The 118,965-nt window shown below is 44.8% G+C and overlaps 3 protein-coding genes across 6 annotated transcripts; all 3 read right to left on the bottom strand.

Annotated features, from left to right (window-relative positions):
- Positions 1-5,043: 5,043 nt before the first annotated feature.
- LOC135277194 (cyclin-Y-like protein 1B) lies at positions 5,044-31,210 on the bottom strand. The gene is made up of 11 exons (XM_064382931.1): positions 29,867-31,210; positions 28,480-28,542; positions 27,564-27,647; positions 26,064-26,098; positions 22,301-22,401; positions 19,302-19,337; positions 17,172-17,223; positions 16,461-16,580; positions 12,035-12,201; positions 7,583-7,745; positions 5,044-6,052 (listed from the first exon to the last, which is right to left on the bottom strand). Exons 1-11 carry the CDS (start codon positions 30,324-30,326, stop codon positions 5,939-5,941), a joined length of 1,395 nt encoding a protein of 464 aa, XP_064239001.1. The 5' UTR covers positions 30,327-31,210; the 3' UTR covers positions 5,044-5,938.
- On the bottom strand, positions 31,209-71,735 carry LOC135277237 (nucleotide-binding oligomerization domain-containing protein 2-like). Its single transcript, XM_064383050.1, is given in 12 exon segments — positions 31,209-36,048; positions 40,294-40,377; positions 42,476-42,559; positions 43,130-43,181; positions 43,184-43,212; positions 46,452-46,535; positions 49,494-49,577; positions 49,783-49,866; positions 53,724-55,539; positions 58,128-58,233; positions 65,358-65,824; positions 71,661-71,735. Coding segments are annotated over 11 exon segments (2,970 nt in total). The 5' UTR covers positions 65,817-65,824; positions 71,661-71,735; the 3' UTR covers positions 31,209-35,960.
- An 8,197-nt stretch (positions 71,736-79,932) lies between these two features.
- Positions 79,933-114,348, bottom strand: LOC135277236 (cyclin-Y-like protein 1B). 4 transcript variants are annotated; one of them, XM_064383048.1, is made up of 13 exons: positions 113,862-114,348; positions 112,213-112,329; positions 110,677-110,760; positions 103,181-103,243; positions 102,265-102,348; positions 100,767-100,801; positions 97,003-97,103; positions 93,957-93,992; positions 91,818-91,869; positions 91,107-91,226; positions 86,930-87,096; positions 82,475-82,637; positions 79,933-80,942 (listed from the first exon to the last, which is right to left on the bottom strand). In XM_064383048.1, the coding sequence occupies exons 3-13, from the start codon at positions 110,696-110,698 to the stop codon at positions 80,829-80,831; spliced, it is 957 nt and encodes a 318-aa protein (XP_064239118.1). In that variant the 5' UTR covers positions 110,699-110,760; positions 112,213-112,329; positions 113,862-114,348; the 3' UTR covers positions 79,933-80,828. The 4 variants fall into 4 exon arrangements, with proteins under 4 accessions (XP_064239118.1, XP_064239117.1, XP_064239115.1 ...); XM_064383047.1 differs by lacking the exons at positions 112,213-112,329; positions 113,862-114,348 and adding an exon at positions 104,567-104,724 and having other exon boundaries at positions 110,677-111,016; XM_064383045.1 differs by lacking the exons at positions 112,213-112,329; positions 113,862-114,348 and having other exon boundaries at positions 104,567-111,016.
- Positions 114,349-118,965: the final 4,617 nt, after the last annotated feature.

Genomic DNA, 118,965 nt, shown 5'->3' with positions numbered 1-118,965 from the left:
TTTTAAACCCCAGCAAGCCAAACATGCTATGCAAACGAAATCCTGCCCTTCAGAGACCATGGCTGGGCTGCATGGGGCCAGTTGTGGGCCCCATTGTGGTCAGTGAAGGGCAGGAGGATGGATGACCCTGGCCACTCAGCCCAGTGGGAAGCTGGGCCCTCTCATCCCAGAGAATCACAGAGGCCAGAAGAAGGCAGTGAGGTGGCCTTCCAGGAAGCAGACGGCTAGGAGGCCTCGCAGGGGACCCTGAACAGCCTTCAGGGCACCTGACGGGGCTGGCCTGTGCCAGCTTCCCTCACCTTCCTCCTCTCCACAGGACAACCCGGCAGCACGTGGCAGGTGGGTCTGAGGCTGCCAGTCACTCACCAGAGGCTGTGGGCACGTTCAATACGGCCCTTTTTGAAAGCAGCTTCCTCATCGTCTGCAGCTCCTCATTCCAGGCCCAGGTCTGCAGAGGAGCCAGGGAGGGAGACACGAGCTCCCCTACGCCTGAGACCTCCTCTAGGATGTCCCTTCTTCACCTCCCTGTGGACAGGCCCAGATGCCCTAATGAACAGCCCAGCACGGAGCCTACAGGACAGTGTACAGAACCGTCCGGGACCCAGGAGGGAAGTGGGTGCCGGGTGAGCACAAGGCCAGGCCGCAGGCCCCTGTCCAGAAATGTGCTCTTTGCAGTCCAGCCTGAGGTGGAGGTGTCCTCTGTGCACACACAGTCCATGGTGTGTTCTCCCTGGGGGCCATCCAGCTGCACACCTGGAACAAGGTGGCCATTCCTCTGCACCCTGTCACAGGCAGGGGATGGGGAGATGGGGCAGCCCCCCAGGCTCAGTGCCCTTCCATGGGCCCCTTCTACTCCGAGGCCCTCCTGGCCTTGGTTCTCCGCACCCTGTGACACTGCCCTGAAGTCGGACAGAAGCAGATGGGTTCCTCTCCCAGGGCTGCTCTCCCATGCGGGCTGATGACTCCCTACAGAGGAACTGAGGCGGGAGGGGCTGGGGACAGTTTCTTCAGGTGGAAGTCCTGGAGTTGAGGCTGGCAGGCTCATCCCCTTCCCCTGTGTGCATAAGACAGGCAGGGCAGAAGAGGCACACGCACCACCTTTTCTTCTGCATTCCTGCAAAGTGGATTCTGCAGGTCCAGCTGATCCAGTTGAGCAGCTCTGCTAGGGGAGGGCTTCAGAAGAGCTGCTGGTAGGTTTGGGGTTGCGATGAGAGGTCATGGATCTACACAGAGGGGGTGGTCACTGAGTGGGTGGCTGAGTGTCTTCCCACAGACCCGGAACCGATAGCATCTCAGAGGGTCATGGCAGGCTGGCAGGGACCCACTGATTCAGGTGAAAGCCCCGTGTGTTCGATGATTCGGCCTTGCCAGTCCTCAGCCATGATCACAAAGAAGCACATGAGGTCCCCATGCCTCTGGTGGTCCCCAGAAGGTAGGTTCCGGCTGCTTATGGTGAGCACTTTCAGGCACTGCAAGGGATGCAGGAATGGTCAAGCGTGAATGCACCGCGCCTCCTGGACTGTGGCCCTCCGCCCCACTGCAGAGCCTCTTCCTTGCTCCTCCAGGGAGTCCCACCTTCCAGTCATAGATCTGGGACTGCAGGGGACACCATGGCTGCTCCCGGCTCCCTGGAAGGATGTGCTCAGGTGTGTGCCTCTGAGGGGCTTCATCTTCAAGCCCTTCTGAGGGCCCCACGGCCACTGGTCTTCACAGGGAAAGGATGTCCAGGGCCAGTTGTCTCTCTTCCCAAATGTGGTCCTGGTCTGGGTGCCTCCCCAGACCCCTCCAGTGGGAAGGCCTATTTCTCACCCCCCTCACCAGTTCCTGGCCCACATGCTCTCTGCGCTTCTGCACAATTCCCAGCCCCAGTGCCTCATGCACCTCCCAGGTCAGCCCCAGCGAAAATGCTCAGGAAGGACAAGGGGCTGCCCTCAGCCCTGTTGGAGGCATCAGATGGGTCCGTGCTCCTGTGCAGGTTACCGCCCTGGTTCACATGTATGTGGCCTCACACACTGTATAGGGCTCTGTCGGGAGGGAGGTTCCCGGGGCCCTGAGTTCTGGAACAACCCACCTAGCACAGAGCAGACTGTTATTATGCAGTGGTTTCATTTTGCAGGTGTGTTATCATGCATGATTAAATTTTCAGCTTTACACTTTCATTTTCAAATTCCACTATGAACACTAGAATTCTGGTACACACACACACACACACACACACACACACACACACACACCTGCCTGCTGGCTAGCAGGGATCCTTGTTGGCAAAGAACCTTCTCCCAAATGTCTCTAGAGGACACCCAGACATTGGGGGACCGGCAAGACCAGCTCCTCTGTGTGGGCCCCTGTCTCAGGTGGGCAGGGCCGTCAGAGCTTCAGGGCCTTCACAAGCTCGCCCTGCTCTCCTGGGGCAGCCCTCATGCAGGGGTGGACTGAGGACTTCCCAGGGTCCCCAACTTGAACACTGCCCCTCCGCGTGTTCTGTGGGATTTTGAATGACAGATATTTAGGGGGAGGAGAGAGGTTCTATGATCACTGAATAGACATTTTCCAAAGAAGATACACAATTTGTCAATCGGCTCAATTTCATTCGTTGGTAAGAAAATACAAGTCAAACCACAATTAATACTCATTGACACCCACTTAAATGGCTATAGCAAAGATACAATGACAAATGTTAGAAAAGAAGTGAGGAATATGGAACTCACATATGCTGCAAATGGGAATGTAAAATATCATACCCACCTTGAAAACAAAACAAAAATGGGGCCATCCCTCCACATGCTGCACAGAAAATCACTAGAGGACACAGACACTCTCACCCGAAGTGAGCATGCAAAAGAAATAACATTCCTATAACCATAAAGACTCTTACATGAATGCTCATAACATGTGGTCTTGTCCATGCAATAGAACACTACTTGCCATCCAAGAGGAATGATGTAATGATACACGCCACCACAGAAATGAAACCCAAATCATTAGGCTGATAGAAAGAACCAGACCCAAAAGGCCACATAATTCGTGATCCTGGGTATTAGACATTTTGATAATAGGCTCATGTATAGAGACATAAAATTGGTTGTTGTCTAGATCTGACATGGCAAAGGAGAGTGAATGCAAAGTATACCCCAGTAAAGCATTTAAAAAAATAAACGTATTAACATACACTAAGGTACTTTTGACTTTCAGAAACCCAAGTCACAGATTGTAAAAATGAAATATATTTCTTGTCCAGTTCAAAGCAGGATAAAGAAAAGGGAGGCAGCAAGCTAACAGGCGCATGTTTGGTTACTGACGTAGGGGTACTGATGGGCAGGAACCATGTGATTCGTTTAACCAGGTCAGAAAAGCAAAGGAAATGATTTTAATTTGTTGAAGACCACTGTGGCTCACAGAGTGTTAGGAATGTGAAGCTGTACTCGTAGGGTTGGGCATATCCCTTATCAAACACAGCTCAAAAGAGCCGTCTCACAGGAAGGTCAGCAAGACCCTCCTGGTCCCAGTTGCCTGGAGCTTTACAGCTGTCTATCCCAGTCCTAAAACTACCTTCAGTCACTCATTCTAAACCCAAAGTGACAATGAAATCCAATACAAAACCCCATATTTCATGACTACCACATTCAATAATTGGCCTTTTTAAATTTTCTTTTCTTTTTGTTCCAGCCGTCTGCATTCCTTCTGTTTGTATCCCTACCTGGCGTGGCTGGTTCTGGAACAAGACTCTGTGTCAAAAATAAAAAGAATCTCAGGAGCTCAGGCTGTGGGTCTGCGTTTAGTGCCAGGCGCCCTACTTGGCCAGCGCGGGAGCTGTGGGGAGGACTTGGTGCTCGCAGGGTGCAGATGGCCCCTGACAGTCCCTGGAACCTGGATGTCACCCTGCACCAGGCCGCGGTCCCTTCAGCGCCAGCCCAGGGTGTCAGATCTGCAGTGAATACTGCGTCTGGCAGAGAAGGAGCAGGGGGAGCGCCGGACCCACCCTCACACCTGCACAATCGCCAAGAAAACCCAATTCCAATTCCACAATAAAAGGATGCAGAGGTGCATAGCTCCATCTGTTCCTGCTGCAGGCTTTCAAGGGGTGGCCCATCTGTCCCCCAGGGCTCAAGGAGCTTCCCCGCCCAGGAACCCCGGGACTCCCAGAAGGGAGTTTGCCAAGTGCCAACCAGGCAGTGGGGAGGAAGAAGTCAGTTTCATTTCCTCGCTCCAGGACCCAGGAAGGTCTGACCCTGGAAAACACCCCACCCGGGGTACCAGTGACATCAGGAGCCCCAGGGATCCATCTCTCAGGTGCCCTACAGAAGGGCCCTGCAAGACAGGACCTGCTGAGGCCCCTTCTTTCCACCCCTGACCCCTGGGGGTCGGTCCCATTATTCCCCTGAGAGCTCCCCTAGGAGCTCAATTCCCACCCACCCCGCATTGACCTCCAGCCTTGGAGCACCCTCACACTTTCCCTGCCCATGGGGACTCCACAATTATTCCCCTCCAAAGACCCCTCCCAAAACTGCCTCCTGGCATCAGCGATGCTGTCACACCTTGGTGACTGCCTAGGCCGCCCCTTCCCTGCCCCAAGCACCTCTGAGTCTCCATCATGACTTCCCCAGGTCTAGGGCTGTACTGAGACTGCACAGCTACCCCGACACACAGGGCTTCCCTCCAGCACTCCCTCAGACATCCCACCCACCCTACAGGGGAGATGAGGCTCCACTACCTCTAAAACGGTGCTTTCTGGACCCGCACAAGGCACCTCTGTCACACAGGGGCGACCCTATGAATCCCTCTCCAGATATCCTCGGGCCTTCCCCCAAGGGAGACACCACAGGCAGAGGACTCCCCTGGAGAGGATCCTCAGAAACCATCCTCAAAGCCACCATCACAACCAGAAAGACCCGAGGAAGAAACGTGGCCACGAAACACATCTCCACATTCACACTCCTCCCAGCGGCAGCTCTAGGGACCCCACTCATGGTCGCCTCACCCCATGGTGACCTCAAGACGCTCCCCCCAGGTGAAAGGGAAAAGTAAAGGAAGAGTCCAGCAGAATTCCCACAGGAGAATCCATTTTCCTTTATTCATTATGCATTGGAGCTAAACTGCAGGGCACCAAGAGTTTTATAGAAAATTTTAAGCTCTTAGTACAGTTTTCCATGGAAATGTTGAAAATTGATAATGATAGAGATAATAGATAATAAACCCATCATAAGCACATTATCACTAGGTTTCAGCAATTCTCGTTTTGCTGTTTAATTTCAACTATCAATTCCAAATATTCTAGGAGTTTTTGACATCAAATATAAGATACAATATCATTAATTACGGAAGAACGTAAGTAACTATATCTAACAAGTGAAGATAAAAGACAAAATGTCATTATCACATCTAATAAAAATTTTAATTTTTAAAATAGATGAATTTGTGTATTCACCAAAGAGTAGACTCTACAACCACTGAAGGCTTTGCATGAAATGTTTTAACATGTTTCATCTAATATTTCATCTTCAGACACAAAATATCAAGACATGAAAATATTCAATTATGTATACAGGGCCACAGACTAAGTTTGGAGGAGGAAATCGCAAATGAACAGTGGGATATTCCAAACCACTTTATTGTGAACATAAATGAAAGAGGCTGGGCACGGTGGCTCTCACCTGTAATCCCAGCACTTTGGGGGGCTCAGGCAGGCAGATCACGTTTAGTGCCAGGCGCCCTACTTGGCCAGCGCGGGAGCTGTGGGGAGGACTTGGGCAGGTAGCACTGGCACCCACTGTTCATGCCACCATCACTCAGCTTCACAGTGTGGTTATTTGAAGAAGTCTCCGCTCTATGAAAATCCTAATCAACAACAACAGCAACAATAACAACAATAACAACAATAAAAACTTAAAAAAAAACATAAAACATAATCCTAATTTTGCTGGTATGCTCATTTCTCTCTTTAAAATAAGATGGCATTAGTATGCCGAATGCCGACGGAATCCATGCTGATGGCCCTTCTCATAACGGCGACATCGTGATGCAGGTCTCTGTATTCACACAGCCGTGACATAGCCTAGGAAAGTCAATCAAAGAGAAAACGGGTACCATTTTTAAAATGGCTCCAACATTTTGTAAAAGGCATCATTGATGAGAAGCCACACACACAGATTCCTTTAGAGGGTTCCCTTGCAGCTGCTTTGGCTGAGGTTTACACTGCCAGGTTCTGAGGATGCAACTCCCTGCCCATTCACTAAGGTAGTCTCCTTTAAGGGCTATGAAAAGACTGCCAGAGCCAAGAGGAACTTACTTTATAATTTTAAAATTGGGCTCATTGCTTGATGATACTGTCACATAAAAAATAAAATAGGGCTCCTAAAGATATTAAGAGTATTGTGACAAGCTTGTAACAATATTATCTGTTACCTGTGCACTTGTTCCTTCAACATAATCCACATACACTTGGGCCAAACAATCAACTTACTCAGCGGTTCAAATTCTACCCAATCCTTAGCAGTTACTACACACTCCAAGCAGATTTAATGAGGCAGGTGCGTGCTGGGCTGTTTTGGAACATCCAAGAAGTCTAACAATTGAAGCACCAAAAGGTGCTACTGTACTTGCACATTGTGGTAGAAAAATGTATTATTCCAAAGTACATCAAGACACCAGAGACAGTGCCAATTTTAAATGTGTCTATTTCAGTTGTAATTTTCCTGTATACCCACCAAGAGTCATAAGCCATAAATCTTATGTTGTACCATGAAGCCATTTTCATTAAAACCCATGTCCTTCCTACACCTAGTACTTGAAACACTGGCACCTTACACAGTCTAAGCACAAGTCTCTCCGCCACTACTGCTTTGTCTAACAAACTCCTGGGACTGCACCGAGATACACAGAATAGACAAGGACACAAAATTGCAAACTGCTTAAGTAAAAGACAGTCAAGAGCGGTAAGTGCATTGTCTACTTAGATATAATTAGGAACACATCTGCATTTATTCACGACTGTTATGTGAACAGGTAGAAATTAAAAACAAAACCCATTAAGAACAGATTAAATTTAATTAAAAATATTCTGAATTGTGGTCAAAGCAGTGAGAATATCAATAATTTTTTAAAATCTAGATCCTTGGCCGGTTGCAGTGGCTCATCCCTGTAATCCCAGCACTTTGGGAGGCCAAGGTGGGCAGATCTCCTGAGGTCAGGAGTTCGAGACCAGCCTGACCAACATGGAGAAATCCTGTCTCTAATAAGAATACAAAATATCTGGGCATGGTGGTGCATGCACATAATCCCAGCTACTTGGGAGGCAAAGGTAGGGGAATCGCTTGGACTCAGGATGTGGAGGTTGCAATGAGCTGAGAGCGCGCCATTGCACTCCAGCCTGGGCAACAAGAGCAAAACTCCTTCCATTCAAATAATAATAATAAGGATTCTTGCATAAAGCATAAAAGACAACAAATATGATGCCAAAGAAATAAGCACTTTGGTCTGTTAATTTTAAGGCTTTCATTTTCCTAATCACTACTTAATATGATTTTTCACACATGTTGGCTTTTGTGGCCGATGGAAACTCCACTAAGTGACTTCACAGCCTTACCTTCAGTTTCTGTGCTTTCTCTTGGTGAAGAAAACTAAAGGTGAAATACACGTCATGGTGGTATGCCAAGGCACGCAGGTCAAAGTAATATTTCACATAAACGCTGGCAGACACACAAATATCAAAGTCGAGTAGCTCCAAAAAACACTGCTCGATCTTACTCCTGGGGGAGGAGAAACACAATAAAGCCAGCGCAGGGCAATTTTAGTCGAGTGGGTTACCTTTAAAAATATCATTCTGAGCTACTAGGAGGCTCCAAATTCTGTTTTGAAACAAATAAAGGCTGCCTGGTCGGGTCCTTACACTAATATCCAAACAAGGCACAGCTGCTTGGGGGCTCTTCGGCATCCCAGCACCCCAAGTTTGGGATGAGGGATAAGTAGAGGCCTCTTCTGCACTCCTCCTGCTGACCCGGGGCTTAGTCTTCACAGTTCCCCTAGGGCAGCTGCACAACTCAGACTCCACGCTCATTCACAAACCCCACAATCGCAATCAGATGACAGGAACGATGGGTACCATTTACTAGCTCTGAAGAAGCTCCACGCATGTTTACCAGGACGATAACAGGAAGGGACTTACTGAAGTAGAGAAGCACCAACGGGAAGATGGGGCACATCACCATGGCAACAAATGGACCCATGGAGACCCACCCTATTACCTCGGGGGAGGAAAAACTCTAAGGCTACATGGAGGATTCATCCCAAATAAATACATAAGTAAGATCCATTCCATGGCAAAAAGAATCCCCTTCCCTCTGCTCCAGCACACAAGGCGATGTCAAGGACACATAATGCAGGTCTCTGCTCACCTTAATATTATGAAGAGACTGGGGAAGAATAACATTTACAATTTGAAAGGCAGAATGTCAAGGATGGACATTTTGGCTCGACTAAACTCATTCTCTAATGTGATTTATAGTAGGGCCCTGGCCTTAACACAGGCAGTGTTGCTCTTGAGTTGGGAATGCAACCCTGAAGAACTCAGCATCTGTCACCCCTGGACAGAACAGAATGTGGGGAAGTTGGATGCAATGGGAGAAGAAAGGACTGGGAGCCGTCCTCTGCATCACGGTCATCCAGCCACCCTCACCAAGGCTAAATTAATAGGTACACACAGTCATTCCGGCTGCTTTCAGAGTAATCCCTGTAATGAGTTAATTGATTCAAAATGATCAATATCTGAACAATACATTTGGTTTCTTGGTTTGAAAGTTTTAACATTTTACCCACTGGCTAAGTCAACAAATGCTTCAAAGCGGGGGGCAGTTAGACTACAAGCCAAGATGTGGGGATCTCATTTGCTGAACTTAAAACCCAACTGAACCTACTTCCAAAATTAATTTCCTGTTCACATGTCCATAAGTCTATAGAAATGGAAATCAAACAATATTTGAATAGACAGCTAATCAGGACTTGACTTACTATCAGAATTAAAGGCACTTCTCAGAATTAACATGTCTATTAATAGAGGGTTAACCGCTGAGGAAAAGAATTCTGTGTACAGACTATGCATCTTCTAGGATTTCTGGTTTTTTTAAAGACTAGATGATTGAATAGCATACCCTTTATGACACAGCATTTCTAATAGTGGCTACTCAGTTTTACTCTCTAGTAAGAAAATATATTCTAGGGAGACACAGAGATGTTGGAAAGTTTAAAGAAAAATCTGATGGACAGCAGTTTTTTTATCTATTCAACTGACACTCAAAATGGGATCATTGCAAACAGTCAGCAGTGGGGTGAGACACATGGCTATTAAACGCTTGGACGTAATGCTTTTCAGCTTCCCAAGGCTCATACACAGAAGCAGCCTGTTTGCAGCATAGCTGCTGGTGTTTCTCATTCACACACAAACAGCTCTGTTTGGAGCCGGTCTTCTCGGAGCTAGCCTCTGCCTCCACTGCTCCTGGAGCTCAATTCTGTGGAAAACTGCACATATCCTCGCATGTTCTCTGTTCTTGTGACTAGAAATCAGAGCCCCAGCCAGCTTAGCTGCAGGTTTTGAGAAGAATTCAGCTGCCAAAATGGCAGAACTAAGTGTTCGTGATTACAAATTTGAAACCACCTTTGCAAAAATTGTAACTGAGAAAATTATGACAGTGAAAGAGGGCTGATCTGACTTCATCTCACTTCTAACCTCCAAGCTGTCCTTGTTCGTTCCTACACAGAGGCCAAACTAACTTTAGAAGGAACTTAGTTTGTAGTTTAACTTTGAAACAAAGATGGTAACAACCCTTTCCCAAAACAAACCCCTTTCCCACCTGGGGACTACATAGACGACCTTTCCAGAAGGAATAAATTAGCCACACGATTAGAAATTGTGGCTTAGGAGTCATGAGGCTGAAGGCTGCAACAATCTGAACCTCCCCGTATTGCTCCTGGGAATAACATCACTATTGTAAAACCTAAAATCAGGGCTTGAGATATTTTGCAGACCCTGTACTGGGATCAGGTGGCACCACCCCAACAAATAAACGTGGCTCATCTGGTTCTGTGGCCCCCACCCAGGAGCCAACTCAATGCAGGAGGACAGCTTCAACTCCCTATGATTTCATCGCTGACCTGGCCAATCAGCACTCCCCACTTTCTGACCCCCTACCCACCAAATTATTCTTTTAAAAAACCATCCCAGAGTTTTCAGAGAGACTAATTTGAGTCATAGTAAAACTCTGGTCTCCCGTATAGCTGTCTCTGCATGAATTCAACTCTTTCTCCATTGCAATTATCCTGTATTGATAAATCAGCTCTGGCTAGGCAGCAGGCAAGGAGAAATCAGGCAGTCACAAATCTTGCTTCCTTTCAGGGACAGGTTGCAAATGGATGACTACGATTAAACTCACTTTAGCATTTGCAACGTTCTAAGTACTTCCATTTGTTTCAAATTCATTTGCTGTCACGCTCTTTGCTAAAATGGCTACCACAAATATCACAATGATCACTCGGTTTATACTATTAGCAAAGTGGTGGCAAAAATGTTTTTTTTGTGTGTCTGTTTCTTAGAGAGAGTCTGGCTCCATCACCCAGGACTGGAGTGCAGTCACGTGATCACAGCTCACTACAGTCTAAACTTACCAGGCTCAGGCAATTCTCCCACGTCAGACTCCCAAGTAGCTGGGACTACTACAGGCACCTGCCAACACACTTGGCTAATTTTTTAAAAAGTTGTTTGTATGGACAGGCTTCACTGTGCTGCCCAGCAGGTCTGAACTCCTGTGTTCAAGTGATCCACTCACCTCGGCCTCCTGAAGGGCTGAGATTACAGGCATGAGCCACTGAGCTCAGGCACCAAGTGGTTATTTTTGAATGTAGATATATACACACTGCAGTATATCTACAATATACACTGTATCTTCAATTGTAGACATACACTGAGGTGATTCTGAGTAACAGTCCTATCTGGAGTCATGGGCAAAGATCACAAAACTAACTTGTGCCACTGCCTGGCATCACCTTTTCTGCTGCTGCTCAATGTAAACAAGAGCTGCTCCCTCGTCTTGCACCAGATGCAGCCGACACAGCTGTCCTCACTGTCCAGCAGGCACCCAGGGCGGCTGTGCTGGAAATGCCCCCCCGCTCACCCTGCCTGCCTGCTTCAGGGCCCTTCACTTCACAGCAGTCCTAAGGCCAAATTGGAAGGGAACCCTGGGGAAGCTGTGTTTCAGTGTCACGTTGGTGCATATGGGAGGAACACCATGACCCCGCAAGGCTCCCCGCACTCTCATAAACAACTACTGGCCCCCAGCCTGCTTCTGTGAATGTCTGACTACCCAGGGAGCCTGTGAGTGTGGTGGGCATGGGGTGATGCCCCAGAAATGCTTCTCAAACTGTGGGAGGTGAACGCGGAAGCTTCTAACTCATCAGACCGATTTCCAAACACATGCAATGTTACCAATGGGGAGGAGCCAGGGCACAGAAATCTGTAGCTATTTAGCATCTATCTCAAGGTTCCTATAAAAACAGATCTTCAGATTAAAGGAGGAGACAAGGACCAGCAAAAGCAGATACACAATGGGTGATTTAGGTTAAAGCTCTAACTTCTGCATAGTCCAGAGGCCTTAAGACCTTAACAGTGGCCAATTATTTCAAAGGCCAGATGTTTGCCCCTTAAAAGGTGACTGAAACTGGCGGGCAGCTTCTAAAAAGCTATAAAGATATTTACTGTACTGTGTCATTCTGACAGCACACTTGTAACAGGTTTGCCAAAAAACAATCAGAAAAACACTTTTCAGTTTATCAGCCAGTTATTACAACAATAACACATCGAGACCTACCCATTAATGGTGGAAAACATAAACTGTTATACTAAAGCTGGACAGATTGAAGCCTGTGGTCTTACGCCTATTTCCTTTATCTGCACAATGAAACCTATAAAGATATTTCTTACAGTGATAACTTGGAGAGCAAATGAGGCATGGAAAATGATGACAAAGTTTGCCAAATCTTAGAAACTCACAGTGTCTTAACTGCAACATCCTTGGGATTCTGGCCGTCATCCATACCCCAGTGATGATGATTTTTCCAAATCTTGGAGGCCAGAAGCGTGGCTCCGAGGACAATTTGTTTCCAATTAGTAGGACAGAGATCGATGTTAGCATTGGTCAAAAGGCGTTCGATGTACACCTGCAAAATAGAGCACTTGTCTTTGATTTCAGTTCTGTTTCAGTGTGGTGATAACGACATTTAAGAATGAAAGACTTCTTCTGGTTTTGGCCAGAAAGTAAGTGCCTTTTACTCTTATGTTCTGCAGAGATTTTGCTCAGACAAAGCGAGAGGCCAAGTCACAGTCATAGTCAGATACCTCTGCAGCATACTCTGCCCAGAGAAATTTCCATGCCAATCTCATTCACAGGGAGGTGAGCATGAAGAAAGGCACCTTCAGCACCTTCACACTCATGAAAGGCAGCACAAACACAGGCCTCGTGCAGATTAAGGTTGTTCAGGAAACACTACAGCGCCATCCGCCTGCAGCGTCACGCCTGGCTGGCAGGCAGATAGGAATTTCACAGGTGTGCCATGCTCGAATGTGTAGCACCCAAGTCATACTGAGAACACTTCTGTCTTCTCCTTTTCACAACAACTAACCACTCTTGGGACACAGGCTTAGGAACTGCGGGTCAAGAGTGCTTCCCAGTGCCTGCCGGGCAGACAGCATGGCAAGGGCAGGTCTCTGTTGCTGAGAAACAGTCCCTGTATTCAGTGCCCTGATGAGGAACGCATGTGAATGAATGGAGAGTCCTGCTCACAGCCCCTATTTTCCATGTCTCCACAATCACTTCACAAAAACTTATTTCTTGTCCTACAGTATCTGCATTCTGTCAATTCTGTGGGTTTGAAGGCAGAGAGAGCTGCCGGCCTCTGTATCCTTGGGGTGCCTGGAAACCTGTCAAGCAGTTTGTGAGATCATCTCAGAAAGTACCCTCTATCTATCCAATCTCTATCCTATAAAGAACTGGGTGAGGGACCAGCTGAGTGAAGGTTACAGGGATGAGCTGTGAGGTGTCGCCACCTCAGAGGCTGCTCTGTAGAAGAGTATGACTCTATGCTACTTGAAGTCTTCGTATCAAGGTGAAAGAAAAACAGTTCATTTTAAGAGAGTTCATTTATTGTCTGAACATTATCAGATTGGCGGTTCAGATCTGGCAATGTTCTCCAAAGTCAACTGTGTTTTCCAAATCACATGGCCCTTGAACATGACATGTTCTTGGGAGAGATGCTGCTCCCTTTCTCGAAAACTCTGCGCTGTTGGGTATCCAAGGAATAACCCTCCCTCCCAGGGTTCAACTCCACAGGACTCATTAGAGAGCACTGGAACAGCACTGGTGAGCCCTCAACTTCCTGTCACCTTTACTGGTAAGCCAGTGACCTGCTGACACTCATCGATACCACTTGCCCTCCTGGGTCAGTGAGAAAGTCCCTCTTTTAACATCGACTCTTCTACCAGCATGATGGATTCTATCCCACTTTTGCAGAACACTGTTCCCCAAATCACCTCTTCTTGAAGACCTTCTCCCTCTCTGCCAGAGATTTTCCCCAATACAAATGTCTTGCCTGTTCCCATCCTGCTCCTCCCAGCTCCCCCAGGACATCCTCTCATTTGCTCACAGTGTCATGCCCTGGTGCCAGCTCCTCACCTCCCATCTCTCCTTAACCACCCCCCACCCTCATCACTCAACTGAGACTCCTCTTGCTGAGGTCCCTGGAGCCTTCACACCCACAAACCAGAGCCCTTCACCCCAAGGCTCCACTCCCCAACCTGGCCCTAATCTTGTCCAGGGAATTGCCATTGGCCTAGCTCCTGGGGACTAATACTTACATGTGAGTTACCCTCCTCCAATCCGTGTGCGATCCCTCTACGGCTACCTTCACTGGGAGGCTGACTGCTTCAGATTCTGGGCCGCCATGTGTCACGGCTCACCTGTAACAGCCTAGTTGCTTCTTAGTCCTCTTCTCTGCCCCAACCCTCCTCCCAACTATGGTCTACTCTCCCCAAAGCAGTTGGGATAACCTCTACATTAAGAACACTGCACTCCCCTGCTCAAGATCTACCATTAGTCCCCGCTTCAAACTGAAATAAAACCTTAACTTCATCCTCTGCTCTGCAAGCCAAAGGGCCCTGTGAGCTACGGCACCGCCTGTGCGGCCTCATCTTTTCCATTCTTTCCTTCATTTCTCTCACAGGCGGGCTCCCTGCTGTGTGTTCCTTGAACACACATGAAATGTGTTCCTGTCTCAGTCTTGGCACTCATCCCGCCGCCTGTAATGCCAGCACTCCTTATCATCCTCGCTTTATAGTCAGGTCACTGCTCAGATGTGACCTCTCTAGAGAGGCTCTTCCTGATCATTCGATCAGAAACAGTGAGCCCCTCCCGTCACTCTCTCTGTATCCTGCTTTATCACTTTGCTATTTGCCATTACCTAAAAAAAGAAATGCTTTCCTCATTAAAACAAATGCCTCATAAAGACACGGACTGTGCTCGACCTGTCCTCTTCTCTACCCCAGCACTTAGAAGAGTGGCACAGGGTTGGCATCTCAGGGGTATTTATGGAATGGGCACCTTCTTAGCAGCATGTAGCACTGTGACCACAGCCTTTCCTATCATGAACCCTTTGTTCTTATCATTTTTCCCTGCTCTTCCTCCTCCCACTCTGGCCACTTACATGCTGGTAGTCTTTACAGAGCTATCTTTTGTCCATCTTCTCTTTTTTTCCTTTTCCTGAGTAGCTGCGACTATAGGTGTGTCCCACCATGTCCGGCTTTTCCACTTTCATTCTAAACACTTTCTTTGCATTTGAGCAGCTACTCTTTTTTTCTTTTCTTTTCCAGAGTTTTGCTGTTGCTGTGCAGGCTGGAGGGCAGTGGTGCAATCTTGGCTCACTGCAACCTCTGCCTCCCAGGTTCCAAAGATTCTCCTGCCTCAGCCTCCCAAGTAGCTGGGATTACAGGTGTCCACCACCATTCCCAGCTAATTTTTTGTACTTTTGAGAAGAGACAGGGTTTCACCATGTTGGCCAGGCTGACCTCGAACTCCTGACCTCAGGTGATCCAACCGACTTGGTCTCCCAAAGAGCTGGGATTACAGGCATGAGCCATCATGACTCGCCTTGAGCAGCTACTCTTACTCTTCATTCCTTACCTCCAGCTCAGATTCATGCTCCAGTCCCATAGATCCAAATCATGACTGCACGTCACTCTGCTATCTCACAGGCACACCAAATTTAGCTAGTATACAGTGAAGTACCCCTTCTTCCAATCCAGCTTTCCCTCCTGCATCAGCTCTCTCTCTCTCTCCATCTGGAAGTACCACTCCTGCTTCCCTCCAGCATGTGCTGAGCATTCCCAATGGCTGCAACTCCATGAAATGGCCTGCATCTGATCCAGTGCTCATGGAGAGGTTTCTGTGCAGGTGCCCAGCAGAAGCCTTCGCCCCTAAGCTCTAGCTGGATGCTAAAGGAGAGGGTACTGCTCTAAGTATCCTTTCTCTCCAGGCTGTGTGCTTGACATTCCTCTACAGGTTAGTGTGGGGAGGGGTCAAACAATCCCAGCCATCTGAACAGGACTTTATATTCAGAATGAGTCTCACCACAGGAATTCTGTGAGAACCATGCAGAGGTAAGGACACAGCTATGGCTTGGCAGGCTAACTAGCAAAACCCATGTCCAAGTCTTACTGGTTCCACATTCCTGGGCAATTTCCCGAGCGGGCGCAAGAGGTCACCAGGAACAACAAAGCATTCAGAGCAGCAGCTCCAGGTCAGAACTGTGGGGAAATACAGCCTGGAACTCAGCTTAGACCTACATTGGAATCTGTTGAGGGAGAAACCAGAAGTCTCTCCTGCTGCTTTTATTTTTTTTTTTATTTATTTTTTTTTTTTGAGACGGAGTTTCGCTCTTGTTACCCAGGCTGGAGTGCAATGGCGCGATCTCGGCTCACCGCAGCCTCCGCCTCCTGGGTTCAGGCAATTCTCCTGCCTCAGCCTCCTGAGTAGCTGGGATTACAGGCGTGCGCCACCATGCCCAGCTAATTTTTTGTATTTTTAGTAGACACGGGGTTTCACCCTGTTGACCAGGATGGTCTCGATCTCTTGACCTCGTGATCCACCCGCCTCGGCCTCCCAAAGTGCTGGGATTACAGGCGTGAGCCAGCGCGCCCGGCCTCCTGCTGCTTTTAGTAGCAATTATTCTGTGATAGGAAAAGCAATGGTATCATTTCAAAACCTGACGATGATTAAACTCTAAGATGTGTATTTACTTTGCTTGCATAGGTTTCTCTTAAAAGATCTTATGATAACTTTAGGAACTGACTTTTATTTAGAAACATGGCCATACACTGTGTAGGAGACCAGTTATTAAAGATGCTTTATAGATAAGAAATAGCTTACCAATGCTACGATTGCAGATGGAGCTGTTAGTCTTGTGACTTTAAAAAGATCACAGAAATATTCAAAAATGCAGTCGCATGTGGGATCATCCTCAAAGGATTTCCCTGGAATCTTTTCATGCTGAAAGAAGAAAAAAGGTAATATAAATATTCATTCAAGAAAACTTCTTAAGTACTCTTAAGATGGGAATGCTCAAATTTGTGCACACGTGTCCCTTACAATAATTTTGCTGGGATAAAATGTCTTTTAGTTCTAAAAATATAAACAGTATGATCTTAAAATATTTTTGGTTTTCTGTAAACATAGGTGCTAAGGTGGCCCTGTGGCTATCATATGCCTGAAGAAAGAAGTTTTTAAGTTTTTATAGCATTTAACAAATTTAAATTTAAATTGCTTTCTGATTCTATTCACAGAGTTTGTGCATATTTGTTAGGACCACTTACAAATATTTATATTGTTTGCTGCTATAAAAAACATCTTTTAAAATGGCACATTTTGTTATTTGGATGGTATGTTTATTCCCCTTAGCACACAAATTAAACAAAGCTGTAAGTCAGCTGTTACTCCAGTGTGTCCAATTTACAACACTCCTTACATAAGATGATCAGACACAACTTAGTGAAGACTTCATGGTGGATAATTTTGACTTCATCATGAAATAAACACAACCCTATAAGACATAAACAGAACCTCAGAGAAAGTGACACTTACTGAAAATGGATGTATTGGCTCATCAAAAATAGCCAGAGATCTATTCGAATATCTATAAAAGAAGAATGTGCATTTAAGAAATTAATTCAGGAATTGTTAATATCTTAGTAAACTATCGGCTGGGGGTAGGGCATGGAGGGTGGAGGGCGATACTTCTTGTCTGCTTTGGTAAAATTTGTTCACCAAAGCAGTTGTTGCTAATTTTTCTCCTGGATCCTGGCCTTCAGAGGGTTTCTTGACCTCTTTTTCATCAGCACATCACATTCTGAACTGGGAAGTCTTTCCTACATTGATGAGCCAGACTTGCCTTTAAATACTGACTCCCGCTAACAGGCAATGGTAATAAGCTGTATCTATTTTTACTCCTCTAGCCTCACAGTGGAACACAAGAACATTTTAGAAAGCAGTAGTTGTTGGCAATAAGGATTTTAGAACTTTTTAGAATCAATTAAGAGTTCCCAAATCTTTCTTTATTATACTTTATGTTTGCTGATGTAATTTGAGTTACAGACTTAATTGCCTTTTTATTTTAAAAGAGGCCAGCCTTTAATGAACTTTAAAAACTAACACATTATGTGATCATTTAGGAAACCAGTGGTTCTCCCAATGTGGTTTGTGGACCCCTGAGATTCCCTAGGAGACCCACGATGTCAAAACTGGTTGCTGTTGTTACTGTTGTTGTTGTTGTTGTTGTTGTTGTCATTATAGGGTTTTGCTCTTTCACCCAGGATGGAGCACAGTGGTACACACCTGACTCACTGCAGGCTTGACTCCGTGGGCTCAAGCAATCCTCCTGCCTCAGCCTCCCAGGTAGCTGGGACAAAATGTCCACACCACCATGCCCAGCTTATCTTTGTTTTTTGATAGATGGGGTCTTGCCACATTGCCCAGGCTGCTCTCAAACACCTGATTCAAAGTAATTCTCCCACCTTGGCCTCCCAAAGTGCTGAGATTACAGGTGTCAACCACCATGTATGGCCCAAACTGTTCTTACAAGAATACTAATTCAACCTGAGAAGCTGATTGAAAAGAAAACACACAAATAATTTATTACTTTCTAAAAGTATTAGAACATCGGTTGCTTTCTCCCTGTTCAACACTTGCAATGACTGTTTAAAAGCAAAAGTGGGTAAAACTGATGGTTTCTCAGTATGAATAAGGGCAGTGGTACCAAATTACACCAGTATTCATTCCACTCTTCACTGTCCCTTGCAGTTTTTATTAAAAGTAGCATGTTTCACTGAAGAATGTCCTTGATGAAACATTAAAAATTAATGGTGTTATGAAATCTTGACCTCTCTTTTTAGTATTCTAAGTAGAAAGTTCACATAAAGTGCGTCTGCATACTGAACTACGGTCATGTTAAAGAAAAGCACTTGTGATGAAATTGCGAGCTGGACAAGCCAATTTTTCACAGAACACCATTTTTATCTGAAAGTATAACTGACTATTATCCATAAAATTAAGTCGCGTGAGTCTGTCACTTCAAGGAAAATAACAAGTATTTGTCCATAATAAAGCCTACACTTTCAAGCTAAAAATCAGGACTTTGAAAACTCATATACCTACTACAGTGAGCTTGACAGCATCTCCATATTTGAAGACATTTTTATAATGGTGGTGATACTAATGACAGTGAGTTTTTGACACTATAAATAAACCAACTAGCCAATGCATCATATTGTAAAAGCCAGTAAGGGGAAAGATCCATTTATTGTACAAGAAAGATCAGTGACTATTAGTGAACGAATTCATTGATATGTACAAACCCGCTATAACTATTTTAACCAGTTAGCACTTCTGGAGTTTTGGTGGGGTTCAAGAATACCCACAGTTACCTGAAAGCTTTTAAAATATGCCTTTTTCCTACTATATATTTGCGTGAGGCTAGGGCATCTTTTTACTGCTTCTTTACAAATAAATTGCAAACAAAGACATAAACAAATACACTTTGGAACCCTTAATAATTTAAAAGAGTCTTATGGACCAAAAAACCCACAGATGATTCACGGTAACACTGTAAAATAAGCACTCTACAGCTTATAATGTCTAGAGTTATGACCTGACAGCATGTTTCATATGACACAAAGTGATGAGCTGGAATAACAAGACAGGTTTCAAAGAGCTCACCTGTGTTTTATGACGTAATATATTGCCAAAGTGATGCTGTGGAGGGAAAAAAAAATTGTAAGAACTGATTTTATCATTTGTTAGGCCTGAAGATATATTTCTGAAGGCGGGGAGGGAACCCTCTCAGTGGCCCCGAAATCCTCTATTCTAAACAGTACCACATGAGCATTTTCGTTTTGTTTTAGTCCTCTGGCTTTACAGCAAAGATAGGAGAACCAGAATGCAGGCAATATGCTGTTAGAAGACTTGTGTCTGCAGATGGTTATTATGTATAAATAATGACATAATTTCCCTGTCATTTGCTCTTCTGCCCATAGAACCTCTCATTCTGTACAAGTTACTTATATCTATGTGTACATATGCTTACATTTAGGCCAGACAGCAGTGTTTTGCTTTTTAAGTTGCTAGGCCCTGCATTTTAGCTGATTTAGTTCACCTACTCACCCATTTGTCATTATTTCCCTAAAAGCACAGAATGAATGTGCTTTATACGAAATAAAGTAATTTAAAATCACCTATGCATGATGAGCAGAACATTTATTAGTAAATATTATACTGCATCCAAAAATCGATGACACTTGTAGTTCTCCTAAAATAAGCAGTACTAAACACACAGAGTAACATCACATCATACAGTATTAATGACAGGTACTTCCACAATAGTTTAAACAATATGAATGAACAAATACAACTCTTTGGATGTATGTTACTGTGTTCCAAAGTCATCCACAGATGTTGTGTGTCAGGAAACAGGGGCTTCTCTTTGGTAAGTTCTGTCCTTCCGTTCACCCTCAACATTTAAAATGAGGCTCAGAATAATCTGAGAAGGCAAACTGGAGTTGTAAAAAGTGGGCCTTACAACATTATTAGCATCTATGATAGATATTTCTATAGTGCTTCCAACAGGTTCATCTCCAAATTTTAAGATCACAGAATTTGAAGTTACATGCTGAAAAGGACCACCGAACCTCACATGACACTCCAGGCACCACCCATTTTACAATTAAGAGAACCAAGGCTTAAAACTGATTTGCCCAAGGTCCCCGAACAGTGTTCCTGTGAACTGCAGGTGTTCACAAAACACTATGTTATGGTATAAATTGAAGCATATGCACATATAGATAGAAATGACTCGCACAGATGAAAAGCTTTATGGATAGAGAGGAGAGCAAATGAGGGAAAACATGTAATTTTTATATTAGAACCATCACTTTTTCACACAAAGGAAGCAGTAGCCTCCACATTTGCTGTACACTGGATCACCTGGGGAGCTTTAAACAGGGCCTCAATGTCAGCTGGAGACATTCTGATTTAATTGCTGTTGGGTATGCTTTAGGCATCAGGGTTGTTGGTAAAGTTCCCCAGGTGATTCTGATGTGCAGCAAAGTTTGGGAATGACTGAATTAGGGTTAAGATCAGAATCATCTGGGATGCTTTTAGCCATATAATGATGTCTCACATACTTCCCCATTTTCCTAAAAGGCTTGCGAGTGCCCAGAGAGGAAGGGAAGGTGGAGCTGGGAAGATGCATGTGTTTGCAGACATATATTTTGAAGAAACAGTATAAGTGATTCTAATATGGCTCACTTCTTCCATTGACAGCAACGCTCTACTAACCACGAAATACATTTTTCAAAATCTTTCCTAAAAGCCAATTTGCTATATTAACGTGCTCAGTAAACTTTATTTCATCAAAAGCAAATATACCAAATAATCCCTTCTAAAACTGGAGCGTCAATTAAAACTTACTGTGCTTCAAAAACACACTTCTAGCACAGGCATGGTAGCTCATGCCTGTAATCATAGCATTTTGGGAGGCTGACTTGGGTGTATTGCTTGAGCCCAGGAGTTTGAATCCAGCCTCGCCAACACAGCAAATCCCCTTCTCCAGAAAAGAAAATATATATATTTCAATTTTAAAAAAAACTTGTAAAATTTAGACTACGCTGGAAGAAAAAGCAGGACTTTGACTTCTTTGAACAAGGGTAAGCTTAAAAACTACTTTTGAATTGCATAGTGAAACATTAGGATCTTTTGAAATCAGAAGAAGCCAGGGACTCTAGCCAAAGAAGGGTGGCTTTTGACTTAGGACTGAGTACGAACATTAGGTGATGACACCATAGAGGTCAAAGCTCAGGGCTTTAGACACAGGTAGAGTCCAGTTCTTGCTGAAACACAATTGGATCTCAATTATTGTTATACATGAGAGAGGAAAGTCACATTATTATGAGTATAAACTGCCATTTTTGATTAAAGCAGAAGTTACTGACAAATTAGCTTAAAAACTACTACATTAGAGACAAAATTAACCTTGTAACTTAGTCATGTTTATAGACTGGAAAGTCAAGTTAGGGATAAGGAGATTAACATTCTGAGGTACCGCTTGTCAAACTGTTTTCTGAAAATCAACACTCATAAGCGAAGGAGATGTTAATCATGTTTCCTGGACATCTCCATTGGAGCTGGCTTTTTAAACCAACTTGAACCCATCTTTCAAGGGCGTTTAGAAGGGCATCTCTGATCGTGGCCTATGAAGTGCTGGTGCATGATGGGAAATTTTAAATACAGATACACTATGGTGCCATGGAGGACAAACTGTTCCTTCTTCCAAGACCAGTTTCCAAAGTAGCGCCCATCATCTTAGGCCTATGGCCCATAAAGAACTAATAATTTTTCCTAGAAACATCCAATAAAAAGCACCTCTCCTGTCCATTAGGTTCAATACTGTCATAACATAAATGCATCAAATAAATGGCCATGCTTTTGCTGGGATTGCTTATTTGCTAACTGGCTTTCCCTTTTACCACGCAGTGTCTAAGATTAAAAGAGAAACAGAAAATTCGTATTAGGTCCTGAAAAATCCATATATCATTGACATCAACTTCTTCAACTGCTTGCTGAAAAGGGCAACCAAATGGCTGAAATAACAGCGGATGGCCGGGATGCTTTTAGCATACGGGGGTCTGTCACTCGGCCCTTGGCAGCCTCGTTGTACTCACCTATCTAGTATGTGGCTGAGATTGGGCTTGCTGACTGTGCTGTTATCTAGCAATATGGTGGAACACGAGCTGTATTTTCTATCAAGATGCCGTGGAGGTATCTGAAGAAGAAGGAAGATAGAGAAAAATATCAAAGGAGGCTGAACTTACAAAAGTGTGGGTTTTTTCCCTTTGTCAAAATGTCAAACAATAAAGCATTAAGGTATTTTTTATACCCTATGACCTGCCTGAGTGTGGTATCATATGCAGCTCTATGGGAAACTCATTGGAGGCTCTTAACTTTCACAGATGATGTTTGAGAAATGGGTTATAAAATGCTGCCCTTGATATGACACTGATCATCAAACCTGGCAAGGATCTATCATAAATTCCATTTATAAATAATGGGAAACATTTTAAATGGGATTTCACGTTTTTTTCTTATGCAGTAAAAAGCACTGAGATTTTCTATTTCTGGTATTCATTAACTGCAACAAAATGTCATCCATTAAATAATATTGACACAAGAGCATTTGATGGCAGTAAATGAAGACCTAATACTACATTTACTAAGTTACTAATCCTAAGTGTGTGAATTCAAGAGACAGTGCAATGGAACCAGCGTGTTAGAGTCAGAGACTGTGTGTGCCAGAGCTGCTCAGTCACCAAACAAGTGAGGGGCCGTACGTCTCCCTGGGCCTGTCTCCCTGTGGGAGGATGGAAAAAGTACTGCTTTAAGACTCTCTCACATCCAAAAATCAGATCAAACAACTTTGGGAATTTCACTTTCACTTCACGTTTACATAAGACTGCTATTACACTACTCAAATGACAACTTCTGACAATACTCTGCATTCATTTCAAAAGTTAATTGATTTCATTCTTTAAGTTATTTGATGCACATTATGGCACATTCCTGCCTCACTCGTGCTGCTCTCTGTCTGGAATATTGATTCCTTTCCCCCTTGTCCCAGCAAGCTTGACCTCATCCTCCTTCTGGGATCCCTTTGCCAGCAGCCACACCACAAAACATTTCTGGTTTTGTGTACCCATCAGTCTAATTCACTGTGTGTTACATGATACAATTGCCTGCAGAGCATCCCCCTCATGAGGAAGTGAGCCTCTCCAGGGGAGGGAGGACCCCTTCTCTCCTACCTGCAGCTGCTGAGCAGAGAATGTGGGAGAAATTAAGGAGTTCAATAAGAGCTTGACAAATATTTAAATCAGTTACAATTTGGAAAGTAAATCTTCCTACAGATACGAAGCAGTGAAAAATTCATCCACAGTGCTATCAGAGATATGACAGTGAACCTTTTGAGCCCTGTAGAAAATAAACTATCTCTAAAACACTTTCAAAGTATCTATTCATTTGTTGACAGTGCAACAGTCAATACGGAAACTGCCTCAACTATGTTAAATAAGTGTTCCTCCTGGCCAGGTGAGGTGGTTTACTCCTGTAATCCCAGCACCTTGGGAGGCTGAGGTGAGTGGATCACACGGTCAGGAGTTCAAGACCAGCCTGGACAAGATGGTGAAACCCCATCTCTACTAAAAATACAAAAATTAGCCAGGCGTGGTGTTGGGTGGCTGTAATCCCAGCTATTCAGGAGGCTAAGGCAGAGAATTGCTTGAATCCCAGAGGCGGAGGTTGCAGTGAGCTGAGACTGTGCCACTGCACTCCAGCCTGGGTGACAGAGCAGGACTCCATCTCAAATTAAAAAAAAAAAAGAAAGTGAGAGAGAGAGAGAGAGAGAAAGAAAGAAAGTGCTCTTCCTTAAAAATAGTCCCAGTGGCCAAATGCCAGTCACCAAATTGTTGAAAAGATCAACAGCATTATTTAAAATCACAAAATACTCATTATTTTAACTGGAAAATAAACTAACTCAGATGAGCCTTGCTTCCTCCTCTTAATATGCTTGTTTGCATCATGTTATCGCACTCTTCCGTCAGGGTCCCTCACAAACACATTAGAGACAGAACAGGTTTGGATCTACTACTAATGAGCTAGTAAGAACAAAAAGGCAGGGTAGGGAGAAGATCTAGTGGTTGTTTATAAAACTACACTGCATTTAAACATTGCCAGTAGCCAATAATCAGAAATATCCATAGCGTCCAACAGCATTTTGCTGCTTCAGATGCTTTTTACTGCAAATTCACTTATTTCTTAACCAAAACCCAAGACGCTTTTGAACAATATTACTATTTGATGGACCAAATTACCCTTTAAGACAGAAATGTGTTAACTCTAGCTAAACTCTTATGTTTCTTAAGCTATTCTGTTATAGTTTACATTAACAGTGTATGTGTGTCAATGAATATACTTTTATTGTCTCAAAAACAAATATGGCATAAAAAATGAAAATGGACTCATTCAGACACTTTCATTCAAAGGGAAAGAAGGTATCCCTTAAGATCACTACTATTAGGGGTAATGCAGCGTAAGACTTTAACATAACAAAAGTCCATTCTGAGGAAAATTCCATATATGAGAATAAAAATAACAGGAAAAAAGCATCAAAACACAGACTAGTTGGTACAGCTTTAGGTGATATCTGTCTATATATCATTGACATCAATGATATACAACTACAAACTAGACAGATGGAAACATTGATTACGTATGACGTATCACACAATGGCAATACTTTCAAAAACAGTATAATAAAAATGTAATAGAAAAATGTCTTCAAGCCATGACATTCAGTTTTCACTCTAGAATTTTATACTCTATAGCAAAGGAGGGGTTTAAAGAAAGCCCAGATCTCTAAACATGTGTGCCCATGAGCCTTTCCTCAGAAACTGCACTCCAGCACCACTGGGGAGTAACACAAGGCAGAGGGCAATGCACAGTCTAGGACTCAGGGACCCAACAGTAGTGGTCCCAGAAGATTTCGGAGAGAGCTCCCAGGCCAACAGGCGCAGGGCAGCCTAGGAAAACACAGTCTATCCTGAGGAGGATAATGAAAAGCCAAGGAAACTTGCTTCAAGAAAAAAACATGGAATGTATCTTTTTAGTAGATAAAACATATTTTTGATAGGCATGTGACAAATGTTACAACTCTTGGGGAAGAATAGTTGTTAGAGAGCCAAAGAAATAAAGTCAGATAATCAATTCCACACACACACAAATGAAGGATGTGAAAACAAAGAGACCAGCCGGAGGCTAATGGTCACATTTGGCTTCATGAGCCATCACCGGCTAGGAAAAGGGAGGTTATCTGGGAGAAGTGCAGAAGTGTTCAGGTTTCAGAAATATTTAAGAGAAAGAATGAAGGATGTACAAGGAGGAGGCACACTCAGAACATTATATGACTCAGCAGTGAATAATATGTGCATAGTCGTAATCATGTAAATATCAATTCATGATTTAATTAAAAATGTGTTACAGGTGGAAGAAACAGGGAGGGAAATAAGGTCACAGTGGAGTGAGGATGCTACGCTTTCAGCTGCTATGACAGGGAGTCAGCAGAAAGTGTTGAAAATGGACTCAGCTATTTTCAATTTTATGTGATTTTAAAAGAGTAAATATTTAAGGCAGATCTTTATATCACAACCAAATTATTTAAATTTAACTTAAATGTCAGACAGCATGAAAAATGGGCACAGTAAGTTAAAGACTTTCCTGCAGAAATCTGACATTTAGGAAAATAGAAAAGGGTTAGAAAATTCACCAAAAAAGGATCATGCTAACAGCACTGGGTCCCTGTTACATTTCTAAGGAATCATGACAGATAGACTTTTAATTTAAACAATTAATTTCTTAACTTTTCAAAAGCTTACTTACCGAATATAGGCGAAAGCTTCTCCTCTTTCCTTGCACTAAAAATAAAAGTATAACCAATCAATTCTGGTATAATAAAATACCATAGAATAAAAGTAGTTGCTAATCATCTGATCATCACTATATAAAACAAGATCAATCTGATTATCACTATATAAAAATAAATCAACTTTTAAAAAATTTTAAATTGAAACAAAATTTAACATTTAAATAATCTGGCATGATGAATCTCATAATGTAAAATTTAAAAACACAGTTTTACTTTTTGACCTAACACATATTCTATTACGTTCAAATCAAAGAATCCCCATGTACATAAGGAAAGGCAAAACAGATTAGGTTAGGAAATGTGTGTGCCCTCCAAATCTCATGTCGAAATAGAATCCCCAGTGTTGGAGGTGGGGAAGTCTTTGGATCACGGGGGCGGATCCCTCATGAATGCCTTAGCGCCATCCCCTTGGTGATGAGTGAGTTCCTGTTCTGAGTTCATGCGTGATCTTCTTGGGGTTTTGTTGTTGTTACTGTTGTTGTTCTGAGACGGGGTCTCACTCTGATGCTCAGGCTGGAGTACAGGGGTGTGATTATGGTTCACCGCAGCCTTAACCTCCTGGGCTCAAGTGATCCTCCCACCTTCCCCTCTAGAGTAGCTGGGGCTGCAGGCATGCACCACCACATCTGGCTAATTTTTAAATTTTTCATAGAGACATGGTCTCACTATGTTGGCCCAAAGTGGTCTCAAACTCCAGGATCAAGTGATCTGCCCGTCAGCACCCCAAAGTACTGGGATTGCAAGTGTCAGCCACTGCACCTGGCCTGATCTGCTTATTTAAAAGCCTGCAGCACCTCCCACTCTCTCATGCTCCTTCTCTCACCATGTGAAACATGACTGCTTCATCTTCCACCACAATCATTAGCTTCTTGAGGCCCTTGCCAGAAGCACATGCTAGCACCACACCTCCTGTACAGCCTGTAGAACCGTGAGCCAATAAAGCCTCTTTTCTTTATAAATTATCCCATCTCAAGTATTCCTTCCTAAAAATGCCAAAATGTGGGACAGATGAGAAATTTAGCTAATAAAAACGTTTATTGTATTTCTGAACCCCTGTGCAGCACTGTTTTGTTTTCTGATTCTACATTTGCGCATAGCTTACTTTCATTACCAGGATCTAACAGCTGACAGCTCTAAGAACCAGTTTCTGGCCAGGAGTCAATCTGGAGATGCACTAGAATAAGCATCCCTAATGACTTCTCGGTCATCTGTTCATACATTACTGAAAAAATGAATGGGTCTTTACTCAACTGAAAGGTAGCCTATCTTAAACTTCAATGTCAAAATGAGTGTGCCAACCTAACTGAACAGGGTACCCTCAGCACACACAATCATTTTGTTCTAACAAAGGTCCAAAGAACAAAAGCTCCAAAGAGGGACTTGGGCCACACTTTCTTCCCTACAATGCCTCCTCCTTTCAAGTTGAACTGGTCCCATTGACACACATTTCTCACCACTGAAGTGACAGGGGCAGGGGATCGGTTTTCTTCTACTTCCATACACTCTATGTGTGAGAAGCCCATGGCTCTTGGAAGAAACTGAAAAATATAACAATCCTAACCAGAAATTACTAGCTCAAGTCAGACAAAGTCCACACAAACTATGAAAATGCAGGTGAACAACCCCTTTTTTATTGTACTGCATTGCTTCAGATGTTATTCTAGAACCCCCAGTTCTTGTATTCTTGTTAAAATTAACTGAAAAACATGGTGTATGGCTTTTTTGAAAAGAAAGTAAGATAACAGAACATTATGATACATAAGCAACAGTACAGAAAAATCCTACAGTTCTCATTCTCATCCTAAAACAGGCGGGATATGGAAACTTGACGCTAGTTTCACACACTAAGGCTAATACGGAAAACAGCACAGGGTATGTTACATTTCTATTACATTCCAATGAAAAATTTCTAGCATCGACTTGGATGTGACAGTGGTTAGAGCACTGTGAAAAAGGAAGCCAAAATCACAGATCCAATCTAGAACAATGGATTCTTTTGATTTGCTCAAGTGATATCCAAGCTGTGGCCTAAATCCTATCAGTCATTATTAAAATGTACTCTTTAGAGCAAGGGACAAATGGCAAAGACGTATGAAGAAAAAGGCATAAATCCCTGACTACTACACTAAATCATGTGGCCAACTAATTGTGTTGGTAGAAATGTCACCAAATCTGTGAACACAAAGTCTGTATGTTTCCATAAACAGTGACAACTGAAGGAAATTATATCACATTTGAAAATAAGACAAGTAAATCTATGAAAAGTTGAACATTTTTAACTCATATCTGAGTTTCTCTAAATACTTCCTGTACTACACAAGACAGAAAGTGTTTCGGTTTTCCCTGAAGGCAGAAACAACATTGGCTCACCACCACTCAGTTGATACTTTCTCAGGAAGAGTGTGCTTGCCCTTGGATGGTCAGAAGCAATATCTGTAGAGGAAGAAGAGGAAACAATGTCACAAGTGAGGTGAGTAAAAACGATTCTTTTTAAAGCTACATAACCATTTTAATCACTTTTAACAGTCTTGAGAAGAGCTTTTAGTAATACATGTCAAGAAAATAAGGGTACCAATGTCCCAATTCTACTGGAGAATGCAAAAATCACAGAATCTCTCCATGCATGTGGAATAAAACCAGGCTGGGGCTGGGGCTGGGACTTCTTTTTCAAACTTGCACCTAAATAAACGGATACAACTTTTAGATGAATCACATATAGGCCCTCCTCCCTCCACTCATCAAATATAACCACCCTCCTCTAGGCTGCTATTACCAGCACAATTCAGGGACAGTCTCAAGCAGTAAGAGATGCTGTGGCCAATTACTGTGGTCAGACACCGGCTCAATATTTCAAATGTCTTCAAACAAAGAGCTGTTTTGGGCAAAAACAGTTTTTTAAACAGACAAAGTCTCACTCTGTTGCCCAGGCTGGAGTGGTGCAATGGTGAGATGGAGCCAGCATAACTCACTGAAGGCTCAAACTCCTGGGCTCAAGAGATTCTCTTGCAGCTGGGACTGTGGGTGCAAGCCACCATACCTGGCTAATATTTAACCATTTTTTTGTAGAGACAAGGTCAAATGAGACATACCTGTAAATGTGTTATAAATCTCCAAAAATGATATGAAGAGTCTATTTGGGGCCGTTGTCCAACACTACCCATCTGCTACCTGGTGTGTGAAAGCACTCAGAGGCTTACTTTACACCAACAAACCAAAGATTTCACAAGCACTTGCATGCTTTGTGTAGAAAGGCACAATTCATTCACATACTATCTTTGTTCATTCTTTCACCATTTTTGAATATTCTGAGAGAACAATACCTTTCAGCTACAAAGTCACATTCATCATGAAGCTTAATTATTCTAACATTTAAATAAATTAAGAGGCCAACCAAAGTAAACAGAAGAGCTGTAAGACACTTCCTCTACAGCAATGAAATCTGTAGCATACATTTTCTATTTGGAAAACTTAAGCTTTCGGCCAGCCTGGGGTTGAGAAAGGGGCCAGAACTGGGCAATGGGGTAGGGAGGAGGAAAGAAACCACCAGATGCAGCAGGGAAAAAGAATGAAGGGTGGGGGCAGGCATGAGGCAGGGCCAGTCCTCCTGCCTGGTGCATGGGCCTGGGAAAGCTGGCTAGGGGCAGGAGGGAGGAGCCTGAGGCTGTGGATGCCTCTGGGGTGGGGGGAGGGGTGAGAACTGGTATCAGTGTCAGCCAGAGGCATGCCTGAGGGCAAACAGTCTCATTCATTGCCTTACCTTTGGGCATCTCCTGGTCGCTGATGTGCCGCAGGTCAGGGCCATCGCCGGCTCCCAAATCCCACAGGGCAGGCTCCACAGCAGTAGGGTCTGGTGCTTCCACCACGTACCCCTCGATCGGTTCTGCCCAGTGCACCCTGCGCTGGTTCTGCTTGGGTCTGGCGTTGGGGAGCACCAAGATCCCTCTGAGTGGCCTCTGCTCCTCTCTGCCTTGGTCTGCACTTAGGCTTGACACTGCCTCATAGATGTCACTGCTGCCAGACACCTGCCCATACAACCGCTTCAGGCCCCAAATGGGTCTGGAACTGGTGTTGGACATGTTCTTTCTGTCTTGGCCTGCACCCTTGCTTGCCACTGCCTCATTGATGTCATAGCTGAAGGACAGATCCTCAGACCACCTACGCAGACCTCGCCTGCGCCTGACTTTGGGGCGCAAGCAACAGCTCAGCGTGTTCCCCATGGGGCACCTTGGCTCCTCTCCAGCAACTTGGACCTTCCCTTGCCTCCCAGTCTGCTGAGTTCAGCACTTCACTTCTTTCAAACACAGGCACGCTGGCAGGGCCAGCCCCTGGCTATGGGGCTGCACCCCACTAACAGCTCACTCCCCGCCTCAGCTGCTACCCCTGAGATGACTGGTCTGAAGGGAACCTGCTTGATTTAAAAAGGGTCTAGATACAACAAGCCTGAGAGCTGAGATTGCAGAGAAGACGGCAGAGTGGGAGTTACTCCTTCCACTGTTTTCTACCAACTGAAGGAGGTTGCCCTACCAACCACCAGAGTTCCAACCTGGTGCCCAGGAACCAATCAGAGTCTCCTCCAACCTGGTGCCCAGGAACCAATCAGAGTCTCCTCCAACCTGGTGCCCAGGAACCAATCAGAGGTGTCCCCACCGCCATTGTGATGTGGGAGCCCAGGCACCTGGCTCACCAGGCCCCACCCTGTTGGCAGCCCCGCCCCCACCTTTCATTCGTTGCTGGCTGCTGGGAGCTTTCAGGTTTCTCCACCATGATGATGTTCCTAGACATCATCACCTTACAATGAATTATACTAAAATTACTGTAACCACATCTGCTTCATGCCTTATCTGCTATCCAAAGAACTCCTTTTCCCTTGTGGCCTCTGAGTTCTTACAAACTAGAAAGAAGAGATAGTAGATTTCTGCAGTTGCTTTCAGAGAAAGCATTGCCATGAACTCAGTGTACTCTGTAATGTCAACTTACATTTTCAATACATATATAGATTCAATACATATTTATTCAGTTTACATTTTTTTAATTACACACATATTCAATCAAACTAACAAGAATAGTAAGGGAAATTTCCTAACATTTATACACTAAGTACATCACATTTTTCTAATTATCACTTGGATAGAGCAACTTAGAATCTATGGTTTCAACACATGAAAAGGCTTATGTAAAAGAAAACTGGGCCGGCCGGGGTGGCTCAATCCTGTAACTCCAGCACTTTGGGAGGCTGAGGTGAGTGGATGATGAGGTCAGAAGACCAAGATCATCCTGGCTTACAGGATAAAACTCTGTCTCTACTCATAATACAAAAAATTCACCGGGCGTGTGGCACACGCCTGCTGTCCCAGCTACTCAGGAAGGCTGAGGCAAGAGAATTGCTTGAAACCGGGAGGCGGAGGTTGCAGTGAGCCGAGATTGTGCCACTGCACTCCAGTCTAGCGACAAGACTGAGACTCTGTCTCAAAAACAGAAAGGAAAAAAAAAAAAAATCTCAACAAAATACTGACAAACCAAATCCAGCAACACATCAAAAAGTTAATCTACCATGATCAAGTAAGCTTTATTCCTGCAAGGTTGGTTCCGCATATGCAAATCAATAAATGCGATTCATCACATAAACAGAACTGAAAACAAAAATCACATGGTCATCTCAAAAGATGCAGAAAGGCTTTCCATAAAATTCAGCATCTATCATGTTAAAAATCCTCAAAACACTAGGCATTGAAGAAACACATCACAAAACAGTAAGAGCCATCTATAACAAACCCACAGCCACCATCATACCGAATGGGCAAAAGCTGGAACCATTCCCCAGAGAACCAGAACAAGACTAGGATGTCAACTGTCATCCTATTCAACACAGTACCAGAAGTCCTAGCCAGAGCAACCAGGCAAGAGAAAGAAATAAAAGCCATCCAACGAGGAGAGAGGAAGTGAAATATCTCTTTTCACAAACAATGTAACAATATGATTCCATACCTAGAAATCCCTTCAGTCCCTGCCCACAGGCTCCTAGAACAGATAAATAGCTTCAGTTGTTTATCAAGTCTCAGGATACCAAAGCAATGGACAAAAAGTGGCATTTTTTTCTCTCCAAGGTTGTGGAGAAAAAGGAACATGCATATCTTGCAGGTGGGAGTGTAAATTAGTTCAACCATTGTCAAAACCTATGTGGCAATTCTTCAATGGCATTCCTCAGTGGCATTTCTAAACACCAACATTGTCCAAGCTGAGAGCCAAATCAATTCTGCAACCCCATTCGTGACAGCCACAAGAAGAACGAAATACCTAGGAATACAACTAACCATGGAGGTGAAAGATCTCTACAGCGAGAATTATAAAACACTGCTGTAAGAAATCGGAGATGATGGCTGGGCGCGGTGGCTCTCGCCTGTAATCCCAGCACTCTGGGAGGCCGAGGCAGGCAGATCACCTGAGGCCAGGAGTTCGACACCAGCCTGACCAACATGGAGAAACACCATCTCTACTAAAAATACAAAGTTAGCCAGGTGTGGTGGTGCATACCTGTAATCCCAGCCACTAGAGAGGCTGAGGCAGGAGAATCACTTGAACCTAGGAGGTGAACGTTGCAGTGAGCTGAGATCATGCCATTGCACTGCAGCCTGGGCAACAAGAGTGAAACTCCATCAGAAAGGAAGGAAGGAAGGAAGGAAGGAAGGAAGGAAGGAAGGAAAAAAGAAAGAAAGGGAGGGAAGGAGAGAAGGAAGGAAGGAAAGAAGGAAGGATAGAAAGAAAGAAATCAGAGAAGATACAAACCAATGGAAAAACATTCTATGCTCGTGAATGGGAAGAAATAATGTTAAAATGGCCTTACTGCCCAAAGTAATTTACAGATTCAATACTATTATATCAAACTACCAAGTCATTTTTCACAGAATGAGAAAAGAAACTATTTTAAAACTTATATAAAACCAGAAAAGAGTCTGAATAGCCAAAGACATCTTAAACAAAAAGAATACAGCTGGAGGCAACACACTACCTAACTTTTCAAACTATACTGGCTAGCCATATGCAGAAGATTCAAACTGGACCACTTCCTTTTATCATATAAAAAGTCAATTCAAGATGAATTAAAGACCTACATTACAAAATCTAAAACTATAAAAATCCTAAACAAAAACTCACCAAGGACATACCATTCTGGACATAAACGATAGCAAATTTTTCAAGCCAAGTCTCCAAAAGCAATTGCAACAAAATCATAGACACATGGGACCTAAGTAAGCTAAAGAGATTATGCTCAGCAGAAGAAACTATCAACAGAGCAACCAGACAACCTGCAGAATGGGAGAAAAATTTTGCAAACTATGCACCTGACAAAAGTGTCATCCAGAATCTATAAAGAAATTAAACAAAATTTTAAGCAGAAAACAAACAACCCCATTAATAAATGGACAAAAGACAAGAACAGACACTTCTCAAAAGACGTTCATGCAGCCAACAAGCATATGAATAAATACTCCACCTCTCGAATCACTAATTATTAGAGAAATACAAATCAAAACCACAATGAGGCACCATCTCACACCAATCAGAATGACTAGTAATAAAAAGTTAGAAAATAACAGATGTTGGTGAGGTTGCAGAAAAAAGAGAAAACTTACACACTGCTGCTGGGAATGTAAACCAATTCAGTCACGGTAGAAAGCAGTTTGAAGATTTCTCAAAGAACTTAAACAGAACTACCATTTGACACAGCAATCTCATTACTGGGTTCATACACAAAGGAATAGAAATCATTCTACCAAAATGACATATGTACTTGTATGTTTATCACAGCACTATTCACAATAGAAAAGACATGGAATCAACCCAGAGGCCCATCAGTGGTGGACTAGATAAAGAAAATGTAGTACATACACAATGAAACATTATGCCCCACAAAAAGAATGAAATTATGGCTTGTGCAGCAAAATGGATGTAGCTGGAGGCTACATCTACCAAATTAACAAAGCAAATTAACACAGGAAGAGGAAACAAAATCCACATATTATCACCTGTAAGTCAGAGCTAAACGCCGACTACACATGGGCAAAAAAGGGACCAATAGATACCATGCAGGGTGCCTGTGTGAGAGGAGAGGGTGGAAAGGGGCGAGGATCGAAAAACTACCTATACCTGTCAGGTACTATGCTCACTACGTCAGTGACTAAATTGTTTTGCCACCAAACCCCAGCAACAGGCAATTTACCTACATAACAAAGTTGCACATGTGCCCCCGAAACTAAAATGAAAATTGAAAAAGAAAGAAAAGTCAATATTATTAAGATACTTAGTAAACCACAAGTGTTTGGAAATCAAATATCAAACTTCTAAATAATTCATAAAGAAACAACGATCGAAATAAAATTTAGAATACATTTTGAGTTGAAAGACAATAAAAGTCTGAAGTGCTTAAAAAAAAAAAAAAAAGATGGTTTTACTCCTAAAATTCACATCTAAAAACACCGAAATTTCAACAGATGGTAATTGGCATGTGATTGGATAAACTACTTCAAAGTTACAAAAATGAGAACCCATATAAAAATCGCTTCTTTATTCTCTGGAAAAAAAAAAAAGCAACAGTGAGTGGAAGTCTGCTTTTACCAGATACCAGATCATTTGACAACCCTACAGTACTGCGCTGGTACAAAACACATCCACAGCAGTAGTGTGGCAGTCAGACGTGAAATATATCGGAATTCCAGAGATGACAAATGTGGCATTTGAAATCAGTAGAGAAAAGAACTGCTTGGAGAAATTTGGGTATTATTTGAAATGTGAAAAAACAAACAATAATGAATTTCAAATAACATAAAGACTGAGGTAAAAAATAAAATCAGTACTGCAAGAAACTAAATTTTAAAAATAGTCATGCCTTCGATTCATGACATGAAATACAAATATCACGAAGTAAAAGATGGACAAATTTTACTACCTAAAAAAGCCATTTTAGCAAACTATTGATAATGGTAAAAGACAAACAACAGACTCAAAGAAAATATTTACAAGGTATATATAATAAAAAGGGAATATTCAGAATATGTAGAGGTTATTCATATAACTTGAACCTTGCAAACCCCAGTAGAAAATGAGTTCCAAACTCTTTGGAGAAAACCCTGAGATATAGATTTTTAATAGGAAAATTCCTGCTTTTAAATATTAATCTCTAGCCCAGTGTCTGGAACATACATAGTAACATTCACTTATAGCACATTAGGCCAGGGAAAATCTTTACTTATTGTCTGAGAAATAGATCCCTGGAAACAAGAAGGACAAATCTTTAAAGCTGTGGCTCAGCAGAGAGTCCACAATATTGGACCCAACTGCCCAGACTCCCCAAGGCTGGTCTTTCTTTTTAAGGTAACAACAGAATCTATCAAGAATGTGATTATTGCCTTTTTCAAATACATGAAGGACTATGGCTTTAAATACAGAGAATTGGATACACTGTGCAACCCGTTCCTAACCTTTGTAAGCTCCATTCAGAACCACAGAAAGTCTGATACAATATCCTTGACCTGTGAAGGCAGATGCAGTTCCCAGGAGGGCAGGAGCTGCCTTTTCATTCTTCAGCCACATCTCCATTCCTGCACCATCTCATAGAACAGAGAAGTCGCTGAATACATAGTCAAGGTTTAAAAATGAAACAATTGCTCCCTACTTAAAGATGTAAAGACTTCTTTCTTAGACAGAGAACCAGATCCTTCACATGCAGAATCATTCTCACTGAATGTCAGAATCAGAAGGGATCCCTGAAATTCTGCCATTCCTCTCTCCCATCACCCCATTTTACAGATAGGAAAACTGAGGCTTGCAGAGCTACAATAGGCCTGCCCAGGGCCTTACCAGACTTCCAGGATGGTGTCATTCCTTTCAAGGGCCTGCAGGAGGGCTTCTGCCCCTAGGTAGGTGATGCAGTTGTTGGACAACCTGGAGAAGAAGACAGAATGGTGAGCTTCAAGGATTCTTGGTTTTCCTCTTGAAACTGTCCAGTTAATGAGACTTTAGGAGTTAGCCAGCCTACTGAAGCCCACCTGTCCGCTAGACATACCCAACTCATGTCTGAGATTCCCAATGAGCTCAACAGCAAAGTCTCAGTAACTTCAGTGAAATGTACCCATCTCTCTTCCATTCACCAGATGAGTTTATCAACTTAAGTAGCCAGTCCCTTAGGATAGTGGTTAAGTATCTGCATTTTAGTGCTAGACTTCCTGGGGTTAAATCTCATCTACACCACTTCCATTTTGCTCTCAAGCAAATTAGTCCCAATTTCCTCATTGGTAAAATGGGCCTAAAAGAGTACCCATGTCATTGAGCATAAGAATTGAAATTGTGATGGCCATAAGCAGGCTCCTGTTCATATCTGTCATCCATCTACTTTTGGCACAAGTCCCTGGCTACTAAGTCAGCCACCAGTGCCCCCATCATCTCCCCACACTCTGCTTGCTGGGAAGACCCTCCACTCTCTGCATACCTAAAACACTTACACGGTACTTGGTATGGTTTGGCTGTGTCCCCACCCAAATCTCAATCTGAATTCCCACGTGTTGTGGGAGGGACCAGGTGATAGGTAATTGAATCCTATGCTGTCCTCATTATAGTAAATAAGTTCCATGAGATCTGATGGTTTTAAAAAGGGGAGTTTCCCTGCACAAGCTCTTTTCTCTTGTCTGCCACCATGTGAGATGTGCCTTTCAAATTCTGCCATGATTGTGAGGCCTCCCCAGCCATGTGGAACTGTTAAGTCCAATAAACCTCTTTCTTCCATAAAGTGCCCAGTCCTGGGTATGTCTTTATCATCAGCATGAAAACAGACTAATACTGTACTTAATTGTTAGAAAATAACCAATGAGCAGTAGTATTTCCATTTTCAGGGGAGTCTTTGAGGGCACAGAGACAGAAATCAGAGAATATATGACATAGCTGGCAACAGGGAGGGGAGATAGGATAGGGCCAGGGACAGCAACAAAGGAGTCACATGTTTCCCATGTTGCTCTTTTGCTTATAGCTTTGCCTACCAATAATGTCCACTCCAGGTCTTCCCCCTTTCCAACAATCTTAGTAATGTCTTACCAGCTGACCATAAGGCAATGCTAGTCATAATAGCCAGTATTTGTTGAGCTTCTATTAGGTTGGTGCAAACATAACTGCAGTTTTTGCATTGTCGAAATTTGCTGTTTGATATTGGAATACATTCTTAAATAAATGTGGTTATGTTATACATCATTTTAATGCACATTTCTTGTTTTATTTTTTTCTAATGACTTACTACTTGCTGCTTATTTTATATTTATTTTAGACTATGGAACTGATGTTAGACAAAAAGCAAATTCAAGCAATTTTCTTACTCGAGTTCAAAGTGGGTCATCAAGCATCAGAGAGAACTTGCAACATCAACAACCCATTTGGCCTAGGAACTGCTAACTAATGTACAGCGCAATGGTGGTTCAAGAAGTTTTGCAAAGGAGAGGAGAGCTTTGAAGATAAGGAGCATACTGGCCAGCCATCAGAAGTACACAATGACAAATTGAGAGCAATCATCAAAGCTGATCTTCTTATAACTCAACATTGATCTTCTTACTCGAGATCTTACAACTCAACGTGATCTTCTTACTTGAGAACTCAACGTCAACCATTTCATGGTCATGCAGCATTTGAAGCAAATTGGAAAGTGATAAAGCTTGATGAGTGGGTGCCTCATGAGCTGAGTGAAAATCAATAAAATTGTCATTTTGAAGTCTCGTCTTCTCTTATTCCATGCAACAACAACGAACCATTTCTTGTTCTGATTGTGACGTGTGATGAAAAGTGGATTTCATACAACTGGCATCGATCAGCTCAGTGGTCGGACCAAGAAGAAGATCCAAAGCACTTCCAAAAGCCAAACTTGTGCCAACAAAAAGGTCCTGGGCACTGTTTGGTGGTCTGCTGCTGGTCTGATCCACTACAGCTTTCTGAATCCCGGCGAAACCATGACATCTGAGAAGTATGCTCAGCAAGTCAATGAGATACACCAAAAACTGCAAGACCTGCAGCCGGCCTTGATCAACAGAAAGGGCCCAGTTCTTCTCCACAACACTTGACCACACATCGCACAACTGGACTATGAAGTTTTGCCTGAACCACCATATTCACCTGACCTCTCACCAACTGACTACCACTTCTTCAAGCATCTCGACAACTTTTTGCAGGGAAAGTGCTCCCACAATCAGCAGGATGCAGAAAATACTTTCCAAGAGTTCATCGAATCCCAAAGCATGAATTTTTATGCTACAGGAATAAACAAACTTATTTCTTATTTGCAAAAGCATGTGTTGGTTGTAATGGCTCCTATTTTCATCGATAATGAAGTATTTTAGTTATAATGATTTAAACTCGTTATCATGATTTAAAATTCATGGTTGAAAGCCACAATTACTTTTGCTCCAACCTACAACTTACTTTTGTTACCTACATTCTCTCAGTGAATGCTCACGGCCTATAATGAAGGTCCAGCCATTATCTCCATTTACACTTGAGGCAACTGAGGCACTCATCCAAGGAGAACCAGCTGGTAATGGTGGAGCTGCGGCAAGACCCAGTCTGCCTGGTTCCAGAACCTGGACTCTTAGCCAACTGTCGGCAGAAACTAAGCCTGAAAAAGAAAGATGCAGGTATCTCTCTTTTTAAAAAAAGATTTATCTGTAATCCCAGCACTTTGGGAGGCCGAGGTGGGTGGATCACGAGGTCAAGAGATCGAGACCATCCTGGTCAACATGGTGAAACCCCGTCTCTACTAATACAAAAAAAAAATTAGCTGGGCATGGTGGCGCGTGCCTGTAATCCCAGCTACTCAGGAGGCTGAGGCAGGAGAATTGCCTGAACCCAGGAGGCGGAGATTGCGGTGAGCCGAGATCGCGCCATTGCACTCCAGCCTGGGTAACAAGATTGCGAAACTCCGTCTCAAAAAAAAAAACAAACAACAACAAAAAAAGATTTATCAGAAGTTCAATTTTTGTGGGGGATGATATAGTTTAGGATGCTGAATAATAATGCTCATGACAGGGTGGAATGGGACAACCCCCTGCCTCATCGCCTGGCATCCACCGGAGTCAAGTAGGGTAAGGCTGTGACAAGGGGGGAAGACAAACTGCCTTATCCATACCGGGTTGCTAATGGGCCTGGTGTTCCCAAAGGCCCACCCTCAGTGCAAAGCTGGCATCTGGTGCATATACACATGGGCTTCACCCCAACTTCCCAGCCCACTTCCACCCAAATGATTAGTGGAACTGCTTTCTCCAAATATTTGGAAACTTCCTAGCTTGTGAAAGCAACACAAACAAGCATCACCAGAGTGGATGGCAGCCTGGCAGCAAAGCTGGCACTCACAGAGGCAGCTGTCTGTCTGTCTCTAAAGGCAAGTGTTTTCCTAGGGCCACATTTGCCAAGGCAGATGCCACTTTCCTCCAGCAAAAGGAGCCATCTGATGGCTTCCTGAGGTCTCCTTGAAATAAGAATTTTGGCGTCAGCCTCAGAGAGCACCCCGACAAGCCCGTGATGGTCACTAGGTGGGTTCATGTTCACCTCCGCTGTCCATCTCTTTGTGGCACGGATCCCAAGTCATTGAGTCAGACACTGGAGGAGGCTACAGTGGTCCCCACCATATCACCTCCCCAGCCACTGCTTGTGGAGAAGACCTGCCACTCTCTGCCTGAGGCCATTCTCCTGAACCCGAAAACATGTTCAGCTGGGTGAGGGTGAGCTGGAAGTGCAGAAGAATCAGTGTCCCATGAGCGCACATCAACACAGGTAGGCTAGGCGGTTGGTAGATAAATACCAGGGCTTTCTTACTCATTGGTTGGGTAGGTGACCAGGTGTGTTCTGCACTGGCTCTAGAAGTGCCCCAGAGTACTAAGCTCCAATTTCCCTCAGTGATAACTGGCTTGATAACTACCCTTTCCTGGTTACCTTCGCTTCCCCATCTCACTTCACCACTCTCCTATCAGCATTTGCTGGCACCACCTCCCAGATAAGCAACTTGCACTGGAATCTTTGTCCACCAAGACCAAGGCAAGCTGTTCTACCAGGTCCCCTCGTGTGAGTTACCCTAGGTGGGAGCTGCCCAGATCTGATTCAGAAATGCCCCTTCCAAAGGCCAGCAATTATTGTCCTGGCTTCTGTTTATAGGTTCCTTACTTCAGGATTTTCAAACTTGAATTTCTCTTCAGTCCTTCTGCGAGAGAACATACACCTTCATCCTGGAGATGGTTCTCCTCCAGGCTGGTGAGAACAAGAAAGAAAATCCAGCTGATACGATAATGTTGATTATGGAAGATGATGTCAATAAAGATTAACTCACATGCCCCCCCATATAGGAAATCCAACATCTGAAAACCCAAACTTAAGAATAAAGAAAGAACAGATAAAGTACAGTGTGGGGATTCTCAATTCCAGGGACATATTTGCAAGAGAATTCACACCAAGGGCTCCACTAAGTAATAAGTTCCCTCATCCCCCACCTCCCCAATATCCATCTTTTCTTTCTTCCTTATTAATGGAGTCTCATTTCATTTGAACAGCCATACGCTTGGTGAAAATACTACATTTCCCACTGTCCATTGCAGCCAGGGTTGGTCAAACAACATACACGTGGGTTGGTCAAGTGACATATACGTGGTTGATACATAAGGGGAAGTTGACAGGTGGGGCTTCCAGGAATGCTTTTTAAAAGAGAGAAACCCAGATGGCTTTCCCAGGTGTATAGACTGAATCTTGGAATATAGAAGTAGTGGTGCAGCTGGAGCAGCCACCCTGTGATCCTGAGGCAACCAACCATGAGAATAAAGTCACAGGCTAAGGATGATGGAGCAGAAAGAGAATGAGACAGAGCTGAGACCTCTTCTGGCCTCTCATAGCTACTGTACAAGCCCTACACTGCCTACCTCCAGCTGCCTATACAGGAAAAAATAAACCCTTTCCGTGTTTAAATCTCTGTAGATGGAGGTATTCTGTCACCTGCAGCTTCACAAAGAGTTAAACTAAATTTGGCCTGAGACCGACTCCATACTTTGAGTTTCTATGTGGCAAACTGCAACCTAACAATATATTCTTATAACCAACAGCTAAGTTGCAAATAATCACAGCAGCCAGGCTTCAGTCAGTCACAGCCTACCAGCTGATCAGACTATGTCCATATAAGGCAAATGCCTTATCACACCATGTCCAAATATGGCAAATGCCCAGCTGCAACCAATCAAGCTGTTTCTGTACATCACTTCCTTTTCCTGTCCATAGATACTGCTTGCCCCCACCTTGTTGAGTGGAGATCTCCCAGTTCTGAATGCTGCCCAATTCATAAACTGCTATATGCTCAAACCACCTCTGCTAAATTTAATTTGCCTAAAGTTTTTCTTTTAACAGTAATCATAACCGATGCTCGCAATAAGGTTTTCCTCTACTAAGAAATTCCAAATAGCAAAATCCAATCAGAATAGAATCAATCACACTTTAGTAGAGCTACTAAGCCCTGCCACAGCCGAGGTCCATCTACAAAATCTGCTTATGGCAATGCCCATATGCTGCAGTGCCTTTCTGCTTCCAGGGAAAATCAAACATTCAGCATTTTATCTCCCCGATATAATTTGAAACTGCCCAGAACATGTCAGAAGACTATACTAGTGGTATCTAAAGGATGGGAAATGTAGAATCTGCTTCAGGTCAACAGTATAAGCACAATTCACGGTTCCTCTTTCAACTATCAAAACTCCATTTCCACCTTCCAAAGCGACCCCTGACTCTAATACCCAGGGCTCTTAGGAACTCATATTCACTTTAAAATAACAAAACTTTATTATTAGTGGTAATCACAGTACTAGTAGTTGTAGCAGCAGCAGCAGCTGTAATAGTAGTAGTAATCCTGCCACTATTCTAATTTAACATTTAAGGAGCATGTAAAAATATGCCAGGCACTATGTTAAGGTCTTCACAGGCACTACTTTATCTAATTCTTGCAAAAATCTTTTCTAGTTGGAAGTATTCTTACCCTCATTTTACAGACATGACACTTGAGATTCTGAAATTGTTATTTAACTTGCCTAAGATCACAGCCTGCTTGATTCCAGAGTCTGTGCTCTTAACACTTATGCCATGTGGAGGCAGTCATCAAATCAGCAAACCAATATAGTTTACTAAATTAAACAATTAGCATGTACATAGCAGGCTCTATAAGCTTCATATCACTCAGTACATATAAAGAAAAACACAATCAATCAATGAATCAGTCATCCACCTCTGTCTACCCTGATTCCTGTGGATAAGGCCAAGGGATCAACAAAGATTGTGATCCATCTCCCCAGAACAGAGAATCCCCCAAACTCACCAGAGTTCTTCTAGCATGACATTCTTTGCCAGCATCAGTGCTAAGGCTTGAGCACCCACGCTGCCAATGTTGTTCCCCACCAGGCTGGAGATCATCATGGAACAAAAACATGTCAGAACAGGGAAGAACGTCAGAGATAAGCTAACCTATGGAGGGCAAAATTCATGGCTCCCTTCTGGTCTGCTCCATTTCAGACATCACTAATTGATTGCTGTGCTCTTTTCTGTTTTTATCCTTTTAAGACATCACTAATTGATTGCCGTGCTTTTTTTTTTTTTACCTTTTTTAGACATCACTAATGGATTACAGTGCTCTTTAAGTCTGGGTTCAGCTTTAGAATTCCTTTTATTGTGGTGCACTGTGCAGCTACTACCAATGATTGGAATTGGTCCTTAAGATAAAATGTACCTGATCCACCCCAAGATCTTCAAGTTACAGGTAGTGAATCAAAACCCTGAGAAGACAGGGACATTTCCAAAGTCACCCAGAAAGACTCCAGTGTTCTGTCTTGAAATCCAATGGTCTTTTTTGCTTACTCCATTGCCTAACATTGTGGGGTAGAAATAAAGTTCAGAGACCTTCAAAACTGGCCCCAGCTCCTCCCTCTTCATCTGGTCTCCCCATGAAAACTGCAGAATAGAATCTGAAGCTTACCTGAGCCACCTCAAGCTCTGGTGATCACTCAAGGCTTCAGCCAGGGCCTGGGCCCCTCATCACCCACTCTGTTGCCCCAGAGCCTGAAAGGCCAAAAGAATCAACATACGGTGTCAGTGAGTGCCTGATATGTGTTTTAGACATGAACTAACAGTCCTCCTCTCTCTGCAGTCCCAGCCAGAGGGGCAGGACCACTCAATCCCGGGGTGGCCTCACTGGGGCTCCTGGTCTCAGCAAAGTGGACCTGCCTCCATCTTTTGGGTAGGATGGCCAAACTTCACCAAGAGTTTTCACTGGTTTTACATTACAGACTTAGAGAATAGTAGATGCCTACCCAGCCCAAACCCTTAAGGACAGGAACTGACAAGAGTAATTTACAGTTGTGACACTTTCTGACACGTAGTTCAGATCTACTTCCCAGTAACTGCCACCTGCAAGTCCTTAGCTACCCTCCAGTACCTGCCCAAAACAAGTCTAATGTTTCTTCTGCAAGCCAGCTCTCTCTCTCCTGCTTCTTCCTAACTCCCCCAGTTCCTTCATGTCAAACTCCCTCAGCTTCTGGGCCATCCTTCTCTGACTCACTGTAGTTCGAAAACATCCCTTTCCAAAAGGTAGAGCCCAACTCACACCCTCTGACTCATCGACTAGGGACCTACCCTGGACAGGTATGTGCACTGTAAGGGTTCTTGGGTTCTTGCCGAGTTTAAAAGGAAGAAACTGAGGCCAGCACAAGAAAATCCAATGCGAATTTACGGCTCCCGGGCGATATACTGTGGTCCCACAGGAGGGGCCGGAGAAGTCTCATGGACTCCTCGCAGACGTGGGGTTTTATAGGGAGTGGAGACGTTTGATTGGTTGAGCCCAAGGGGAGTGGGGCCCAGATGGGACAAAATGCTATCAGGTAGGTCCTGGCGGGGCTTCTTTTCCGAGCTCTGGGCGGGGTGGGGGGTGTCCGAGCTCCCGGCGAGGGAAGGGGGGTGTGTCCGAGCTCCCGGCGACAGGGGCAGGGTGTCCAAGCTCTTGGCGATGGCGGGGGGGGGGGGGGTGTGTCCGAGCACCCGGTGAGGCGACTGGCCTTACATGCACAAGTTAGCAAAGGACAGCTGAACTAGGAAGTCTACTGCACTTTCTTTTCTTTCTTTTTTTTTTTGGATGGAGTCTCACTTTGTTGCCCAGGCTGCAGTGTAGTGGCATGATCTCAGTTCACTGCAACCTCCGCCTCCCAGGTGCAAGCGATTCTCCTGCCTCAGCTTCCCAAGTAACCTGCCACCACCCCTGGCTAATTCTTGTATTTTTAGTAGAGATGAGGTTTCACTCTATTGGCCAGGCTGGTGGTCTCAAACTCCTGACCTTGTGATCTGCCCACCTCAGCCTCCCAAAGGTCTGGGATTACAGGCATGAGTCACCACGCCCGACCTGCACTTTCATCCATCAGGTACTTATTAATTGAGCTCTGGCTGTGTGCCAGCACTGCTCTGTGTCCCAGGGATATGACACTGTAATAGCAAAAAAACCTGAGAACAATAGTCTTTGAAAGCTAACCAGTTAAATAGATTATATAACACTGTGCACTCTTTAAAAAATGCGGTCAGGCTGAGAGAGGTGGCTCACATGTATAATCCTAGCACTTTAGGCACTCAAGGAGAGAGGATCACTTGAGCCCAGGAGTTTGAGACCAGCCTGGGCAACACAGTGAGATCCCGTCTCTACAAAACACAAAAATATTGGCCAGGCCTGGTTGTGTGTGCCTATAGTCCCAGCTACTCAGGAGGCTGAGATAGGAGGACCGCTTGAGCTCAGAAGTTCAGGGCTACAATGAGCTGTGATTGCAACCACTGTACTCCAGCCTGGGTGACTGAGCGAGACCCTGTCTGTACATATTAATAAAATAAATAAATACGTAAGTAAGTAAGGAGTCATAATAATATACTGTGAAACAAAAAAAAAAAAAAAAAAAAAAGGCAAGCAAGTTACAGAACACTTTGTATCATATGACAGTGTTTAGAGGTTTTAGCACAGTGCCTGGCCCAGACAGGAAGCCTAATAAATATGTGTTGAAAGAGCTAGATACCCCCGATGTGGCAGATGTGACTTCAAGTAAAAGAGAGCTCGGGGGTGCTGTGGCCTCCTTTATTCTAGACTCTGTTGTTACTAATGCAGTGTGAAAAAGATGCTGATTTCTAGAGCCACGTAGTCCCATTCGTGGCTCAAACTGAGCTTGGGGGCCAGGCACCGTGGCTCATGCTTGTAAACCCAGCACTTTGGGAGGCCAAGGCTGGTGGATCACCTGAGGTCAGAATTTCAAGACCAACCTGGCCAACATGATGAAACCCTGTCTCTACTAAAACATACAAAAATTAGTTGGGCATGGTGGTGGGTGCCTGTAATCCCAGCTACGTGGGAAGCTGATGCAGGAGAATCGCTTGAACCAGGGAGGTGGAGGTTGCAGTGAGCCAAGATCGCACCACTGCACTCCAGCCTGGGTGACAGAGTGAGACTCTGTCTCAAAAAAAAAAAAAAAAAACACAACTGAGCTTGGCAGCAAGTTGCCTCCCTGTGAAATGGATGGGCTGGAACACCTAAGCCCTGAGGTTATTCTCTCTTCCTACAGTCCCAGGTTCTCAAACCCTCAGTTCTTGTCAAATGGACCCCAGTTAACTGTAGGGCATGACAGGATAGGAGAGCAGCTGCTGGGAACAGCATGGGTGCAAGCCTGGGTGCCAAGCAAAGAGAGGAAGCCTGCCCTGGGGCTGCCGTCTGGGGTACTCCCCTCCCTGGCAGGCCCTAGCATGGTCCTACAGGGAGCAAGAGCTCTGAGCAACCTAGCACAGACCCCTCCCATCCTGGGTGCCTTCCTATTCTTCCCTATTTCCTTCTCTTTCTTAGGTCAGGGGTCCTCACTTGTGGCTGCACATTCCCTGGGAAGCTCTTTAAAACTCCTGATACCTGGGCCCTGCACCTCGATATTTGCATTTCATCAGTCTGAGGTTGGGGGGAGGGCACCTGGCAATAGTGTTTAGAAGCTCCCAAGTGGTTTTAATATGCAGCCAATGTACAGCCCTAGCACCTCCTGAGGACCAGAGGGCTTCCTGTCACCAGCTCATGCCCTCCCCCAACCCCAACATCCCAAACTTCCTGTTTGTCATGCATACAGCAAATGTCAAGGCGGCACTCAAGAGCTGCCCACTCTCTCCCTGGCTCATCCTCCCCACTGGAGCTGTACTGCCCCCAGGCCTCCTGGCTGAAGAGTTTCACCTGCCCCTAAATCCTCAAAAGTCCCAAGCCCCACCATGCAAGTCCTTCTTCCTGGAATCCAACCTACCCCAGGAACTGCAAGGAGGTGTTGCCTCGGAGCCCCTCGGCCAGCAATTGGGCTCCCGCGGCGGTGATGTGGTTATTCCCCAGCCTGGAAAGGAAGACAGAGGAGGCTGGGGGAACACAGCAGCAACCAGAAGAGGAGGGCTGGCCGTCTGTGTCCTGGCAGGAAGAAAGCTTTGAGGACCTGCCCGAGAGGCAGCAGCCATAGCGGGTGCCCTCGCTGCTCGGTCCAGTTTACTCAGCGGCTCCCACGACTGAGTTTTCCCCCAGCAAAGGGAAGGGATGGCAGCACACCGTTTTGCACAGCAGCATGACAGCTCCGGGCAGGAGCCACAGCAGGGAGTTGTCCTGGGAGGTGGTTTCCCCTGACAGCGAGGGTGACTCAGTGTCACACCTTTCCCTGCCCTCTCAGCCACCCTTGATCCAGACCCCACTGTGCCCTCTGCAGCCTTCCCCGATCTGCTGTTGCTTCACCTAGGTTTTACCTGTTGCTCAAGAGCCTTGGGCAGGTCCAGGCGGCTAGGGGAGAGGAGTGGAGCCCGCTGAGCCTTCCAGGAGGGAAGGAGGGAGGGAAGGCCAAGGCTAGGGGTCAGGGAAGATTGCAGCCAGGAAGGCTCCTGCTACAAGCAAATCCAGACACCTCGAAATGCTTCAGAGAAGCCCCAGAGCTCACCTGCAACCCCAGGCTTCCTGGGGTAACAATAGGCTTTCATCCTTTCAAGGAACTTCAAGCCACTCAGCTCACAACAATCCTATAGGGCAGATATTATTGCACCTTTGGAGAGGGGTGTGGCAGGTAGGAGAACTCGCCTTTCAGGTCTCCAGCCTCAGCTCCCTGGAGGTAGCCGAGGGCCTCAGCTGCTGTGCTCCAAAATCTAACATCCTGGTGTGGCACCAGGGCTGCCTGCCAGCCCCTGCCTGAGACACCAGGCTCCCCGCTCCCGGGTGAACTTTGCTCAAGAACTCCTCATCAGCCTTGCCCAAATGTCTTAGGACTGCCCTGAAGTCCAAGGTGCCCCGTCTTAACCTTCCTTCCTTCCCTCTCTCCTTCACTCAGGGACACCCCCCTCAGCCTCCCCCAGCTCCCTTCCCCACTTCCCCTCATAGGAATTTTCCCCGATAAATGTGTGGCACATCGGATCCCTGCTTGGAGGACTGGACTCACACAAGGAGAAACAAGCTGAGTGCGTGTGTGATTTACCCAGCATCTTGCAGCCACTCGCTTACTATATAAAGCCCCTGCCAGACGGTGCAGCCCTTCATGTGGATTAACTCGCTTGCTCATCACTACAGCCGGTGAGGTAGCCATGGTTATTACCCCCATTCTACAGAAGAGGACACAGAGGCACACAGACATTGGGCTGACCTGAGGTCATGCAGCTAACGAGGGTTGAAACCTCAGACAGTCTGACTCCAGAGCTGGTGCTCTCAATTACAATGATATACGGTAGTCCCCCGCCCCCTGCTTACCCGCAGCTTCATCTTCTATGGTTTCAGTTATCTGAAACCAACTGCATTCCAAAAATATTACATGGAAAATTCTAGAGATAAACAATTCATACATTTTAAATTGCATGCTATTCTGATGACGTCCTGATTCTCAGGACGTGAATCAGCCCCCTGTCCAGCGTATCCACACTCTATATGCTCCCACTAAGTAATCATCAACAGTATCTGCTCCTGATGGCCAACCACTGACCTCATCAGGGCTCAAAGATTCAGGATCTCTGGGAGCAGATGATTCTCCTCCTGACATGTGGTCAGGTCAACAACAGCCCAGCGCTAGGTCACAGTGCTGCGCCATCCACCTCACTTCCTTCCATCACACAGGCATTTTACCTCCCCACACCTTCCCAAGAAGAAGAAGGGTGAGTAGAGTACAAGAAGATATTTTGAGAAAGATGGAGAGAGACCACATTCATATAGTTTTTTATTATAGTATATTGCTATAATTATTCTATTATGAGTTGCTATTACTTTCTTACTGTGCCTAATTTGTAAATGACACTTTATCGCAGGTGTGTAGGTATAGGAAAAAGCATGGTATGTGTAGGGCTTGGTCCTCTCCTTGGTTTCAGGCATCCACTAGGGTCTTAGAATGTCTCTCCTGCACATAACAGAGGACGACTATGTTGGCCACGAACAGCCTCCATTTGTGAAACTAGCACCCTTCTCATGGATGGGTCAGCCACATCCTGCCACAGCCTATTCCAGGCTTGTGAGTCTGAGGGAGCAGGCAGTAGTGGCAGGACAGAGTCCTTTGTACAAATACACAGATTGGCACCTGTGGTCCTGATCTCAGTAGCCCTCGCTGAGACTGAGCTATGTGGCCAGCCATTTTAAGATGGCAGCTTCCATCCACAAATCCAGCCCAAGAGGTAAAAGAATAGAGGGAAGCAATTTTTAACTTGTCTTCTTTTACTACCTCATAAATCACAGGAGGCAAGAATATCCGGGAAAGAGAGAGAGAGAGAGAGAGAGAGAGAGAGAGAGTGCCAGGCCAACCCAGGGGCCAGCTAGAAGGGCAGTTTAACAGTGCCAGGTAGGAGAGAGAGACTCCAGTTGAAACTGGGAGACACTGGAGCAGCAGAAATGCAGACCCAGATGAGACTGCAAGCCTTGCATGCTCTGAATGGTGAAAGGACCTTCTGGGAGCATTTCAGCCACTGGCTGCCACAGCTGGGGTGGCAAGTAATTGTGTATGCCTTCCCCAGTGAGACAAGCTCAATCAACATGCATCGTGGGACTCGGTCACCCCAGAGAGCTGTGACACTCTTAGACATGGAAAAGGAAAGGGGACTAGAAAAACATTTTTGCCCTATGGGTTAAAGGTCAAAAGACAGGAAGCCCTCAGCAGGGCTATTCCAGAGTTTACAGGGGAGATGATGGCATTAGAGAGAACCCTTGCTCAAAATGACACACTGCCTCTACATTCAATCAGGAGGTCAGAAGCCAGTGTGGGCAGCGCCAGGGCAAGACCAGACCAGACTGTCTCAGCTGTGGGGCAAAAAACAGTTTCCAGGGAATAAGGAAAACTTGGGCTCACCTCAATGCCAAGAAGTTCTGCTTGCATGCAAGGAGCTTAGCCATGGAGTGTGCACAGCCATCAGTCAATTTGTTGTTGAACAAACTGTTCAGAGACACAGAAGCAAAGCACATTGGACAGGGAGCACCCAATCCCAGGGTTGCCCTTCCCCTCTGGGCAGGAATCACCTGCACCCCCATCATGCAAACAGCCCCCGCCCCAGCCCATCACTCACAGCTACCCTGGCTGCATGACCTGGGGTGAGACCAGGGGACTCGGGGCCCAATGTCCACAGCCCAGGCTGACTTACGCTAACTTCTGCAATGGCTCGCAGTGAAGAGCATGTTCAATGAGCTTGCAGATGCCTCGGTCTGAGATATTGTTATCACGCAAACTAAAAGAGACAAGATAAATACGTTTGAAAACGGAGCTGGAAAGACAAGAAAAAAAATCTACAAAAAAGACTTTCATTCATCCCTGAAGTGCCAGCATCTGTGCTTCCAGGAAACCCTGCAAAGATGGAGCACCCCAGAAAAGTGGAGACCCCAAGGTCCCTGGTGGGGGAGGTGACGTGGCATGGTGCACTATGACGGAGACGGTCCAGGACGTAGGGCCCAGATCCGCCACTAAAGAACCCTGGAATCCTAAGGAAATCACAGAGCTAATTTGAAGCAATGTTTCCATCTCTGCAAAAGGAACATGATAATCACAGCAGCCTCACAAAGGGGACGATGGTGGAAAGGAGTTGATATATGGGAAAGGTACAGCCTGAACTAGACAGGCTACCCCTGGAGAAATTTACCATCACCTAGGCCAGCAGACAGTAGACCAGCTGGATGAGACCGGCCACAAATTTTGGAAACAGGCAGGCAGGCTGTGGCGAGTGCCCAGTCCTTAACCCCAGTGATATCACTCCCACAGGCCAGTCCCTGCCCAGCAAGCCTGGCCTGCCACTCCTCTGGGGGCGCCATTCCCAAAACTCACCTGATCACAAGATTATCTGAAAGCTTCCCTAAAATACAGATTCTCAGGCCCGTACCCTGGAGCTGCTGATCCAGTATGTGTGTGGTGGGGCCCAGGGATCTGTATATTTTGACAACTGTGCACATGATTCTTTATCTTTAGGCAAACCTGGGAGGCCTTGACTGAATGATTAATAGCTCAGGCTCTGGAGTGCCTCGGCTGGATATTGTGATCCCGATCAGCCACTTACTAGTTATCTGTTGGTGTCTTCATCTATGATAATAGTATTATCAGCCTCACCAGGCTGTGTATATAAAGACTTGTGAGCACCCGGTACATGGTAAAAGTCACCTAGAATCGTGATCGCTAGCCCTGGTCCCTATCCTTAGCACTGACCAATAATAACATTATTTAATCCTCACGACAAGCCAGTGAAGTGGGTACCATTATTTTGTGCATTCGTGAGAAAGAAGCTGAGGCACAGACAAGTGAAGTGACTTTGCCAGGGATGCACAGCACATAAAGGCTTTGGGCCCAGGCAGCTTGGCTCCAAACCCCACTCCTAACCCTGACACGGTGCAGCTTCTCCCACAGGGCCTCTTATGGCCACTTCTCTAGAGCAGTGATTTTTTAGACTGCAGGTTGTGGGACATGCAAACCATTCTGAGGTCCTGAGCAGCACTTCTAAAATACAGATTGAACAGAACAGAAGAGAGCACAGTGCATCAGAGTTCATAGAGCAAAGTCACTTCATGAAGCTTTGGTTTCTCGTTTACATGGTGGTGGGTGCGCTCGCTCGCTCTCTCTGTCTGTCTCTCTCTCAATCATTGTGGGTCACAGCCAAAAAACTTTGAAACCCATCACTCTGGAGTCAGAGAGAGCCAGAGTCTAAAGAAACCTATACAGGGGCACTGTGTATATGGGGTTTCCTAGAGGCTGAGGATTTCGGTTGGCATGGAAACACTTCAACTGGGAGAGAGACAGGTTGGTACTGTGGGAGAGCCCTCCCCTTTCCTCCCTTCCCCTCTCTCTCTCTCTCCCCCTCACACACACACACACACACGCACACACGCACACGCACACATGCACAGTGCACTCACAGCAACCTCATGGTTGCTTCCCCTCCCCTATGGCCTTGGCAATTTTAGTGTGTGTATGGTGAAGAGCAGAACTTGCTCAAGGACAGTAATTGCTAATGGAAAACCAAACTGGTTGCTGCTGACCAGTAGTTCTCCCAGGGTAAGACCACTTGTATCAGAATCACCAGGGTTGTTTGTTAAAAATACAGATGCCCTGGACACCACCCCAAACCTACTGAATGGGAATCACTAAGGGCGGGCCCAGGAATCTGCATTTCCACAAGTGCCTTTATACACCACAGTCTGAGCACCATGAGCTAGAACCAGGCCATCCTCATCTTTCTCTGAAAATAGAGACAGACCCACAGGTTTCCCCGAGCCCTCCTGCACATCCTGGGAATGGACATCCCTAACCGAGAATGGAAGATCCATTCCAGAATTCCAGGGATGGACTGGCCTATGAGGATCACACAGGCCAGGAGTGCCTGCGGTCTTGGGGTCAAAACTATGAGTCTACTACCCAGGAAAATGCACATTCTTATTTCTATTAGGAAAATTGCTCCAACAGATAGGTTTCCAAATTCCCACTCAAGTATCATGATGCTCCCACCTAGGGAAATAGAGTTTGGTGCTGGCTGTCTCCCACTTGCCTGGCCACATCCACTCTCTCACTTCTCTACTTGTCTGGCTCATGAGAGGCTGATGTCTGAGGACTACTCCAGCAAGCAGCCTGCTTGGCCTCCCTAATGGGTCCAGCCAGTGGAAGACATTGGCCAGAAGCAAGGATCGGGGAAGGGAGTTAGGGGCCAGCTGTATTCTTCCATGGTGCAGAATCTCAGGCAGCCCTCTCCATACCTTCCCAGCTAATTAGTCTCCCTCCCTTTGCCCCTTCAGGTCTACCCTCCCCCAGCTGTTACTAATCCCAGGCCCCTGCACCAATCCTCTTGCTCTTCCTAATGCCTGCCCATGGCCTGTAAACAATCTCTTTATTAAACTCTCCTCATATCACCAATTTGAAGTGTGTCATCTGTTTCCTCCAAGACCATGATGGGTATAATTGTATTTATATTCATTGCATAGAATACATATATATATTTGCTATATATGTTATGTATTATGTTGTTATTATGCTATAACCTTATGACCATCATCCCTATGTCAGGGTTCACAAAAGTCACTGCACAGTTTCTAGTGGATATCCATGTGTTTGGTCCATGGAGAAAAATAAATCTCATTGCTTTGCCTCAGGGAAGATGTATACCATCCTAATACTCTCAAGAAGAGGTTTGTCCCTTGCTTAGGGTCAATTAAGGTCAACCAGAGGAGGGGTAGCCTACAGCCCCAGGAAGCTGGGAATAGATCTTAATTTCGATCTAGAACTTCTGCTTTCTCATAGGTTCTACATAGAAGCAAGGCCTCCCCTTTCAAGGCTGGAAGGATGTTAGGGTATCTGTGGGATGCTGATCCCCAGGCCTAAGATGCAGAAATAGACCCCTGAGTTCAGGAGCACAGATTCTCCAAAGGGCAAAACCTCACCTCTTTGGCTGGGGCTCTAAGCAATACAAGTAGTGTTGAAATCCTGCTTGGACACTGTGCTACTTAAGGAGTCCAAGAGTGGTTGAAACCCTGCAGCCCCTTTCCATCTCTTGGGTCCTGAAATTCCCATCTGGCTGGAATGATGGGGCACAAGTCACCCCTGATTTGGTGTCATTCCTGATACTGACATACTACACAAAACTTTCTGCATGTGACCTCAAGGTTTTCAGGGAGCCCCTGAAGTGTATCCACAGACTGGCGGAGGGACAGGAAACCTGTCATCAGAAAGATGTGATTTGTGAGACTCAGCTCTGCCATTTCCTGTGTGACTTCACTTCCTGTGGACAAGTTACTTCACTTCTCTGAGCTTCAAGTCAAGGATAATGGAGATAATAACATTCCTGCCTACAGCCCAAGGTGGTTGTAGAGGTTAGATGAGGTCATTCTGGAAAGCGTAGCACCAGACCCAGCACACAGGCCAGTCAGTAAAGTATGGCTGTCATTGTCAAATATTGAAATTAAGACCCAGAAGGGAAGGGATCTGGGAAGGGTTGCAAAGAAGGGTGAAACAGGAGAAGCTGGGCCCAGACTTCTGGATCCCAGCTCGGGGCTCCCATGATTCACCTTGATGGTGCTCCCCTGTGCCTGAACAGCAATGCCCAGCAACACTCACTACAGAGCCTTGCAGACACCAAGGCAAGGCAGCAGCTGCTCCACGCCAATGTCGCCCACAGAGTTGTAGTCCAGCTGCAGGGCCACGGGCCGCCGGAGGTGCCACAGCACGAAGGCCAGGGCAGCACACTCGGTGGGGCCCACGCTGCAAAATGTCAACTTGAGGTGCCCGACATTCATGCCACGTACAGCCTTCCGTGCCAGCCGCTCGTCCTGCATCTCATACAGGCTCCGGATGAGCCAGATGAACCTGGGCATGGCGTGCATGCTCTTGGCCTCACCCGGCGCGGCTGGTGGGATGGAGTGGAAGTGCTTGCGGAGGCTGCGGGCCAGACACCAGCGGGCACAGGCCTGGCGCTGGAGCAGGGCCTTCTCGGATGCCTGGCACTCGGCCAGCAGGCCCCAGTGCTCCCAGGACAACAGCCCCGCCAGGAAGGCTGCCGTGATCTGAAGGTTGTGCGGCTCAGTCTTCTGCAGCAAAGCTGCCACGCTGCCGTCCTTCCCCCTCGAGCCCTGGATGCACAGCATGGGCAGGAGCCTGGCCATCAGTGAGTTGCCTGGCCTGCCACAATTGAAGAGGTGTCTGAACAAGGCTGGCGGCACGTCAGCACTGAGTGCCAGATAGAACGCGGCAAAGAAGCACTGGAAAGTGATGTGCAGGAATTCCAGGGGTGCCGTACTCTCCGGCATGACACCTTTGGCACGCACCAGGAAGCCGAGAGAAATGTCATCAGGGCTGACCTGTGCTGCCTGGAGCTGCTGGGCTGAGAACACATAGCAGCACGTGCCCAGGCCCCAGAGAGCAAGTCTGCCGAGGCGCAGGAGGGTGGGGAGGCGGCCCAGGAGGAGACTGGGTCCCAGACCCTGGCAGGCTGAGTCTGGGGGGACAGCATGCAGCAGAAAATGCTGCAGAATCAGCAGGTACATGTCTGTAGTGGTCTTTGGGGACCCCCCCTCCTGCAGCAACAGTTCCTGGTGGCATTTGGACACCATCCATGAGAACACGGGTAGGTGGCACAAACCATGCAGGGCTGAGGTCGCTTGGAGCAGGCGGATGAGGTGGTCTGCCACTCCAGGCTCACGATGGCGCTTCCTCAAGTACAGCTCGATGCCCTCTTCGGAGAAGCCCTTGAGGATGAACTCGGTGCGGATGTACTTCCTGAGGAACGCTGACACGGCAGCAGGACGGCTGGTCACCACCTTGCGCGCATTCTTCAGCAGGTTGCCCTGCAGAAGGTTAAAGAGCAGGATCTGGACAGAGGTGGGGTCCGTCGGGGAGCAGTGACGTTCGCGATCCGTGAACCTGAACTTGAACTCGTCAAAGTCATCAAAGGTTAGCAGGACACGGTCGGGGTGGTCAAGGAGAAACTGGAAGATGTCCTGTTGATCAACATCAGGCCAACAGCAGTGCTCAAAGAGTAGCATCCGCACAGAGAGTGGTTTGACCACGCACTGCAGCTGCCGGCAGCTGAATGGGAAGACAAAGAGAAATTCCTGGAAGTCTCTCCCCGCAGCCCACAGCAAGTGCAGCCACTGCAGGAGCGTGCTCTTGCCGCTGCCCGCCTCGCCCACCACCAGCACAGTGTCCGCATCGTCATTGAGGTGGCCAGGGCTGCTGAAGAGCTCCTCCAGCCCCAGGGTGGCCGGGCTCTTCTGTGGGGGTCCAGCCATGCCCACATCCGCCCAGACCTCCAGGACATTCTCTGTGTATATGTCCTCCAGGCAGAGCGTCTCTGCCCCATCATAGGTACTGAGGAAGCGAGACTGAGCGGACACCGTGGTCCTCAGCTTGGCCATGTACTTCTTGCATGTGGCAGCTGGAAGGCAGAAGAAGAGGCAGGTGAAGGTGGCACCATGGTGAAGATAGGACCTAACCAGACAGTGGGCTGCTGCAGGGGAAGGTGACATAACTGAAGGGATAGGCGAACCAGCAGGCGCCCATCCTGGCTCCTCCATTCACAAGCTGTGGACTTTGAGGACAAGTCAAGGAAACTTCCTAACCCTCAGTTTCCACCTCTGTAAGGTGGGAGAAGTGTTGATAACTACCTTACAGAGTTTTTACACAGATCAACTAAGATAACGTGTGTCACTCACTTAGCATAGTGCCCAACACAAAGTAAGTGCTCGAAAGACATCAGTGACTGCCGTTATCATTACTGACACCAGGAGGAGTTGTAGATGACGGGAAGAGGCTCTGGGCTGGGATCAGAAGACCTGTATTCGATATCTGTCCTGCCATAGTGGCTGGTGGCTTTAGATGAATCCCTTCGCCACTCAGCCTCAGTTGTCTTTCTCTAAAGAGAAACAATAGACTTAACGGCTCAGGAGCCCCGTCTCTGAAGCCAGACACACCTGAGTTGGAAAACCTGGCTCCACCATTCACTTGAGCAAGCCATTTAGCCTTTCCAGGCCTCAGTTCTCTCATCTGTAAAAATGGGGACAATATATATCTGGAAGGATTGTTTAAGAGGCAGTGAGATAAAATAGAGTTTAGAAGAATATCTGATATGGCAAACTCCCAAAACACAGTGTTTATTACCATGATTATTAATGGATATAGTAGGCACAACAATAGACCCCCAAAGATGTCCATGTCCCGATCCTCAGAACCTGTGAATATGTTACCTTACAAGGCAAAAGGAACTCTGCTGATGTGATGAAGCTAAACTTTGAGATGGGGAGATGATCCTGAGTGATCTGGATCTTCCTAGCAACGGAAGGCCTCAGCGTCACCAGGGCACCCCAGCCAAGCACCCAAATGAAAGTCTGTGATCCTGCCTCCACTTCCCCATCCTCCCCATGCACCCCAGGCCGGGAGACTTCATGCACTGGGCGTGTTTAAAATGCTACTGCTCTTCCTTTCTCATCCTGAAAGCAATGCGAGCAAACCATTTCCTGTGTCAGGGTTTAGTTCCCCTTTCAGGAGAAATGGGGAAGTGCTGGTTTAGTCCCAGGCTGGGTGAACGGTCCCCGGTCATCACAGTCTCACTGCTCCCAACCAAACACTCGCCCACTTATTTTCAACTCCAAAACTAACAAGCAATTTTCAGAGACCTCTGAGCTCATCGATGGCTCTCTGTGGTCATACAGAGGGGATGCGCTGTGTTTATGTCACCTCTGTTGTTCCCAGACTTGATGATTATTGATGAGCTCTCTGTCCTCTGAATATACCAGGATCGCTGAACTTAGACCATAAGATAGATATCTTCCTCTCCAACACATATCAGATATCTATCTTCCTCTTCCGACCTGATTTCCAATGCAGGCTTTCCAGCCATCACCAATGATACTAACATTCTCCAGAAAAAAAAAAATGTCATTTTATAGAGAAATAAACACATCAGTTGTCACCTTTAGAAATGTGGGGAATCTTGCACCCTGGCCTGGTCTTACAGTGACCAGTTGTGCTTGATGAGATCAACAGCAAACCTCAACCAGGGGCTGAACCAGGCCCCGTGCTCCATGCTGTGCACCCCTGTATGGTGGACTGATGTCTACGTCCCATTCTTTGATGAGGCGGTGCACACCTGAGTGCCAGGCACAGGCTTCCAGCCACCCCTCCCACAGGCCTGCTCACTGCCCAGAGGGCGGGGCCCAGGGTGATAGACCCATCTGCCAGAACCACGCACAGCTCAGGGGGCTTTGGTGCTAATGAGCTTTAAGTACCGCGGTGTAGGAACAAGCCCTAAAGAGTGCCAGCCTTGCACCCTCTGTTTACAACCGGCATTGCTTCTCCCAAGAAAAGAGAAAGTATAGGTGGGGACAGTTTACAATCAGACCCATCTCCCCCTCCCTTGTCACTTAACCTCCCTGTCCAGTTTCCACATCTATATGGTGGAAAAAAAACCACCTACTTCTCAGGGTTGTTGCAAAGGGTAGACATTGTCCATAAGGCACCTGGCAGGATGCCTGGCATGGTTAAATGGTGCTGTCCAAGCCCCACCTGTTCCTGAGTTTCGGTGGTGACCCTGGGCACTGAGGGATACCACAGTCCCTCGATCCACTTGGTTCTCGAGTCTCCAGTTGTGAGCTGCTAAATTTCAGAGATCAAGGGATACCAGCCCTAACTCCAAACATATGTCCATATCTTTTTGGTACAGATAATGAGAGTTTGGATAGTAAGTAGCACCTTTAGTTAGCCCTCAATATATGGTAGCTCCAATTACCATTACATTGTGTGGGAGATAATGAAAGCTAAGAGCTAACATTATACACTTTTGTCCTTTTAATCCTCCTAAAAGCCCAATGAGATAGAGGGTGGTGCTATCCTTAAAAGGAGGAAACTGAGTCACAGGGAGGCTGCACTGTCAGCATATGGGATGCTAACCGAGGTGTGTTCTGCTCCTAACCATGGATCTGCACTGACTTGCCTTCCCTGTCTGATTAACTGAGAACATATACCTACCTTCCAATGGTAGGGCCAACGGGACTGGTAATTCTTGAACATGCTGTAGAAGGAAGGCAGCCAATCCATTCGCCTTCACTGTGGCAAGATCGAGCAGCCTTCTTGCCTATGGAGAACACAGAAGACATTATTTTTCCAGAACGGCTGATGTGGGAAGGTTTACCGATTACTACAACTTCATAGGCATCTTCTTCTATCCCGAATAAAAGATCAGAAAAATAACTGGACAATCACATGAGTTTAAAGTACTTAATACAGTGTTAGATGGTGAATTGAAAGCACGCATCCAATCTGGCTCCTACTCAAAACTCACTAAAACAGTGAATAACTGAAAAATAGATGAAACAAAATAAAGACACGAACCTACAAAGATAGGGAAAATGATTCTGCAAGCTGTAAATCATCTGGAAGAGAAGTGATTTCATCGAGTCTCATGGATTGAATATTTGAATACAACCTCTGCTCAGACTCCCACATCTTCATCTCCAGCCTGAATTCTTCCCCTGAAGTCTGGACTTACACATCCAACTGCCTATTTCCCATCTCCACTTCAAAGTTTCATAAACACCTCCAACATATTCTAAACTAAACTAACCTACCCACGCACCTGCCAAACCTATAGCCTTCCCCATCTTGGCTAATATTAATCCCATTCTTCCAGGTGCTCGGCCCTGAAGCCTTGGAGTCACCCATGAAGCCACTCCTCTGTAATCTGTCAAATCCTGTTGACTCCTCCTTCAAAGCATGTCCCAAAGAGCACTGTCCAACAGAAATAAAATGCAGGGCACAAATGCAAGTCACATGTGTAATTTGAAATCCTCTAAGAGACACATTTTTTAAAGTAAAAAGAAATAGATAAAATTAACTTTAATCATATATTCTATTTAACCCACAATAGTCAAAACATTACCATTTCAACATGTAATCCATGTAGAAAATAGCAAGATATGGCCAGGCATGGTGGCTCATGCCTGTAATCCCAGCACTTTGGGAGGCCGAGGCAGGTGGATCACCTGAGGTCAGAAGTTTAAGACCAGCCTGGACAACATAATGAAACTCCATCTCCACTAAATATACAAAAATTATCCAGGTATGGTGACGCAGCCTGTAATCCCAGCTACTTGGGAGGCCAAGGCAGGAGAATCACTTGAACCTGGGAGGTGGAGATTGCAGTGAGCCAAGATCATGCCACTGCACTCCAGCCTGGGTGACAGAGCGAGACTCAGTCTCCAAAAAAGAAACAAATGAAAAGAGAGGGAAGCGGAGGGGAGGGGAGGGGAGGGGAAAGGTAGGGGAAGGGAGGGGAAGGGGGGGAAGGGAGGAGAAGGGAGGGGAGGGCAGGAGAGGAGAGGAGAGGACTACTCTATTTAAAATTGCCATCATTTATCCCCTTCCTCCTTCCCCAAATCTCAACTCCCGAACCCACTTTACTTACTTTCTACAACACTCACCACCTTCTAGCACACTCTGTAATTTCCTTCCTTTGGCTTATTGCTCCTCTCCCCTGACTGGAGTGTGTGTATTTCCAGGGCAAAGATTTTTGTCTGTTTTGTTCACTGAGGTATCCACGACACATAGAAGAATGTCTGGCACAAATCAGGTACTCAATTTGCTGAATGAATGAATGGTAATGGATTTAAGAGACTCCTGAAAGCCCAATCTTAACCTCAGAATGAGAAAGTTGAAAACCATGCAGTGTGTATCCTAGAATCTGTAAAGAATTCTGGAATGATCAGCATGAGGGACTTCTGGAACTGAAGGAAATTACTAAAACAAGGAGGACTGAGTCAAACTGCAACAGATTTCTGGTTTATCCCCAGGCAAGAGGTCTGTGGTCTACTCAGATAACTTGATCAACCCAGGAGGCAAGATCGAAAGATACAAACACCGTCATTTCCCAAAATGTCTACAGTGAAATTCACAGTAGACAAGTTTCACCCACATGCTCAACAAGTTTTCAAGTCCTACCTGCCAATCATGAGAAAGAAAACCAAAGAGTATCACAAGCCCAGAGAAAGCATCTAACATGGGGGATATAAGCCAAACAAGGGGAAAAGGAGAAAGTAACTTGTAGAAAAAGTTTACAAAGGGTGAAAAACAGTCAAACAAACAAACAAAGAACTCACTGATCTTATGATCCTAAGTCAAAGAAGATGTTGCATCCATAAAACAAGAGTAAGATACTACAAAAAAGAACAGTCAAACGTACCTCTTGCTCGAATCTCACCTTCTAAGTAAGAGCTCTCTGACTACTCTAGAACCACCAAATTAACAGCATGACAACAAAAATGAAAAATTCAAGAATTTAAAGATGGAGTTGCAACTATCATACAAAAGTAAAGCAAAAAGACACAGAGATGGAAAATGGAAGAAAATTAAAGGATTAGTCAAGGAGTTCTAACATTAAAGTAATAGCAGTCCCATAAAGAGAGAAGAGACAAAATGGAGAGGAAGAAATCATCTATAAACTAATCAAGAACATTTCCCAAAACATAAAGAGAGAGAAGTCTCCAGATTCAAACTACCTCTTGGGTGACTAGCACAGTGGAAGAACACCAAGACACATCATTGAAATTTTAAAATGCTGGGGGCTAAAAAAAAAATTTGTACAAACTTCCAGAAAGAGTTTTAAAATGGTTTTGGAGGCCAGAAGTGGTGGCTCATGCCTGTAATCCCAGCACCTTGGGATGCCGAGGTGGCAGATCACCTGAGGTCAGGAGTTCAAGACCAGTCTGGCCAACATGACAAAACCCTGTCTCTACTCAAAACACAAAAATTAGCCAGGTGTGGTGGCTGGTCCCTGTAATCCCAGCTATTTGGGAGGCTGAGGCAGAAGAACTGCTTAAATCCAGGAGGCGGAGGTTGCAGTGAGCTGAGATCACGCCACTGCACTCCAGCCTGGGTGACAGAGTGAGACTCTGTCTCAAAAAGAAAAAAAAATGGTTTTGGAATTCTTAGAAGCAATATTGAAAAGAGATGATAATGGAACAATGCAATCAAAATTCTGAAGGAAAATGATGGCCAGTGCAGAATTTTATACGCAGCCAAACTGTCAATCCAGTATGAGGGAACTTTTAGACATGTAAGAGCTCAGAAATTTTTAACTTTCATGCATTCATTCTAAGGAATTGACTGGAGGATATGGTCTAGCAAAATGGAATAAACCAGGAAAGTAGAGTCCGAAGAGGAGACTCAATGCAGGAAGACCATGTAGGGAAATCTCAGGTTGATGGCTGTGTACTACAAGTAGATAGATGGCCACCAGTTCAGACAGAATGGAGCAGTGACTCAAGACTCAAACATACTGACAGCAGTTATCCCCTAGATGTCCAGGCAAGTCTGACCCTAACCTTTATCTATATTTGACTTGTCTTCACCATGAACTAATATCATTTCTTCTCAACTCCTGCTGCCTCAGTCAGCTGAGGACATTCATTTCACTCCACAGAAGTGTTTAGTCTTGGCCTATTCCTGTGAGCTAGAATAGCCTTTGGCAAGTTTACCACAGACTGTATGAAGCAGCCTGCTTCCTCAGGCCATTTTCCTCTGGACAGCCATCACCTAATTCACATCGGCCTTACCAGACCCTCCAGTTGCAATGAGCCCTGTATTTCCCCAGACTCGCTTATGTCATTGCCTACTGACTTCCCAGAAGGGGTCCTTATCAATTCCCAGGGAAGGTAAAGCCAGACCAAGTCCCTGAGACTCCACTCTGCTTCCCTGCCTTGGGAACCTTCATCTAAGAAAAGGCAATAGTGAACTTTCTTTCTTTCTGTTTTCTCTGTTACCCAGGCTGGAGTGCAGGGGCACAATCTCGGCTCACTGCAACCTCTGCCTCCCAGGTTCAAGCAATTCTCCTGCCTCAGTCTCCCGAGCAGCTGTGACTACAGGCACATGCCACAATACCCAGTTAATTTTTTGTATTTTTAGTAGAGACGGGGTTTCACTGTGTTAGCCAGGATGGTCTCAATCTCCTGACCTTGTGAACCACCTGCTTCGGCCTCCCAAAGTGCTGGGATTATAGGTGTGAGCCACCACCCAGCCTAATAGTTTCTTTACACAGCTATTTTTGGCTTTCTACTCAGTTTTTCAAAGTAGAACAATACATTGTTTGGGAATGTATTTTAAAAGATGCTAAAACATTAAAGAAAAGCAAAGGAATGATTTACACAAAAGTCAAGCCAGTGTTTACCTCTGGTAGTTGCAATTAAAGAAGGCCCCAGGTACTAGAAATATCCTGTCTTTTAACCTGGGTGATGGGAACAGTTTACACCATACATATGAAATATACACACTCTTCTGTAGGTATGGTGAATTTCCCAATTTGAAAATGTTTAAGTTAATATTGTTATAGGAATCAGGCAATTCAGAGCTCACTCTGACACCTCAGCCCTATCAACTTTAACAGTTGCATGAGTCAGACGGACAGCTGGTATTACAGCTGGTGTTACCAGCCTCAGGTTTCCTAACAACTGCTATGCCCGACTGAGCAAGTTTACCACACAAAGCCCCCACATTTTATGACAGATAGAGAATAGAACAAGCTTTGGAGGAAAACAGGCCTGGATTCAAATTCTAGCTGGGCCACTTCCCAGATGGGCGATTTGGGCAGTTTTTTCATTGTTAAGAAACAGTGTGATCACACTACACCCTTGTGGGGCTTAAATAAGACAATATAGGAAATGGACTGGATGCAGGGCCTGGCACACAGTAGGCACTCAGTCAATAGTAGCAATGGGTGTTTTTGGAATTTGGTTCTTTAACTTGTATTTTGTTTCATTCCACAGCATTTTCTGTCCCTAACCTGCAATCAATGACAACTACTTCTTTATAGGAAATTAAAAGGTCAATTGGGAAGACATGTTGGTTAAACATACCACAAGCACCATCCAAATGAAATCAGAAAGGCCACTTAGGGAAGGCCACCAAATCACAGTCACACAATGTCAGAGCTCAAAGGAGGCTCAGAGAGAGCTGGATTCTAAAAGCTTAAACCTCAGGCAGCACAAACCACTTGTAATCTCCTGCAATCCTCAGATCTGTTGTCTCTGCTCCTCACTCAGCTCAGTCCCAGGCTTCAATGCTTGCTTTTGCTGTCTATTTAGCCCTTTCTTACAATGAATTCTTGGCCAGGCGCGGTGACTCACAAGCCTGTAATCCCAGCACTTTGGGAGGCTGAGGTGGGCGGATCACGAGGTCAAGAGATGGAGACCATCCTGGCCAACACAGTGAAACCCCTTCTCTACTAAAAATACAAAAAAAATTAGCCAGGCGTGGTGGCACGCGCCCGTGGTCCCAGTTACTCAGGAGGTTGAGGTAGAAGAATCGCTTGAACCCAGGAGGCGGAGGTTGCAGTGAGCCGAGATTGCACCACTGCACTACAGCCTGGTGACAGAGCAAGACACCATCTCAAAAACAAAAAAGAATTCTTAGCTCATTAAAATATAGCCTTTGATGGATGCAGTGGCTCATGCTTGTAATCCCAGCACTTTGGGAAGCCGAGGGAGGAGGATTACTTGAGCCAAGGAGTTTGAGACCAGTCTGGACAACATAGCAAGATCCTATCTCTACACTCCCCGCAAAAAATTAGCCCAGTATGTTGGTGCTAATCTGTGTCCCACCTACGCGGGAAGCTGAGGCAGGAGGATCGCTTCAGCCCAGAAGTTCAAGACTGCAGTGATCCATGATGGTGCCACTGCACTCCAGCAGGCTTGAAGACAAATTAGTTTATTTCCTCAATCTCAACCTAGGGTTACCCAGACTTATGTGAACACAGCATACATTTTTGGAAAACAGACAAAAAGAAAAACTAAAATGTTCCTCAACCCAGTCCATTTTACCACTGCAGCTTAATTCTAATTCAGTCATTCATTCAATAACTCATTTATTTCATCAACAAATATTTATGGAGTACCTACCATGTGCAAAGCACTATGAACACAACAAACTTTGAGCAAATATGTATGAAGTACCTAATAGATTCTGGCGGAATAAACGAATGACGGATGAATCAGTCAATGGCCAAGGCTGGACAATTGGTCTAGCATCGGCCGTCTCATGAACTACTGTGAGCTTATTCAAACTACTCTCCTTGGCCTCAATTTCCCAATTTATAAAGTAGAACGTTAGTAAGTGTTCCATCTGCCTCTCAGGAGCCCTAAGAATCACTGTTTGGAAGAAACAAAAGAGTTTCAAAATTACTCAGTGGTCATTTCTCTGTCTTGGTGGTCTCTGTTGAGTCATTACATTGTTGGGGGCAGTTGTATCCCAACTCTGAACATCTATGATCTAATGCAATTTCATATCATAAATCCTACATAAACATTTAAGCTATATTAGTGTATAATATGCTACTATTATATCTTAGTATATAATATGCTACGTTAATTATAAAATAGAGATTCAATATACTGAGGTGTTATGACCTGTTGTGCTGTTAATTTAAAACAGAAATAAAAGCATACAAGTACAGAGGATCACTCATAACAGAAATAATCAATAGCAGACAATGGTAATAGACACTGTCCTAAGCATTACTCATCGAGTTAATTCATCGAATCCTCCCAACAGCCTTACAGGATAGGCACCATATGACTATTACCATTGCTTTATAGATGAGGAAACTGAAACAAGAGAGAATAAGGCTGCAGAGGCTCCATCGGGAAGCCTGAGACCACGCAGGGTTGACCTTGAGCCTGCGCCATTCTGGCTCCGGAATCCGAGCCCTTGGCCACCACACACTTCCTCTCAGCAGAAGCAGTATGTTGGCCAGGCAAAGTGGCTCATGCCTGCAATCCCAACAGTTTGGGAGGCCAAGACGGGAGGATTGCTTAAAGCCAGGAACTGGAGCCCAGCCTGGGCAACAAAGCAACACCCCATCTCTAAAGGAAAAACAAAATTAGCCATGCATGGTGGTACAGGACCCATAGTCCCAGCTACTCCGAGGCCAGAATCTCACTTGAGCCCAGGAATTCAAGGCTACAGTGAGCTATGACCGTGCCGCTGCATTCTAGCCTGGGTAACAGAGTAAGACTTCATCTCTTTAAAAAAAAAAAAAAGTTGTATGTTGCCTGCCAAAAGTCAAGAGTAAATTTTACCTACATGGCTACCTTTTTAGGGGAAATCCCATAGACCAAGTTACCCCACAGGCTGACTTCATGAGGACAAATCAATCTTGGTGACTAAGCGCCCTTTCCTGGGAACTCTGTGGTGCACGCAGGAGCGCCTCACCCTCTGGGACGGTGTGAAGATCGGCAACCTGATTTCGTCACATTCATACTGGCTGACGAAACCCCGCTCCCATGCCAGGTCCAGCACGCCCTCCACATGGCTGTGGAGCCTCCTGACAATGGCTGGCCGGTGACTCTGCAGGTCTCGGGCTGGGTGGAGCGAGTAGGGGTCCCAGCAGCCGTGCAGCTTGGGGGTCTGGCTGTCAGCCTGGGCTTCCCGGACAGCTGCGATGAGTTTCTGACAGGCCCAAGTACCCTTATTCCAGACGGTATCCAGGAGGCGCCTGACCAAGTGGGAGAGAGGCTGGCCCAGGATGTGGAAGCCCTCGTAGTCTTCCCAGGAGAGGACCTCCCAGGAGAGCAGCCAGTCCAGGATGCTCTCGAAGCCCTCCAGGGACCCCGAGACCAAAAGCTCCACCAGCTGGCTCCTCTGTGCCTGAAAAGCCTCCTGCGAGCACATCTCACAACCTGGGGAGGAGAACAACATCAGTGCGGGACTTCTCTGAAAGCCAGACGCGGGGTGGTCGGGAAGGCCAAGGCAAGTCAGCCCCAGCAAAACCCGAGCTGGCCTTGGTTCTAGCCTCAGACTTTATCCAATCCAAGCTCCCCACCATTCAGATGTGCAAATTGAGGCCCAGAGAAGGCAAGAAACACCTCAAGGTCCCACAGAGAGTTTGAAGCAACCAAAAATTAAATCAAGACCCCTAACTCCCATATGCATGCTTGGTCTCTGGCTTAAAACGTTTAAAAAGGCTTGAGGTACTATTAGGAGCAAGAGATCTCCTAAGGTCACTTGAGATCAGGAGTTGGAGACCAGCCTGGCCAATACAGTGAAACCCTGTCTCTACTAAAAATACAAAAAGGAGCCAGGCCTGGTGGTGGGCACCTGTAATCCCAGCTACTTAGGAGGCTGAGCAGGAGAATCGCATGAACCCAGGAGGTGGAGGCTGCAGTGAGCTGAGATGGAGCCACGGCACTCCAACCTGGTCAATAGAGACTCTGTCTCAAAAAGAGAGAGAGACAGAGAGACAGAGAGAGAGAGAGAGAGAGAGAGAGAGATCTCCCAAGTGATCAGGGAATTAATTCTCTTCGAAGTAGGGTGAGAGGGGCTCTTTGATCCTGACTGGTTTCAGGCTACAGCAGTTTCAGTAATGGTTAATATTTATTAAGAATAAATGACACGCCAGGCGCCATTCTAAGTGCTCTCCTGCATGAATTCACGGAACCCTCCCAGCCACTCTGAAGCAGTGGTTACAATCAGCCCCATTTTACAGAGGAAGACACTGAGGCACAGAGAGGCTAAGTGATTTGTGCGACATGTCACAGCTAGACAGGCTGGGCCAGGATTTCAACACAAGCCGTGTGCGACTCCAGAATGCACGTCTCTAACTCTTACATTTGGCTTCCCCACGGGGGCCCAAGCCCGTGCCGTGTGCTTTGCACACTGCTCTCCAAGGGGTAGACTCAGGATACTGTTCTAAAGGTCCCAGCCTAGGCAAAGTGAAAAATTACGGTGCAAACTAAGTTGTTTCCAAGCGTTCTGGTGCCTTGTCCCCGTCGCCCCACACACTTGCCCTAGGGCCCTCGCCTCCCTCCCACACCCTCGAAACCACCTGAACAGGCTGCTCCGCTGCTACTGTCAGTAACCTGCTCTGGGTTCTGGGGATTTGAGGGGAAGTGACCTTCCAGGAGCTTCAAGCCCTGGGAGGGTCCCTGAGCAGCCGAGAACATCTCTCAGCATGAACAGTTCTGCAGTTGTCATGGGGGCCATGGACAAGGGCTGGTGCAGGGCCCAGAAGAAACGAAAGTGAAAGGGTGTAAGCATGGAAAACAAACAGGGCCGTCAGCTTCTTTTTATAAATCAGGGACATTCCCAGACACTCAAGGGGGCAGATGCCAAGTGGCCTGGGGATTTTGCATCTTTCCTGATGGTTGTTTATGTGTCTCTCTCCCTGCCTGGGCCACGTGGAAGCCTCGATCTTACTTGTCCTGGCATCCCTGAGCCTGGCACAGTGCTGTGTCCCACAGAGGCACTGTGGGAATGTTCATGAATCAAATATCCCCTGGGCATGGGGTGGTGGGAACATTCTGTGCCCGTCCTGATATGGCAGTCACGGTAAGCAAAAGGAGAAACCTTTCATCTCTCAGAATGCTGCTGGGGCACAGGGGGCCCTGTGCTGGACAGGTGGGGAAACTGAGGCAATGAGGTTACTTGTGTGTCTGGCTGCTTGCGAGAGAGGGTGTTCCCCTTCAGAGGCCACTGGAAGCCAGGAACTAAGGTAGTTCTCTCAGGCCAAGGAGATCTCCTCCCTGTGCCCACCTCTAAGCAGAGGAGCCAAGAGGGTGGGGTGGCTGGGGACAGGGAGCAGAGGAGAAAAAGGGGCAGAATAAGCTCTGGGCTCAGCCCTGGAGTGGTTCTCAGCTGTAGAAATACCAGCCAAGGATGCAATGGAAGCCCCAACCATCGCCCCTGCCCAGGTCCTGGGGAGAATGACCACCCACCCACACTCCCCAGAAAACAACCCAGAAATGGAGCCAGCATCCCGCGTCTGACCCCAGGCCTGGGAGCATGTGTGCAGCCAGGAATGAAAGAAGGCTGAGAGTCAAGCTGAGCCAGGACAACGCCTGCTCCTCTTACCCAGAGAATGTTCGAGGAGGACACCTGGTCTTTCCTCCTCATCAGGAGAGCCTGGACCACCCTCTTCCCCCATCAAAGCCCACTAGGCTGGGGAAGCAGGCATGGCATCTGTGGGTGGGCCTTGCACAGAATGCCAAAAGCCCAGTGGCATAGGAATGGCGAGCCCGGCCACTTCCCAGGGAAATTCCCAAAGGAAGAGCCGGAGAGCAGAGTTGGCCAAGCAGCCATCCAGGACTAAGTAATTCCAGGCAATTCTGGCACAAAGACTTGTGTATCCTGGCAACCATGACCCACACTGAAAAACCCCACTGGGGACAGGAGACACGTTCACAAGGGGACAGGTCAAAAGTAAGTAGGGACCCCTCCCTAGCACACCAAGCCTGCAGCAGCCTGGCGTACGTGTGAGCCACACACACTCCGGCTAGTGACATCCGGTTTCTGTGGACACCAGGAAGGGGAGACCCGCCCAAGCCACATGGCTCAAGCCATGTGGGGAGACCCGCCCAAGCCACCAGCAGCTGCATCACCACACCTCCGCCCTTGCCTTCTTCCAGAAACCTCAGAGCAGAGGGAATCCTGAGGACCAATTCAGCCAGCCCCCTGTCTCTGAGCAGGCATTGTCCTGTCTCATAGTAAACATCTGAGGAGGACCTGGCCTTAGTGCTGTCATCACTAACTAGCTCGGGAAGCTCCCCAGCTTGGGAAGTTCCTCATTATGTCTAGCTTCAGTTTTTCCTGCTTCCGTTTAAATTGAGAAAGAGAGAGAAAAAATAGATATTCTCTTATTATCCGTTTCTTAAAAACTGTCCTTAACATCCTTCCTCTTACCCCTTTATCACCTGGTCAGGCTTCCCCTCTTCAGACAACATCTATCCATCTGCATCGCCTTTTGCTCTCTCCTTCAGTTACCACAACTTCAAAGACACCATTGTCCTCCCCAAGGTGAGGGCCCTTTAGAGAAAGGGGCACTTCCTTGCTGAAAGAGAGGGTCAAGGGGCGACCCACGTGGGTCCTCCCTGAACCCCAGGCCCAGGCCTGAGCCCGGACACCTCCTTCCTTCCTGAGACCACAGCCAACCTGCTTTCTCTGGGGACAAGAGCAAATGCTTGGCTTAAGTGCTGAAATCTCAGCCCACTGACCCCTTGCAGACAGGAGAGGAGGGGAAACCCAGGGAAGCTCAACTTCCCAAGCCTGCTGGGTCTCTGCTGGGGCCAAGCCCCACACCCTCCCCCAGCCATCCTCCATTCTCCCTCCCCGCACTGAGCTTCTCTCCCTGAGACCAGTTCCCCCGACCAGTGAGCAATGCACTCTAATCCTCCATTGTAAAAGTAAAGCCCTCTCTTGACGTCCCGCTTCTTCATTTGGCTCCAATCCCATTTCTCTGCCTCCTTTATAGCAGGCCCCCTTGTCTGTTGCCTGCACTGCTGTCCCCAAATCCTCCCATCCCTTCTCATCCCCAAAGTTCCCTATCCGCTCCAGTGAGACTGTTTTGGTCATGGTCACCAGTGACCTCCTGTTGCTCAATCCTAAGCCCTCAGAGGCATTGGTCATAATTGCTCCCTCCTTCCTCCTTGGGGCACCCCAACTCTCTGATTTTCACTCTTCCTGTCTTCTTGGCTGGTTCTTAACACCGGGGGCCCCAGCGCTCAGTGGTTGGACCCCTTCTCTTCTCCATATTGCTCCCTTCCTAGATGAACCCACCTGCTCTTGTGGCTTTAAATACCAGCTGTATGGTGACGATGCCCACAGTTTCATTTCCAACTCCAACCTCCGCCCTTAACTTTTCCCAACTGCTTAATCATCACTGATGCCTAATGGACAGCTCACACGACAAGCACAAAACCAAACTCCTGATCTCCCCCGTCGCAACTCCCATTTCAGTTCACGGCAGCTTCAAGCCTCCAGAAGCTCAAGCCAAAAACTCAGAATCATCCTTGATTGTACCTTGCTCTTGCATCCCAAGTCCTATTGACATAGCCTTTGAAATATATCCCAAATCTGAACCACCTGTGGGCCATGGTGTAAGCCACTGTGGTCTCTCCCCAGAACGACAGTCCTGATTCTCTCACCAGACTCTCCTTTTGCCCTTAGCCCACCCATCACCATCCATTCTCCACCCCACAGATGGATGGGTCTGCCAGACCCCAGGTCAGAGCAGGTGACTCCTCAGCTCCAAACCAGTGCTCCCATCGCGCTCAGGGTAAAAACCAAAGCCCCCCGCTACACACACACACAGATACTCACAAGGTTCATCCTCGCCTCCTGATGACTGCCCAGCTGTCATGGTCTTGGGGAAGCCTTCCCTAACTGTGCTATGTACAATGCGATACCCAGCCCCGGCACCCCATCCTGCTTCCCTGCTTTGTTTTACTCGGAGCACTTCCCACCACCTGCCATGCCACAGATTTACTTCTTTCATTGCTGTGCATTCCTTTCCAGAATGTGCACTCCATGAGGGCGGGGAGTTTTGTCTGATTTCCCCATTGCTCGATCTCGCATCTCATCCAGTGCATGAATGATGACTGCTGGCATGGATGAAAGAATGGATGTGTTCTGCATGGCTCCGGGAGACAGACGTGGAACCAAGGTGCAGAATCTGTAAGCCACAGATTTTAGGTAAAGGAAACAAGAGCCGCAGGACACTGAAAAGCCACCTCATCAGTAATAAGCTCCCCACCACCAGGCATGTGTTGCAGAGGGCTTCTGAACTGGGTTGGAGGGAGGTGGGCTGGATGAGGATGCTTCCGGCCTCAGATCCCAGGGTGCAGAGAGGCAGAGGGACCTTGGGAGGCCAACAAATTCAGGGGCCGCAGCAACCCCATGGCTCAGTGATTGGGACAGGCAAGTACGGGCAGTGACGATGTCACTCTGGTCTTCTTCACTAAGGGGTCGGGGAGGGTGACAGGGCAGGCGATCCCCCTCTGTAGAACAAGGACCTTGGAGGAGGCCAAGTCACGGCCCATGGGGAAACCAAGGCCATGGCAGGAAGCCCAAGGGCTCAGAAAGAGGGAACTTGGAAGCAGGGGTCCAGCCCCCAACCCTCATGCAGCTTCAAGAGGCCCTCCGCAGGGCGATTGGGTGGAGGGCTTTTCAGGTCATTGGAATGTAAGCAGGACCAGACAGCTGCTCCATCAACTTGAGAAGCAGAGAGCAACCAGCGGGGGGATGCGGCCGCGCAGGACCTGGTGTGGGCTATCTGGGAAGGGATGGATTTGAACTTAGATCTCACACCCACCAAGGGAGAAGGAGGAGGCAGGAGATTCCCCTAAGAAGTGCAGAGAGCAGCAGTAGGATCCCCCAAGCAGACCCTCTCACACCCACTCACTGGCACGGTGAAGACGGGGAAACTGAGCCCCACAGAGAGGAAAGAACTCAAAAGAATGGCGCCCTCAGAGATCTGAAGCCCGGGTTCCTCGGGACTTCCCACTCCTGCCAGGGGCCTCCCCAACCTGGAGATGTCCCCTTTCCTTCTCATGTCCCATCTACACCCGGGACTCCCCCAGGAGAAACCGAGGCAACCCTTTGCCAAGCCCTGCGGCCAAGACTGCTTGCTCGGACGGACGCCAAGTGTTGGAGTCCTGGGGGCGGGACCATCGGCGCCCACAGTGTCCCCGCAGCCCACCCCAGGCGCTAGGCACAGGCAGCGCGCCAGGAAACAGCACTCACCGCGAGCCGCCGGCGCCCCGACTCCAAGGCCCGCTCTGGGCCACGACTCCGGGCTCCTCCAGCTCCAGCTTGGGCTTCAGCTCCGGTTGCGCGGGCGCTCGGCTCCGCCCCCGCCTGGACCCCGCCCCTGCTCTGCCCGGACTGGGCAGCCCCGAGAGCGCCAGCTCCAGGGCTGGCCAGGCTCACCTGGGACAGGGAGGGAGCGCGCAGGAAAGGGGCCGGGCCTGCCTGCGGGGCTGGACGGTCCTGGCTGTGTGCCCTGGCCAGCGGGCCTCCCTTTCTGGGCCTCATTTCAACCAGGAGGGAACCGGACAGTCCTCAGAACAACCAGCTTCCCAACACACACACACACCACACAACACACACACACTGCTTCCTTACACATACCCCACATACACCGCTTGCCAACACACACACACACCCCACATACACCGCTTCCCAACACACACACACCCACACACACCACACACACACTGCTTCCCAACACACACATACACACACTCCCCACACACACACCACTTCCCTCTCCAAGCAGGGATCTGGCAGGAGAGCAAGAAGGCAGCCACGTCTTTCATCAGCTGCTCCTGGTTCTGAGCTTCATTTGGACTTGGGGAAGTGAACCCCTGGAGGAGGCACGGAGAAGCTTGGGCCAGGCAGAAGGGAGATGCAGGTGGCAAGACAGAAGCCACCCGGGGTTGCAAGGAGCAGGGCTCAAATAGCTGGACAGGCCCACCAGCATGGAGGGCCCCAGTTCCCTTCTCACCCCCAACAGGCTCTGTCCTGTCCTGCAGGGCTCCTGTGCTGACCAGCCCCCACCTGGCCTGGTGAGAAGATGCCTGGTTGAGGGAATGTGGAAGGCCATGCTGCTGATAAAGCTGACTCCCTTGCACATATCCAGGATCACGTCCTGGTGCCGAGGGTCTGCTGTGGAGACAGGACCTGATGACCGCCCACCACCATTGGTGGGCTAGGCTGCCTGAGCCTTGCCTGACAGCTCCTTGTGGAGATGTCCGCCTGCCTCTCTCAGAGGCTGGGTCATGAGCTATGCCTGTCAAGGACCAGCTGCCAGGACCAGGCTGGGGGCTCTCCCCTGGCATCCATGGCAATCCCCACTGGGCTGTCCTCTATTGCAATGGTCTCAGGCAGTCCATCCCCCTTGACCGAGATGCCAGCATGCTGCCCTTTTGCTCATTTTCTGCCTTGGGCCCCAGAGGATCTTCAAGCTAAGACTCCATGGAAAGCAGACTGCTATTTTCCAGGGAGGTAGGGACCTCCAGCCTGTTGATTTTCAGCTGCATCAGCTGAAGGGCAGCCGGCTTTATAAAAGAGAGGGTACCTGCAGCATAGCAGACACGGTGGAGCAGGAGATAGGATGGGGTATTTGAAAGCTTTGCTGGCCTGGCAGCTTCCTGGCTGGCTGTGGTTGAGGAAAGTTGGGGCTGCACAGCCTGCAGGCATGGCGACATATCCTGCCTGGTATGCAGGTGTCTATGTGTGCATGCACACACCCAACGGCAGCCGGTCACAGGAAACACCAACATCTCCCAAGGCAGGAAGACAGCCGTAGAATGAGGGGAGAAGGAAGGGGCTCTCCATTCAGGCCAGAGCTCTCTATAGTGACAGGAATGCCACTGGCATTTTGAGAAAGAGAGTGCTTCATGCTTTGGGACATTTGATGAGGCCAACGCCTGAGCACAAAACACCAGCAGCACCAACACCCGGTGCCCCAGCTGCCCAGCCCAGCATTGTGACATTCACAGGCACCCAGCAGATGTCCACACGCTCCTTAACAGATCAGCACTGCCCCCACCGGGCCACTGGTTTGGCTGCTCTCTAGTTTGCAGTCACTGCAAAGCCTCTGACCTCTGCATTTGGGAGACTGACCACAGGGTGGATGGGAGATGGGAAGGGAGATCTAATGAGTATGGCTTCTTCACTTTCCAGGATAGGTCTCTTTAAGAACTCAGTCCCACCACAGCCCAGGGTGCCCATGCCGGCCCCTGCCACAGCCTCCCAGGGCTGCTCCTCCCCTTTGTCCACGAAGGCATCCACCAGCTTCTGCCACAGAGAGCAGAGTTTGTGCCACTGGCCAAGGGGGAAGCCAGCATGGCAGCTGGGCACTGGCACAGGCAGGAAGCCGTGGCTGGGAGGAGATGCAGAGCAGGTGGAGGGTGTGGTGGTGCCTGTCTTGCCAATGACGTCCTTGCAGGCACCAGGGCGCAGAGCTCCACCTCCTCCTTGTGGTCATCGAGCACCCGGTGCCTCAGTATCTTGAGCACCAACTTGAGCTCTCCAGCAGCTCCGGGTACATGGCTGTGACATCACTGTCTCGCCAACGTCAGTGGAGGCATACCAACGATGAAGCGCTGCTCCTGCTCCCACGCTGGGGTGCCAGGGATAATGGACTGGGCCGTGAGCCGGCAGCCACGGTCATCCATCGTCACCGTGCCCAGTGTGCACAGCCCCGCCATGTCCACCGCCTTATGTTGTGCCCACCATTCAGGTTGGTGGTGGGTGCTACGGAGGCCGCCACGTCCGCACCAAAGTCCTTGTAGTAGTACTGAACGTGAAAGCCCAGGCTGAAGAAGATGTCTTTCCCCATGAACATCTGCAGCTTGGTCTCTCTGGGGTGATGCCTGTCACGCTGCTGTCGATGGCCACCATGGCCCCTGTGTGGCCGCTGCCATGAAGTCACTGTGCACCTGGGAGGACCAAGGTTGGGACAGCACAGGCCCGATTCACAGGAGCCTCAATCTGTATCTAGCGGCCAAGCTCACCTAGATGTCGGAGGCAACCAGGCCTGCCTTGGGAGTGCAGGGACCTTAGCCTCAGTCTCTTCATAGTTAGAAAAGGGCAAGAAAACCATTTCTTTTGAAAAATCTAAACACAAGGAGATGTCAGCGCTTAGTGATGAATAGGAGTGTGTGGGCTGGAGCAGGATTGGGGTCCAGCAGCTGTGTGCCAGGTAGGCTTGGCAGGAACCTCCCAGACTCAGTTTCCTCATCCCTGAGTAACAACAAAAGCAGTAACAGTTAAGGTATTGACATTTACAAGGTTTCCCAAAGACTGTAGAAAATAACGTGTAGAAAGCAGCTGCACCATCCCTGGTCAAGTCAGTACCAAGGAAATTCCAGCTCCTACTTCTTCCATGGTCATCTCTAGGCTGTACGATTATGAGAGTTTTACTAAGACACAACTTTTCCTCATTTCTCTTAGCAACAGCACTAGAACTTTTAAACCCCAGCAAGCCAAACATGCTATGCAAACGAAATCCTGCCCTTCAGAGACTATGGCTGGGCTGCATGGGGCCAGTTGTGGGCCCCATTGTGGTCAGTGAAGGGCAGGAGGATGGATGACCCTGGCCACTCAGCCCAGTGGGAAGCTGGGCCCTCTCATCCCAGAGAATCACAGAGGCCAGAAGAAGGCAGTGAGGTGGCCTTCCAGGAAGCAGACGGCTAGGAGGCCTCGCAGGGGACCCTGAACAGCCTTCAGGGCACCTGACGGGGCTGGCCTGTGCCAGCTTCCCTCACCTTCCTCCTCTCCACAGGACAACCCGGCAGCACGTGGCAGGTGGGTCTGAGGCTGCCAGTCACTCACCAGAGGCTGTGGGCACGTTCAATACGGCCCTTTTTGAAAGCAGCTTCCTCATCGTCTGCAGCTCCTCATTCCAGGCCCAGGTCTGCAGAGGAGCCAGGGAGGGAGACACGAGCTCCCCTACGCCTGAGACCTCCTCTAGGATGTCCCTTCTTCACCTCCCTGTGGACAGGCCCAGATGCCCTAATGAACAGCCCAGCACGGAGCCTACAGGACAGTGTACAGAACCGTCCGGGACCCAGGAGGGAAGTGGGTGCCAGGTGAGCGCAAGGCCAGGCCGCAGGCCCCTGTCCAGAAATGTGCTCTTTGCAGTCCAGCCTGAGGTGGAGGTGTCCTCTGTGCACACACAGGCCATGGTGTGTTCTCCCTGGGGGCCATCCAGCTGCACACCTGGAACAAGGTGGCCATTCCTCTGCACCCTGTCACAGGCAGGGGATGGGGAGATGGGGCAGCCCCCCAGGCTCAGTGCCCTTCCATGGGCCCCTTCTACTCCGAGGCCCTCCTGGCCTTGGTTCTCCGCACCCTGTGACACTGCCCTGAAGTCGGACAGAAGCAGATGGGTTCCTCTCCCAGGGCTGCTCTCCCATGCGGGCTGATGACTCCCTACAGAGGAACTGAGGCGGGAGGGGCTGGGGACAGTTTCTTCAGGTGGAAGTCCTGGAGTTGAGGCTGGCAGGCTCATCCCCTTCCCCTGTGTGCATAAGACAGGCAGGGCAGAAGAGGCACACGCACCACCTTTTCTTCTGCATTCCTGCAAAGTGGATTCTGCAGGTCCAGCTGATCCAGTTGAGCAGCTCTGCTAGGGGAGGGCTTCAGAAGAGCTGCTGGTAGGTTTGGGGTTGCGATGAGAGGTCATGGATCTACACAGAGGGGGTGGTCACTGAGTGGGTGGCTGAGTGTCTTCCCACAGACCCGGAACCGATAGCATCTCAGAGGGTCATGGCAGGCTGGCAGGGACCCACTGATTCAGGTGAAAGCCCCGTGTGTTCGATGATTCGGCCTTGCCAGTCCTCAGCCATGATCACAAAGAAGCACATGAGGTCCCCATGCCTCTGGTGGTCCCCAGAAGGTAGGTTCCGGCTGCTTATGGTGAGCACTTTCAGGCACTGCAAGGGATGCAGGAATGGTCAAGCGTGAATGCACCGCGCCTCCTGGACTGTGGCCCTCCGCCCCACTGCAGAGCCTCTTCCTTGCTCCTCCAGGGAGTCCCACCTTCCAGTCATAGATCTGGGACTGCAGGGGACACCATGGCTGCTCCCGGCTCCCTGGAAGGATGTGCTCAGGTGTGTGCCTCTGAGGGGGTTCATCTTCAAGCCCTTCTGAGGGCCCCACGGCCACTGGTCTTCACAGGGAAAGGATGTCCAGGGCCAGTTGTCTCTCTTCCCAAATGTGGTCCTGGTCTGGGTGCCTCCCCAGACCCCTCCAGTGGGAAGGCCTATTTCTCACCCCCCTCACCAGTTCCTGGCCCACATGCTCTCTGCGCTTCTGCACAATTCCCAGCCCCAGTGCCTCATGCACCTCCCAGGTCAGCCCCAGCGAAAATGCTCAGGAAGGACAAGGGGCTGCCCTCAGCCCTGTTGGAGGCATCAGATGGGTCCGTGCTCCTGCGCAGGTTACCGCCCTGGTTCACATGTATGTGGCCTCACACACTGTATAGGGCTCTGTCGGGAGGGAGGTTCCCGGGGCCCTGAGTTCTGGAACAACCCACCTAGCACAGAGCAGACTGTTATTATGCAGTGGTTTCATTTTGCAGGTGTGTTATCATGCATGATTAAATTTTCAGCTTTACACTTTCATTTTCAAATTCCACTATGAACACTAGAATTCTGGTACACACACACACACACACACACACACACACACACACACCTGCCTGCTGGCTAGCAGGGATCCTTGTTGGCAAAGAACCTTCTCCCAAATGTCTCTAGAGGACACCCAGACATTGGGGGACCGGCAAGACCAGCTCCTCTGTGTGGGCCCCTGTCTCAGGTGGGCAGGGCCGTCAGAGCTTCAGGGCCTTCACAAGCTCGCCCTGCTCTCCTGGGGCAGCCCTCCTGCAGGGGTGGACTGAGGACTTCCCAGGGTCCCCAACTTGAACACTGCCCCTCCGCGTGTTCTGTGGGATTTTGAATGACAGATATTTAGGGGGAGGAGAGAGGTTCTATGATCACTGAATAGACATTTTCCAAAGAAGATACACAATTTGCCAATCGGCTCAATTTCATTCGTTGGTAAGAAAATACAAGTCAAACCACAATTAATACTCATTGACACCCACTTAAATGGCTATAGCAAAGATACTATGACAAATGTTAGAAAAGAAGTGAGGAATATGGAACTCACATATGCTGCAAATGGGAATGTAAAATATCATACCCACCTTGAAAACAAAACAAAAATGGGGCCATCCCTCCACATGCTGCACAGAAAATCACTAGAGGACACAGACACTCTCACCCGAAGTGAGCATGCAAAAGACATAACATTCCTATAACCATAAAGACTCTTACATGAATGCTCATAACATGTGGTCTTGTCCATGCAATAGAACACTACTTGCCATCCAAGAGGAATGATGTAATGATACACGCCACCACAGAAATGAAACCCAAATCATTAGGCTGATAGAAAGAACCAGACCCAAAAGGCCACATAATTCGTGATCCTGGGTATTAGACATTTTGATAATAGGCTCATGTATAGAGACATAAAATTGGTTGTTGTCTAGATCTGACATGGCAAAGGAGAGTGAATGCAAAGTATACCCCAGTAAAGCATTTAAAAAAATAAACATATCAACATACACTAAGGTACTTTTGACTTTCAGAAACCCAAGTCACAGATTGTAAAAATGAAATATATTTCTTGTCCAGTTCAAAGCAGGATAAAGAAAAGGGAGGCAGCAAGCTAACAGGCGCATGTTTGGTTACTGACGTAGGGGTACTGATGGGCAGGAACCATGTGATTCGTTTAACCAGGTCAGAAAAGCAAAGGAAATGATTTTAATTTGTTGAAGACCACTGTGGCTCACAGAGTGTTAGGAATGTGAAGCTGTACTCGTAGGGTTGGGCATATCCCTTATCAAACACAGCTCAAAAGAGCCGTCTCACAGGAAGGTCAGCAAGACCCTCCTGGTCCCAGTTGCCTGGAGCTTTACAGCTGTCTATCCCAGTCCTAAAACTACCTTCAGTCACTCATTCTAAACCCAAAGTGACAATGAAATCCAATACAAAACCCCATATTTCATGACTACCACATTCAATAATTTGCCTTTTTAAATTTTCTTTTCTTTTTTTCCCAGCCGTCTGCATTCCTTCTGTTTGTATCCCTACCTGGCGTGGCTGGTTCTGGAACAAGACTCTGTGTCAAAAATAAAAAGAATCTCAGGAGCTCAGGCTGTGGGTCTGCGTTTAGTGCCAGGCGCCCTACTTGGCCAGCGCGGGAGCTGTGGGGAGGACTTGGTGCTCGCAGGGTGCGGATGGCCCCTGACAGTCCCTGGAACCTGGATGTCACCCTGCACCAGGCCGCGGTCCCTTCAGCGCCAGCCCAGGGTGTCAGATCTGCAGTGAATACTGCGTCTGGCAGAGAAGGAGCAGGGGGAGCGCCGGACCCACCCTCACACCTGCACAATCGCCAAGAAAACCCAATTCCAATTCCACAATAAAAGGATGCAGAGGTGCATAGCTCCATCTGTTCCTGCTGCAGGCTTTCAAGGGGTGGCCCATCTGTCCCCCAGGGCTCAAGGAGCTTCCCCGCCCAGGAACCCCGGGACTCCCCGAAGGGAGTTTGCCAAGTGCCAACCAGGCAGTGGGGAGGAAGAAGTCAGTTTCATTTCCTCGCTCCAGGACCCAGGAAGGTCTGACCCTGGAAAACACCCCACCCGGGGTACCAGTGACATTAGGAGCCCCAGGGATCCATCTCTCAGGTGCCCTACAGAAGGGCCCTGCAAGACAGGACCTGCCGAGGCCCCTTCTTTCCACCCCTGACCCCTGGGGGTCGGTCCCATTATTCCCCTGAGAGCTCCCCTAGGAGCTCAATTCCCACACACCCCGCATTGACCTCCAGCCTTGGAGCACCCTCACACTTTCCCCGCCCATGGGGACTCCACAATTATTCCCCTCCAAAGACCCCTCCCAAAACTGCCTCCTGGCATCAGCGATGCTGTCACACCTTGGTGACTGCCTAGGCCGCCCCTTCCCTGCCCCAAGCACCTCTGAGTCTCCATCATGACTTCCCCAGGTCTAGGGCTGTACTGAGACTGCACAGCTACCCCGACACACAGGGCTTCCCTCCAGCACTCCCTCAGACATCCCACCCACCCTACAGGGGAGATGAGGCTCCACTACCTCTAAAACGGTGCTTTCTGGACCCGCACAAGGCACCTCTGTCACACAGGGGCGACCCTATGAATCCCTCTCCAGATATCCTCGGGCCTTCCCCCAAGGGAGACACCACAGGCAGAGGACTCCCCTGGAGAGGATCCTCAGAAACCATCCTCAAAGCCACCATCACAACCAGAAAGACCCGAGGAAGAAACGTGGCCACGAAACACATCTCCACATTCACACTCCTCCCAGCGGCAGCTCTAGGGACCCCACTCATGGTCGCCTCACCCCATGGTGACCTCAAGACGCTCCCCCCAGGTGAAAGGGAAAAGTAAAGGAAGAGTCCAGCAGAATTCCCACAGGAGAATCCATTTTCCTTTATTCATTATGCATTGGAGCTAAACTGCAGGGCACCAAGAGTTTTATAGAAAATTTTAAGTTCTTAGTACAGTTTTCCATGGAAATGTTGAAAATTGATAATGATAGAGATAATAGATAATAAACCCATCATAAGCACATTATCACTAGGTTTCAGCAATTCTCGTTTTGCTGTTTAATTTCAACTATCAATTCCAAATATTCTAGGAGTTTTTGACATCAAATATAAGATACAATATCATTAATTACGGAAGAACGTAAGTAACTATATCTAACAAGTGAAGATAAAAGAGAAAATGTCATTATCACATCTAATAAAAATTTTAATTTTTAAAATAGATGAATTTGTGTATTCACCAAAGAGTAGACTCTACAACCACTGAAGGCTTTGCATGAAATGTTTTAACATGTTTCATCCAATATTTCATCTTCAGACACAAAATATCAATACATGAAAATATTCAATTATGTATACAGGGCCACAGACTAAGTTTGGAGGAGGAAATCGCAAATGAACAGTGGGATATTCCAAAACACTTTATTGTGAACATAAATGGAAGAGGCTGGGCACGGTGGCTCTCACCTGTAATCCCAGCACTTTGGGGGGCTCAGGCAGGCAGATCACGTTTAGTGCCAGGCGCCCTACTTGGCCAGCGCGGGAGCTGTGGGGAGGACTTGGGCAGGTAGCACCTGGCACCCACTGTTCATGCCACCATCACCCAGCTTCACAGTGTGGTTATTTGAAGAAGTCTCCGCTCTATGAAAATCCTAATCAACAACAACAGCAACAATAACAACAATAACAACAATAAAAACTTAAAAAAAAACATTAAACATAATCCTAATTTTGCTGGTATGCTCATTTCTCTCTTTAAAATAAGATGGCATTAGTATGCCGAATGCCGATGGAATCCATGCTGATGGCCCTTCTCATCACGGCGACATCGTGATGCAGGTCTCTGTATTCACACAGCCGTGACATAGCCTAGGAAAGTCAATCAAAGAGAAAACGGGTACCATTTTTAAAAGGGCTCCAACATTTTGTAAAAGGCATCATTGATGAGAAGCCACACACACAGATTCCTTTAGAGGGTTCCCTTGCAGCTGCTTTGGCTGAGGTTTACACTGCCAGGTTCTGAGGATGCAACTCCCTGCCCATTCACTAAGGTAGTCTCCTTTAAGGGCTATGAAAAGACTGCCAGAGCCAAGAGGAACTTACTTTATAATTTTAAAATTGGGCTCATTGCTTGATGATACTGTCACATAAAAAATAAAATAGGGCTCCTAAAGATATTAAGAGTATTGTGACAAGCTTGTAACAATATTATCTGTTACCTGTGCACTTGTTCCTTCAACATAATCCACATACACTTGGGCCGAACAGTCAACTTACTCAGCGGTTCCAATTCTACCCAATGCTTAGCAGTTACTACACACTCCAAGCAGATTTAATGAGGCAGGTGCGTGCTGGGCTGTTTTGGAACATCCAAGAAGTCTAACGATTGAAGCACCAAAAGGTGCTACTGTACTTGCACATTGTGGTAGATAAATGTATTCTTCCAAAGTACACCAAGACACCAGAGACAGTGCCAATTTTAATTGTGTCTATTTCAGTTGTTAATTTTCCTGTATACCCACCAAGAGTCATAAACCATAAATCTTATGTTGTACCATGAAGCCATTTTCATTAAAACCCATGTCCTTCCTACACCTAGTACTTGAAACACTGGCACCTTACACAGTCTAAGCACAAGTCTCTCAGCCACTACTGCTTTGTCTAACAAAACTCCTGGGACTGCACCGAGATACACAGAATAGACAAGGACACAAAATTGCAAACCGCTTAAGTAAAAGACAGTCAAGAGAGGTAAGTGCATTGTCTACTTAGATATAATTAGGAACACATCTGCATTTATTCACGAATGTTATGTGAACAGGTAGAAATTAAAAACAAAACCCATTAAGAACAGATTAAATTTAATTAAAAATATTCTGAATTGTGGTCAAAGCAGTGAGAATATCAATAATTTTTTAAAATATAGATCCTTGGCCGGTTGCAGTGGCTCATCCCTGTAATCCCAGCACTTTGGGAGGCCAAGGTGGGCAGATCTCCTGAGGTCAGGAGTTCGAGACCAGCCTGACCAACATGGAGAAATCCTGTCTCTAATAAGAATACAAAATATCCGGGCATGGTGGTGCATGCACATAATCCCAGCTACTTGGGAGGCAAAGGTAGGGGAATCGCTTGGACCCAGGATGTGGAGGTTGCAATGAGCTGAGAGCACGCCATTGCACTCCAGCCTGGGCAACAAGAGCAAAACTCCTTCCATTCAAATAATAATAATAATGATTCTTGCATAAAGCATAAAAGACAACAAATATGATGCCAAAGAAATAAGCACTTTGGTCTGTTAATTTTAAGGCTTTCATTTTCCTAATCACTACTTAATATGATTTTTCACACATGTTGGCTTTTGTGGCCGATGGAAACTCCACTAAGTGACTTCACAGCCTTACCTTCAGTTTCTGTGCTTTCTCTTGGTGAAGAAAACTAAAGGTGAAATACACGTCATGGTGGTATGCCAAGGCACGCAGGTCAAAGTAATATTTCACATAAACGCTGGCGGACACACAAATATCAAAGTCGAGTAGCTCCAAAAAACACTGCTCGATCTTACTCCTGGGGGAGGAGAAACACAATAAAGCCAGCGCAGGGCAATTTTAGTCGAGTGGGTTACCTTTAAAAATATCATTCTGAGCTACTAGGAGGCTCCAAATTCTGTTTTGAAACAAATAAAGGCTGCCTGGTCGGGTCCTTACACTAATATCCAAACAAGGCACAGCTGCTTGGGGGCTCTTCGGCATCCCAGCACCCCAAGTTTGGGATGAGGGATAAGTAGAGGTCTCTTCTGCACTCCTCCTGCTCACCCGGGGCTTATTCTTCACAGTTCCCTTAGGGCAGCTGCACAACTCAGACTCCACGCTCATTCACAAACCCCACAATCGCGATCAGATGACAGGAACGATGGGTACCATTTACTAGCTCTGAAGAAGCTCCACGCATGTTTACCAGGACGATAACAGGAAGGGACTTACTGAAGTAGAGAAGCACCAACGGGAAGATGGGGCACATCACCATGGCAACAAATGGACCCATGGAGACCCACCCTATTACCTTGGGGGAGGAAAAACTCTAAAGCTACAAGGAGGATTCATCCCAAATAAATACATAAGTAAGATCCATTCCATGGCAAAAAGAATCCCCTTCCCTCTGCTCCAGCACACAAGGCGATGTCAAGGACACATAATGCAGGTCTCTGCTCACCTTAATATTATGAAGAGACTGGGGAAGAATAACATTTACAATTTGAAAGGCAGAATGTCAAGGATGGACATTTTGGCTCGACTAAACTCATTCTCTAATGTGATTTATAGTAGGGCCCTGGCCTTAACACAGGCAGTGTTGCTCTTGAGTTGGGAATGCAACCCTGAAGAACTCAGCATCTGTCACCCCTGGACAGAACAGAATGTGGGGAAGTTGGATGCAATGGGAGAAGAAAGGACTGGGAGCCGTCCTCTGCATCACGGTCATCCAGCCACCCTCACCAAGGCTAAATTAATAGGTACACACAGTCATTCCGGCTGCTTTCAGAGTAACCCCTGTAATGAGTTAATTGATTCAAAATGATCAATATCTGAACAATACATTTGGTTTCTTGGTTTGAAAGTTTTAACATTTTACCCACTGGCTAAGTCAACAAATGCTTCAAAGCGGGGGGCAGTTAGACTACAAGCCAAGATGTGGGGATCTCATTTGCTGAACTTAAAACCCAACTGAACCTACTTCCAAAATTAATTTCCTGTTCACATGTCCATAAGTCTATAGAAATGGAAATCAAACAATATTTGAATAGACAGCTAATCAGGACTTGACTTACTATCAGAATTAAAGGCACTTCTCAGAATTAACATATCTATTAATAGAGGTTTAACCGCTGAAGAAAAGAATTCTGTGTACAGACTATGCATCTTCTAGGATTTCTGGTTTTTTAAAAGACTAGATGATTGAATAGCATACCCTTTATGACACAGCATTTCTAATAGTGGCTACTCAGTTTTACTCTCTAGTAAGAAAATATATTCTAGGGAGACACAGAGATGTTGGAAAGTTTTAAGAAAAATCTGATGGACAGCAGTTTTTATATCTATTAAATTGACACTCAAAATGGGATCATTGCAAACAGTCAACAGCAGTGGGGTGAGACACATGGCTATTAAACGCTTGGACGTAATGCTTTTCAGCTTCCCAAGATCATACACAGAAGCAGCCTGTTTGGAGCATAGCTGCTGGTGTTTCTCATTCACACACAAACAGCTCTGTTTGGAGCCGACCTTCTCGGAGCTGGCCTCTGCCTCCACTGCTCCTGGAGCTCAATTCTGTGGAAAACTGCACATATCCTCGCATGTTCTCTGTTCTCGTGACTAGAAATCAGAGCCCCAGCCAGCTTAGCTGCAGGTTTTGAGAAGAATTCAGCTGCCAAAATGGCAGAACTAAGTGTTCGTGATTACAAATTTGAAACCACCTTTGCAAAAATTGTAACTGAGAAAATTATGACAGTGAAAGAGGGCTGATCTGACTTCATCTCACTTCTAACCTCCAAGCTGTCCTTGTTCGTTCCTACACAGAGGCCAAACTAACTTTAGAAGGAACTTAGTTTGTAGTTTAACTTTGAAACAAAGATGGTAACAACCCTTTCCCAAAACAAACCCCTTTCCCACCTGGGGACTACATAGACGACCTTTCCAGAAGGAATAAATTAGCCACACGATTAGAAATTGTGGCTTAGGAGTCATGAGGCTGAAGGCTGCAACAATCTGAACCTCCCCGTATTGCTCCTGGGAATAACATCACTATTGTAAAACCTAAAATCAGGGCTTGAGATATTTTGCAGACCCTGTACTGGGATCAGGTGGCACCACCCCAACAAATAAACGTGGCTCATCTGGTTCTGTGGCCCCCACCCAGGAGCCAACTCAATGCAGGAGGACAGCTTCAACTCCCTATGATTTCATCGCTGACCTGACCAATCAGCACTCCCCACTTTCTGACCCCCTACCCACCAAATTATTCTTTAAAAAAACCATCCCACAGTTTTCAGAGAGACTAATTTGAGTCATAGTAAAACTCTGGTCTCCCGTATAGCTGTCTCTGCATGAATTCAACTCTTTCTCCATTGCAATTATCCTGTATTGATAAATCAGCTCTGGCTAGGCAGCAGGCAAGGAGAAATCAGGCAGTCACAAATCTTGCTTCCTTTCAGGGACAGGTTGCAAATGGATGACTACGATTAAACTCACTTTAGCATTTGCAACTTTCTAAGTACTTCCATTTGTTTCAAATTCATTTGCTGTCACGCTCTTTGCTAAAATGGCTACCACAAATATCACAATGATCACTCGGTTTATACTATTAGCAAAGTGGTGGCAAAAATGTTTTTTTTGTTTGTCTGTTTCTTAGAGAGAGTCTGGCTCCATCACCCAGGACTGGAGTGCAGTCACGTGATCACAGCTCACTACAGCCTAAACTTACCAGGCTCAGGCAATTCTCCCACATCAGACTCCCAAGTAGCTGGGACTACTACAGGCACCTGCCAACACACTTGGCTAATTTTTTAAAAAATTGTTTGTATGGACAGGCTTCACTGTGCTGCCCAGCAGGTCTGAACTACTGTGTTCAAGTGATCCACTCACCTCGGCCTCCTGAAGGGCTGAGATTACAGGCATGAGCCACTGAGCTCAGGCACCAAGTGGTTATTTTTGAATGTAGATATATACACACTGCAGTATATCTACAATATACACTGTATCTTCAATTGTAGACATACACTGAGGTGATTCTGAGTAACAGTCCTATCTGGAGTCATGGGCAAAGATCACAAAACTAACTTGTGCCACTGCCTGGCATCACCTTTTCTGCTGCTGCTCAATGGAAACAAGAGCTGCTCCCTCGTCTTGCACCAGATGCAGCCGACACAGCTGTCCTCACTGTCCAGCAGGCACCCAGGGCGGCTGTGCTGGAAATGCCCCCCCACTCACCCTGCCTGCCTGCTTCAGGGCCCTTCACTTCACAGCAGTCCTAAGGCCAAATTGGAAGGGAACCCTGGGGAAGCTGTGTTTCAGTGTCACATTGGTGCATATGGGAGGAACACCATGACCCCGCAAGGCTCCCCGCACTCTCATAAACAACTACTGGCCCCCAGCCTGCTTCTGTGAATGTCTGAATACCCAGGGAGCCTGTGAGTGTGGTGGGCATGGGGTGATGCCCCAGAAATGCTTCTCAAACTGCGGGAGGTGAACGCGGAAGCTTCTAACTCATCAGACCGATTTCCAAACACATGCAATGTTCCCAATGGGGAGGAGCCAGGGCACAGAAATCTGTAGCTATTTAGCATCATATCTCAAGGTTCCTATAAAAACAGATCTTCAGATTGAAGGGGGAGACAAGGACCAGCAAAAGCAGATACACAATGGGTGATTTAGGTTAAAGCTCTAACTTCTGCATAGTCCAGAGGCCTTAAGACCTTAACAGTGGCCAATTACTTCAAAGGCCAGATGTTTGCCCCTTAAAAGGTGACTGAAACTGGCGGGCAGCTTCTAAAAAGCTATAAAGATATTTACTGTACTGTGTCATTCTGACAGCACACTTGTAACAGGTTTGCCAAAAAACAATCAGAAAAACACTTTTCAGTTTATCAGCCAGTTATTACAACAATAACACATCGAGACCTACCCATTAATGGTGGAAAACATAAACTGTTATACTAAAGCTGGACAGATTGAAGCCTGTGGTCTTACGCCTATTTCCTTTATCTGCACAATGAAACCTATAAAGATATTTCTTACAGTGATAACTTGGAGAGCAAATGAGGCATGGAAAATGATGACAAAGTTTGCCAAATCTTAGAAACTCACAGTGTCTTAACTGCCACATCCTTGGGATTCTGGCCGTCATCCACACCCCAGTGATGATGATTTTTCCAAATCTTGGAGGCCAGAAGCGTGGCTCCGAGGACAATTTGTTTCCAATTAGTAGGACAAAGATCGATGTTAGCATTGGTCAAAAGGCGTTCGATGTACACCTGCAAAATAGAGCACTTGTCTTTGATTTCAGTTCTGTTTCAGTGTGGTGATAAGGACATTTAAGAATGAAAGACTTCTTCTGGTTTTGGCCAGAAAGTAAGTGCCTTTTATTCTTATGTTCTGCAGAGATTTTGCTCAGACAAAGCGAGAGGCCAAGTCACAGTCATAGTCAGATACCTCTGCAGCATACTCTGCCCAGAGAAATTTCCATGCCAATCTCATTCACAGGGAGGTGAGCATGAAGAAAGGCACCTTCAGCACCTTCACACTCATGAAAGGCAGCACAAACACAGGCCTCGTGCAGATTAAGGTTGTTCAGGAAACACTACAGTGCCATCCGCCTGCAGCGTCACGCCTGGCTGGCAGGCAGATAGGAATTTCACAGGTGTGCCATGCTCGAATGTGTAGCACCCAAGTCACACTGAGAACACTTCTGTCTTCTCCTTTTCACAACAACTAACCACTCTTGGGACACAGGCTTAGGAACTGCGGGTCAAGAGTGCTTCCCAGTACCTGCCGGGCAGACAGCATGGCAAGGGCAGGTCTCTGTTGCTGAGAAACAGTCCCTGTATTCAGTGCCCTGATGAGGAACGCATGTGAATGAATGGAGAGTCCTGCTCACAGCCCCTATTTTCCATGTCTCCACAATCACTTCACAAAAACTTATTTCTTGTCCTACAGTATCTGCATTCTGTCAATTCTGTGGGTTTGAAGGCAGAGAGAGCTGCCGGCCTCTGTATCCTTGGGGTGCCTCGAAACCTGTCAAGCAGTTTGTGAGATCATCTCAGAAAGTACCCTCTATCTATCCAATCTCTATCCTATAAAGAACTGGGTGAGGGACCAGCTGAGTGAAGGTTACAGAGATGAGCTGTGAGGTGTCGCCACCTCAGAGGCTGCTCTGTAGAAGAGTATGACTCTATGCTGCTTGAAGTCTTCGTATCAAGGTGAAAGAAAAACAGTTCATTTTAAGAGAGTTCATTTATTGTCTGAACATTATCAGATTGGCGGTTCAGATCTGGCAATGTTCTCCAAAGTCAACTGTGTTTTCCAAATCACATGGCCCTTGAACATGAAATGTTCTTGGGAGAGATGCTGCTCCCTTTCTCGAAAACTCTGCGCTGTTGGGTATCCAAGGAATAACCCTCCCTCCCAGGGTTCAACTCCACAGGACTCATTAGAGAGCACTGGAACAGCACTGGTGAGCCCTCAACTTCCTGTCACCTTTACTGGTAAGCCAGTGACCTGCTGACACTCATCGATACCACTTGCCCTCCTGGGTCAGTGAGAAAGTCCCTCTTTTAACATCGACTCTTCTACCAGCATGATGGATCCTATCCCACTTTTGCAGAACACTGTTCCCCAAATCACCTCTTCTTGAAGACCTTCTCCCTCTCTGCCAGAGATTTTCCCCAATACAAATGTCTTGCCTGTTCCCATCCTGCTCCTCCCAGCTCCCCCAGGACATCCTCTCATTTGCTCACAGTGTCATGCCCTGGTGCCAGCTCCTCACCTCCCATCTCTCCTTAACCACCCCCCACCCCCATCACTCACCTGAGACTCCTCTTGCTGAGGTCCCTGGAGCCTTCACACCCACAAACCAGAGCCCTTCACCCCAAGGCTCCACTCCCCAACCTGGCCCTAATCTTGTCCAGGGAATTGCCATTGGCCTAGCTCCTGGGGACTAATACTTACATGTGAGTTACCCTCCTCCAATCCGTGTGCGATCCCTCTATGGCTACCTTCACTGGGAGGCTGACTGCTTCAGATTCTGGGCCGCCATGTGTCACGGCTCACCTGTAACAGCCTAGTTGCTTCTTAGTCCTCTTCTCTGCCCCAACCCTCCTCCCAACTATGGTCTACTCTCCCCAAAGCAGTTGGGATAACCTCTACATTAAGAACACTGCACTCCCCTGCTCAAGATCTACCATTAGTCCCCGCTTCAAACTGAAATAAAACCTTAACTTCATCCTCTGCTCTGCAAGCCAAAGGGCCCTGTGAGCTACGGCACCGCCTGTGCGGCCTCATCTTTTCCATTCTTTCCTTCATTTCTCTCACAGGCGGGCTCCCTGCTGTGTGTTCCTTGAACACACATGAAATGTGTTCCTGTCTCAGTCTTGGCACTCATCCCGCCGCCTGTAATGCCAGCACTCCTTATCATCCTCGCTTTATAGTCAGGTCACTGCTCAGATGTGACCTCTCTAGAGAGGCTCTTCCTGATCATTCTATCAGAAAGAGCGAGCCCCTCCCGTCACTCTCTCTGTATCCTGCTTTATCACTTTGCTATTTGCCATTACCTAAAAAAAGAAATGCTTTCCTCATTAAAACAAATGCCTCATAAAGACACGGACTGTGCTCGACCTGTCCTCTTCTCTACCCCAGCACTTAGAAGAGTGGCACAGGGTTGGCATCTCAGGGGTATTTATGGAATGGGCACCTTCTTAGCAGCATGTAGCACTGTGACCACAGCCTTTCCTATCATGAACCCTTTGTTCTTATCATTTTCCCCTGCTCTTCCTCCTCCCACTCTGGCCACTTTTCTGGGGGTTTGTCCCTTACATGCTGGTAGTCTTTACAGAGCTATCTTTTGTCCATCTTCTCTTTTTTTCCTTTTCCTGAGTAGCTGCGACTATAGGTGTGTCCCACCATGTCCGGCTTTTCCACTTTCATTCTAAACACTTTCTTTGCATTTGAGCAGCTACTCTTTTTTTCTTTTTTCTTTTCTTTTCCAGAGTTTTGCTGTTGCTGTGCAGGCTGGAGGGCAGTGGTGCCATCTTGGCTCACTGCAACCTCTGCCTCCCAGGTTCCAAAGATTCTCCTGCCTCAGCCTCCCAAGTAGCTGGGATTACAGGTGTCCACCACCATTCCCAGGTAATTTTTTGTACTTTTGAGAAGAGACAGGGTTTCACCATGTTGGCCAGGCTGACCTCGAACTCCTGACCTCAGGTGATCCAACCGACTTGGTCTCCCAAAGAGCTGGGATTACAGGCATGAGCCATCATGACTCGCCTTGAGCAGCTACTCTTACTCTTCATTCCTTACCTCCAGCTCAGATTCATGCTCCAGTCCCATAGATCCAAATCATGACTGCACTGCTCAGATTCATGCTCCAGTTCCATAGATTCAAATCATGACTGCACATGTCACTCTGCTATCTCACGGGCACACCAAATTTAGCCGGTATACAGTGAACTCCCCCTTCTTCCAATCCAACTTTCCCTCCTGCATCAGCTCTCTCTCTCTCTCCATCTGGAAGTACCACTCCTGCTTCCCTCCAGCATGTGCTGAGCATTCCCAATGGCTGCAACTCCATGAAATGGCCTGCATCTGATCCAGTGCTCACGGAGAGGTTTCTATGCAGGTGTCCAGCGGAAGCCTTTGCCCCTAAGCTCTAGCCGGATGCTAAAGGAGAGGGTACTGCTCTAAGTATCCTTTCTCTCCAGGCTGTGTACTTGACATTCCTCTACAGGTTAGTGTGGGGAGGGGTCAAACAATCCCAGCCATCTGAACAGGACTTTATATTCAGAATGAGTCTCACCACAGGAATTCTGTGAGAACCATGCAGAGGTAAGGACACAGCTATGGCTTGGCAGGCTAACTAGCAAAGCCCATGTCCAAGTCTTACTGGTTCCACATTCCTGGGCAATTTCCCGAGCGGGCACAAGAGGTCCCCAGGAACAACAAAGCATTCAGAGCAGCAGCTCCAGGTCACAACTGTGGGGAAATACAGCCTGGAACTCAGCTTAGACCTACATTGGAATCTGTTGAGGGAGAAACCAGAAGTCTCTCCTGCTGCTTTTAGTAGCAATTAGTCCGTGATAAGAAAAGCAATGGTATCATTTCAAAACCTGACGATGATTAAGCTCTAAGATGTGTATTTACTTTGCTTGCATAGGTTTCTCTTAAAAGATCTGATGATAACTTTAGGAACTGACTTTTATTTAGAAACATGGCCATACACTGTGTAGGAGACCAGTTATTAAAGATGCTTTATAGATAAGAAATAGCTTACCAATGCTACGATTGCAGATGGAGCTGTTAGTCTTGTGACTTTAAAAAGATGACAGAAATAGTCAAAAATGCACTTGCATGTGGGATCATCCTCAAAGGATTTCCCTGAAATCTTTTCGTGCTGAAAGAAGAAAAAAGGTAATATAAATATTCATTCAAGAAAACTTCTTAAGTACTCTTAAGATGGGAATGCTCAAATTTGTGCCCATGTGTCCCTTACAATAATTTTGCTGGGATAAAATGTCTTTTAGTTCTAAAAATATAAACAGTATGATCTTAAAATATTTTTGGTTTTCTGTAAACATAGGTGCTAAGGTGGCCTTGTGGCTATCATATGCCTGAATAAGGAAATTTTTAAGTTTTTATAGCATTTAACAAATTTAAATTTAAATTGCTTTCTGATTCTATTCACAGAGTTTGTGCATATTTGTTAGGACCACTTACAAATATTTATATTGTTTGCTGCTATAAAAAACATCTTTTAAAATGGCACATTTTGTTATTTGGATGGTATGTTTATTCCCCTTAGCACACAAATTAAACAAAGCTGTAAGTCAGCTGTTACTCCAGTGTGTCCAATTTACAACACTCCTTACATAAGATGATCAGACACAACTTAGTGAAGACTTCATGGTGGATAATTTTGACTTCATCATGAAATAAACACAACCCTATAAGACATAAACAGAACCTCAGAGAAAGTGACACTTACTGAAAATGGATGTATTGGCTCATCAAAAATAGCCAGAGATCTATTCGCGTATCTATAAAAGAAGAATGTGCATTTAAGAAATTAATTCAGGAATTGTTAATATCTTAGTAAACTATCTGCTGGGAGTACTTAGTAAACTATCTGGCATGGAGGGTGGAGGGCGATACTTCTTGTCTGCTTTGGTAAAATTTGTTCACCAAAGCAGTTGTTGCTAATTTTTCTCCTGGATCCTGGCCTTCAGAGGGTTTCTTGACCTCTTTTTCATCAGCACATCACATTCTGAACTGGGAAGTCTTTCCTACATTGATGAGCCAGACTTGCCTTTAAATACTGACTCCTGCTAACAAGCAATGGTAATAAGCTGTATCTATTTTTACTCCTCTAGCCTCACAGTGGAACACAAGAACATTTTAGAAAGCAGTAGTTGTTGGCAATAAGGATTTTAGAACTTTTTAGAATCAGAGTTCCCAAATCTTTCTTTATTATACTTTATGTTTGCTGATGTAATTTGAGTTACAGACTTAATTGCCTTTTTATTTTAAAAGAGGCCAGTCTTTAATGAACTTTAAAAACTAACACATTATGTGATCATTTAGGAAACCAGTGGTTCTCCCAATGTGGTTTGTGGACCCCTGAGATTCCCTAGGAGACCCACGATGTCAAAACTGGTTGCTGTTGTTACTGTTGTTGTTGTTGTTGTTGTTGTTGTCGTTATAGGGTTTTGCTCTTTCACCCAGGATGGAGCACAGTGGTACACACCTGACTCACTGCAGGCTTGACTCCGTGGGCTCAAGCAATCCTCCTGCCTCAGCCTCCCAGGTAGCTGGGACAAAATGTCCACACCACCATGCCCAGCTTATCTTTGTTTTTTGATAGATGGGGTCTTGCCACATTGCCCAGGCTGCTCTCAAACACCTGATTCAAAGTAATTCTCCCACCTTGGCCTCCCAAAGTGCTGAGATTACAGGTGTCAACCACCATGTATGGCCCAAACTGTTCTTACAAGAATACTAATTCAACCTGAGAAGCTGATTGAAAAGAAAACACACAAATAATTTATTACTTTCTAAAAGTATTAGAACATCGGTTGCTTTCTCCCTGTTCAACACTTGTAATGACTGTTTAAAAGCAAAAGTGGGTAAAACTGATGGTTTCTCAGTATGAATAAGGGCAGTGGTACCAAATTACACCAGTATTCATTCCACTCTTCACTGTCCCTTGCAGTTTTTATTAAAAGTAGCATGTTTCACTGAAGAATGTCCTTGATGAAACATTAAAAATTAATGGTGTTATGAAATCTTGACCTCTCTTTTTAGTATTCTAAGTAGAAAGTTCACATAAAGTGCGTCTGCATACTGAACTACGGTCATGTTAAAGAAAAGCACTTGTGATGAAATTGCGAGCTGGACAAGCCAATTTTTCACAGAACACCATTTTTATCTGAAAGTATAACTGACTATTATCCATAAACTTAAGTCGAGTGAGTCTGTCACTTCAAGGAAAATAACAAGTATTTGTCCATAATAAAGCCTACACTTTCAAGCTAAAAATCAGGACTTTGAAAACTCATATACCTACTACAGTGAGCTTGACAGCATCTGCATGTTTGAAGACATTTTTATAATGGTGGTGATACTAATGACAGTGAGTTTTTGACACTATAAATAAACCAACTAGCCAATGCATCATACTGTAAAAGCCAGTAAGGGGAAAGATCCATTTATTGTACAAGAAAGATCAGTGACTATTAGTGAACTAATTCATTGATATGTACAAACCCACTATAACTATTTTAACCAGTTAGCACTTCTGGAGTTTTGGTGGGGTTCAAGAATACCCACAGTTACCTGAAAGCTTTTAAAATATGCCTTTTTCCTACTATATATTTGCGTGAGGCTAGGGCATCTTTTTACTGCTTCTTTACAAATAAATTGCAAACAAAGACATAAACAAATACACTTTGGAACCCTTAATAATTTAAAAGAGTCTTATGGACCAAAAAACCCACAGATGATTCACGGCAACACTGTAAAATAAGCACTCTACAGCTTATAATGTCTAGAGTTATGACCTGACAGCATGTTTCATATGACACAAAGTGATGAGCTGGAATAACAAGACAGGTTTCAAAGAGCTCACCTGTGTTTTATGACGTAATATATTGCCAAAGTGACGCTGTGGAGGGAAAAAAAAATTGTAAGAACTGATTTTATCATTTGTTAGGCCTGAAGATATATTTCTGAAGGCGGGGAGGGAACCCTCTCAGGCCTGAAGATATATTTCTGAAGGCGGGGAGGGAACCCTCTCAGTGGCCCCGAAATCCTCTATTCTAAACAGTACCACATGAGCATTTTCGTTTTGTTTTAGTCCTCTGGCTTTACAGCAAAGATAGGAGAACCAGAATGCAGGCAATATGCTGTTAGAAGACTTGTGTCTGCAGATGGTTATTATGTATAAATAATGACATAATTTCCCTGTCATTTGCTCTTCTGCCCATAGAACCTCTCATTCTGTACAAGTTACTTATATCTATGTGTACATATGCTTACATTTAGGCCAGACAGTAGTGTTTTGCTTTTTAAGTTGCTAGGCCCTGCATTTTGGCTGATTTAGTTCACCTACTCACCCATTGGTCATTATTTCCCTAAAAGCACAGAATGAATGTGCTTTATACGAAATAAAGTAATTTAAAATCACCTATGCATGATGAGCAGAAAATTTATTGGTAAATATTATAATGCATCCAAAAATCGATGACACTTGTAGCTCTCCTAAAATAAGCAGTACTAACCACACAGAGTAACATCACATCATACAGTATTAATGACAGGTACTTCCACAATAGTTTAAACAATATGAATGAACAAATACAACTCTTTGGATGTATGTTACTGTGTTCCAAAGTCATCCACAGATGTTGTGTGTCAGGAAACAGGGGCTTCTCTTTGGTAAGTTCTGTCCTTCCGTTCACCCTCAACATTTAAAATGAGGCTCAGAATAATCTGAGAAGGCAAACTGGAGTTGTAAAAAGTGGGCCTTACAACATTATTAGCATCTATGATAGATATTTCTATAGTGCTTCCAACAGGTTCATCTCCAAATTTTAAGATCACAGAATTTGAAGTTACATGCTGAAAAAGACCACCGAACCTCACATGACACTCCAGGCACCACCCATTTTACAATTAAGAGAACCAAGGCTTAAAACTGATTTGCCCAAGGTCCCCGAACAGTGTTCCTGTGAACTGCAGGTGTCCACAAAACACTATGGTATGGTATAAATTGAAGCATATGCACATATAGATAGAAATGACTCGCACAGATGAAAAGCTTTATGGATAGAAAGGAGAGCAAATGAGGGAAAACATGTAATTTTTATATTAGAACCATCACTTTTTCACACAAAGGAAGCAGTAGCCTCCACATGTGCTGCACACTGGATCACCCGAGGAGCTTTAAACAGGGCCTCAATGTCAGCTGGAGACATTCTGATTTAATTGGTGTTGGGTATGCTTTAGGCATCAGGGTTGTTGGTAAAGTTCCCCAGGTGATTCTGATGTGCAGCAAAGTTTGGGAATGACTGAATTAGGGTTAAGATCAGAATCATCTGGGATGCTTTTAGCCATATAATGATGTCTCACATACTTCCTTCCCCATTTTCCTAAAAGGCTTGCGAGTGCCGAGAGAGGAAGGGAAGGTGGAGCTGGGAAGATGCATGTGTTTGCAGACATATATTTTGAAGAAACAGTATAAGTGATTCTAATATGGCTCACTTCTTCCATTGAGAACAACGCTCTACTAACCATGAAATACATTTTTCAAAATCTTTCCTAAAAGCCAATTTGCTATATTAACGTGCTCAGTAAACTTTATTTCATCAAAAGCAAATATACCAAATAATCCCTTCTAAAACTGGAGCGTCAATTAAAACTCACTGTGCTTTAAAAACACACTTCTAGCACAGGCATGGTAGCTCATGCCTGTAATCATAGCATTTTGGGAGGCTGACTTGGGTGTATTGCTTGAGCCCAGGAGTTTGAATCCAGCCTCGCCAACACAGCAAATCCCCTTCTCCAGAAAAGAAAATATGTATATTTCAATTTAAAAAAAAACTTGTAAAATTTAGACTACGCTGGAAGAAAAAGCAGGACTTTGACTTCTTTGAACAAGGGTAAGCTTAAAAACTACTTTTGAATTGCATAGTGAAACATTAGGATCTTTTGAAATCAGAAGAAGCCAGGGACCCTAGTCAAAGAAGGGTGGCTTTTGACTTAGGACTGAGTACGAACATCAGGTGATGATACCATAGAGGTCAAAGCTCAGGGCTTTAGACACAGGTAGAGTCCAGTTCTTGCTGAAACACAATTGGATCTCAATTATTGTTATACATGAGAGAGGAAAGTCACATTATTATGAGTATAAACTGCCATTTTTGATTAAAGCAGAAGTTACTGACAAATTAGCTTAAAAACTACTACATTAGAGACAAAATTAAGCTTGTAACTTAGTCATGTTTATAGACTGGAAAGTCAAGTTAGGGATAAGGAGATTAACATTCTGAGGTACTGCTTGTCAAACCGTATTCTGAAAATCAACACTCATAAGCGAAGGAGATGTTAATCATGTTTCCTGGACATCTCCATTGGAGGTGGCTTTTTAAACCAACTTGAACCCATCTTTCAAGGGCGTTTAGAAGGGCATCTCTGATCGTGGCCTATGAAGTGCTGGTGCATGATGGGAAATTTTAAATACAGATACACTATGGTGCCATGGAGGACAAACTGTTCCTTCTTCCAAGACCAGTTTCCAAAGTAGCGCCCATCATCTTAGGCCTATGGCCCATAAAGAACTAATAATTTTTCCTAGAAACATCCAATAAAAAGCACCTCTCCTGTCCATTAGGTTCAATACTGTCATAACATAAATGCATCAAATAAATAGTCATTCTTTTGCTGGGACTGCTTATTTGCTAACTGGCTTTCCCTTTTACCACGCAGTGTCTAAGATTAAAAGAGAAACAGAAAATTCGTATTAGGTCCTGAAAAATCCATATATCATTGACATCAACTTCTTCAACTGCTTGCTGAAAAGGGCAACCAAATGGCTGAAATAACAGCGGATGGCTGGGATGCTTTTAGCATACGGGGGTCTGTCACTCAGCCCTTGGCAGCCTCGTTGTACTCACCTATCTAGTATGTGGCTGAGATTGGGCTTGCTGACTGTGCTGTTATCTAGCAATATGGTGGAACACGAGCTGTATTTTCTATCAAGATGCCGTGGAGGTATCTGAAGAAGAAGGAAGATAGAGAAAAATATCAAAGGAGGCTGAACTTACAAAAGTGTGGGTTTTTTCCCTTTGTCAAAATGTCAAACAATAAAGCATTAAGGTATTTTTTATACCCTATGACCTGCCTGAGTGTGGTATCATGTGCAGCTCTATGGCAAACTCATTGGAGGCTCTTAACTTTCACAGATGATGTTTGAGAAATGGGTTATAAAATGCTGCCCTTGATATGACACTGATCATCAAACCTGGCAAGGATCTATCATAAATTCCATTTATAAATAATGGGAAACATTTTAAATGGGATTTCACGTTTTTTTCTTATGCAGTAAAAAGCACTGAGATTTTCTATTTCTGTTATTCATTAACTGCAACAAAATGTCATCCATTAAATAATATTGACACAAGAGCATTTGATGGCAGTAAATGAAGACCTAATACTACATTTACTAAGTTACTAATCCTAAGTGTGTGCATTCAAGAGACAGTGCGATGGAACCAGTGTGTTAGAGTCAGAGACTGTGTGTGCCAGAGCTGCTCACCCACCAAACAAGTGAGGGGCCGTACGTCTCCCTGGGCCTGTCTCCCTGTGGGAGGATGGAAAAAGTACTGCTTTAAGACTCTCTCACATCCAAAAATCAGATGATGAAAACAACTTTGGGAATTTCACTTTCACTTCACGTTTACATAAGACTGCTATTACACTACTCAAATGAGAACTTCTGACAATACTCTGCATTCATTTCAAAAGTTAATTGATTTCATTCTTTAAGTTATTTGATGCACATTATGGCACATTCCTGCCTCACTCGTGCTGCTCTCTGTCTGGAATATTGATTCCTTTCCCCCTTGTCCCAGCAAGCTTGACCTCATCCTCCTTCTGGGATCCCTTTGCCTGCAGCCACACCACAAAACATTTCTGGTTTTGTGTACCTATCAGTCTAATTCACTGTGTGTTACATGATACAATTGCCTGCAGAGCATCCCCTTCATGAGGAAGTGAGCCTCTCCAGGGGAGGGAGGACCCCTTCTCTCCTACCTGCAGCTGCTGAGCACAGAATGTGGGAGAAATTAATGAGTTCAATAAGAGCTTGACAAATATTTAAATCAGTTACAATTTGGAAAGTAAATCTTCCTACAGATACAAATCAGTGAAAATTCATCCACAGTGCTATCAGAGATATGACAGTGAACCTTTTGAGCCCTGTAGAAAATAAACTATCTCTAAAACACTTTCAAAGTATCTATTCATTTGTTGAGAGTGCAATAGTCAATATGGAAACTGCCTCAACTATGTTAAATAAGTGTTCCTCCTGGCCAGGTGAGGTGGTTTACTCCTGTAATCCCAGCACTTTGGGAGGCTGAGGTGAGTGGATCACACGGTCAGGAGTTCAAGACCAGCCTGGACAAGATGGTGAAACCCCATCTCTACTAAAAATACAAAAATTAGCCAGGCGTGGTGTTGGGTGGTTGTAATCCCAGCTATTCAGGAGGCTAAGGCAGAGAATTGCTTGAATCCCAGAGGCGGAGGTTGCAGTGAGCTGAGACTGTGCCACTGCACTCCAGCCTGGGTGACAGAGCAGGACTCCATCTCAAATTAAAAAAAAAAAAGAAAGTGAGAGAGAGAGAGAGAGAAAGAAAGAAAGTACTCTTCCTTAAAAATAGTCCCAGTGGCCAAATGCCAGTCACCAAATTGTTGAAAAGATCAACAGCATTATTTAAAATCACAAAATACTCATTATTTTAACTGGAAAATAAACTAACTCAGATGAGCCTTGCTTCCTCCTCTTAATATGCTTGTTTGCATCATGTTATTGCACTCTTCCATCAGGGTCCCTCACAAACACATTAGAGACAGAACAGGTTTGGATCTACTACTAATGAGCTAGTAAGAACAAAAAGGCAGGGTAGGGAGAAGATCTAGTGGTTGTTTATAAAACTACACGGCATTTAAACATTGCCAGTAGCCAATAATCAGAAATATCCATAGCGTCCAACAGCATTTTGCTGCTTCAGATGCTTTTTACTGCAAATTCACTTATTTCTTAACCAAAACCCAAGACGCTTTTGAACAATATTACTATTTGATGGACCAAATTACCCTTTAAGACAGAAATGTGTTAACTCTAGCTAAACTCTTATGTTTCTTAAGCTATTCTGTTATAGTTTACATTAACAGTGTATGTGTGTCAATGAATATACTTTTATTGTCTCAAAAACAAATATGGCATAAAAAATGAAAATGGACTCATTCAGACACTTTCATTCAAAGGGAAAGAAGGTATCCCTTAAGATCACTACTATTAGGGGTAATGCAGCGTAAGACTTTAACGTAACAAAAGTCCATTCTGAGGAAAATTCCATATATGAGAATAAAAATAACAGGAAAAAAGCATCAAAACACAGACTAGTTGGTACAGCTTTAGGTGATATCTGTCTATATATCATTGACATCAATGATATACAACTACAAACTAGACAGATGGAAACATTGATTACGTATGACGTATCACACAATGGCAATACTTTCAAAAACAGTATAATAAAAATGTAATAGAAAAATGTCTTCAAGTCATGACATTCAGTTTTCACTCTAGAATTTTATACTCTATAGCAAAGGAGGGGTTTAAAGAAAGCGCAGATCTCTAAACATGTGTGCCCATGAGCCTTTCCTCAGAAACTGCGCTCCAGCACCACTGGGGAGTAACACAAGGCAGAGGGCAATGCACAGTCTAGGACTCAGGGACCCAACAGTAGTGGTCCCAGAAGATTTCGGAGAGAGCTCCCAGGCCAACAGGCACAGGGCAGCCTAGGAAAACACAGTCTATCCTGAGGAGGATAATGAAAAGCCAAGGAAACTTGTTTCAAGAAAAAAACATGGAATATATCTTTTTAGTAGATAAAACATATTTTTGATAGGCATGTGACAAATGTTACAACTCTTGGGGAAGAATAGTTGTTAGAGAGCCAAAGAAATAAAGTCAGATAATCAATTCCACACACACACAAATGAAGGATGTGAAAACAAAGAGACCAGCCGGAGGCTAATGGTCACATTTGGTTTCATGAGCCATCACCGGCTAGGAAAAGGGAGGTTATCTGGGAGAAGTGCAGAAGTGTTCAGGTTTCAGAAATATTTAAGAGAAAGAATGAAGGATGTACAAGGAGGAGGCACACTCAGAACATTATATGACTCAGCAGTGAATAATATGTGCATAGTCGTAATCATGTAAATACCAATTCATGATTTAATTAAAAATGTGTTACAGGTGGAAGAAACAGGGAGGGAAATAAGGTGACAGTGGAGTGAGGATGCTACGCTCTCAGCTGCTCTGACAGGGAGTCAGCAGAAAGTGTTGAAAATGGACTCAGCTATTTTCAATTTTATGTGATTTTAAAAGAGTAAATATTTAGGGCAGATCTTTATATCACAACCAAATTATTTAAATTTAACTTAAATGTCAGACAGCATGAAAAATGGGCACAGTAAGTTAAAGACTTTCCTGCAGAAATCTGACATTTAGGAAAATAGAAAAGGGTTAGAAAATTCACCAAAAAAGGATCATGCTAACAGCACTGGGTCCCTGTTACATTTCTAAGGAATCATGACAGATAGACTTTTAATTTAAACAATTAATTTCTTAACTTTTCAAAAGCTTACTTACAGAATATAGGCGAAAGCTTCTCCTCTTTCCTTGCACTAAAAATAAAAGTATAACCAATCAATTCTGGTATAATAAAATACCATAGAATAAAAGTAGTTGCTAATCATCTGATCATCACTATATAAAACAAGATCAATCTGATTATCACTATATAAAAATAAATCAACTTTAAAAAATTTTAAATTTAAACAAAATTTAACATTTAAATAATCTGGCATGATGAATCTCATAATGTAAAATTTAAAAACACAGTTTTACTTTTTGACCTAACACATATTCTATTACGTTCAAATCAAAGAATCCCCATGTACATAAGGAAAGGCAAAACAGATTAGGTTAGGAAATGTATGTGCCCTCCAAATCTCATGTCGAAATATAATCCCCAGTGTTGGAGCGGGGAGGTCTTTGGATCACGGGGACAGATCCCTCATGAATGCCTTAGCGCCATCCCCTTGGTGATGAGTGAGTTCCTGTTCTGAGTTCATGCGTGATCTTCTTGGGGTTTTGTTGTTGTTACTGTTGTTGTTCTGAGACAGGGTCTCACTCTGATGCTCAGGCTGGAGTACAGCGGTGTGATTATGGTTCACCGCAGTCTTAACCTCCTGGGCTCAAGTGATCCTTCCACCTTCCCCTCTAGAGTAGCTGGAGCTGCAGGCATGCACCACCACATCTGGCTAATTTTTAAATTTTTCATAGAGACATGGTCTCACTATGTTGGCCCAAAGTGGTCTCAAACTCCAGGATCAAGTGATCTGCCCGTCAGCACCCCAAAGTGCTGGGATTGCAAGTGTCAGCCACTGCACCTGGCCTGATCTGCTTATTTAAAAGCCTGCAGCACCTCCCACTCTCTCATGCTCCTTCTCTCACCATGTGAAACATGACTTCTTCATCTTCCACCACAATCATTAGCTTCTTGAGGCCCTTGCCAGAAGCACATGCTAGCACCACACCTCCTGTACAGCCTGTAGAACCGTGAGCCAATAAAGCCTCTTTTCTTTATAAATTATCCCATCGCAAGTATTCCTTCATAAAAATGCCAAAATGTGGGACAGATGAGAAATTTAGCTAATAAAAACGTTTATTGTATTTCTGATCCGCTGTGCAGCACTGTTTTGTTTTCTGATTCTACATTTGCGCATAGCTTACTTTCATTACCAGGATCTAACAGCTGACAGCTCTAAGAACCAGTTTCTGGCCAGGAGTCAATCTGGAGATGCACTAGAATAAGCATCCCTAATGACTTCTCAGTCATCTGTTCATACATTACTGAAAAAATAAATGGGTCTTTACTCAACTGAAAGGTAGCCTATCGTAAACTTCAATGTCAAAATGAGGGTGCCAACCTAACTGAACAGGGTACCCTCAGCACACACAATCATTTTGTTCTAACAAAGGTCCAAAGAACAAAAGCTCCAAAGAGGGACTTGGGCCACACTTTCTCCCCTACAATGCCTCCTCCTTTCAAGTTGAACTGGTCCCATTGACACACATTTCTCACCACTGAAGTGACAGGGGCAGGGGATCGGTTTTCTTCTACTTCCATACACTCTATGTGTGAGAAGCCCATGGCTCTTGGAAGAAACTGAAAAATATAACAATCCTAACCAGAAATTACTAGCTCAAGTCAGACAAAGTCCACACAAACTATGAAAATGCAGGTGAACAACCCCTTTTTTATTGTACTGCATTACTTCAGATGTTATTCTAGAACCCCCAGTTCTTGTATTCTTGTTAAAATTAACTGAAAAACATGGTGTATGGCTTTTTTGAAAAGAAAGTAAGATAACAGAACATTATGATACATAAGCAACAGTACAGAAAAATCCTACAGTTCTCATTCTCATCCTAAAACAGGCAGGATATGGGAACTTGACACTAGTTTCACATACTAAGGCTAATACGGAAAACAGCACAGGGTATGTTACATTTCTATTACATTCCAATGAAAAATTTCTAGCATTGACTTGGATGTGACAGTGGTTAGAGCACTGTGAAAAAGGAAGTCAAAATCACAGATCCAATCTAGAACAATGGATTCTTTTGATTTGCTCAAGTGATATCCAAGTTGTGGCCTAAATCCTATCAGTCATTATTAAAATGTACTCTTTAGAGCAAGGGACAAATCGCAAAGACGTATGAAGAAAAAGGCATAAATCCCTGACTACTACATTAAATCATGTGGCCAAATAATTGTGTTGGTAAAAATGTCACCAAATCTGTGAACACAAAGTCTGTATGTTTCCATAAAGAGTGACAACTGAAGGAAATTATATCACATTTGAAAATAAGACAAGTAAATCTATGAAAAGTTGAACATTTTTAACTCATATCTGAGTTTCTCTAAATACTTCCTGTAATACACAAGACAGAAAGTGTTTCGGTTTTCCCTGAAGGCAGAAACAACATTGGCTCACCACCACTCAGTTGATACTTTCTCAGGAAGAGTGTGCTTGCCCTTGGATGGTCAGAAGCAATATCTGTAGAGGAAGAAGAGGAAACAATGTCACAAGTGAGGTGAGTAAAAACGATTCTTTTTAAAGCTACATAACCATTTTAATCACTTTTAACAGTCTTGAGAAGAGCTTTTAGTAATAAATGTCAAGAAAATAAGGGTACCAATGTCCCAATTCTACTGGAGAATGCAAAAATCACAGAATCTCTCCATGCATGTGGAATAAAACCAGGCTGGGGCTGGGGCTGGGACTTCTTTTTCAAACTTGCACCTAAATAAACGGATACAACTTTTAGATGAATCACATATAGGCCCTCCGCCCTTCACTTATCAAATATAACCACCTTCCTCTAGGCTGCTATTACCAGCACAATTCAGGGACAGTCTCAAGCAGTAAGAGATGCTGTGGCCAATTACTGTGGTCAGACACCGGCGCAATATTTCAAATGTCTTCAAACAAAGAGCTGTTTTGGGCAAAAACAGTTTTTTAAACAGACAAAGTCTCACTCTGTTGCCCAGGCTGGAGTGGTGCAATGGTGAGATGGAGCCAGCATAACTCACTGAAGGCTCAAACTCCTGGGCTCAAGAGATTCTCTTGCGGCTGGGACTGTGGGTGCAAGCCACCATACCTGGCTAATATTTAACCATTTTTTTGTAGAGACAAGGTCAAATGAGACATACCTGTAAATGTGTTATAAATCTCCAAAAATGATATGAAGAGTCTATTTTGGGCCGTTGTAAAACACTACTCATCTGCTACCTGGTGTGTGAAAGCACTCAGAGGCTTACTTTACACCAACAAACCAAAGATTTCACAAGCACTTGCATGCTTTGTGTAGAAAGGCACAATTCATTCACATACTATCTTTGTTCATTCTTTCACCATTTCTGAATATTCTGAGAGAACAATACCTTTCAGCTACAAAGTCACATTCATCATGAAGCTTAATTATTCTAACATTTAAATAAATTAAGAGGCCAAACAAAGTAAACAGAAGAGCTGTAAGACACTTCCTCTACAGCAATGAAATCTGTAGCATACATTTTCTATTTGGAAAACTTAGCTTTCGGCCAGCCTGGGGTTGAGAAAGGGGCCAGAACTGGGCAATGGGGTAGGGCGGGGGAAAGAAACCACCAGATGCAGCAGGGAAAAAGAATGAAGGGTGGGGGCAGGCATGAGGCAGGGCCAGTCCTCCTGCCTGGTGCATGGGCCTGGGAAAGCTGGCTAGGGGCAGGAGGGAGGAGCCTGAGGCTGTGGATGCCTCTGGGGTGGGGGGAGGGGTGAGAACTGGTATCAGTGTCAGCCAGAGGCATGCCTGAGGGCAAACAGTATCATTCATTGCCTTACCTTTGGGCATCTCCTGGTCGCTGATGTGCCGCAGGTCAGGGCCATCGCCGGCTCCCAAATCCCACAGGGCAGGCTCCACAGCAGTAGGGTCTGGTGCTTCCACCATGTACCCCTCGATCGGTTCTGCCCAGTGCACCCTGCGCTGGTTCTGCTTGGGTCTGGCATTGGGGAGCACCAAGATCCCTCTGAGTGGCCTCTGCTCCTCTCTGCCTTGGTCTGCACTTAGGCTTGACACTGATTCATAGATGTCACTGCTGCCAGACACCTGCCCACACAACCGCTTCAGGCCCCAAATGGGTCTGGAACTGGTGTTGGACATGTTCTTTCTGTTTTGGCCTGCACCCTTGCTTGCCACTGCCTCATTGATGTCATAGCTGAAGGACAGATCCTCAGACCACCTACGCAGACCTCGCCTGCGCCTGACTTTGGGGTGCAAGCAACAGCTCAGCGTGTTCCCCATGGGGCACCTTGGCTCCTCTCCAGCAACTTGGACCTTCCCTTGCCTCCCAGTCTGCTGAGTTCAGCACTTCACTTCTTTCAAACACAGGCACGCTGGCAGGGCCAGCCCCTGGCTATGGGGCTGCACCCCACTAACAGCTCACTCCCCGCCTCAGCTGCTACCCCTGAGATGACTGGTCTGAAGGGAACCTGCTTGATATAAAATGGGTCTAGATACAAGCCTGAGAGCTGAGATTGCAGAGAAGACGGCAGAGTGGGAGTTACTCCTTCCACTGTTTTCTACCAACTGAAGGAGGTTGCCCTACCAACCACCAGAGTTCCAACCTGGTGCCCAGGAACCAATCAGAGTCTCCTCCAACCTGGTGCCCAGGAACCAATCAGAGTCTCCTCCAACCTGGTGCCCAGGAACCAATCAGAGGTGTCCCCACCGCCATTGTGATGTGGGAGCCCAGGCACCTGGCTCACCAGGCCCCACCCTGTTGGCAGCCCCGCCCCCACCTTTCATTCGTTGCTGGCTGCTGGGAGCTTTCAGGTTTCTCCACCATGATGATGTTCCTAGACATCATCACCTTACAATGAATTATACTAAAATTACTGTAACCACATCTGCTTCATGCCTTATCTGCTATCCAAAGAACTCCTTTTCCCTTGTGGCCTCTGAGTTCTTACAAACTAGAAAGAAGAGATAGTAGATTTCTGCAGTTGCTTTCAGAGAAAGCATTGCCATGAACTCAGTGTACTCTGTAATGTCAACTTACATTTTCAATACATATATAGATTCAATACATATTTATTCAGTTTACATTTTTTTAATTACACACATATTCAATCAAACTAACAAGAATAGTAAGGGAAATTTCCTAACATTTATACGCTAAGTACATCACATTTTTCTAATTATCACTTGGATAGAGCAACTTAGAATCTATGGTTTCAACACATGAAAAGGCTTATGTAAAAGAAAACTGGGCCGGCCGGGGTGGCTCAATCCTGTAACTCCAGCACTTTGGGAGGCTGAGGTGAGTGGATGATGAGGTCAGAAGACCAAGATCATCCTGGCTTACAGGATAAAACTCTGTCTCTACTCATAATACAAAAAATTCACCGGGCGTGTGGCACACGCCTGCTGTCCCAGCTACTCAGGAAGGCTGAGGCAAGAGAATTGCTTGAAACCGGGAGGCGGAGGTTGCAGTGAGCCGAGATTGTGCCACTGCACTCCAGTCTAGCGACAAGACTGAGACTCTGTCTCAAAAAAAGAAAAAAAAAAAAAAAACCTCAACAAAATACTGACAAACCAAATCCAGCAACACATCAAAAAGTTAATCTACCATGATCAAGTAAGCTTTATTCCTGCAAGGTTGGTTCCGCATATGCAAATCAATAAATGCGATTCATCACATAAACAGAACTAAAAACAAAAATCACATGGTCATCTCAAAAGATGCAGAAAGGCTTTCCATAAAATTCAGCATCTATCATGTTAAAAATCCTCAAAACACTAGGCATTGAAGAAACATATCACAAAACAGTAAGAGCCATCTATAACAAACCCACAGCCACCATCATACCGAATGGGCAAAAGCTGGAACCATTCCCCAGAGAACCAGAGCAAGACTAGGATGTCAACTGTCATCCTATTCAACACAGTACCAGAAGTCCTAGCCAGAGCAACCAGGCAAGAGAAAGAAATAAAAGCCATCCAACGAGGAGAGAGGAAGTGAAATATCTCTTTTCACAAACAATGTAACAATATGATTCCATACCTAGAAATCCCTTCAGTCACTGCCCAAAGGCTCCTAGAACAGATAAATAGCTTCAGTTGTTTATCAAGTCTCAGGATACCAAAGCAATGGACAAAAAGTGGCATTTTTTTCTCTCCAAGGTTGTGGAGAAAAAGGAACATGCATATCTTGCAGGTGGGAGTGTAAATTAGTTCAACCATTGTCAAAACCTATGTGGCAATTCTTCAATGGCATTCCTCAGTGGCATTTCTAAACACCAACATTGTCCAAGCTGAGAGCCAAATCAATTCTGCAACCCCATTCGTGACAGCCACAAGAAGAACGAAATACCTAGGAATACAACTAACCATGGAGGTGAAAGATCTCTACAGCGAGAATTATAAAACACTGCTGTAAGAAATCGGAGATGATGGCTGGGCGCGGTGGCTCTCGCCTGTAATCCCAGCACTCTGGGAGGCCGAGGCAGGCAGATCACCTGAGGCCAGGAGTTCGACACCAGCCTGACCAACATGGAGAAACACCATCTCTACTAAAAATACAAAGTTAGCCAGGTGTGGTGGTGCATACCTGTAATCCCAGCCACTAGAGAGGCTGAGGCAGGAGAATCACTTGAACCTAGGAGGTGAACGTTGCAGTGAGCTGAGATCATGCCATTGCACTGCAGCCTGGGCAACAAGAGTGAAACTCCATCAGAAAGGAAGGAAGGAAGGAAGGAAGGAAGGAAGGAAGGAAGGAAGGAAGGAAGGAAGGAAGGAAAAAAGAAAGAAAGGGAGGGAAGGAGAGAAGGAAGGAAAGAAGGAAGGATAGAAAGAAAGAAAGAAATCAGAGAAGATACAAACCAATGGAAAAACATTCTATGCTCGTGAATGGGAAGAAATAATGTTAAAATGGCCTTACTGCCCAAAGTAATTTACAGATTCAATACTATTATATCAAACTACCAAGTCATTTTTCACAGAATGAGAAAAGAAACTATTTTAAAACTTATATAAAACCAGAAAAGAGTCTGAATAGCCAAAGACATCTTAAACAAAAAGAATACAGCTGGAGGCAACACACTACCTAACTTTTCAAACTATACTGGCTAGCCATATGCAGCAGATTCAAACTGGACCACTTCCTTTTATCATATAAAAAGTCAATTCAAGATGAATTAAAGACCTACATTACAAAATCTAAAACTATAAAAATCCTAAACAAAAATTCACCAAGGACATACCATTCTGGACATAAACGATAGCAAATTTTTCAAGCCAAGTCTCCAAAAGCAATTGCAACAAAAACAGAGACACATGGGACCTAAGTAAGCTAAAGAGATTATGCTCAGCAGAAGAAACTATCAACAGAGCAACCAGACAACCTGCAGAATGGGAGAAAAATTTTGCAAACTATGCACCTGACAAAAGTGTCATCCAGAATCTATAAAGAAATTAAACAAAATTTTAAGCAGAAAACAAACAACCCCATTAATAAATGAACAAAAGACAAGAACAGACACTTCTCAAAAGACGTTCATGCAGCCAACAAGCATATGAATAAATACTCCACCTCTCGAATCACTAATTATTAGAGAAATGCAAATCAAAACCACAATGAGGCACCATCTCACACCAATCAGAATGACTAGTAATAAAAAGTCAGAAAATAACAGATGTTGGTGGGGTTGCAGAAAAAAAGAGAAAACTTACACAGTGCTGCTGGGAATGTAAACCAATTCAGTCACGGTAGAAAGCAGTTTGAAGATTTCTCAAAGAACTTAAACAGAACTACCATTTGACACATCAATCTCATTACTGGGTTCATACACAAAGGAATAGAAATCATTTTACCAAAATGACATATGTACTTGTATGTTTATCACAGCACTATTCACAATAGAAAAGACATGGAATCAACCCAGAGGCCCATCAGTGGTGGACTAGATAAAGAAAATGTAGTACATACACAATGAAACATTATGCCCCACAAAAAAGAATGAAATTATGGCTTGTGCAGCAAAATGGATGTAGCTGGAGGCTACATCTACCAAATTAACAAAGCAAATTAACACAGGAAGAGGAAACAAAATCCACATATTATCACCTGTAAGTCAGAGCTAAACGCCGACTACACATGGGCAAAAAAGGGACCAATAGATACCATGCAGGGTGCCTGTGTGAGAGGAGAGGGTGGAAAGGGGCGAGGATCGAAAAACTACCTATACCTGTCAGGTACTATGCTCACTACGTCAGTGACTAAATTGTTTTGCCACCAAACCCCAGCAACAGGCAATTTACCTACATAACAAAGTTGCACATGTGCCCCCTGAAACTAAAATGAAAATTGAAAAAGAAAGAAAAGTCAATATTATTAAGATACTTAGTAAACCACAAGTGTTTGGAAATCAAATATCAAACTTCTAAATAATTCATAAAGAAACAACGATCGAAATAAAATTTAGAATACATTTTGAGTTGAAAGACAATAAAAGTCTGAAGTGCTTAAAAAAAAAAAAAGATGGTTTTACTCCTAAAATCACATCTAAAAACACCGAAATTTCAACAGATGGTAATTGGCATGTGATTGGATAAACTACTTCAAAGTTACAAAAATGAGAACCCATATAAAAATCGCTTCTTTATTCTCTGGAAAAAAAAAAAGCAACAGTGAGTGGAAGTCTGCTTTTACCAGATACCAGATCATTTGACAACCCTACAGTACTGCGCTGGTACAAAACACATCCACAGCAGTAGTGTGGCAGTCAGACGTGAAATATATCGGAATTCCAGAGATGACAAATGTGGCATTTGAAATCAGTAGAGAAAAGAACTGCTTGGAGAAATTTGGGTATTATTTGAAATGTAAAAAAACAAACAATAATGAATTTCAAATAACATAAAGACTGAGGTAAAAAATAAAATCAGTACTGCAAGAAACTAAATTTTAAAAATAGTCATGCCTTCGATTCATGACATGAAATACAAATATCACGAAGTAAAAGATGGACAGATTTTACTACCTAAAAAAACCATTTTAGCAAACTATTGATAATGGTAAAAGACAAACAACAGACTCAAAGAAAATATTTACAAGGTATATATAATAAAAAGGGAATATTCAGACTATGTAGAGGTTATTCATATAACTTGAACCTTGCAAACCCCAGTAGAAAATGAGTTCCAAACTCTTTGGAGAAAACCCTGAGATACAGATTTTTAATAGGAAAATTCCTGCTTTTAAATATTAATCTCTAGCCCAGTGTCTGGAACATACATAGTAACATTCACTTATAGCACATTAGGCCAGGGAAAATCTTTACTTATTGTCTGAGAAATAGATCCCTGGAAACAAGAAGGACAAATCTTTAAAGCTGTGGCTCAGCAGAGAGTCCACAACATTGGACCCAGCTGCCCAGACTCCCCAAGGCTGGTCTTTCTTTTTAAGGTAACAACAGAATCTATCAAGAATGTGATTATTGCCTTTTTCAAATACATGAAGGACTATGGCTTTAAATATAGAGAATTGGATACACTGTGCAACCCGTTCCTAACCTTTGTAAGCTCCATTCAGAACCACAGAAAGTCTGATACAATATCCTTGACCTGTGAAGGCAGATGCAGTTCCCAGGAGGGCAGGAGCTGCCTTTTCATTCTTCAGCCACATCTCCATTCCTGCACCATCTCATAGAACAGAGAAGTCGCTGAATACATAGTCAAGGTTTAAAAATGAAACAATTGCTCCCTACTTAAAGATGTAAAGACTTCTTTCTTAGACAGAGAACCAGATCCCTCACATGCAGAATCATTCTCACTGAATGTCAGAATCAGAAGGGATCCTTGAAATTCTGCCATTCCTCTCTCCCGTCACCCCATTTTACAGATAGGAAAACTGAGGCTTGCAGAGCTACAATAGGCCTGCCCAGGGCCTTACCAGACTTCCAGGATGGTGTCATTCCTTTCAAGGGCCTGCAGGAGGGCTTCTGCCCCTAGGTAGGTGATGCAGTTGTTGGACAACCTGGAGAAGAAGACAGAATGGTGAGCTTCAAGGATTCTTGGTTTTCCTCTTGAAACTGTCCAGTTAATGAGACTTTAGGAGTTAGCCAGCCTACTGAAGCCCACCTGTCCGCTAGACATACCCCACTCATGTCTGAGATTCCCAATGAGCTCAACAGCAAAGGCTCAGTAACTTCAGTGAAATGTACCCATCTTTCTTCCATTCACCAGATGAGTTTATCAACTTAAGTAGCCAGTCCCTTAGGATAGTGGTTAAGTATCTGCATTTTAGTGCTAGACTTTCCGGGTTTAAATCTCATCTACACCACTTCCATTTTGCTCTCAAGCAAATTAGTCCCAATTTCCTCATTGGTAAAATGGGCCTAAAAGAGTACCCATGTCATTGAGCATAAGAATTGAAATTGTGATGGCCATAAGTAGGCTCCTGTTCATATCTGTCATCCGTCTCCTTTTGGGTATCGTATAGGTGATACTCTTTGTCCAAAACACAATTAATTGAGAAAGCAGTATAAAAAGATACCAAAAACCTTAAGAAACGTTTTTAAATAACTAATGGATCAAAAAAGAAATAGTAAGTTTTAACAATAAACAAAAAAGAGAAAAGGAAGCAAAGAAAGAAAGAATCCTTATGTAACATGGCTAAATTAATACTTATAAGGGAATTTTATAGACTTAATTGTTTACTTCAGAAAAAAACAAAAGATAACTATGAACTCAGGATACAACTCATTCTTCCATGAGTACTTTCCATAGGCTATTTCTCCTCCCGAGGAGGTTCTTCTGGCCCCTTTCACTTTGTCATCTGTCACTCTTCTGGTAAACCTAAGCATGTGTCCCCAAAGAAACATCCCCAAGACCCTAAGAAAAATCACCTTTGGCGTATTCTCACAGCATCATGTACCTTCACTGCACACATCACCAAGGCAACTCTACTTCTGTGTCTGTGGTTAATTTCTATCTCAACAACTTAACAACTGCAGACTCACAAGGGGCACAAACTGTGTGTATTTTTTCTCACCATTTTCATCTCAATGCCTAAAAGAATGCCTGGCACATCATAAGCACTCAATAAATATTTGTTGAACAAACGAACAAAGAAGAGAATAAACTAGGAGACAATGATGTCCCAGAAACAAGGGAAGATAAATTTTTTTTAAAAGGGAATGCTTTAAAGAGGTCAACAAAGAACCAGACAGAAATTTTCCACCCTAAACGGATCAGTTAAAGGAAAAGAACAAATTGCTAATACATTTCTTAAACATTTTAATAATCTTAACAGTAGTACAAGTCAAACTGTGTACAACATTTTAGTTCAGCAATATTACAAACTAAATATTGTGGTTTATTCATTCTGTTTCCAAAAACTATAGATACTGCTATAATAGAGAGCCATTTTTCTATGATGAGTTAAAAAGAGAGGATCATTATAAAAAACGCTAAAATTACAGATTACCTTCATCAATGTACCATGTATTTTTTGATTTGGATTGTGGTTGTGAGTCAACAGAAGACCCATTTAAGGTATAAAATAATTCAGATCTGTTTCTATTTCCAGGGTCTGAGGTAGATCCTATAGAACAAGAAAAGTTTCATTTAAAAATAAAATCAACATAGTGTCAAAAGTTTTTTTTTAATAAGAGAAATGAATGAGTATGATGTTAACAACTGTTTACATAACCAATAAATGTATATAAAAATCATATGTTTTGTAATTGCCTTCAGCTTTTAAAAATTCGGTAACCATTTTGGCAATATTAAAAACATCCTTGGGCCCAAATGTCAATATAGGAGGGTAACAGGAGTAAGTTAAAAGAAAAGCCTACTCATTTTTTTGTTAAACGAATTGCTTTAAGAAATTGTTCCATGTACTGCAGCTTATTTCTAAATGTCAAAATCACCATTCTCCAGCTTCATTCTACAGACCCATTGGTTCACAAATTTAACCTATTATTTTAAAACAGTTCATTTGAAAAGAATGTAATCTTCAAATGCTGTATATAAATCGATACACAAATTATGTTTAAAAATAGTTAAGTTTTAAACATTTGGAATTGTTGGTAGTCAAATTCCTCGTGTCTTTGAAAAAATCAAGCATTTTTATTTCTTATAGATTGGATTTATTTTACGTGAGAGGGTGAGTGTAGCTATGTCACAGCCATTTCAAGACGTTACCCTGCCTCAGTGTTAATTAGAAGACATGTCATGGTGGGGCCAGTGGGCTCTCCAGAACCCACAAAAAAGCTGACTTTCCTTTTCAAATTAAAGCAGGTAGCTGTACATTTTATAACTTTAAGATCTGCTACAATACAATTAACATGCCATATCTTAAGAAAATCTTTAGTCTGTTTCTCTTTAAGTGAAAGTAGCAAGTTTGAGCTATCCCATATAGATCTATAGGTTAACATAAAAAAGACTATTAGCTATATATCCTGCAACTAATCCTAAGTCTCCCAGGCCCCACTGTCACATAAAATAATTCTTAAAGTACAATTTCCCTTTAAATGAACCAAAATTGTAATAATTGAGGAAAAAATATTCTTCTCCTAACCCACGTCTGAGTTAACAAAATTTCTTAGAGCTTTTTAATGAGCTGTTTGGCTTGTATAACTACCATTCTATAAATCTATGAAGTATGTGGAAGCTAACAAAAAAGAGCTGTGGAGCTCCGAAGCTTCTGGGAAACAGAAGAAATTTTTGCTTAGCAGTTTGGGATTTAATTTGTGCCACATCTAGTTAAACCATTTAATTAATCTCTAGTATACTTTATCCTATTTAACATTATCCATATAGGATTATTTTACACAGTTGCAATCCTAAACTATATAAACAAATATTCCAAGTAAGGAAGTCCAAAAACCAGTTGATTACAGACAAGCAAAACACACAGGTCCTTTACGGGGAACTCTTCATGAGGTGAAAAAGGCTGGGGACACTTGGCTTAAGCAACAATATTTCTATAAAAGCTTTAGTTTCACTACTAAAAATGTTTGAAAGAAAAAAGTCTACACACATGTTAAGAAGTAATAGCTAATAACTTTTTTAATGTGATGGCAAATTCAGCATTATGTAAATTACTAAAGGTTGTATGCTATTAATCCATACCTGTAGCCTTTGGTTTATTATGACTGGATGAACCTTTGTCCCCAACACCTCTTGACATAAAGGCAAGTTTGGGAGGCCTCCTTTCCCATGTCACACTCTCTGAAATAGTAAACATGTTTTTTAAAGATAAAGGCAAATTCTTATAGAAGAGAAACAATCAAGAAAGCAATGACAGTAACAAAATTTTAAAAACCCTCCTTCCACAAAATGGCAGAATTTTTAGTCTCACAAATTCTTTTTAAAGGCCATCAAAAATATTGAAAAAGATAATACTATGGGGAAAAAAATCAATGCTGTATTTCAAAATGTAATTTCTATAAGAAAATACTCTCTCAAAATACAATTCAGTTAAATGCTTTAACCTCCTGAAAATTTAATCATTTGTAGTCAATTTTATTTGATGTCTTCAAACACTACAAAGAAATCCTTACTCAATTTTTTACAGCATTTCACAAATCAGCAGGCCTACAACACCCCTGTGTATTCTGAAGTGTTTCGAACTCAAATATTTCTTGAAGATGCTGAGATAAACAAAGATAAACAATTTCTTTACTGCATGGAACCAGAACCTTTAATATGCTAATGTGCATTGTGAATTGCTCAAGGAGAAACATAATAAATTGATTGGTAAACATTTTTATGCCACTCTGCTTAGCATCTCAGATTAATATATTTCACGAACACAGTTTGAAAACAGCCTGGTTAGGAATATGTATCTGGTTAGAAAAGTTCTGGTTAAGAGCATGTATCTGCTTTTAAAAACATGTATGTTAGGAATAACACAGATGTGTATACAAACACATACATATAAAAGAAGAAAACATATTTAGAGGTTATTCAAATAACTCGAACCTTGCAAACCCCAGTGGAAAATGAGTGAAGAATTTAAAGAGGAATTGCACAGAAGAAATAGTATACATCATGTATTAACAAGTGAAAAGATGCTCCATCTGTATAATGGCCAAAATGTATGTAAAAACATAACACAGCATTCCCCCCATCTCCTTGGTAAAATAAAAATACATACGCGCTTCAGAAATTTATATGCCCCTTCAGTATTTTTGCAATTAATTGATATCATTTTTGTTATACTAAAATAGCTGAAGTATAAAATGTGTCAAAAAACAGTGTAAGAAAAAATATTGTAAATATGTGTATAATAGTATGGGTAGGAGAAACCTAAGTAAGATCACAGAGGTAGAAGTTTAAAAGAAAGACTAATTGGTTTAACCATATAGCAATGCAAAAATATTCTGTACATTGAAGAACTCATAAAAGGCAAAGAACAATCAAGGAAAAATAATTTCCAAATAGATGCCACACTGCAGTCTCCTGTGGTAAAGATTATTCTCAGTTCTACTCTGAAGTCTAACTAGATTTGTGGGTGTCTAGACTAGTACTGGATTAGTGGACACCCAGAAAATTCAAGACTAGTACATGTACACAAACTTCAACACTGAAGCCTGTTATCACACAGGGATCTTTTGACATTTGCTAAAATTTAATGTAGCACTTGTTCCAGAGTGAGCCTTTAACTGATGTTGAGTGTGCTATAGCACGGCAGTAAAGAACTTTAGAATTAGGCCATAATGATTTCAAGGGCTTTGCATAATTTTTTTTTTTTCACTTAATTTAAAAATCTTGGCCCAGCATGGCGGCTCACGCCTGTAATCCCCACACTTTGGGAGGCTGAGGCAGAGAGACTTGAGGTAAGGAGTTTGAGACCAGCCTGGCCAACATGGTGAAACTCTGTCTCTGCTAAAAATACAAAAATCATCCTGGTATGGTGGTGCATGCCTGTAATCCCAGCTATTTAGGAGACTAAGGCAGGAGAATCACTTAAACCTAGGAGGCAGAGTTTGTAGGGAGCTGATACCGTGCCACTGCACTCCAGCCTGGATGAGAGAGTGCTACTGTTTCTCAAATAAATAAATAAATAACAAAATAAAAATCTATATATTTATTTTAATTGTGTAATTACTTGCCATCATATCTGTCTCAGAACACTAACAAAGAACAACAAAAACAATAAAGAGGATACGCTCTACTAATTAAGCAGATTTCCTTCTTTTCTTTGTGAAACCAATTGACTAAATTCTTCAGTTTTTGGTTTTTAGGAATAATTTCTACTAATTTATTTTCAGTGGAGTTTTGCAGAAGTCCCCAACAAAAAGACCAACGATGACCAATCCAATTAGGAAAGCACTAAATTTAACAGACTTCATTTTTTGATCAATGAAGACTCATTTTTAAATTTCACTAAACATTTTAGAATTAGCCTTGGATAATAAAATTAATAATATAGGGAATGTTTACTAACATATAAAAATTCTAAAGACTTGTTAGTTTAGAATGTCAATTTAATGTTGATCGAAGTTGCCTGACAAAAATCAACTTTAGGTAAACTTAAGACAAGTTTGATGCATGCTGTTTATAATCTTGTACCTCTGTTTTCATTCTAATTTGGCATGCTGCATAGTTGGGTTTTTTTTTTAAATTTCAGGTGGATTGTGGCCACTCCTTTCCTCTCTGAAGTCAGTTGATGTTCTTCCAGAAACCATTTTAGAATTTGCAGAGCTGCATCTAGACCAAGCAGTTTGGTAAGAGGCATTTAAACTTTTAAATTACAAAAGAGCTTATTTTCAATTGTCATAGCTAGCTAACATTGAATCTATGCCTAATGATGTAAGCAATGTGGATATTGGAATGTCTTTAAGTTTCATATTCATGAATTCTCTGGCAAAAAACTCATCTGTTGATACTTGAGATGAAGAATGAGTAAAAACCATGTAAAACTCTTCCAGAAAATTAGAAAATTGAATTTATCTTGGAATTCTTTGTAGAAATAAATTCTTTTAGATGGAACTTGGGGAAAGTTTTCCTGTAATTTCTTGAAATCAAATTTGATCGTACATTGTAGTCTGATGATTCTGCATTCTTCATTCTGATTTTCCAGCAACTTGCATTTTTTAAGTGTTCAGATGTTGACTTTCTCAATAAAATAATAAAATAATAACAGGACAATCTCCTTTTTGTATAATAAATATCACCATTTCAAATCCAAGGCCAGATAGCCCACTTAACATAGCTTGCTAAGAATTATTCAGAATCAAGCATGATTCAAGATATTGATGGATGTGGGATATTTGAAAAGTTAGTATTCCTCTGGTGGCTAAAATGCTTTGAAGATAATATTTTTTCAGCAGTCATGCAAGATTCAAGGCTCCCTAGTTAATTGATTGTCCAGTGAGACCACAGTTTCTGTGATAGTAGCAGAACATGTCCAGCAAGGCGTTAGCAGCAGCACAGTTGGCTTGCATTGCATTTTCAATTAAAGCAGAGACTGTCGAATAGCACTCAAAGTAACCAAGTTGCTGCCCTCCTGTCAAAAGACGAAAATGTACTACTCCATCTGATTTGGGGCTTAACACTTTCTCCACTCAAGAAGAGAGGTTGAGAGCTTCCAGGTGCCCATCATCCAAGACTGTGGCACTAAAACAATACACCTAAAATTTTACCCTGGAAAAAATATTTTCTTTTGCTTTCTTTCTTTCTTTTCTTTTCTTTAATTTTTCTTTTTCTTTTTTTTTTTTTTTTGAGACAGAGTCTCACTCAGAAAGATATTTTCTGTTAAATGCACTCCCTTTTTCACCTCGGAATGAAAAGTGACATGACAGTGTAGCCTGATTATTTTGCATTCTTCATTCTCATTTTCCAGCAACTTGCATTCCTTTCAAATGCTCATAGGTTGGATATCTCAATGAAATAATCACAACAGGCCCATCTCCTTGAACAGTTTAAAGGTTGTTCAAAAAATCTGAACATTGATCTACCATATCGACCATATCATCAAGCAATCTCACTACTTCGTGTATACCCAAAGGAAAGGAAATTAGTTTATCAAAGAGATACTGCACTTTTATGTTTGTTGTAGTGCTGTTTATAATAACTAAGATTTGGAAGCAACCTAAGTGTCCATCAACAGATGAATAGATAAAGAAAATGTGGTGCATGCTTGTTCTCACTCATAAGAGGGTGTTGAACAATGAAAACACATGGACACATAGAGGGGAACATCACACACCAGGACCTGTTGGGGGGTGGGGGGCTAGTGGAGGGATTGCAGGGCATGGCGGAAAGGGGAGGGACAGCATTAGGAGAAATATCTAATGTAGATGATGGGGTGATGGATGCAGCAAACCACCACGGCACGTGTATACCTATGTAACAAATCTGCACGTTCTGCACATGTACCCCAGAACCTAAAGTATGATAATAAAAGAAGAAAAGAGAGAAAGAAAATGTGGTACAGATATACAATGGAGTATTATTTAGCCATAGAAAATGAAAGCCAGTCATTTGCAACGAGATATGTGGAACTGAACATCATTAAGGGAAATAAGCCAGGCACAGAAAGACCAACATCACATGTTCTCACTTATTTCTGGAATCTAAAAATCAAAACAATTGAACTCATGGACATAAGAGAGTAGAAGGATGATTACCAGAGTTGGGAAGGGTACTGACAGGGTGGCAGGGAGGTGGAAATGGTTAGCACCTACCAAAAAATATTAGAAAGAATGACTAAAACCTAATATTTGTTAGCACAACTAGGTGACTAATGTCAATAATAACTTAATCATATATTTGAAAAGAATATAAAAAGTGTAATTGGATTGTTTGTAACTCAAAGAATAAATGATTGAGGGTATGTGCTTATTTCACATTGCATGCCTGTATCAAGACATCTCATGTAACCCACAAATAGTTTGTATTCACAAAAATTAAAAATAAAATATGAAAAAGGAATACTTTCTTTTTGTACAATAAACATCACAGTTTCAAATCCAAGGCTAGAGAGCTTCCCTTATACAACATATACTGTATTTGCCTTGAAGAGCTTCTCTTTTGCTCTATATACAGGTATTTGCAGAAGTTAACATTCTGGAACATTGAATTCTAACACAACAAGAGGGACAGCCACACATGTGAGATACACTGACAGAGCAGGATTCACCAGTGTATTCTGTCGAAACAGTGAGCAAGCCAAATTTATCTTCCAAAGTCATTGATTGTAGCCACTAAAAGGTCTATAGGACATCAT

Source organism: Aotus nancymaae, unplaced genomic scaffold, assembly GCF_030222135.1.
Source record: "Aotus nancymaae isolate 86718 unplaced genomic scaffold, 86718_ANA_hifiasm-v0.15.2.pri h1tg000030l, whole genome shotgun sequence".
Taxonomy (NCBI): domain Eukaryota; kingdom Metazoa; phylum Chordata; class Mammalia; order Primates; family Aotidae; genus Aotus; species Aotus nancymaae.
This window is presented reverse-complemented; position numbering and strand designations above follow the sequence as displayed.

Bases quoted from the DNA above. Each gene is read 5' to 3' on its own strand.
- LOC135277236 (XM_064383045.1), bottom strand. From the start codon at position 105,026: ATGGGGAACACGCTGAGCTGTTGCTTGCACCCCAAAGTCAGGCGCAGG. The intron at 97,104-100,766 runs GTAAGTAAGCTT...CTTCTTCTTCAG, and splicing joins GAAGCTTTCGCCTATATTCT to ATACCTCCACGGCATCTTGA. The intron at 80,943-82,474 runs GTAAGGCTGTGA...TGACTTTCCTAG, and splicing joins AGAAAGCACAGAAACTGAAG to GCTATGTCACGGCTGTGTGA.
- LOC135277194 (XM_064382931.1), bottom strand. From the start codon at position 30,326: ATGGGGAACACGCTGAGCTGTTGCTTGCGCCCCAAAGTCAGGCGCAGG. The intron at 22,402-26,063 runs GTAAGTAAGCTT...CTTCTTCTTCAG, and splicing joins GAAGCTTTCGCCTATATTCG to ATACCTCCACGGCATCTTGA. The intron at 7,746-12,034 runs GTGAGTTTCTAA...CTCCTCCCCCAG, and splicing joins GATGTTGCAGTTAAGACACT to GAGTAAGATCGAGCAGTGTT.